The sequence below is a fragment of the Melanotaenia boesemani genome, chromosome 13 (assembly GCF_017639745.1).
Source record: "Melanotaenia boesemani isolate fMelBoe1 chromosome 13, fMelBoe1.pri, whole genome shotgun sequence".
Lineage (NCBI taxonomy): Eukaryota > Metazoa > Chordata > Actinopteri > Atheriniformes > Melanotaeniidae > Melanotaenia > Melanotaenia boesemani.
Window position 1 is genome coordinate 16,327,198 of NC_055694.1, and position 144,179 is coordinate 16,471,376.

The 144,179-nt window shown below is 38.3% G+C and overlaps 8 protein-coding genes across 18 annotated transcripts in view; 4 read left to right on the plus strand and 4 right to left on the minus strand.

Annotated features, from left to right (window-relative positions):
• The first annotated feature begins 362 nt into the window (after window positions 1–362).
• On the plus strand, window positions 363–5,799 carry slc26a10 (solute carrier family 26 member 10). Of its 3 annotated transcripts, none has more exons than XM_042003523.1 (18): window positions 363–791; window positions 1,182–1,292; window positions 1,441–1,598; window positions 1,743–1,907; window positions 1,989–2,141; window positions 2,232–2,314; window positions 2,402–2,549; window positions 2,639–2,752; window positions 2,899–2,976; window positions 3,072–3,167; window positions 3,516–3,622; window positions 3,894–3,963; window positions 4,169–4,351; window positions 4,461–4,515; window positions 4,618–4,706; window positions 4,797–4,851; window positions 4,933–5,084; window positions 5,186–5,799. In XM_042003523.1, exons 1-18 carry the CDS (start codon window positions 527–529, stop codon window positions 5,222–5,224), a joined length of 2,121 nt encoding a protein of 706 aa, XP_041859457.1. In that variant the 5' UTR covers window positions 363–526; the 3' UTR covers window positions 5,225–5,799. The 3 variants fall into 3 exon arrangements, with proteins under 3 accessions (XP_041859457.1, XP_041859456.1, XP_041859458.1); XM_042003524.1 differs by having other exon boundaries at window positions 365–791; window positions 4,978–5,084; window positions 5,186–5,798; XM_042003522.1 differs by having other exon boundaries at window positions 4,797–5,084.
• Window positions 5,800–7,209: 1,410 nt separating this feature from the next.
• b4galnt1a (beta-1,4-N-acetyl-galactosaminyl transferase 1a) lies at window positions 7,210–17,542 on the minus strand. Of its 3 annotated transcripts, none has more exons than XM_042003526.1 (12): window positions 17,213–17,542; window positions 11,918–11,978; window positions 11,611–11,822; window positions 11,329–11,511; window positions 10,222–10,328; window positions 10,061–10,098; window positions 9,775–9,955; window positions 9,397–9,489; window positions 9,121–9,308; window positions 8,888–9,028; window positions 8,192–8,429; window positions 7,210–8,095 (listed from the first exon to the last, which is right to left on the minus strand). In XM_042003526.1, the coding sequence occupies exons 2-12, from the start codon at window positions 11,936–11,938 to the stop codon at window positions 7,884–7,886; spliced, it is 1,614 nt and encodes a 537-aa protein (XP_041859460.1). In that variant the 5' UTR covers window positions 11,939–11,978; window positions 17,213–17,542; the 3' UTR covers window positions 7,210–7,883. The 3 variants fall into 3 exon arrangements, with proteins under 3 accessions (XP_041859460.1, XP_041859461.1, XP_041859462.1); XM_042003527.1 differs by having other exon boundaries at window positions 17,207–17,321; XM_042003528.1 differs by lacking the exon at window positions 17,213–17,542 and adding an exon at window positions 13,776–14,018.
• A 7,216-nt stretch (window positions 17,543–24,758) lies between these two features.
• c1galt1a (core 1 synthase, glycoprotein-N-acetylgalactosamine 3-beta-galactosyltransferase, 1a) lies at window positions 24,759–35,621 on the plus strand. Of its 3 annotated transcripts, none has more exons than XR_006012430.1 (6): window positions 24,759–24,994; window positions 26,067–26,321; window positions 26,616–27,280; window positions 28,380–28,957; window positions 30,034–30,037; window positions 35,610–35,621. XR_006012430.1 is itself a non-coding variant. In XM_042003529.1 (4 exons), exons 2-4 carry the CDS (start codon window positions 26,111–26,113, stop codon window positions 28,728–28,730), a joined length of 1,227 nt encoding a protein of 408 aa, XP_041859463.1. In that variant the 5' UTR covers window positions 24,759–24,994; window positions 26,067–26,110; the 3' UTR covers window positions 28,731–29,719. The 3 variants fall into 3 exon arrangements, 1 of the variants encoding a protein (XP_041859463.1); XR_006012431.1 differs by lacking the exon at window positions 30,034–30,037 and adding an exon at window positions 32,544–32,548; XM_042003529.1 differs by lacking the exons at window positions 30,034–30,037; window positions 35,610–35,621 and having other exon boundaries at window positions 28,380–29,719.
• Window positions 29,677–31,705, minus strand: tac3a (tachykinin precursor 3a). Of its 2 annotated transcripts, none has more exons than XM_042003531.1 (7): window positions 31,401–31,705; window positions 30,859–30,974; window positions 30,659–30,755; window positions 30,459–30,488; window positions 30,301–30,354; window positions 30,073–30,139; window positions 29,677–29,861 (listed from the first exon to the last, which is right to left on the minus strand). In XM_042003531.1, the coding sequence occupies exons 2-7, from the start codon at window positions 30,958–30,960 to the stop codon at window positions 29,843–29,845; spliced, it is 369 nt and encodes a 122-aa protein (XP_041859465.1). In that variant the 5' UTR covers window positions 30,961–30,974; window positions 31,401–31,705; the 3' UTR covers window positions 29,677–29,842. The 2 variants fall into 2 exon arrangements, with proteins under 2 accessions (XP_041859465.1, XP_041859464.1); XM_042003530.1 differs by having other exon boundaries at window positions 29,685–29,861; window positions 30,659–30,758; window positions 31,401–31,700.
• A 22,859-nt stretch (window positions 35,622–58,480) lies between the features above and the next one.
• znf385a (zinc finger protein 385A) lies at window positions 58,481–120,132 on the minus strand. 3 transcript variants are annotated; one of them, XM_042004580.1, is made up of 8 exons: window positions 120,085–120,132; window positions 83,231–83,382; window positions 76,067–76,177; window positions 71,260–71,434; window positions 65,415–65,768; window positions 61,005–61,189; window positions 60,704–60,796; window positions 58,481–60,377 (listed from the first exon to the last, which is right to left on the minus strand). In XM_042004580.1, exons 1-8 carry the CDS (start codon window positions 120,095–120,097, stop codon window positions 60,126–60,128), a joined length of 1,335 nt encoding a protein of 444 aa, XP_041860514.1. In that variant the 5' UTR covers window positions 120,098–120,132; the 3' UTR covers window positions 58,481–60,125. The 3 variants fall into 3 exon arrangements, with proteins under 3 accessions (XP_041860514.1, XP_041860515.1, XP_041860516.1); XM_042004581.1 differs by lacking the exon at window positions 120,085–120,132 and adding an exon at window positions 114,534–115,198; XM_042004582.1 differs by lacking the exons at window positions 83,231–83,382; window positions 120,085–120,132 and adding an exon at window positions 78,637–79,023.
• A 2,105-nt stretch (window positions 120,133–122,237) lies between these two features.
• birc5b (baculoviral IAP repeat containing 5b) lies at window positions 122,238–123,727 on the plus strand. Its single transcript, XM_042004256.1, has 4 exons — window positions 122,238–122,389; window positions 123,078–123,187; window positions 123,321–123,438; window positions 123,520–123,727. Exons 1-4 carry the CDS (start codon window positions 122,264–122,266, stop codon window positions 123,607–123,609), a joined length of 444 nt encoding a protein of 147 aa, XP_041860190.1. The 5' UTR covers window positions 122,238–122,263; the 3' UTR covers window positions 123,610–123,727.
• Window positions 123,728–129,507: 5,780 nt separating this feature from the next.
• Window positions 129,508–132,108, minus strand: neurod4 (neuronal differentiation 4). Its single transcript, XM_042004185.1, has 2 exons — window positions 132,045–132,108; window positions 129,508–131,071 (listed from the first exon to the last, which is right to left on the minus strand). Exon 2 carries the CDS (start codon window positions 131,063–131,065, stop codon window positions 130,001–130,003), a length of 1,065 nt encoding a protein of 354 aa, XP_041860119.1. The 5' UTR covers window positions 131,066–131,071; window positions 132,045–132,108; the 3' UTR covers window positions 129,508–130,000.
• An 8,072-nt stretch (window positions 132,109–140,180) lies between these two features.
• The window catches only part of zgc:153867 (uncharacterized protein LOC337226 homolog), an 11,120-nt gene continuing 7,121 nt past the window's right edge, over window positions 140,181–144,179 (plus strand). For both annotated transcript variants that reach the window (XM_042003650.1, XM_042003651.1), the window contains exon 1: window positions 140,181–140,372. In XM_042003650.1, coding sequence (XP_041859584.1) covers window positions 140,196–140,372 — 177 coding nt within the window. In that variant the 5' untranslated portion in view covers window positions 140,181–140,195. The remainder of the gene's footprint in view (window positions 140,373–144,179) is intronic.

A 144,179-nucleotide genomic window follows, 5' to 3' on the forward strand; every position in this document is an offset into this window, starting at 1 on the left:
CCCATTACAGCCATTCATGCCTCTCGGAAATGAACTCCTTGCTAACAGACAAGGTTTGAGGTTACACCTCAGCTCCATCAACAATACAACTTTGATCTCTCTGGGCGTTTCACAGAGCTGCACATTGTATCAAATGTGCCTCCTCTGAGCGCGCGCACCTACCGCTTAGCAGTGCTGGAGGTGTGTATCTGTGCAGGAGGGATTGTGAGTGCGGGGCAGCCTGCTTGTATGACTCTGCTGGAAAAAAATAAAACTTTTAGCAGTAGGACCCAGAGGATCTCCGTAAAAATGACCCAGCACACCTTTATGTTGTCCGAAGCAGACAGAACACGTGAAAATAGTTGATACTGTAACAAAAAAAAAAAAGAAAAAGAAAAAAAAAATGATTGGCTAAGAAGAGTCTGACAGGAAAATGTAATGGCTCCTGAGGTCAGGGCAGTCTCTGCTATATATGAATTGCAACTGAAAACACTAACTGTTGCAGCCAAAGCGCTCTCTGGTTAGCAATCATCAGTGGAGGAACATCATGAGCTTTTCTGTGGCCGTGTACAGGAACGTTTACACGGAGGACCGCTTCAAGCAGGCTTACGGCTCCGATGATAACACAAGTGGAAGTTTGCGGCTCCGGGAGAAGCTCGCCGGGAAGGTCAGGTGTTCTGGTCGAACCTGCTTTCACCTGTTGAGGGAAAGAGTTCCCATTTTCAGCTGGCTGCCGAGATACAGACTGAAGAAATGGATTTTAGGAGATACCATTGCTGGGCTGACTGTTGGTATTCTCCACATTCCCCAGGGTCAGTAAACTCACCTTCAGAAACTCACTGTCAGACAGATAAACAGGTTAATCAATACTCAGTTTTCTCTAGGGTTCCGTTATTTAAGTTACTTACTGCTCAACATTTAAATAATAAGTTATTAATTTTTGTTAATATTATAATCCCCTATTGATATGTCTGCTTTGAATGTGAAGCAATTATTTATAAAAATGTTAGAATTTACTTTTAACTTTTAAAGTTAAAAGTCTTTGTGCGCTCATTTTACACCGCGTGTTCCCAGCGTTAGTGTCAGAACTAAAGTTTTTTTTTAAAATTTTTTATTATTGTTTTTTTTAACCATTTTAAAAGAAAGAAAGACCTTGTTATTAATTAATGGTCTTGTCTATCTTATTGTCTTTTCCTAAACAGGCATGGCCTTTGCATTACTTACATCAGTAGCCCCAATATTTGGCCTTTACACATCCTTCTTCCCTGTTGTCCTGTATATGATTTTTGGCACAGGTCGCCATGTGTCCACAGGTAAGAAATGAATCTGCACAGCATCTGTATTATAGGAAACTGTGGTAGACATAAACAACAACATATTTGTTTTGAGGGTGCTATTTTTAGAATCAGAGGTAATGTAAGTGTGATCTACACACTCACCAAGCTGATCTTACCTTCTCAGGTACCTTTGCTGTAGTGAGTCTGATGACTGGCTCTGTAGTGGAGCAACTGGTTCCTACTCCTCTGGAGATGAACTCCAGCTCATCTGAAGCAGCAGACTTTGAAGGCCAGAGAATTGGCGTGGCCTCAGCTGTGGCACTTCTCTCAGGAATCATTATGGTAAGACAGATGCAGAAAGTCACATTGTCTAAACGCCTGAAAATTAATTCAGATATCTTGCAAGCAGGACAGCAGATTTGTATCTGTGAGCATCAGACTCGATTCTGTTATTTTATTAATCCCATGTAATGTCTTGTGTCCCAGCTCTGTATGTTTGGTCTTCAGCTGGGCTTCCTCTCCACCTATCTGTCAGAGCCAATTGTGAAGGCTTTCACCAGCGCTGCTGCTTTCCATGTCACCGTCTCACAGCTGCAAAGCATGCTGGGCCTGCGGCTCCCTCGTCACACTGGGGCCTTCTCCCTCTTTAAGGTGATTGTTGTGTAATGTTTTGATGTGCTATCCTAAATTGTTATCGGAGAAAAGAGTCTGCTTACTGATTGTTGTGCTCAGACTTTAGCATCAGTGATGGAGAACATGTCTCACACTAACATGGCCGAGCTACTGATCTCTTTGGTGTGTTTGGCTGTCCTGGTTCCTGTCAAAGAGATCAACACACGTTATCGCCACCGCCTTCGTACACCCATTCCTGTGGAGATCCTTACAGTCAGTCAGATGAATTCTTACAATATATAAATTTAATAACCACAATGCAATGAAAAAGGTTCAAATTATGGTTTGTGCTCTATTCTTTAGGTCATTATTGCTACATGTGTGGCCTATGCTTCCTCACTAGACTCTACTTACAAGATTGAGATAGTTGGCCATATCCCTGCTGGGTAACCTTAACCATTAAAAATAAAAGTAAATTTATAGCAGTAATTACCAGTACTTTGTCTAATGTTTACTCATTTTCCTATCCTCAGATTCCCAAGCCCCAAGTTGCCTGCTTTTCACACTTTTCCTGCCATTGCTGGAGACACAGTAGCCATAACGTTTGTTGGATATGCTGTGTCTGTTTCACTGGCAATGATTTATGCTGACAAACATGGATATTCTATTCATCCAAACCAGGTAAAATATCAGAATATTAAAGCACATTGTGAAGATTAGGTTCATGCCAATCTGTTTTTATTTTCAACTGAATATTTGGTTGATTTCAGGAGCTGTTGGCTCATGGAATCTCCAACACAGTTTCCTCCTTTTTCACCTGCTTTCCCAGCTCAGCCACTTTGGCTACCACTAACATTCTCGAGAGTGCTGGAGGACACACGCAGGTATTATGCATGGTGTATGACGTAGCTTCTTCATGACTGCAGCTCATATATAAACAGGGGTCACACAAAGAGAAAGAAAGAATAGTAATTTGGATATTGGAACCTGCGTTTGCCACCACATCTAACTTGGATATAACCTCCTGCAGCTCTCTGGTTTGTTCACCAGTCTGGTTGTCCTTATTGTCCTGCTGCTGATTGGACCTCTGTTCTACTTCTTACCCAAGGTGAGCTTATCTCAAATCTGTGCATGCACAAAACAAAATACCAAAAACAAAGAGAGGGTATTTTCACTTATGTTGTCCTCTGTCTCTGTCTTCAGGCAGTGCTGGCATGCATCAATGTTACCAGCCTCAGGCAGATGTTCTTGCAGTTCAAAGACTTACCTGAGCTGTGGAGAATCAGCAAGCTTGATTTTGTGAGTCTATAAAATAGTAATATGAGAGTGTGCTTCTAATGCACAACCAAACAACAGAAAATAAAAATAGGGCTAATTAGCTCCCCAGCTTAGTTTATATTCTATGAACTTAGTTGCCTGTTGACAAATTGATGATGTGTGTACTTCTGAACAATAAATGCATCCAACAAATATTAATCAAGTCATGGAATGTCGGGCTTGTAGAGCAAAGGGAAGACAGCTGATAAATTGTCTTGATCCTTGCACTTTCATGGTGACTGCTTGGCAAGAATAAGGCATTATTTACACAGACATGCTTCCTTTGTTAATTGTTATGTTGTGTGTTATTGTGTTTCTGTCTTTGTGCAGATGGTTTGGGTTGTAACCTGGCTGTCTGTGGTGGTACTCAATGTGGACCTCGGCCTGGCTATTGGAGTGGTTTTCTCTATGATGACCGTAATTTGCCGCACACAAAGGTACATCTTCTTTTCCCTCAGCATAAAAACTGAGATGCTGTCTTGCAGCAGCAGCTTTTGCAAGAGTTCAGGCTGTCAGAAATTCCGTGCACATCTGGTAAATCTCATTCGCAGCAAATTCACATATACAGCAAAATTTATGTGCCAGTAATTTTATTGCAGGGACTATAAATTTGAAGAAACAAATGTATTTGTCTTACAGGCAGGCTAAGTAGATCATATATCATAATATGTCACTTTAATATGAAACTGATGGCCAATGATTCAACAGGGCTGGTTGCTCAGTACTTGGACGAGCAAGCAACACAGAAATATACAAACCTCTGGAGAACCACAGCAAGGTGAGCATGGTCTCTGGTTATTTTTTTATTGGGCACAAAATGTCAACTATCATCAGGCATTGAACTAAAAGACATGAGATATAATTACATGTAAAAAAGATTACATTTTCTTATTTTAGTACCAAGAAATAACTACAGTCTCATAGATGACTCAGCAAGAGTTTCCTGAAAGAATAAAGATGAGACTATCCCGTTTTCTCTTCAGTGTAATGAAGTGCCTGGAGTGAAAATCCTCACTTATAACGGACCCATTTTCTACGGCAACCGTAGCTTCTTCAGAGAACAAATGAGTAAGCTGTTGGGCCTGACGCCAGAGAAGATCCGCAGCCAGGAGAAGGCCAGGAAAGCCATGGAAAAACGGGAGAGAGAGATTGCCGTCAACACTGTGGTATGACTGCAATCTGCATATTAGTTTAGACAAAATAATGTACAGATTTTATGACATAATGCAACTTAATTTCAGTTTCTTCTTGTTGTCTTCCTATGCTGCACTATAGGAGAGAGGTATTGCAAATACATCGTTTTCTTTAGAAAATGAGTTCTTTAAATCAGGTAAATAATTCTTTTTGTAAAACAAACTAGGTTTAGATCACTGAGTTTACATTTTCTTATGCTGCAGATCATGGTACGATAATCGATTCTGTTTCTATGCAGAAACATCTGAGAGTGATGTTCAGGCTGTGCTGATTGATTGCAGCAGCGTGATATTTGTTGATGTTGCAGGAGCACGGCTCTTCACACAGGTTAGTCAGCAAAAAAAACAACAAAGTTACACCTCATTGGTTCCCTCCCCCGCTCTTTCATTTACTTTGACGGGTTCTGGTTTTTTGTAGATGTGCACCGAGTGCCAGAAATGTGGAGTTCATGTGTATTTGGCAAACTGCAATGGTAAGACTTGTTTATCCATAATATTTGTTTCATTGTGGTTTTTCTGTTATAATCTGTCTCTACGTCATGTTCAATTTTCAGACAAATTTCATGACACATATAAACTGCTACTATCAATCCCCACAGAGGGTGTCCTAAAGATCCTGACATCCTGTGGTCTGATGAACCACATGAACCCTCAACATATTTTTGTAACTGTTCATGATGCTGTGATGTATATTCAACAACAGAGGGTAGAGATCAATATCATTTTACAAACAGTTTGCATTATTTTTTTATTACTTGACTCACTGTAAAAAGAAATAGATGATAATACTGCTGTCGTCTGTTGTAGGAAAAACCTCCAGAGAACAACACAACAGTTTGGGTGTGAGTTGGAAGAATAATGATGAGTCATGCTCACCTTGGCCAAGTGTCTGGAAGAGGGCACAACGACTAGGAATGTCTGTCAGCTGAGCAGGAGCTTTCTGGTATTCGGTCCAGCTTGTACTGTATACTAGTGTTTCAAAGAAGCAGTAGCCTATTGTAGCACCATGAATTACTACAACTTTTACATTACAGTGTTACCAGTTCTTTTGCAGGTTTTTGGATTCACTCTAGCACACTTAAATAACTTTAATAAACCTTTTTTTTGTCATTTATGATGTACTTTGGCATTGTAATATTTATTTAGTTACTATTGTTTGCTATACAAATATGTGCACTGCATAGTTTGTTAAAATACTATTTATATGTTTGAAGATGCCACTGTATACAGTAAAGGCCATTACATACTGACTTTAAATACTCTGTATTTTAACTTGAGACACTAAACCAAAGACTTAATGAATGACCTGTATACAGCAGCCATGCCATCCAGTGGCTTTTAAGAAAATAAACGTGATGCCACACAATGAACTTGGATTATTATTTTTTTCTCATTAAAGTATAAAGCACAAACAATAAATATTCGATACCTTTGGGCATTAGGTTTCGACAGAGTGTTTTTTTTCCTTTTGGTGACTACAGCTATTAGAAATGAATACATTTAAGGAGAAAACATTATGGAATATGAAGCATGTATTGCCAGATTATGAAGAGGGAAGAAGAGCAGTCTATCTGGTGAGACAGAGTAGATTTTTGTGTCTTTGCTTTGCAGAGAGAAAAAAATGCTGATACTTTCAGATTCAAATCCCCCCCCCCCCCCCCCCCCCCATAAACTTGCCCTGTTTTAAGGCAAAAAAGACAGACATTAGTTCTGAAAATTACAATATTATTCAACACACATAAATAAAATAATAAAAAAAATAAAATAAAAAACAAACAAAACAAAACAAACAAAAAAAAGAATTAATTGGTGAAATTTTGGTGCGTTCAGTTTTTCCTACTTACAAAGAAAGGTGGATTTGGGCAAAACATTTTCCTTTTCTTTCTTTTCACATTAATGAGTCATGAGTTATCTTATTGCCATGCTGCCCTCTCCTGTGTGACTGTGGAACAGTTTCTTCTCGCTGCTCATCTCAATCCTGTTACCTTGACCTGATAAAACTATTCGTACTGTGGGTTCAGAACCGGGACAAAATAAAGCTAATTATTTCCTTGCTTGATGTTGTGTAGCTAAGTTATTAATTTTTTTTCTGTGCATATTTCAAAGAGGCCTCTAGACACTCTACCCTCTGGGTTTTCCCTTTAAAGCTCGAGGAGTGTTTCACTAATTGGCAGGAAGTAGTCCACTTCAATTAGAACATGGTGCACAAATATGTGGCCAAATGTTTACTAATCCAAATTCCACCGCAAGGCCTACTAACATGAACACACATGTAGGCTTATGTTAGACAATCAAGCATCCAAACAAACAAACAGACAAAAACAACAAGAAATATGCAAGATCCACAAGAAAGGTCGACCATTTAAAGACAAAACTTTGACAGGTGTTACAGCTAATGCTGCAAAAACAGGAAAATTAAGCATGCTTACACAATGTACATAAAGTTACTTTAGTTTAATAGCTGAATTTAACAAAAACATTTTTCTGTGCACATTTATATGACTCTGTGACTTCTTTCTACAAATCATAGGGAAAAATTTAACCCCAAGATGATATGAAACAATAATATCTTCTAATAAGTTAAATAAATACTGAAATAGCTGAAAATGCACACTGATTTTAGGCACTTTCTATCAATTGAAACAACTTGTTATGCATAACTATCTTTGCCTGATAGTTTGTTTCCATCTTGTGGTGAAACATTGTAATGACTGTCTACTGGAATGAGGGCGTCACATACTTTCCACCAAGGGACCAAGACATATGCAGCATTATTATTGTTGTTCCCATTAATCTTCAATCCAATTCAATGTTCATTTATTCATTTAATATATTTTTTCAACTTTTCAGCAGCCCATGAAACCAAACATAGAATACACACAGTGTAACAGATAAATGAAAACTCACAGAGTATTATTTCACCAGTAAAACACTGCATTACACATCTTACTTCATCCAGAATCCCCTTTGAGTAAGGGTGTTGCAAAATATTCTTCAAGTAAACTTTGCTCCAGACTGATGATGTTTTGAGACAGTCAGACTAATAGTTTAGACAAAGTTTATTTTAACAAATTTACCTTCTGTTTTCAACCCAAGAACTCCTCCAAGGCATACTTGGACTTTAGTAATTATTTTGGTACACAAAAGTTGTTGTGTATATCAAAGCTGTGAGGCAACACAAGCTTAAATTTGCTTAAGCTTTAATAAAAAAAATATAGATTTTTTTAAGCACTTTATCAGTGCATTAAATTCATAACTGGCCAATGAAGTATCTCATCAGTATCATCACAAAATCCCATATTAGATAAAACAGAACAAGTCAAAAGTAGAACTAACATAGCCATTTGTCAGCTCAAATAAACAACACAAAGGAAGTAAGAATCTAAAGACAGACATAGATTTGAGTCCACCTGAGAGAGAAACTGTCTCTGAGAACATTATTTTCAGTTACCTGAGAAAAACAGAAAACTCATTTCCTCATATTAAACAACCAGATAGCCAGTTTTTACTGGCTAGTCATGCACTTCAACCTGTTCTTGAAGTAGAAGAGTTCATTTTTAAGATTATTATTCACATCAGTTGATGAATATCGGAACTTTTCATAGCTCTTCATTGAGCTGGATTTACTCCAGGGCAGGTGGATCTTTGAAGCGTGATTTACAATGATGTCGCTACAGGAGCCAATATGGAGGGAGCCCAAAGCATCAAGAAAAAACTCTGAAAAGTAAAAAAAAAAAAAAGAGAGAGAGAGAGTTTTGCAATATAATAACTATAAAGAGAGTGTAGAAATGTTTAAATAAAACAAGTACCAACCCAAATGCCCCTGTCGTGACATCCGTGGGTCAAAGCCAACCTGCTGCACTTTGTCGGTCCGTGCCATAAAGAAGTTGATAACGGCATCTGCTACCACACAGTTAGGGAATCCCTCGATGACATGATGATACCCAAGTCTAATATGTAAACAGTCACCTTCCTCTCCACCATTCTCCACTGAAATAGTGTGACGATATGTGGCAGTGTAACCTGTGACCTCTCTCACTGCACCACCAACCTGAAGTTTAAGCCATAATGTTATATACATGGATACATTAAACAAAAACACAAGAAACTATGGCATATGTGTGGAGTAAAACCACTAAATGATGAAAAGACAGAGTAAGAGCTACTTTAGCTGAAGTTAGGTTAAACCTACTACCCTGATCCATATAGTTCAAAAAGAGAAGGAAGGTGGGAAAAAGCTGAAAATCTCAAATTAAAAGACAACTTCAATCAATGCAGTGACTGATCAACTTCTTGCTAAAGAAAGGTAAACTTATATGTCCAAAGATTAATGACTTAAAGGTGAGCTTCACTGAATTACAAATTATTTCAACATGCATTCTTATGTTAATTCTTAATAATTCATTATTCATTTTTGTTTTCTCTTACAAATACATCTGTTATTGTTGCATGCCAAACATTCCATAGACATGTGCCAAATATTTTAATGTTGCATGGCATGCACCTCACCAGATCCAGAGTAGTCTTCTCTAGAATATCCACCATCTTGTCCAGCCTGGTGTTTGCACTGAAAACGAAATCATCATCCACCCAGAGCACATACTTGGTAGTCACTTGAGATACAGCCAAATTTCTTCCTGCAAACCAACCCTGCATTTTTAAAGAAGAATTAACACACATTCATTTCACATTTTGATAATCACAAACAGAAAACTACAATGAATAAAAGATAATGTCTTTACCTTTCCGAATGGCATAATGTAATGTTCAATGTGAGGACCAGTCACTGGCTGTGGGTGCTCATTGTCATCTGCTATGACTATAGTGACTGTGGGATAATATTGCCTTATGCTTTCAATAAGATCTTTGAGTTTGTCATAGCGTATAAAGGTCTTTGTGGCAATAGTAACCAGAGCAGAGATGTTGTACTCTGTGGAGAAACAGGAAAAACAACCTAGCAATGACATTTTCACACATTTTGCATTGAACAAAACTGTTAAGATTTACAGCATGAATACCTCCGTTGTAACCAGAGTTGTAAAGTCTGGGTGCATTTCTATGTCCAACTTTGATTATGAAAAATGACTGGTGACCTTCAGTTGCAAACTCAACTGTAAAAGGAAGCAAAAAACTTTATGAGGTGAAACAAAACTGCGTACTTCTGCGTTTTTAAAGATAAGTTTGAAAACATTACCACAATACACTGCCGCTTCATAAAAAGCTATTCAGAAATTAGGGTCATGTGTTATTATTGCTTCCTTAACCCATTCATATCATAATATTTCAACCTTTATTGAAATAAAAAGTGGTCAATTACTTCTGATTTTCTGCTTTTTATACTCAAAAAGTTCTATGAGATTTCACATCAACATATAGCATTAGCATGACAACTTTACTTGAATCTGCTGTCTTGGGGTGGAACACGGTGTTTGTGTAGGAGACGAACTGCAACTGCCTGTTCAGAGCAGAGAGAAGAGGACCTGACAGTGTCATGTGCTTCTCTCCCTCTCCTTTTATGGACACCTTGTCTACCGTGGCAACAACATCAAAAGTTCCCATTGTTGCTCTCAATGATACCTGTTTAGTGGGCAAAACAAACAATAAGAATCTTTGGTGAAAAAACAAACAAACAAACAAAAAATACACAGCGAAACACGATGAAAAGTTGGTGAAATAACTCACTATATGGTTTAATCTTGCTTCCTCTTTGAGACCCAGACCTGACGAAAGAGAGGAATTATTGGAGGATGAAAAGCAGAATGATATTGACATATTTTAACAAGCAGCATTTAAAAGACTGTTGCAGTTTCTTTGATATGGTGCAATGTTAATTAGGCCTTTACCAGGAATGAGGATGGTTTTGAGTGGTTGCACCTCCAAACCCTGGGTGGGATACTGAAGAGGACTGTTGGCCTCAGCTACAATAAGCACATCTGCTGGACTGTAGGATCTTTAAATACATATTGAAGCATTGATTAATTACCTAATTAGTATTGTACAATAAACACCACATTCATATTTGATTAAACAAGAATAAAATGTGCTTTCACTGAATAGTTTTGGCTCTGCACCAAATCAGGTAACAAAACTGTTGAGATTAAATTCAGCCCTTCAAGCCAAAATAATTCAAGCTATATGGTTGTGGTTGTGTAACTGAACTTATGGAAGATGTCGAATTAAAGAATATGCTTATCAGAGTGTCATGATTTTGGCTTCCCCTGAGTGTGACTGATCTATATTTAAAATGTGTGCTTATTCCTGGAGTGACACCTCGATTAACGGGAATTAAACAGAAAACTGCTTTAAACTCATACCATTCTCTAGGCCTGCGCAGTCTTTTGTAAGGTGGAAGCTGATTTCTGTCCAATCAAACTCATGAAGAAATATAGCTTCAGAGCAGTTATTGTTGGGTTTTATGTCTTCCATAACACTATGGAAAATCTCTCTGTGCTGTAATCTGTCAAAAGCATGACAGACATCTCGCAGATTATTTTGTTTTAAGGCACAATGAATTGAATTGGGTTAAATGAGGAGGTCGAGTTGAGTTTTCGTAAGATTTGTACATTAGCAGGAATGCAGTCAGATATGAATGTGCTAGTGCTCTTATTTCATAGTACTTTCTCCAAAATGTATAAATAATAGTGAGGAAGCTCCGCATCTAAATATTGATCCAAATAATCTTTTTAAGCATTTTGGTCATAATCGAGCAGCCAGGCTGGAGAATTTGTGTCATAACAGTGATTTTGACTCATAAGATACCAAAAAAAAAAAAAAAAAAACTTTTTGAAGACTATTCATGGGCTGTGCCTTCTGTGGGATGGAAGAGCTCCAGCTAGTTGTAAGTATGGGCTTTAGAAATATGCAGACAAGTTTTTGCATGTACATAAAAACAGAAAAAAAAAGTTATGATAACACAAAGTGTATTCACTGTGCTTTCATTTGAACTGTACCTTCTTTGATAATTGTTGTACTCCTGAGCTCTTTGTTGCTTTATGCCCTCAGGGTTAGGATGAGTTTCTAAGAATTCATGCAGGAAGTTTTGGGCCCAGACTTGAGGGAAGAGCAGCTTGACGAAGGGCAGATGAAAGGTTTCCTCACCAGCCAGACAAACACATGTATTTTGAGCCAACCGACTGCATCAAAAGTTGTTTGGAGTAAGTTAATAATGATTTTGAGAAAATTAATCTAGATAAAAATGTTGGAAAAACAGTCACATGGGGCAAATTACACACCGTGCCGCATCCTCCTTTATCTTGTAGGCAATGTCAGGATAATCACTGATGAGGCCTCCAAGGATTCTCGTGTGGAGTTTTTGCATTGGGTCATCGTGTATCATCCGTATGTCAACTCCTGAGGTGGCCCAAGGTGTCACATAATAAAGGACTATCAACAATAGTCCAGTGACCAGGATCCATTTGAAATACTTCTTAGAATTTTTATGCATCTAGAAAGAAAATGTATAGAGATATCAAAAATGTATACAAGACAAAGGGAAATGTCAGAAACAAAGATTTTGTGTTTCACAAAGAATCTACTGACTTTGAACTGCCAGTATGTCATCAGAGCATAGTTTTTGGTCCTTCATGGGAGTATTAAAAATCTGTAAAAGTAGAAGCACAAACGTGTGAAACACATTTGGGAGGCAAACAACATTTACTTCCTTATAGAGCCAGAATAACCTCCACATAGCTCAAATACTCAGGGAGATGATCCTTAAGAGTGACACATCTTGTAAACCCAAAACATGTTTGTACCCGTCACAGACAAATATGAACTCTATTTGATGAAGATTTGATGTGCTTTAAATGTCAGTCTAGTACAATAATGTAGTCACAAGTGCTGTGCTGTAGTATGCATTTTGTCTAACTTGTTTTTCTTTGTCTGCATTTCAACTTAACACATAAATCGATTCAAATTAAATAATTTTAATTTATAAAGCACTTTTCATACCAAAGGCAACACAAAGTGCTTTACATGGTAAAACAATTTATGCCTATCAAAATTAAACAAGCCTTCACACATCAAAGCAGCATCGCAAACACACACACACACACACACACACACACACACACACACACACACAAAAAACACATTTATTATCACTCTCACATGCAGTCACACTGACATCCACACTCATGCACAGACAGAACAGTTACAAAAACAAGAACTCTCTCATTTCTGTCTCTTAGAATAGACAAAAAAATTACAGTAATGAATTAAAAGTAATAAATATTAAAAATAATAAATTACAAGTAATACTGAAAACATACCACAGGGGTTAGCATGGATATGCATGTTTAAGTAATTTACCTAAATATAAATAGCACACCATTTCAGGCACTTTTAATGTGACATTATACATATTTTAAACTGTTAGAGAGGCATTTTAGCTCATTAAAATAATACATCAAATGATTAGGGTTAGCATAACAGTACGGAGCAAGGTGTCATCCTCTCAGTACATGGCATGAAATGCTAGGCTAAAATGGACATAATGGCAAACCATATGACTTGGTGTGTAATTTCTACACCTTTAAATAAAAGGGGACTGTGATGCACCTGTTGCCATGTTCATGCACAAAAAAACACACAAACGGAACCACACATACACTGACAAGGATACCTCAAATGAACACCTTTTGTTAAACAACCTGTGCAACAATTAATAATTTAAGTTCACTTGGAAACGTAATTATTGGAAACCCTGTCAAACCAGCATCACTAATTTAATGTCTTTCTTTTATCAGGTAGTCTTGGACAGTGCCTTTATTTGGGTTATCAGTACTCATCACAGGAAATGAGTGTTAAACTGCTGTTGGAAGCTCGATAAAAGTGTTGCTGATGTATGAATCCATTATTCACATCAGCACAAACACCCACAGTATTCACATATTATAGTGGGAGAGCACAGCTTTCAATGATACTGTTTATGTACTGTATACTGTCACTGAATATACTGTTTATCTTGCAGTGATCCATTGTAAAACCAAACCTGGTCAAGTATGTGTGAAAACATAATAGACTGCTGAGTGAGAAAGACCTTCAGATGTGAGACCTAGTAGGCAGAGTTTGATTAGTTTAAGCCAGATACACACCCATACAAACACACCTCAGAGTGTCTGCAACAGTGTAAAATAACTAGCTGAATCCCATTCATTTGTCCAGTTTACCTTTAAAGGACTCTGCAGACAGTCCTTTTTGAAGCCCAGAGACAAATGATCAGGAGACTCAGCAGGCTACATGGTAAGTTCCCCTTCTTTACCAAGTAGGATTTTAATTTTTTTTAAATCAAAGGAAGTAAAAAGAAAACATAAAATACAAGCCTATATTCATATCTGATTCTACACTTTTAAATGTCTGTTAAGTTTAGTGAGAAATCCACAAATGTGTAGATTACCTGCTGTTTGGGCTTTTCTTCCTGCCGCGCTTTGTTGCTACAATTATCTTGCTGTCAAACTCACTTCATTCTTGAATTCTGTTGTCACAACGCTGCTCCAAGTATTTTGTTTTCTGCTACTTTTCCGGCCAATAAGTCTGATTCTCATTCTACCGATTCTCTCTCCTGTTCTGCATTCTGCCTTTAGTTAGACTCTTGCCCAATCTGCTCCTACCTCAGCTCCACATTTTGCTGACACCCAGCTATGTCTGCCACTCCCTCTCTCTCCCACCAACATACATGCAACTGCTTCCCTGAAAAATACGAAGTCTAAAGATAAGACAAAGTTGTCTCAACTTGTTTACTGATCATGCAAATTTAGAGAAACTAAATTTAACTAGCAAAGTAAGCATGTATAGTGAAAACCCAGAACTGATTTCTCTTATAATTGCAAGCTTATTTCATCTTATTGTTGAATTGCATTTTTTATTTGTTTGCACCATTTGTTGTCACTATTCTGTATGACAACGGGAGTCAATTTTTTATTTTTATTTTTAACTTGACCTGTCCAGCATAGTGTTGGGCTAAACAAATTTGCTTTGCCAAGGGGAGCTTTATTGGTATAAGGCTCCTCTTGATAATCAGATTTATTTATTTTTTTTAATCTTATTTATTTATTTTTGATTATGGAATTTGTATAAACTTGCTGGACCTGACTGGATGGGTCAGCAAAAAAGCAGAATAGTGAAAAAAATCAAATGGACACTAGAAAAAAGAAAGAGAGTCAAACAGATAGAAGGCAACAATCCTTTAATCCAAACCAACACCAGACAACCAACTGTTACACCTGTACAGAAACAAAATGGAGAATTTCCTACGGCTTTTACAGGAAAACAAAGCTGACAATCATCAGGAGTTCCTACAAGAGATGGAAAGCTGTAGGAAAAAAACCAAAACAAATCCATACAAAACAACAACAACCAAAAGACCAGAAACACACACACACACACACACACACACACACACACACACACACACACACACACACACACACACACACACACACAATGGCCTTCTTTGTCTTCCGTGGCTACAGCCATTCTGTCCCGGCAGCCAGGGTTGATATTTAATTTAAAAAAAGAAAAGTAGCTTTTAGCGTATAAGCTCATTGGGCAACTCAGTGACAGTGTCAGCATGCAGAGTATGAAGACTGAGGACTGATCAGAGATGACTGTGACTGCGCAAATGCAACCACACCTCTACGGAGCCTAGAGGCAGACTAGGGCGGTCCAGAGACCCGACCGATCAACAGCAATCCTGTTGATCCTGTTGCTCATGTTAAACACGAACCCCGACCACGCCACCACGAACAACACTCCCACCCCACCCAGAGGACGGCAGAGGAAGGCCCCAGCCAGAGCCCCCTACAGTCACAGAGCACAGGTCGGCAGCTGCCAGTGCCGCCAGGTACAAGCTCTTCCTCCCCTCACCCACCCCCACTCACCCTACATCCTGTCTCGACCATCTAAACAACCGCTCCTCCCCATGAACATACATGCAACTGCTTCGCTGAGAAATACATTCAAGTCTAAAAATAAGACAAAGTTGTCTCAACTTGTTTACTGATCATGCAAATTTAGAAAAACTACATTTAACTAGCAAAGTAAGCATGTATAGTGAAAACCCAGAGCTGATTTCTCTTATAATTGCAAGCTTATTTCATCTTATTGTTGAAAACAGGACAATTGAAACAAAGAAAAAGGAGTCAAACAGATAGAAAGCAACGATCCTTTAATCCAAACTAACACCAGACAACCAACTGCTACACCTGTACGGAAACACAATGGAGAATTTCCACGTCATATTCCATGTTATGACATGGGTTATCTGTTTACCACATAGAGATAAAAGGCTTACCAATAATAAAAAAAAGGAACTGCATATAAGTCAAATCTTAATTTAATTACAGTATATACAGTTCATTATTTAAGATAACATTCATTAAGTACAAGATCAACAGAGTAAATGAATGCAATAACAAGGAATATACGCACACATATAAATGCAAATAAAAATTTGCACTTAAATAAACTACCAAAATGAATGGTAAAGACGTAGAACAGGTTGAAGAGTACAAATACCTTGGTGTGGTTTTAGATAACAATCTGAAATTTGATGCTAATATGGAGGCAGTGACTAAGAAAAGTAATCAACGCCTGTACTTCCTAAGTTACAGAGTCATAATTTTTCTGTCCACATTAAAAACCTGTAACTTCCTTAGGAAGTACAGACGTTGATTACTCTTCTTTTGTTTAATCAATTTCAACGGTTTCTATTATATCCTGGTTTGATAGTGTTAGAACCAAAGATTCAACAAAGCTAAGCAGGGTGGTGAAGGTGGCCCGTAAAATATTAGGCCTCCCACAGTCTTCACTATCTGCTGGATGTGCGGCATGCGGCAGATGAGGAAAGCCAGAGGCATTATGGCACACTGGATCCAACCTTTGCAAAAGAACTTTAAACTGCTTCCCTTAGGCTGCAGATATAGAACCACAAGACTTGAAACTAACAGATTAAAAACTTCTTGGTTCCCTGTGCAATAGCATTTTCAAACAGCAAGGTATTCTTATCCCTTATTGATATTTTTATTATTTTATTGGGTGATTGTGGAAGAAGTTTTACTTATTATGCTCTATGTGTTATATTATAATCACACCTATAATTACTTCCTTTACTATATACAATTATTCTTTCATTTATTAATTGTATTCACACTGATTGTTCCTATATTACACTTATTCCTTGTGCATTGTGTTCTGTTCTGACTCTAAATTTTGTTATACTTTTACTCATTCAAGACTCTTGGTAATCCTTCTACAACAGTGATCATATTTTGTGTTGTGCTTTTATTCTTTTTTAGTAGTTTTATTTGTGGTATTTGTAATTAGTGAAGGATGTATTTTTTCTTTTTTTTACTTTTATTTTAAGTGTTTATTTTTTATTTCCTTCATGGTTTATATTGGTGAATTTATCATATCATTATGTTTGTGAATTTATTGTTTGATGTCTATGGACAAAGTTTTCTTTTAAAGTCAATAAAAGTATTTGAACTCGAAAATTAACTTGAAATTGGAATCAAAGTGTACTCATTCAACAACGAACTATAAAGAACAAAGAGACTAATAGCAAGAAGACAGATAACAGATAAATAAGTTAAACTTTTACATCTTATAATTTGTTTTTGTTCAAAAGGAAAACTTTCACAATAAATAAATAAATAAATAAATAAAAAGAAAGCCAGCCAAATTTAACACCAAATGAGATTTTTCAAGTTAAACTTTTTTGCAGACTAATGTAGAAAGGGAAGAATGCCATTTCTTTGCATAAAATCTATTACTTGACAATGAACAAACATGAACAATAATGAGGTCCAATTTAAACGGAGGAGCAACACTTACTTTCTCTGAAGAGATGAAGAACCTGGTCCTGTCTGTGTGTTGGGTGGGTCTAAAGTTCCTTCAACTACCCTTATATCAAAGGATGAGTCAGGGGCATCCAAAAGTGAATCCTTTTTTTTTTTTTCCAGAAAATTCTGAGATCTTTAATTAAAAAATATAAGCTAGATTCAGTAAAAACAGTTCAAACCTTCACTGGTTTTCCTCTGAAATGTAGCGATAGAAAGACTTGGATTACCCTTCTGGCATTTTTGATAAAGCTAAAAAAGAAAAAGATGAAGTCCACTCTTGTCGGAAAGCGTGTTCCTGTTGTTTAAACTATAATTTTTTTCACCTGCTCAACCATCTTTACTGTGACGTAGGCTCAGATCGACTTTGATCAGGGAGCATATTCTTTACTTTAAAAGGTCATGTTGAAAAAAGCCGTTTTTCTTAACACACTTGCCCGAACATCTTAACCACAGCCTGGGGTGCTGAATGTGTGTTCTAATTTCAGCCAAAAGAGAGGAAGTGCAGCCCTGCATTTTGAGCTTTAGAGTCTAAGATGTGTTTCAACTTTTTAGCTTCACAAATACAAATACAATAGCTCAAAACTACAAGAGTAAATATTATTTAAAATATTATTTAATACTTGTTTTCAATCATATGTCATATATATATATATATATATATATATATATATATATATATATATATATATATATATATATATATATATATATATAATGTAATAGTAATGCAGCCATTACTCTTTGTTGAACTAACTGACATTCTTCACCGAGAGCCTCAAAGAGAGAGGTAAAGACGATGAGCAGCAGCTACAGGCGCCTGTTGTGGCTACAAGAATTTTCTCAGTGTATCTAGACAAATACAAAATTAACACATTACTTTAAATTTTATAGCAGTAATATTAAATAGCAATAGCCTAGCCTTGCAATAATCAAACAGTTGCATACTGCATTGCAAATACAATTATAAGATTTTTATGTCGTATCAAACCTTTACTTTATGTCATTTTGACATTATGATATGTATGCTTTTTATGGCATAATATAGGTGGTACTTAAGTTATTATGTTGTTCAGATATTGTTACGGCATAATAGCATCTATCTTAGCTAGTGTTAGCCCACTGTCAATATTGAAATGAAAAGTTAACACACATGCTGCCTTAATGTTCAGTAACTTAGACATACCTCTATTTGGGCTCATTTTCCCCTCCTCCTCCTTCCTACATTTTCTGTAAGCAGCACCTGACGGCTTGGATTGTCTTTTCATTATAAATTTTCTTTAATGATTTTCTTGTTGGCAAGACACAACAAGGCGACATCATTCATCAGTATTATCATTACGAACCTGGATGCGCAACTCCTCTCCCTCCACTGTCTCACCTGCCAGCCTGCAGCAGCAGGAGCAGTAGGTCAGGTGAGGAGGTTGTCATTATCACAGAATATTGTAGCTTTTTTAAAATTTTCATTAATTGTTTGGTTTAGTTATTTAAGGAAATGGAATGGAAATCAAATGAGCGTAAAAAATAATAATAATAATAATAATTTAAAAATCGACGGCAATTTGGCGCCCCTTCCAACAGATGGTGCCCTAGGTGGCCGCCTAGGTCACCTATGCCCAGGGCCGGCCCTCATTACAGGACTCAATGCATTAAATATGAGGACCTTTGTTCTGAATTGGTTGTTGTCCAAAAGGGGTTGCTGCAGGGTACAGTTTTGGGGCTCCTCCTATTTATTTTGTACATCAGTGGCTTGGGTGAAAATATCTCTGATGCTAATATGCATTTTTATGCTGATGATACAGTTATTTACTGTTATGAAATATCTCCTACTCAGGATATTGAAACCCTGCAGAAAGATTTTGTTGCTGTCTAGCAATCACATCTTCAGTTATAATTAGTCCTCAAAGCTGACAAGGCTAAGCTAATGTTGTTTTCTAATAAGAAAGTGCCTGAAATTACAATACAAATACCTTGGAGTCTTTACTGACGACTCCCTCACTTTTAAACCACACACAGTGAAGAAAGTAAAACTCAAATTGGGATTTTTCTTCCACAATAAGTTGTATTTTTCTTTTGAAGTAAAAAAAGGTCTTGTCACTGCAACTTTTTTATAGAGCATGGTGATCTCTTTTTTGTGAATGCTTTGTCTTATTGTCTTCAAATGGTGGACGTGATTTATCATGCTTCTCTGTGGTTCATTACTCACTGTAGAGCCATGCAAATCACTGTGACTTGTCTTCACGAGTGGGATGGCCCTTTCTGGCCACTAGGACGCAGGGTCATTGGTACACATTTATTTACAAGGCTATGTCTGGACTACTGCCTCCCTACATTTGCGCTTTAATCACACAGAGAATTGTTGATTTGTTCTCTTTACGTTAAAATGATCACTTGTTGCTCTCCGTTCCTTCTACCCACACAGAGCTCGGAAAGAAAGCCTATTTCATGCAACTCCTTTGGCTGGGAACATGTTGCAGTACGGCTGGAAATTGACTGAGCTATTGCTCTTAAATGCCTTCAAAACCAAGCTGAAAGTATCAGAGACTGCCTCAATAACTTGCAATTGTTTTTCATGACCTCTGTTAAATGAATGTTGTTTGTTTGCATGTTGTAACTGTGTGTTGAACTTTTTACTGCCTCTTGGCCAGGAGTCCCTTGGAAAAGACGTTTTTAAATCTCAATGGGACTTTCCTGGTTAAATAAAGGTTACAAATAAGTAAGTAGATAAACAAACAAACAAATAAACAAACAAATAAATAAATAAGTAAATAAATACATAAATAAATATCTTCACCCTTGATTGGGCATCTTCAGACCAGAGGCCTCATTTATAAAGCTTATATAAAGCGTAGGTATAAAAAGCGGCGTATGCCAATTATAGTCAGTTTTGGGATTTATAAAAACCAAACTTGACGGGAGAATATCCCTACCTCCATGTCAAATATGATCCTTGTGTACGCACAAAATATGAAAAAAAACTGCAACACCAACGGCCCAGAATAAAATCAAAGAAATGATGTGAAATGTGAGACATTTGTGCACAATCAAATACTACCTTTCACACCACTTGTTATATATTATATTATTTGAAAGAAGAAAGGGAGATGTTATTGATAAGGACCTTAACCGTTGAAATATGTTCTGTCATTGTGAAACAAAATTTACATTATAAAATACACGCTAAATAAGATGGAAAGTCTGCTGCCAACATGTGCCAGATAAATTAAAAATTATATAACTATTAAAATAACATGGTCGCCATGGAAAAATGCTTGTCAGTCAGGCTACAATTTCCCCACCCGTGGCTATTCAGAAAATTGGTGTTTGGATATAAAACAGCATAAAACAGCGTAAAGACGCACAATGCCTTTTCTGGCACTGCTAGACAATATAAAGCGAGACCCCGAAGTGAAGGGATTTTCTGAGACCAGCAAGACTTACTGAAAGGCTCATGAATCAGTCCAAGAGCACCGTGTGCTGTGCTCTTGGACCTCTGTGATGCTTTGGGCCTGGCGTTACAGAGAAGCACCAAGAGGAACCACACTGTGCCAGTATCTCTGCAAGTGATGGCAACATTGGGTTTTCTGGCAACCGACACCTTCTAGGGGAACCTGGTTGACAGGTCGGCAATATCACAGCCAACCTTCAGCCGTAATGTGTCAGACATGTTAGAGGGCATCACTGGTGTGTCACAATGTTACATTACCTTTCCTACACTAGGGGCGAACAAGCAAACAAAAAATGCAGTTTGCAGCAATGTCTGGTTTCTCTAATCGGTGCTGTTGACTACACTAAAGTTGCAGTAAGAGGCCAAAGTGAGAACGAAAGAAAAATAACAATCCCAGACGGAAATTGCAAATTGGACATTAAATCTGCTGTCATTAACCAAAGCACTTTAATTCTCTAAACGTCCCAATCATGTGATTCAACATGTTTCTCACCAATGTTGTGCTTCATTGGCCTGGGTCCACAATAACTGAGGCGATTGCGGGTTTCATTTGCTAGAATATGCATACATATTCCGTTGTTAAAAAACGATGCCTTAAGGCAGCTCCTGAAAGTAACAGAACTACACTATGTTATGGTGTCTCACAAACATCTTTCTGAGGAAGTCATTCAAACTTGTACCAGTCAGTAAAAGAAAATGTGAAAAGTAAGCTTAAGTCATTAATTTTAAGAGACAGCAGAGTGGTATGCAGACTGGAAGCTGGAGTGTCTAGAAGTGATGCAACGCTTTTAAAACATGCAAGAGGTGGATTTCTTTTTATTTTATTTATTTTTTCTCACAATGCTTTTTTTTGTGTCATTCCAATTTCTGTCCAGATGGTTTTTATTTCCCATAGCTCCTTGGCCATGTAGTTAATAGCATAAGGGCCTGATGCCCTCTACTCTGTCATTCGCTTTATAACAAATGTTCCTTTCAGAACACATCACTGTAGTCTATATCATTGTCTTAATTAATGGTCATTACATACTTGCTGTAAAATTGACTGGTTCATGTTAACAGAGACTGGAATGACTTACCAAAAACACTAAAGCTAGACACTCTCATCTCCAAGATGACTTTTAAATATTTATCATGAAGCTTTTTAAAGAACAATGTTGCTCTTTACTTAATCTGGTGTTTAGATTCTTTGTTTTAAATTTAATTTGTATATTTTATAGCCTCATTTTCCCTCTCTCTCAAAAGGCTCGCGTTTTGCCAGGCCACAGTTGTAAATAAGAATTTGTAATTAATCTGTCTTGCCTGGTTAAATAAAGGCTAAATAGCATCAGATGAAAGAAAATAAAATTTAAAGTCCTCAACCTTGTTTGGTGGGAAAGACTTCCACCCATTACTTCCCTCCAATTTGCACTCAGGTTCGGCCCATCAAGGTGTGATTATAGAACAGAGCAGGCAGCTTTATAGCTTGCTTTGTGTCTGCTTCTCAGTGTGTGTTTTCTTCCTTTCTGGGGCTGGTTGGCAGTGGGTGCAGCTGGTTTTGCTAGGAGACGCTGATCACCAGTTCACTGTATCGTCAGTGTTGCTTGTTGTTAGCAAAGGCTTCCTGTGACAACCGCTTAATTCTTCCTGCAGTGTGGCAGTTTGCTGGCTGTGGTTGGGGCAGCCTGTACTGGTTCTGCCTTTTGTCCGGTGGCTGTAGTTCCCTTATGATTTTGTGTTGTTTCTTTTTGTTAACAGGTTGTTTTTTGTGGTCAGTCAGACCAGGGGGGATTGATGGCGGCTCTTCTTGTGTAATGATTTGAGGTTTGCCTAAAAACTCAAATTTTTATAAAACAATCTAAATCTGTTGTCCTGGTGCATTAGAATCCATGGTTTATAATGCAGGTACTGTAAAGTCACACACTCTGATAGCTATCAGACATAGTGACCTTTGGGATCCTGGCTATATGAGGGTCACATGATGTTAGAAGAGTTCAGACTAAAGGGGTGACATAGGTCATAGTTTCTGAAAAGGCCATTTTTTAAAAAAACTTCATTGTAAATACTCTTTTTTGCCTGCTGTCGTCTTTCAAACTTTTCCAGATCATCCTTTTGCCTTCTTTTCTGAGCAGTACAGACAATCCCGAAGATGGAAGGGACATAGGCTGGAGACTGCGGTTTGTCACACTTTTACCTGGGGAAAGAAAAAATTACATGTCCATTAACCACAGACTAACGTGAAGTGTCTGATCCGGGGTGCAATAACTTTAAAGCACTGCAGTTTGCTGCATTTAAGTAATGCATTGTCTTTACTTTTTCATTAATAAATATATTCAAAATTAGAGCAGCCCACCATAAATAGACTCTGAAAGTGTATGAAACAAAATATTTAGTAAACGTACCACCTGCAAAGTGCTCGCTACACTGCTGAGAGCTTTCTGACAGTTTCAATTTATCTTGTTTGATAACCCATTTAGCCTGTTGTTCATGGTCAGCAGGCTGTCTGTAAAATAAAATTCCATTCTTGGGATGTCTATTGGAACATTCAAAGGCACAGCACGGATGTACCGTTATCATTTTTATTTGTTTAACCAGATAAGCTCGCTGTAGCTGAGGCCGGTGACAGTATGACTGCTCTGTTTATCTTTTTGGGATTACAAAGTGGTCAACTTGTATCTTATTGGTCATATGGGGGTTACATAGATTTCTTTGTGTAGACAAAAACTAACAGTCATGTAGCACCGTTTACTGTTTTCTATTCAAACATATAATGAATAAAGAGAATTTTAATTCTCAGATGAGGCTGGACATTCAGCTTCGGGGGCCCCTATTGGGTTGTGGGGCTCTATACAGTTCCATAGTCTGCATTAAACAAGAAACGATTCTGGATAATCATATTGGACTATACCACACACCACAGAGCACGCTGATGAAACAATGAAATTATTTAATCAAAGCCATCTTCAACTTTCTGCAACACAGGACACTAGCTGCATGAGGTCATTCTTGCCAACAGCAGCACTAATTATATGTGATCACAGCTTATGGTGATGACAGATGGAAGAAACAGACAAAACAAACAAAAAACAACAACAACAAAAAACAAACAAACAAACAATAAAAAAAAAAAAAAAACAACAACTAATTTTTCTTTCCCAAAAGACCTAAACAGCCACTATAAGTAAAACAAAAACTAGAGAGATAGATGCAATCAAACATTATGGATAGAAAGAGAAACTTAAAACATAATAATATATGGTGGGGAAACAACGCAATCCATTTTGGCTTTGAACCATACTCCCAATCAAAAGGATGTGGCAGTGACTGAAAATTTTTAGAGAACTGGCAAAACAATTGAAAACGAGGGTGTAAATCATGCCACATGATGACAAATGACAATTAAATTGTGCATTCCATGGGTCAAAATGACCCAGTCTATTATACCTCCTTTTTACTCTAACACGAATGAAGTGTAACCATAACATTGAACAACCCTAATTATTTTCAGACTATTTCATGAAAAAAAGAAATGACAATGAAAACACATTTCAGTTGGGGTTAAAAGAACAACATGAAGTGGAGATGGAGTCTGTTGTGGCGATTGCAGAGAGGAGGACATGGACAAGCTGGTGGCCATCATTGATGATGTCAGCCACCTATCACAGCACAGAGGAGCTCATTCAGCAGCAGGGTGCTATCTCTGAGCTGCTCTACAGACAAACTCAGGCAATCATTCCTACCGGCGGCCATCTGAGTTTTAAACAGCACATTTTAGTTCTTTAAAAAGAAATAAGACTGTCACCTGCCAGCAACTTTACCTTGACATACACACCACTTGTTGCTGTCACTTGCAATCTGCCTTGTATGTAGTCTTTGTTTACTTTTTATGTATACTTTTTTAATATAACCCCCCCCCTTATTTTACCTTACCTAACTTCAATTTATTTCACTTCACTATTTTTAACTTTATTTCTATTTTATTATTTATGCTGAATTCTGTATGTGTTGTTGGTTTTTGTCTTACACTGCCGGATACCCAAAATGTTAAAGGCGACTTCCTTATACGTCACTGGCATGCAACCAATGAGAGCTCTAATTTCAAGAGCTTAGCCCGTGCTTCTGAAGAACGTAAAGCTAGTGGGTGTTCTGGCTTTTCTCTTTGTAATCATCTCATATTCGGACACAAAATAGAAATAACTTCAATCAAGAACATACATCGGATGAATGTGACTGGCATGTGAGCGTATGCATGCCCGACAAGTGTAGCAGGCTTGTAACGATTTCAGGAAATACTTAAAAGCTTGAGGGGTGGCAAGCATAGCGTTTTCACAAATGATTGCAACCACAACAAAGGTAACACACACACACACACACACACACACACACACGCTAGTTTATGTTTAAAACTTATTAATAGCCTACTGTTTTGTACAATTTGAGCTGTAGCTATTTCTGAATCTGACAGAATCGTGGACAGAGAGCTTTTCTCTTTGTGCTTCAGGTCGCTGCCCTAGCAATGTCTGTCATGCGTTTAGGCTTAAACGGATATAAATCCTTTATTAGGATTTCAGGATTTCCCCATAATATTACCTGTCGCAAACGTAATGAAAGGGACATGGTATAAAAGGGAGTCAACTTTTAGTCAAAAAGTATTTTACGTACATGTCACGCTTGTGTTCATTTTTACTCTCAGAGCAGACAGAAAAGGATTTCTAGTAGTTCTGTATAGGGCTCTTCAAAAAAGGTGATTATACAAGTTACAAGATGTGCTGCAACAGACAATTAACAAAGAATTTAACAGTGATAATGTTAAGTTTAAGTAATGATGCACGAATTGGATAAACCCCTCATGGAACATTTCTAACTTACTTAACGTTAGTAACATTTTAAAATCAGCCTATTTTTGAGCTAAGTTAAATTTCAGATGGGTAGAAAACATAAATTTTGAAAGTCCACAGCAGCAGGCACATCTTCACTGTCAGTACTGTCACCAGATCTGGATGCTTTCATTTAGTGTGGCAGGTGGTCATGATTGCCCTTTTTGCTGTCAAGATTGAATGTAACAGAAAAAAAAAAAGTTTTAAGACGTAATTTGCTTGGTAATGCAACAGGGAAAGGAAAAACTCCAGGGATAATGTTCAAGACTTTGTTGTGACCAGGGTCTAAAATGCATCGGGTGTGCATGAAAATGTTGGAAGCTAGCATTTCATATTGTCATATATATTTAGGCACACATGAAGACGGATTGTTTTTTTTACAGACCTACTATAGGATTTTCAAAATTAGTAGGATTACACGTTGGTTGCCTGTTTGTGTACATGTATACATTTATTACACTGAAATATTCATGAGTGAGATTCACATTCATTTCAGGTTAGTCTGACAGCTTAATAAATTGACTGTGGTGTGTTGTGGCTCTATGCAGACATGCTGTGAGCGGGAAGTCGCAGTGCCCAAAAGCTTATCATCATGAAGGGCTCCAGCTCCAGATGGACCTTTTCAGTGGGCTTCCTTGTGGGGGCCTGCAGCATGTACTTCTTCCTACACCAGGTTTGGTTTGAGCGAAGCTACCCTGTGCTGTCGGAGGCTCAGGAAAAAGCCACAGCTGTAGAGGAGATACCAACCAGCTGGAGGAAGGAGGGAGCAGCAATTATCAACCTGCTCCACCCTCACCATGCAGGTGCTATACACTTTTTCACATGAGCTCTCCACAGATAAAGTCTTGCCTGGATATAATGGAGGCTTTGAAAAAAAACTGGAAATTTCCACTTGAGGTTAGGTCAGCAGACAGTTGCTCCGACTAGGTTTGGGCCCCATTCTCAAAAAGGGAGAGAGATACAAAAAATAAATATTGAATTTATATATTGTAGTAAATTACTAGAATGCTGTAAAACAGTTTCAGGATAGTTCTGTATCACAACATGTATGCAGTACAGAAGGTTACATTGTTATGTGTTGTCCTTTCTCCCTCTAGATGAAGATGGCAGGGTGGCAGATATGTTGTACCAGAAGGTGCGTGTTCTCTGTTGGGTAATGACAGGGCCATATAACCTGGAGAGCAGGGCTCGCCATGTCCGTGCCACCTGGAGTCGACACTGTAACATTGTGGTATTTATGAGCTCTGAGGAGGACCCAGACTTTCCCACTGTGGGTTTGGGAACGAAGGAGGGCCGTGACCAGCTCTATTGGAAAACCATCCGAGCCTTCCACTATGTCTTCGAACACCATCTGAATGAAGCAGACTGGTTCTTAAAAGCAGATGATGACACTTATGTTGTGGTGGACAACCTGCGTTGGATTCTGTCCAACCACACCCCTGATGAACCCATCTACTTTGGGAAACGCTTTAAGCCTTACACCAAACAAGGCTATATGAGTGGGGGTGCAGGCTATGTGCTCAGCAAGGAAGCCCTCAAGAGATTTGTGGAAGGTTTTCGGAACAAGGTTTGTACACACACTACCCCAGTGGAAGACCTAGCATTGGGCCAGTGTTTGGAGAAGATGGGTGTTCTAGCTGGGGATTCCAGAGACACTCTGCATAGAGAAACTTTTCACCCATTTGTGCCAGAGCACCATCTAACCAGCAAATTCTCCAAGAGCTTCTGGTACTGGAGCTACTGTTACTATCCAATTGTTGAGGCAAGTCCCTTATGGTTTTTATTGATTAAGTGGTTGCATACATCAGTGTTGTGAAGTAAAACTTTTACAGTAATACCAATCAGCATGAAAGCCAATTACGGATAGTTTCTATTAGACAGACATACTGTGAGTGGATTATCCTCATTAGAAAAGGGCAGGCCAGGTTAAGAAGAGATGCGGATGAGAGACTGAACCTCAGGTTAAAAATAACTTGATGTCAGTTATGTGCCTCCATCCTTTAAGTGAGACCATTTTGATTTGTGAACATTTACAAATGATAGGTTTCCCTTAAAAAAGGACTCATCACAGCAATAATGGCTAAATAAATGAACAGATTCTGTACCTGAGCCCTGTTTAGAGTAAGCAAATTGGGATAAAAGAGTTCACATTAAAGTAGATTATTACGGCACAGACACTGTCCTATCAGCAAAAGGAAAAAAATGGTCAGTTTCTTACTGATGATGCAGTTAACATCTTGTACTTCGTAGTTAAAATGTGATAGGATCATTTCCTGATCCTGTCACAGACTGACAGCGTATGGAGCTGCTTTGTTTTTTTTGTTTTTTTTATTTTTTTTTTATTAAGAGGCAACATGAACACAAATTTACTTCTAGCCCTGAAATAATGGAGTTTTTATCAGGTTGGACAGAATGGACATAAAAGAACTTGAGCATGTGACAACTTTTAGAGATATTTTATATTTACTCTGGTGTTTTCCTTGTCGTTTAATCTTTTAGTCCAACTGATGATCCCTTTTGAGTCATAGACCTTAAATGAGCAACACTGATGCCCTGGAAAGTGCATCCTTGCTTCATGAACATAAAAATATTGTACTTTATGTTTGAAAATTCCACATATACTGCCTATGTGCCAACCTTAAAAGTGTGTAAAAATCTGTATCTTTAAAATAGACTTTTTATTAAGTTGTTCCTTGCTGTTCAGGGAATTCCTGAATCATGTGCAGGCCTGTGTGACAGATGAGATGTGTAATATTAAAAGTGAATAATATCAGTGTTGCTGTCATAAAGGTGTGAAATGTTATTGTTTTCTGTTCTATAATATTTTGCATATGTGTGATCTGTGTGGTGTTCCTCTGTAGGGTCCTCAGTGCTGCTCAGATTTGGCAGTATCGTTCCATTATGTAGAAGCAGAGCTGATGTACACGCTGGAGTACTACACCTACCACCTCAGACCTTACGGATACATGCCACGATATCGGCCCTCCGTACACTACAGCAGGACCCTCCGCCCATTCTCGCAGACAGCTGTGACTGTGGGACTTAAAGCAGTTCAGCAGGTGACCGATGGAAGGAGAAACAAAACTACTTCTTTCTATGTAAATGGAAACCAAACCAAAGAGGAGACACACCCAGAAAAGCGTGTGGGAGATGATCTGAACCCAAGCCTCACAGAGAACAGAACTGCAGTCACACAAGATAACCATCTATGATTTGCGTACTGCTTTTCAGCTGGGGCTGAAGGTGCTGTAACCGCAGTGTATCTGACGTACATTAGAACTGATGCTGGAAGCACTGATGGCTATTTCACCCTGTGACGGGAACATGAGCTGTGGTTGAGAGTTCCTGTTCCAGAAAGTCTGTTTGTCTGTCCTATGCAGCATTTTGGCTTTCTGGTCTTTTCTTCTGACAAAGCTTGCTCATTGAAAACACACAGAATGTTCCACGCAGTATTCCAAAGTAAGTGCTCCTGGTAGGACTGCAGGAGTGAATACAATTTTAATTCGCTCAGTGGCAGCTACATTTGACTTTTTTTGGGTTGGGTTTTGCCTATTTGACTACACCTGGCCTTTTGTGTCTTTCCTTTTTCAAATTTTTGACACAGCCACACCTATTCACTCCATTTGTGCTATTCACTCATTTTTTTTTCTTCTTTCTTTTTCCTTAACTACTGTGTGTCAGTACTGTGAAGTATTTAGCTTTTTTGGGATATTTAATTTTAAATATGATCAGACAGTTGATCATACAAATTGATGAAGTTTTCCCCTTTTGGCTTCTTGACAGTAATACATAATTGACGTTTAAACTACTGAGCTCTTTCTAAATATTTGCACTTTGAATTACATTTTTTTCCATTTGCAACTCAAGGCTGCAGACTTGAAATACAAAGCCACAAGTAACGCATTGTTTCTTATAGAAATAAAAGTATAAAAGCTTTTTAAAATTAATGTGAAATACTATAATACATAAATGAGCATTTTAGCACTTATGTTTGAGAGCACTGATAAGCATTGTATTATAAAAAATTCAAAGCTGTCAAACCACTTCCAATGTAACCCACATGACTAAATGCCTTGCTTAAAGAATCAGTTAAAGAGATACAGGTAAATGAAATAACATTTAAATGAACAAATTATGTATAAAAATTTGGTTTATTCTGAGTTTTTGACAAAAAGAATACATAATAAAGGAACCAAGATTATCATTTGTAATCATTTTGTCTTTCAGATAAAACTGGTACAATGTGCTTATGGTCACTTCCATTTGCCAGCCCGCCGTGATCTTCTTTCTTCGTAGTCAAAGCAAGCTGTTTCAGTCTGAATGTCTACAGTCCCTGTAGTAACCTGCAAAAAAGTACATCATACATAATGCATGCCATATATATATAATCAATAATAGAGCACAGACTAGAGAAGAGAAGCATATGAAGCACAGTTTACAATTCTGTAAACATTTTTAAGACACTGAACCTCAGCAGAAGCTCCTCTGATTACATCCTTTATCAGACAATTTAAGTTTTGTTTATAAGCAGTGGAGATCTGATAACGCATTCACCTCAGCCTGGACTTGTTGAGAAAAATGCCTCTCCTTTCTGGATACTCTCGCCTCCAGGGACCATTATCTATAAAAGCAAACATTACAAGATTGCAAGTCAAATCAATAGATTAGGATTTTATGACTAGATCATGTTTTGCTATATGACCAAGATGCACCAAAGATCAAGACATGAATAAGAAAGACCACTGAATTAAACAGCTTGGATATCTTGCTCTTGTTAATTACCAGACTCTGAATTTCTTCTTCCCATAAGACCAACAAATATGTCATCCATTTCCCCTTAAAATAAAGAGAGAGAGAGAGAGAGAGGAAAATTAATAAAGTATTTCATGACAATTTGAAGGATAAAAAACAAAACACATTTTCATATGGTGGGGTCTCACTTTTTTGTGGTTCCTGCGCAGCATCTTCCGCTAAAAAACATAAAAATAAAATAAACATCTTTGAGACAAAAGCAAGGAACATTAAAAAACAAAACAAAACAAAGGACCTGAGTATAGTATTACATTAAACATTTCCACTATTGCAGGAAGCACGTGAATGAAATGTGTAGATAGTTTCAGCTGTCCAAAACAGGACTCACCGGCATTTCTTTTGCCCATCAGCCCAACGAAGCTGTCATAATCCAAGTCAGTGTACCTCTTTAGAATGCTCCGCTTGAGGTCGTCCAAGCTTATGGTCTGCTGCAATTGTAAGAAAAATAATCAGCTTCTTTATATATATATGTGTGTGTGTATATAGACAAAAAAGCCGCCTAGTTATTACGCGTCGCAGGGGACCCACATCCAATGCTGATCTGCGCGATCCGGTTTCCTCGCATCTAGACTGGCTGTACCGAAGTTTCAAGATGAGGAACAAAGTCACCAGCAGCAAACCTCTTCTCATTTTCTCAACACCACCTGCGTAAAAACATTTTGAGTTACTCTATCAAATTATGCACCTCTATTTGAGAAAATACAGACTTTTATTTTTATTCAAATCAAGTTGCACCTGTTGCACAAGCATAACTGGTGCATAATGTTGTTCAAGGTTTACATTTTTTTTCTGTGATAAGCTTTGAATTATTATTGGATTATTATTATACATAAATATATATGAAAGACTTAAAAAAAACAAAAAACTAAGACATTCTCTTTACTAGTTCTCCAGAAGCAGACCAGTACAGTCATCGCAAACTAATTTTCCACTTCTTTCCAAAGAAAGATGACAGCTAATGAAAAATAATAAAATACAATAATTAAAACAATGAAAAACTTCTTGAGAACGATTTAGGTATATCGATTTCAATTTATACATCTGTTTTTGTTTTGTTTTTTTCTTTTTACCTTTTCTTTGGAGGAGATGATCTGTTAAAGGAACCAGCTGCGCGCGCCCTGGTGTGGAGTGAAGTGCACACGGATCGGTCCTGCAGTAAGATCCAGTCTAGATGAATGAAGCGTCCAGGCTTTGCGCTATTAAATAACAACTGGATACCTGCGTAACGCCAATCAGCAGCTGGAGCGTAGGTGGGATAACAGGTCTCATATCACGTTGTTCCGACGGCTACGTAGCTCTCCCACTGAAGGTTATGATGCTGCTGGGAGCATTTGCAGCAGACGCGCACACATGCCATCAGAAAAAAAAGGTCTGCAAAGTATGGGTAACATGGGCTTATGAACTCCAACTCTCCTCATGAGGATGGTAATTGCAATAGTTATTTATTTATTTATTTATTTATTTTTCAACAAAAGTATACAAATAGCCGTCATGTCTGAACTGAAATCTGAAATTAAATAAGACCCTTTTAAAAATAATAGTTTAGTTAAGATTATGTATTTTTTTGTTTGTTTTTACATTTTAACAACATTTTGCTGTTTCTAAGTGACAAAATTAAAAAAAAAAAAATAATAAAAACATTCATTGTTTGACCTTATAGCATCCCATTGGGGAAACATCTTTCTTGTTTTCGGCATCCTTCTTGTAAAAGCTTCAGCTGTGAGATTAATGGGCTGTCGCAGATGAATTGTTTTTTGAGGTCTATCCACATATCTGATGATGTCTAGGTCAATGATGTTTAGGTGATCTCAGGCAATTGTAGACATGTTTCCATTCAATTGCAATATGAAAGTGAACTGGACTTTTTAAATGTGACTTCAAAGCAAATGAGTTTGTTTCTATTATCTGGATTGATATGAATAAATTAAGCTGCACACGTGTGCCCAGTCAAAGGCAGAAACAGCTGCCACTTCACGTGATCACTCAGTGTGGAACATGTTGTATCAGAAATGATTAACATTAGGTGTGTCTATTGCCTGGATAGGCATCAATTTTTAAACATTTTTTTTTATTATTTTAAAGAAGGCTCATACCTTTTTCACATTTTTAAACATATCAAATTTAAAATGAACATCTAAGAGCAAACTTTTAGGTTGTGCCTCTTGGGATAGTCAGTCAGTCCGCTGTCCCAAAACAGTATGTCCCCATTAGAGTGTTTGTATGGTAAACACCCTACTGGCTACTAATGTTTGAGGACATATCTTAAATCTATTTTATTTTATTTTTTATTTTTGTTTTTCAGACTTTATTGAACGTCCATCCATCCACCCCTATTATGCACATTGAAGCCAAGTTTAATTTGTCCAGACATGAGTCACCAGGGTGCCCCTCTGGAGCCAGGCCTGGAGGTGTGGCACAGAGGTGAACGCCATGGTGGCCGAACCTTTGCCCATGGGGCCCTGTCAGGCTCAGCCCGAAAGGGTGACTGCCTGAAAGGCCCCCTCCTGTGGACTCAAGACCTGTGGGAGGGGTCATAGGGGTTGGATGCAGAGCGAGTTGGGTGGTGGCAGAAGGCGGGGTAAACACCATATTCAAACATAAGCGTGTCCACATGTGCACTTGGCACCAGGACACTATAGGCCGCAGTTCAATGATCGACTTTGTAGTTACAATATTGGACTTGTGGCCCTTTTTTCACCCTTGTGTCTAGGACACTTGGGTAAAAAGAGGGTTGAAACTGTCAACTGGTCACCAAACAGTGGTGAGTTGGCTCAGATAGTGGGGGTGTAACCCAGTCAGAACTGCCAGGCCTAAATGAGGGTCTGCTGGGAACGTCTGACAGAGTCCCCTGTCAAAAAGAGTATCAACTCCCACCTCCAGCAGAGCTTCAACAATGTTCCGGGTTAGGCAGGGAACATTGAGTCTGAGTAGGCTATGCTCTACCCATCTATTGTTGAGGTGGCCAGCTGGAACAGTGGTCATAAGGTTATCTATGCCACTCGTTGGTGGACGCCGACAGTGAGGGATGCCCTCAAGCTGAAGGAGTCCTATCGAGCCTTCTTGGCCAGTGGGACTCTGGACTCAGTTTACAGGTGTTGGCAAACTGAGCTGAGAAAAAAGACCTGAGCCAAAAGGTGAAGTTCTCAATTTACCAGTCAGTCTATAATATGTTCCTACCCTCAGCTATGGTCATGAGCAGTATTGGGCTAGTTACTGAAAAACAGTAACCAGTTACCCCCAAACAAAAATCTAGCTTGCATTAGAAATTGAAGGAAATTATTGGTTTATTGTCTTCAATATTTTATTCCTTTGAAATATAATAAAAAAAAAACAAAAAAACAAAACAGTACATGGAGCACCACAAAGTATAACTGGATCATTTCACTGTTTTGCAGATCTTGATCAAAATCCTGGAAGATGAAGGAGTGACCCGGCTTCAGGCTGAGGTAATCATGGCCAGTGGCAGCCTGTCTCAAGATCAACCCCACATGTTGTTTATTCATTGTTCATTGTTTATTGTTTTTTGCTTTTTTTTTCATTGATTTATTAAGTTTTATTTGGTCAATCTCCCTTTATGTTTCCCCCCTTTTTTCCTTTCTCTCTTTGTTGTTCGTTTTTAGAAGATGGAACATAATGAAAAGTTTATCCCAAAACATAAAACTCTAAGTCAAGTTTTTTATGTTTCCAGCATAGTAATGCAACGTGTTTACCTTGATTCCAGAAATAAAATGGAATTAATACAATACTGAAAAAGATAAAAGTCGAATCATTGCATTAATTTAATAGTTAATTCTGAAAATGAAGACTTTTCCAGACCTAGGAACTGCCTGTGTTCCTAGTTGCAGTAACATGTGACTCCAAAAACTCAACACAAACTTTGCATCAGGAGAAGATTAATATACCTGGAATGGAAAATAAGATGCTGAATTACATCTGGGCAATACAATATCGCAGGTGTTTACTTAAAGTGTTGAAAAAGCTGGTTCACCAGTCACAGCAATAGAAATTTTCATCAGAGGAGCCAAACATTTAAACACTACTCCGCTGATTTTAGGAAGAACTTATAAAAATATTAAATGCCTCTGCATGCTCCATGTTTTTTTTAAGTGCTGAGATAATCATGTTTATTAAAATGAACCTAAACTATTATCTGGTGATGAGAAAATGGACTGGGAGGAAAAAAGAAAAGTGCAACGTCTGTGGAATATGTGCAGGGCAAGTTTTTATATGTTTAATGGAGGATTAGAGCCGCCATCCCTTTAACCTGATAAGCATTTGTCAAATAAACACAAATTAGATGAATACAGTGTATTTAATTGTGTAAACATATGTATAGAGACTTAAAACACTGGCATGCTGACAAATTGAAACAAATCTGTGTGAGGAAAGTCAGTAAAATATCCAAGCCCTCGATGTTAAAGATTGTACAGCATCTGAGTCTTTAATATTAAATAAAAAAAAGACCTGTAGACCAGTTTAGCTATTAAACGGTCTTTAACAAGACTGGGTTGACCACAGCCTCCTGAGGAATAAACCTGTTAGCTATGATAACATGAATGTGTTGTGCAGGCCGTGATGTACAAGAATTTAGCATATTCATACTTTCTGGGAAAACTAGATTAATTTTTTACCGAACCAGAAGCATTAGCTCCACACAGCGAGACTGAGACGGAGATTGTGCTGCCAGCTGCATTACAGACAGGTGAAATTAATCATTGTAGTCTATTTATGTTGTGAGTTGTTACAGACAGTATCAGAACCTCCATATATCGCATCAAAATTGTAAAACGAGTTATGTAGATTGTTGCAACTCTGTTCCTACATAGAACATTATGAACACCTGGCTGTTATGTTACCATTAAGGATCAGAACCAATGAATACGCACAGCTAATGTGGAGTCCTTTGACACAGGATTGATTAAATTCTTTCCAGTTCTAGTTTAAAGCCAGGTGTAAACATTTATTTTAGACCAGTGTAGAGGACTAACAGACAAGCCAAGTTGTTGTTTGGAGAAACATTTTCATACTACTATCGTTACCTAAACTTAACATTATCACTGTTAAATTCCTTGTTAATTGTCTGTTGCAGCACATCTTGTAGCTTGTATAATCACCTTTTTTGAAGAGCCCTATACAGAATATGAGTGAATTGCTCATGCAAAGTAGTAAAGGGGAACATCATTTAGTATTTATTTAAATCCTGAGAAGACATCTATGTGTACCATGAAAAAGCTTTTTTCCTGTCATCATCAGCAGCTGAAAATGACTAAAATTTAGAGTTTATACCAAACCTGTCATCTTTCCTTGCAATTACACAAGCAATTACACTTGTGCTAGTGTTTGTGCACACGTTTGGAATGCAAACAAGCATGAATATTTCAGTGAAGCAAAGTTTGACATCATAGCTGTGAAACAGGCAGGTGGAACTAGAACACAGTTATCACTTGCTGCGGCCTCTGGAGATTTATGCCACATAGAGGAGGGTGTGACACCAACAACAAAGCGTCAGGTCAGAATTCAAATAGTGCTTTTCACAAAAGGTTAACTGCCATGTTTTAGCAATGACTTCCCTTTTCCATATTTGTCCTTTCCTTTTAACTGTGGGGGTGTGAAGTGAGAGGAGTGCAGCAGTGCAGGGGTTTGGGATGGGAGATCTGACAGGGTGGGGAAGTCATTAACAGCATATTTACATTATTGATGAGTGTTTTTTCTTTCTTTCTTTTTTTTTTTTCTTTCTTTCCTCGCCCGGTAATCAAAGCAACCTTGCTTTTGGAGTAACGCACAGGGAAAGACTGCCAAGGGCTGTTTATCCACTACATAGCACACCAGAGGAAGCTTTTCATCTAACAGAAAGACAATTGGATATATAAGCTGCTGGGCTAGATGGATGTCCTCCTATACATCACAGGTAGTCACATACCCTGTGGACTTTAGAACAGTATGACGTGCATCCTTTGCCTGTATGGTGTTTGGATGTCATTTATTTCTGATACCTGACTCACTTTCACATCTGTTGCACTCTTCTTAAATATTAGCTTCCCTCAGAGCTGCAGACAGCTGCAAAGGTTCTGGGACAATCCTTTGCCTTGACAGGTCAGCAGGATGTTCATGGCTGGATCAGTAACAGCAGGTAGTTATTAGCAGCTATAAGTGAAGCGCCACTAAAAAAAAAAAAAAAAAAAAAAAAAAGAGAGAGAGAGACATAGTTCAGGCACAGTATGAAATAATTTAAAATGAAATCTCTATACAGGCAAGGGCTGGACCTTCCACATCAGAACGACGTTGGTTTGAAAGCACTAACAGATATACAGTGAAGCAGGCAATCGCTCACGCCTTAGCTGTGCATATAACCCCAATGAGAAATGCTGCTCTCTGATGTAGAAGACAACTTCAGCCCACAAACTCGTTACGAGACATGCAACATTAGGGGATTAGCTTCGGTAGTGGATCCTGTATGATCCAGATGACAAAGATCACTGATGCAGTTCCTTCAAAGAAAAATATGAACACCAGGCTGTTATGTTGCCTTTTTTTACTTTGTGTCATTCATTCATATAAATAAATAAATAAATAAATAAACAGATAAATACTTGAAACTAATACAATTTGCATGCAAAAGCTTTAAGTGTAATATTGGTTTTAATAGGTTTAATGTGTTTTTAAGAAAGAAAAGAGAAAATTGGTTTAAATTGGTTTAAAAATATTGAAGATTTTATTTTTAGGTCATGTCGCCCAGCCCAGCCCTAGTGTGTCCATTTTGGTTTATCGACGTGACTGTCACTTAGCTGTTGATTCGAAAAAACAAAGAAAAAACCAACAAAACATCCTTTGCAAAATATAAATCATATCAAGAGTTCATGGAAGTTGCCTTTTCAAGACTCATCTGTGTGTGAAATAAATGTCTGAATGTTAGATTTTTTGTTTTCATGAACCAACCCTTAATAATTTATGCTGTGTCAAGCATTACCATTTTGTCAAATATTCTGGAGTCAGATATAAAGCAATGGTTTCATTTACATCGATTCCTGAAACTGATGTAAAAGCTTGCTGGTTGCTATAATGTTATGCAATGCCATGTTGTGCGCGATATGAACATTAATTACATACTGAGCCCAGTGCAAGTAACACTACCACTGTGCGGCTGATATGGTCAAATTAGAAGAGAAGAAACACAAAGTCAAAATAAATAAATAAATAAACAAGGTAAAAGTATTCAGAAATATTTTCCACAGGTTTATATGAACCCTGCGTTGGTATAGGCAGGTAAAGATAATGAATGAATCGACTTGTTGGGGCAGTACTTTATACAACGTTGTTATGGGTTGTATTTAGCCCAACAACCTGTTTAACCATTTTAGTTAGAAAACGTATTGAAAACATGTATGCCTATCAATTAGAACAAATTCGGTAAAACAGAATTTACATCTGCTACAGAAACTGACAAAACAGCTCCGTCTATAATCAGGCAGAGTTAGGGCTGACGTAAGGTTTTTATAGCAGCAGGGAAATGCAGAACAGCTGGGTGGAATCTCTCAACCACCTGTGTCCACGTCTGTAAGTAAACAGAGACACACACACACACACACACACATATTCAGTATAAATACACAGAATCTGCCGGCTATGGCTCGTCCACATATATTTTACTAAAGGATTGTTTTTTTTCCCATGGTTTTAGAAATACCATCCACATGCAAACTCACCTTGTGGAACACAAACACAACCAAACAGACTGAAGAAAAGGTTACATAATGCTGTGCATTTCTACAATTTAATTCTTCATCATTTAATTCTGTTAGGTAGTTCAATTTGTTTGGAGGTCCTTACAAGGACATAAGAACACACATTTATTCCTTTGTGTAGTTATCTGTTGGAGGAGAGCAGCAGACAGAGCCTGGGGTCCTGTCACAATGTTATTCCTCTCCTGTCTCTAATTGAGCTGCCAAGCCTCAGTTTGTGCGGGGTTTCATGGCCTGAGAGGGAAAAATGAAGTAAGTTCCACCCTGGAGTAGTGTGGGGTTACAGTGACGCCACAGCCCCTATATCAGAGAAATGTTATGAAAGAGTGAACAACCAGAGGAGGACACAAAAACCATGTAAGTAACGTGAGAAGAACGAGAGAGACAAAAAGATGCGAGGACATGCAGTGTGTAGATTTAGTAATATTAATAAACAGGCTTGTGTTGGATCCAGTATAAAATCCTTAGCTGATAAGTCCAAAGGGTATCCTGCATGTGTGAACACTATCACAGAAAAATAGTTCGTCACACTCTCAGTGGTCATTCTGGCTGATTACAGTTGCTTGTGGCGACATGAAGGCTAAAATAAGTAAATCTAGATTCAAACCCTCTCCATAGATCATAAGACACACCTGACAATAATTGAGTTAATGGGCTCTAATCTAGTGTGGTGGGGGTGGGGGTTAACTGAGGGTCCACTTAATAGCCCTCTTCGGGGCATGCAAAATGACTTTGATGGATGCAGTTTTTTAATGTCCTCTCCTCCCTGATCTCTGACTTGCAAGGTCCTGAAGTGTCACTTCCATCTAAATGTTAATTTGAAGACTGCTTCTTTAAAGCTGCCATGGATTCTGACATGCTTTAAAAAGTCTGTTGGCATAAGACCACAGTGGGTATGTGTGATTGAGCAGTGGTGTTGCTCCACCCAAGGACCTTTTTTTTTCTTTTTTTCAATCTTTTCCAAGTGTTTTTCTGCTGCATACTGAGCACAAAGTGTTTGTCTTCTTTAATCTTTTCTCAGGGAAGATTGTTGGCAGTGTGAGAGAACGTGTCTCTGTGATGCTGCAATACTTTTAAGATGCCCAATTCTCTGTTTTAGATTGGTGACCTTTTTTTGGTCTGTCTCAAAACACCTATTTTTTATACTCTAGAAGATACATTAGCATCATGGTCATCAGAGACACAATGTCTCTCACATTGCCCCCTGCTCATCTCTTATTTGCACTTCAGTACATAAAATGGCTGCAATCAGATGCTTTATGCATCAGTGTATTTTCTGACCAGAGGAGCCAGTGTTATAAATCAGACCAAGATAGGGTGGTAGTATGTTGCAGAACTAGGTTTTGCTGGCAATACATAGTTTTATTTTATTTTTATTTTTTAACTGTAGTTAAGTAAAGCTGTATTTAAGGTAAGAAGATTCCCCTGTTTTGGAAAAGAGATAGTTGTGTTATAATAAGCTATAAATAATGAGAAAGAATTAGAGGTAGTATAAATAATTGAGGCAAGAAAACCATTATGATCTTAATTCACTAAAACTAAGTTTCTTTCTTTTTCTTTTCTTTACTTTTCTTTTTTTACCTTGTCCTGTCCAGTATCATGGGAAGTAGAATATTTGCCTGACTGTGATTGTTGTGCCAAACAAAGTATCTATGCCAAAAGGGAGCTCAAGTGTCAATATTCAGTCGGATTCTGATTTCAGTTCAGTTCAATTTAGCAATCACTGATTTATATGAAACCAAATCACAGGTAACTCATCACAGTCATTTCCTTTTAAATAAAAATCACAAAAAACCAACTAAATATCATTTAACATTTTTATTCCCAAGCTCAGGTATTTAAATTAATAAAATTAAGACAAAGACTAGTAATAAATGAAAAGCTCTGAGCTAGGGGATCTCAAAATACAACCATTTTCAAAATAAAAGTACTTATGATAAATGGTTATTGTATTGATTTTTGAGTGATGTTTGCATTTTGAATCAATGCCATTGGCTCATTGACGATATGATTTATTTATTAATGTCGATTGATTTATTTTTATAAAGGAAATTAAGGCATTCCTTAAAATTGAAGTATTGTTCTTGATCTTTTAGCTTTTTATTGCTGAATTACATGTTAATGCTTGACGGACAGGTTGGGCAAAGAAAAAGGAGAGTGAACAGAGGAAAAATGAAGGAGAGTAAAGAGAAGAAAAAAGAGAAAAGACAGAAAAGATAAAAAACAACAACTTAAACAGTTAATCAAAAAGCAAACATAAAAACCAGACAACCAGCTGCTACACCAGTAAATAAATTTAATAGAAAACATCCTATTCCCTTTGTGAGAAAACAAAGCAGAGACTCACCAGGAGCACCTATAGGACTAATTGAGAAAAAGATGAACAAAAACCACCACACCATCAATGAGTATGTAAAAAACATAACTGCTGTTGTGGCTAATGGTGATTAAACCTGCAGGATAACACAGTACTGTATAAGCATGTATGTAAATGAATGACAATGTTAGTGTGTGAAGGAGTTTCTTTAATGATAGCAGAGTGTAATAATGCAAATGTAACCACATAACCAGAGTTAGCCTTTGGCTAATTTACATTTGTGGTCCCCTGACACGTCACACTAAAAACATACCAATACCATATACACCCCTAAACCCACCCAGATACAAACACACATTTATACAACATCATAAAGAAATACAAAAAAGTTCTAATTTAGAGTGACAAAGGTCAGTAGACAGTTTCATTTGATATTTTAAAACAGTTTATGGAGATGCAGCTTTTTAAATAGTCACAAAGTGCATTCCACTGTGTAGTGGCTTTAAAAGAAAAGGCTGATTGTCTAAAAGTCGTGTGGCAAAAAGGTACATTACAGTTGTAGATGAAAGCTATTCTGGTGGATTTTATAGAACTAGAAGGGTGGTAGCAGACAAAATCCAGTAAACATGCAGGGGCCAGGCCATTAAGGATATTATATATTAGACTCAAATATGAAAATAGTCTAAAAATTTCCAAACTCAAAAGGTTATGTTTCTGGAGAGTCTTGCAACGATGGCACTAGAATGGCTTTTTTTTAATCAAAGATTTTTATAGCTTGTTCGTACAGTGATTCTCTATTTCAATAGATTTATTCTCAATGAAAATGTCTGCAGTTGGAATCTGCTTCCTAGTTTTAGAAAAGAACATACCTTTCAACTTATTGATATTCACAGTAAGACAAGATTGATCAAGCCACTCAACTACACCTTGTCTAGCATGAGTTATTTCTCAGCTGCGAGGTATGTGGTATTTGCATGTATATACAAAATAGTGTCATCAGCATATTGTTGAATATCTGTCTCTTTCTGTGAAGTGCAAGACAGCTGTTTCAGTGCAGTAATTCTACCTAAAGACAAATTGCATGCAATTTAGGCCAGGCTTATTCAGATGTGCTGTCAGTTGCTCTTTGACAACGTTCTCTGTGACCTTTGACAGTACAGGCAATATGCTTATTGGCCTATAATTACTTGCTTCGGAATCTCCAGATTTGAAGATTGGTGAGACCACTGCATGTTTCCATTTACTTAGAAAGCAACTGTGTGTAATTGAAAGGTAAATTAGATGTGTAAATGGGGAGGTAAAAGTATTTATGTGTATCTTCATGACAATGCTGTTTACATCAAAAGCATCTGTACTTTTAGAATTCTTTAAGGAACCTTGGTCTTCATCAATATGGATAGCCAGTTCCCTTTTCTTTAACTGGTTCTCTAGCTCAGGTACTGACTGAATAAATAAATCTAAGCTGAATATCTCCTGAGTGATGTTTTTCCTCATTGTTGTTGTTAATATTTTTCCATGTTTTCCATGTTGTTTTTCTAGACTTCTTTATTATTGCCTTTGGCCTAATTTAGTATGTCAAGATAAAACGTGATTTTTCTCATCTCAGCTCTTTAACCACTATATCCCACAAACATTTATAAATTACAATGTCTGTGTCTCTTCTGGACTTAACATCTTTCAATAAAGCTAAGTCTCTCTACTCAGAGTCTCTATCATTTGCCACAAATTTGTCACTAAACAACACCCTTTTTATGTTTTCTCTGTGCCTTAACAATAAATTTCTCACTAATAGATTTAATCTTTATTGTAAATATGTTACAGCCATGTTCCATCTCTTCTCTGGACAACATGTCATTCAAGACCAAGCTGGTGATTTCATTGTCAAAAGCAAGTTGTTTATTTTAGGTATATAAAATATGACATCTGTGTGCTATGATGTTGCATTCCTGCATTCTGTTTTTAGCTAATTCCCTTGCCACTATTATTAAATTATGATCAGTCAGCCCAGTGGTCAGACTGTAAATTTTTTGTTATAATCTCTGGTCTATTGGAGAAGACAAGATCCTACAGTGTTCTGGATTGCTTTGCAATCCTTGTTGGGCTTTTAGTTAACTGTTGTAAGCTATACTTATCTTTAATTGTTTTGAATTTTTTCCTTTTACCTTTAGATTACAATCACCCATGAGATTAAATTCTTTCTTATGGTTACACTCTTAACATATTATAAGTTTATCATATATCATGTGCTGACAGAGGTCTGTAGAATCCTACTATAGTGAAGACATTTGTCGGGATAATACAATTTTTAAAGCAACATATACTAATGTGGCTGCTGCTTGGAAAACAATGCATTCACATTTAACATTGTCTTTGACATATAGTAGATCAGTACTCCGCTCTCTATCCCCCCAAATTTGTCTCGCTTGAAACACTGATTCCCTGGTACAAAAAAACCCCCCAAAACAACAACAACAACAACAACAACAAAAAACAAACAAACAACAACAACAACAAAAAAAACGTTAACTGGGGCTCGACTTGACTGTTTCTATTTCTAAGATAAAGACGATTAGTCCGGGTTTGAGGTTGATATGAGCCTCTGGTCTGTTAATGTGAAAGATTTGCAGTACCCATATCACCTTTGTGGGTGGATGACGATAAAGGGAAACATTTCACTCATATTCATACATGAATGGAATCCCACTCAAGTGAAACTGGGCTTCCAACACACTTGGCTATTGATTGTGTTTGGACCCGACCTTTCTCTGCAGAATATTTCATTAAGTCCTGCCTGCTTATAAAATTGTTTCAAATGCAATTATACAATCATAATGAACGACTGACACAGGAACCATGAAACAGTTCATGGTTACATTACTCATCCTCTGATTCAATTTGGACATTTAATATATTGCAAATTTTGAGCTTTGTGTCTTTCTGCTGCTAATAAGTGTCCCTCTGCCCCTTCATGAGTGTGTATCCATGCGAGATCCTATGTGTTCACAGATGCAGTAACATAAAGGAAAGCGCCAATGTTTAAAAAAGGGTCTATAAATGCACACATGAGCTTGTAAACACTTAAAATGATTTGACAAATAGCAATGAGTCTATGTGGAACAATTTCCAGGACATTTCTGGTAATGCTGGCCACAATGATTATAGCTCTTCTCGTGGCAGCTACCTCAGTAATTTCCCGAAGGGAGTAAAAAAGTCTGCACTTAATATGTTGATGTAATCAGTGAGCTCAAAGTTAAAAACATAAAAGGCTTCAAGTATTTTAAAGTGAATGACACAAAACTGACTGAGCTCTGCTGTAAGGTCATTAATTTAGGATTTTAAAACACAACACCTATTATTAATCACTTCAGTGGTAAGACCGAACAAATGTCTTACTTTTATGAATTCTACATAAACGTAATATCAGAAACAATAATAAAAAAAAAAAAAACTTGGTTGCAAATGGCCTCTGGCTTTTTTTGCTGCACTCTGTCTCTTTTCACAAGAGACCAAGTCAATGAAACACATTATTCATGGAGCTCTCACCTAACTTTGTTGCTCCCATTACCTTCAAGAAACAGCTGTTATTGCTTTCATGGTATGAGGGGTCATCTATTGATCAATCCTGACACAACAAGACTTGCATTTATCTCAAAAGCAATGTTGTTTCAGCTATTGACAATACCAAGATGTGCTGTTATTAAAAGTTAATAATAAATATTTTTTGATTTTATGAAATAATTGGAAATTTGATTTTTTATTTTTATTTATTTATTTATTATATATTTGCAGCCTTCCGCATGAAAGGATATTAAATCTACAGCAATCAATGTTTTGATATTAACTGTGGCTCAAATGAATGATTCTCACTAGTGAGAAACTGATATAACAAAACAAATCAGAATCTGTCAAGGTGCAATGTTTTGCACTATTACAGTTAGATGACTGATTTGACTGTAGGAAGCGAAAACTGACCTCAGAAAGCTGTCATGAAGGTAAAGTGTGTACTACATTTAAGTTCAAATCTTCTTGTTCTTCTTCTTCTTATTGAATTGAACTGATGGCTTTTGATGTACAAGACAAAATAAATACAAAAAAGTAAAAAACAAAACAAAACAAAACAAATAAGACAAAACATATACATCATACAAATACATATTCAAAAAGAAGTGTGAAGACGTACAACTTGTAAACTCCCACCTCTTTTCCTTAAATAATAAATAACATTGATACGTATAGTTAAATAAGATTTGTTTCTGACTTTGTACTGAAAACTAAAAATTAGATGTACTTTAGATATACACATAATACAGTGGCTTGTTATATATACACATATACACACATACACACACATACACGCACACACACATGTATTTATATATATATATATATATATATATATATATATATACACACACACACACACACACACACACACACACACACACACACACACACACACAAACTCACACACACACACGCAAGCACATATACATATACATATGATCACATCCATACGTACACATATATACATGCATATACCCCCCATCCCCAATAAAAAGAAATCATACGCCTAATGCAACTTACATCTTCATATACAGTATGTACACACGTGCACATATAAAACAGCAAAAGTATTCAGTATAAATAAATAGAAATAAAGACAAAAGAAATCCTCATAACACTAGTGCTACCCAACACCTTCCTCATCGCTGAAAAATATTCTCTTTGTACCTCATTTTAAACTGTTTTATGTTTGGACACTGCTTCTATTCCATGGTGAACCTATTCCATCATCTCACCTCACTGACAGAAACACAAACCCCTTTCCTGGCTGTTCAGGTTAAGGAAATATTAAAGTTAATTCTCCTTCTTTAATTATAACCCCCTCATGAACTGTGAATAATTTCTGTATATTAATTGGTAGTAAATTATTTTTAGCTTTGAACATTATTTGGACTGTTTGATATTCCACAATGTCTGTAGATTTTAGTAATTTTGACTGAAGGAAAAATGACTTTGTGTTCCTGATAGCCAGCATTGTTGATCCATATTGCTCTTTTTTGGATTGTAGTCAGCAGCCGTAGTGATGTTTTGTAGTTGTTGCCCCAAGCCTCAGCACAGTATTGTAAATATGGTGAGATTTATTATTATTATTACATAGAAGAATGACTCATCATCTAGTAAGCTAGAAAAAGGAGATTTGTGTCGAAAAGAATTGTAAAAATATCTTTTTTACAACAATCTGTTCTGTTTTCCTAAGATAAGATTTTATTTGCTAAATCTGATGACATGGCTTAGGTGCTTAAATTTGATCAAACATTGTGTAAAATTGAAAGTGCACAGCAACTAAGGAATGTTTAAAGTTTAAAGAGGAACCCACATTGATGCCAGATGAACTTTAAAAAAAAAAAACCCAAATGCGACTGGTAATCCTTCTTTATAAGACCTAAAAAATGTGACCTTATATTGCTGTTCAATGAGCTGGTTAGGGCTGCACAGTGGTGTGGTGGTCAGTTCATTTGATCTCATACAAGTTGCCAAGGATGATCTGTTTAAGTTAACAGAACTGCTTGTGCCAAGTCCTAGCTGAGGCCAGCTAGGAAAACAAAAAAAAAAAGATGGATGCACATGCTTCCATCTCATGCACCAGTACTGAGTCACAAATAATTTATTAGAAACTTCATTTTAAAACCATGTTTGAAATTTAATAATTAAAAATGAGACTGATGTAAAATAAATGTGATTGAACTTGACAAATGCATGAACATCGTTCAGGCGGTAATAGAAAATAATACTATTGTGTTAATTTATTCAGACTGAACGTTTTAGAGTCAAACAACCTTTCAAATCCTCAGAAGGAATAAAAAGACAATAGGTTATAATAGCTGTTGTGTGCTGTTTATCCCTGAATTTAAGGAGCTGCCGGGCACACTGTAGCACATTCTGCTCTTGTGAAGCCATTTCCAGCTGGTTCCTTCAGTTCTTAATTAAAAGCAATGACATGACAGTTACACAATGAAAGTTAATCATTTTCAGCAGACCTAACTGCATTTCAGTGATATCTGACATCTATTGTGTACCTGTTCTTGACATGATGATTTTCTGGTCGTGAGCTTGTAAGGATGAGTTTTTTTCATTACATTTAATTATTTTATGTTCAATTACTGTAGCCGAGGAGATTTTACTGTGCTGCCCTCCATGGAAGCACAAGAAGACAGATAGTTAAAAGCCCTACCAACCCCACCCACTTCAACACCCACACACTCGCACAAACACACTCACGCATACACATGACTGATGGCCCTGGGCTCTCCTCTGTAAATGACAAGTGCCATCCATAACAGGCAGGCAGGGGTTGGTAAAGTGATTATGTTCATAACACGAGATGTCCTGGTAAACACAGCTGGCACCATGTCTGTAAGGCTAGACATGGAGGCAAATTGCTCAATCCATGTAGAATTACTGATTATGTTTTAGGATTGTCTTAAGAGAGGGTTGTCATTGATATGGCAGATGGACTACCGCTTTATTCCACCTCACTTACTGGAGAAACTGACTATCTGGGTGAGAGGATGTCAGAGACGGCCAAGTGTGATAAAAACTGATAAGATGCCAGAAGGAGGAGACTTACAGTCTATTGTGAGCATTGCGAGAACATTATAAACTCATTATACATGACTATCTGATAATCACATGCATTATAATTCATTATAAATCGGGGCCAACTGTATAATGTGGTTTTTATCTCTTAGTGCCATCTCCTGATTATAATAATTGTACATTGATTTGCTAATGATTATAAAGTATCTCAAAATAGATACAGCTATAGAGACTAGCCCTGTTTGCAACTGGTCAATCATTAAAAAAAGACATATGAAGATTATTAGAAGGTTTGCAACCTTAATAAAGGACTAAAATCACGTAATAAAAAACTGATCAACAGCACTAAGACAGCAAGAACAATTATCCAAAAGATCTATTAGACCTGAAAAAGACAAGCAAAAGGCAAGTTAAAAGACTTTTTCCAACTCAAGTCAAGATAGTTCAGGGTCCAAGTGCTCACTAAATATTTGGTTCTGCCTCATAAATTTCACACACTTGACAGTTTTTCAAACTGTGAGCTTTTGACTTGCTGTCACTGCAGATTGCAATTCCTTCACCAAGGTGGGAGCCGAGATGGACGTTTGTGTTCGGTGCTGTTTGTCTGTTTGTCTCTCATCCTTTGTCTCTCTTTGCAAGATTTGAAAAAACAAAATCTGATTTTCATTAAACTTGACAGAAATGCAGAGCAAAGGCGGACACCCGGGACACCAGAGGAAGACAACAACAAACCTTCCTGTAAACTTTAGGAAATCATCACTGAGGGTGAGTTGCGTGCTGGCATCTGTTGCTGCTGTAACATTTGCTGCATTTTTCTCTTTTGTCACATTTTGTTTCCTCGTATGAAACTTCATATTGACCCTCATTACTTTGTTTTGTAAATTATTGTATAACTGTGAAGGTAAGATTTTGCTCAGGACCAAAGCAAAGGAAGAACACACACATACACCAAAGGACTGACAGATAATTAGTGAGTGACTGACACAACAGGATACTGCTGAATGACAACATTATTTCTTTCCTTCCCTCAGCAAGTCATCTTCTAATTGAAGATGGCACCCTATCTTTCCCTTTATATCTAGTGTCTGACCATCACCCTTCAGTGTCACTATTTCTCTTTATCTCCGACTCACCCTACCATCATTTTCATCATCGTCACTTCCTGAGATGCTGCAGGGTTTACATCCAAGTATTATGGAAGATTTAAATAGAAGATTCATGGGAGGTCATCTCTGACTCACTGTTTCTTTTGGATAATCGCAACAGCAAGGAACAGCACAGTATGGACCGTAATAGATATCTTATTGAACTTTAATACCAAAAGATTGGTATGTAAGATATATTTTATCACAGTCTAAGCATTTTGTCAATTGCAGACAAGACATGATTACTTTTCAAAGTAAGAATAAATATGATTCAGCTGGTCTTGCTGCTGTACAACCATATGTGTCCAGCCTCTGTTTACTCTACTGTCACTATACTTTGCATTTGCCTCAAATCTGCCCTCCATCCATTTTTACATTGGTTAAAAGCATAAAATCCATCTAAAACACCTGTACAGTCACATACAGTTACTAGCAAATTATCCAACCCCCATTACAAAGCCAATCTGATCCAAAGGAGGGAGTAGAGGTGGAGGTTGATTCATCATTTTGCTTAAAGCTCCACACCTGTTTCCATTTGTCTGTATATCTGTGTAAGTATAATTACAGTCTAGCCCAGGGACTTAATTCTGACTGCTTTCCAACTGCTGAATTTAGGTTTGCTAAAAGGCCTATTATTGACATTTACATGTCTTTACATGAACAGCACTTCAGCGACTGAGACATTCGTTAAGAATATTTATATGACAAAGACTGGAGAACAAATGAGTCTATAGATAAAACTAAAAGGAAACAAAACTGTAAAACACAGGTTTTGCTTCCTGTGTGAGCTTACAGAAAATTATCCACTTTCCTATTTGAGAGCAAAATTGAGAGATTTTATTTTTTCTCCTTTGCTAATTTTATTTTTCTGTAACATTTATTTGCTAATTTATAACATGTTCTTTTTGTTCTCAAGGGCAAAAAGCGTGACTTTTTATTTATTTATTTTTTATCGGACATGCATTTTATTGAATGGTCTCAATTCTCTGGTTGAAAAAATGAATCAGATTCACTTTTGCTTTGGCCTGTCCCGACTGGTGATGAAGAAGATTTTATTGACTGAAGGGTGACAAACCATTCTGTTAAAATTGTGGCTTTAGTTTGTTGGTTCATGTCATGCATACACAGTCAAAGTAGTGGGTGCTTTCAATTCAGTTTGAACTTTGTTTTTTATTTTTTCAGAGAATCCTTTTTTTACAGTCAGTATGGCTCACAGCATAACAGAGAGATTTCTAATTGGTCTTTCCTGAGTTTTCCTCTGTGATCTGAAAATGTGTGGACATAAAGGTCACTGAGCTATTTTAGAGCTGATTTTAGAACGATGTTTCATTTTCAGTCACTCTTCATATTTGCATTTATTGATTTGTTCCTACCTTGAGACATTATTTTACCCAATAAAAGCTCTGTTTCTTAACATCAGGATTCTGATTTTTTATTGCAATCCAATGTGTTTACAGTGAAGAAAAATATTGCATCCTTTACCAACTTTCATACACATTTAAAGAAGTCATATGAAGGGAGCTTTATATCAAGTCTTTTAAATGTGCATCTGTTATTTGAATTGAGAATCCTGACAAGCCAGTACCATGTAGTGTGAGATGAGTGTTTACTGCTTTTTAAAATGAAGCAATTTTTACACTCAGAAATTGCCCAATCTTTTTCATCAGAACACAATTTCTGAAACTGCACTGCTCAGTTCTCTCTGGAGAGATTGTGACGCAGACAAAATATTTTGTTCACAAAAAATCTCAGCACATTGTTGACAGAATTTCCAATAAACAGCATCAGTATTTCCTTAAAACTAGTCAGTCATATGCGAGAACTTGTTATAGCCTTTGAGAGAAACAAAACCATTTACTTGTTTACATCATTAAAGTCCTTACTGACTAAAACAAAATCAAACAAAAGTCTAAGTGATCTCATCTACTCAACAGTCTGAGGTATAGTGCTACTGTTACTCTGATTAGTGCTGCTGAACATTAGACCACCGACTGCTGCGCTCTACAATCGATAATAAAAAATGATGTGCCAGCTTTTCAGTCTCTTAAGAAGACACTACAACCTGTCTTAAAACAGTTTAAATTACTGGAAAATTAATCAGAATAATGAAAACTACCCACTTTCATAGTTTGCACTTGCTGACGCTAATAACCCGTAGTATACCTGTGCCCATGCCCACTAGAGTTTATCAGTATATCAGGTTTGATTGTGTTAAGCTGACAAGCATTCTCACGCAATCTTTGAATAACACGAAAGGGACTGATGATGCCATTGCACTTTCCTCTTGTGTCCACTCTTTCTTTAACCTTTCTCACCTTTTGAGAGTGACACTGGCCACGGTTACATGATGTTTTCTAAATTTGGAATTAATTATTCAGAATTTAATAATTCAGAATTAAAGTTTTCTCCTTTGTGTTTACATGGAAATAGTAATTCCAAATTGAGATTTACATGGAAAACACGTTTAATCGCCTTTATTTAACTCCACTTTAGAGCTGGGGGGCTGGGAAGGGTTCTGATTGGACAGGGGGTGGACTTGTGGTGTTTATGAAGTAAACAAACTCCAGTTCCTGCTTCTTTTTGTTTTTGTTGTTATGGATACAGAAAGGGGTTTAGTACTGTCTTTCTGAAAAATGTAAGGCCATTCCCTGAAAGTAACATTGTCTGGATGGGAGCAGATGTTGCTTTGAAACCTCTATACTATACTTGACAGGTATATAAGCTGCCCACGCCATGAGCACTAATGCAACCCCATACCATCATAGATGCAGGCTTTGAAGCTGTCCACTGATAGCAAACTGGATGGCGCCTCTCCTCTCTAGTCTACAGGAAATAATGTCCATGATTTAAAAAATTTCAATTTTTGATTTATTTGACAACAGAAGAGTTTTCTTCTTTGCCTCAAGCCAGTTTAAACCTTCAGGACAAACAGGAACACCAGCACACCCGACATTGGGAGTGACATTAAGATCTTTGGTCTTAAAGCATTAAAGTATGGAGTACCAAAACTGCCAAAATGAAAGAAAAACATACAGAAATATAAGAAATGGCTCAATAAACAATTTGATGTGTCAATAAATTATACAAATAAATTTAAAACATTGTTTCTCCATTAAGAAACTGATAAAACATGCAACAAATTTCTATTTCTTGTGTCATTTTCAACTGTTTTAATTTAACTTAGTGTTAATATCCCTATTTATTTACTTTCCATGTTTAAAGGCATGTCCTTGGGGCAAATCCTCGCCTGTTGATCAATCAACACTGAAAAGGTCACAGGCTGTTAGTGCAGGAAGAGCTGTGCAACCAATTTAATACTTTTTTTATTAATAAAATATAATAACCACCAAGTAGTTTAATTAATTTATTTTTTCTGTATATTTGTCTGTACATGTCAAATAAAATTTTCAGCACTTTGTTTCCCCTGTTTTAACTTTTTTGAGATGTAATGCTGCCACCAAATTCAAATCGTGGTAATTATTTTACATGAAATTAAAATGTGTCTACATTTTAACATCTGATATGTTGTTTATGTTCTATAATAGTATATGGGTTTATGAGGTATGCTAAATGCTGCATTCTGTTTTTATTTTACAATTTACAGTCTTGCTTTCAGGAATTGGGGCTGTGTTCATTCATTCATTCATTCATTCATTCATTCATTCATTCATTTGTATACCTCGATTTAGAAGATTTTAACTTATTTGTAGACAATCACTGAAAATAAATTTTTGTTTGTCTTGAAAAACACATTTCAACGTGTCTGATTTCCTGTACCCATTGGTACTAAAACTGGACTGACGTGAGTACATTGAACTGAGCAGTTTACGGATCAGACTATTTCCATCAAACACAGAGTCACAAACAATTTGTGTGTTGTGACATTTTTGAGACCTCAGCAGTCAGGAACTCAGATTTCTGGTCAGTATGAAAAAATATGTTGATCACCCAGTTAAAACATAAATGTAGGACATGGAGACAGTTTAAAAGGGGTCCTGTCCTTTGTGAAGTCAGTGTTATCTTGCAATATATACTTTGACCCCTGACTATAAAAAGCTTCTGCCTAATTACTATTTTAAGTTTGTCAATGCAATATAAGACTGCTTTCATTGTAATACATATTACATATTTTGAGTAGTGAAAGTTACTGTATATTCTTTATGGAATATCTGTTACATCACTTGGAAGAATTATCAGGCTGCACAATATTATGTAAATGCTGGTCCAGTGTTTTGTTTTGCTTGCACAAAGTCCTGTTCCACTGAACCTAAATTAATGTAACATATTTTATTTAATTCAAATATTACCTAAGGCCATGTTGTTCTGTTTGCCACAGAATGGCTGTTTGATTGTTGAGTGAATTGTTGAAAAGTAGCTTAATTTCCCTGAGGAGAGCAAAATATCAGTCGGAAGACTGATCCAACAGTATTCATGCCTGTGGAGAGTCTGTTTTGAGTAATGTTTGTAACGGTAGGATATTGATTGAAGTGGTGGAAGGAACAGAAAGAGATCATGAATGAAACTGAGATAGGTGTGATTCACTATGGTTAGGGGAAATGAGCCTGTAATGAGAAGCAGGTGTTTTTCACTCAGCTAATTAGCCAACACTGTTATGTTTTGTAGAATATTCCCAGCTGTAACAAGCCAAGTGGTGGCACAAACGGTCATAACATTCAAGGAAAAGCAACAGGCTTGTTTGAAAAGACGGGAGCTACAACTGGTCTCAATACAATTTTGCAACAACTTAAGGAAATGAGATCTCGAGCTCATTTGCTCCTCAGTGTCTTCTCTCTCTGCTCCCAGAGTCTGCGGAGCCTGCAATAATGATCTCCTCACTGATTCACCTGAACCTGCCATCTCATGTCTGTGGACACAGACAGGACAGCACACGGTTGAATTAACCTTAGCTGTAATGCTGAGGGATCTGTTTTTTTATGCTGATGATGTACTGTTGCACTCGCTCTGAATCTAATATGGTATAATCAGTGAGCTTTGACAATTAGCATTATGATCGCATTGCTGGGTTTACTCGCTTTTCTGATTGAAATAAAGGAAAAACGTCTGTGCAAAAATTACATCTGAGGGCATCTACTGTATTGACACAGTACATACGGTAGATGTGTAAAATATCTCATAAAGAAACAGGGTCTGTGAAACTTAAAGGAGGAAAAAGATTCCCCACACAATATTCATAAATATTATTACAGAAATCTAAATCTGCATGCACTGTCAATATACAGTAGTTAAACCATTCTGAATTATAGACTTGAAAAGGTCGTAAATGGTTCATGTGGTTTAGCCATTCCCTTTGAAAAAGAAGTCTAGTGTTCAGAAAAAAAGTAAAGCAAAATTAGTTGAAACTAACAGATAAAGATATTTTTTCATCAACAATTGATTACAAAGGCCGATTCTTATAAAATCACTGTTGCACAAAGACTTCATTGGCAATGAAAAGTTTACCAGTGTTTTTTCAGCACTATGAAACTTGTCATCACATCTGGTGATATAACTTCCTTTACACCCTCTTTATAAAATTTAAACAGTTTGGATAAATATTATCATCCACGGGGCAGTTGACAAGATGATGCTGTATAAATGCTGCATTATGATACAGAACATGGTACTATTGATGTATAACGTCATGTAGAACTTGATATGAAAGAACATTACATGGTGCTTTCACTTAAACTCATCCGATTTTTTCTCAGTTAAAGGTCAGATTACACAAAATAGTTGCCAGAACTTGATTATCTATTCTTGGAGGGGCACCTGGGGCCCAGTCAAATTTAAGGGTGCCCTCCCATGCCACCCTAACTCCCCCACCCTAGTTTGTTAACTATAGTATGGTTAGTAAAATTTAAAACTGTATTAATGGGTCATTTAAGAAGCATCTCATTAGAAAAGGGAACTGCCCTGTGGGATCTTTTCAGTAGTTTGTTCTTGTTTCAGTTTGTACTCTTGTTTTGAAACCATATCTTGACATGTCTGTGCTGGGACCCTGGAACCATCATTGGGCTATTTGTGAGCTCAGCTACCAGTTTTGTTTGGCTTTATTTTTCTTTGATTTTATGTTTTTCATTGTTTCTAATAAAAAAATAAAAAGAATCAGCAAAACTAAAAAAAAAAAAAAATAAAAAAATGGACCTGTTTTTGACTACTGCCTACTTCAATCAGCGTCTAGTTTTATAAACTTTTTCCACCTGAAAAGCCTGGGTTTGTTATGTAAATTACCCTGGTGCATAGTATGCAGTAATAATATTATCTGTGATGCACTTAGTTGATTCACAACAACTAACTTTTTTCCATGCAACCAATAATTTGCCAGAATTAATTTACCATAAATAATATTTGTGGATTGTAGAAAGAATCTTCACTTCAGTATGAAAGATCAATGTCATACCATCCCCTTGTGTAAAGATGTTTCACACAAGATACTAAGGCTCTTGCAATCAACAAGACATTGAAAAGGAAAAAAAAGGGAAGTTCAAAAAACACACCCTATTCTCAGATTTCCATTCAGCTGATTGTTCGTCTACATATCCCTGCCTCTTCAGTTTCTATTTTAAAAACCCTGTCTGGCCATGATCTCAGTGTGTTATTGCCATATCTTAATACATGGAGCTCTTAACAACTGCTTGGAAGATCTCTTGTATTGCAAAACAATCCGTTGTCATCATGCTCTGGCTTAAAAAAAAAAAAAGTTGTAAAATGAGATGAATAAAAAACACTATAAGAGCTCAGTCTTCTGTGTTACTCTGAAACAAAAATAATTAATATCTGGCAAAATGAGCTGTATTTATGGATACATTGCAAATACATAGAAAGGATTGTAATTTCATTATTTAAAATGTTAACCTAATTACTGTTTGTAAAGTCACACAAATATGACCACAAAGATCACAAGACTAGTAAATGTAGGTTTTTCTTTTCTCCCAAAAAATGCGGCCTTTAATAATCAAATACGTTTTACAAGCTACTACATTTTTATTCTTATTGCAATTTAGAAAAATGATTATGATGCATTTTTTTAAACGTGAGACTGAAGCACTCCATAACAGCATAGCCTGCTACATGAATAATCATCAATGAGTGGTGACATTTGGCTTTTCTTTATCTTAAATTGCATGGAATTTAACGGATCATTTGGTTTTACAACACTGCTGATAGCATAGCAACCATCTGTTCAGTTTGACTTTTTCTTTGCCATATTGTTCCTTTACAGAGTTGAAGGGGCTGCTGCTACTCAATGCAATCAGAGCTGTTCCTCTACATGCAATGTTTTTTGAGCATTAGTCCTCATTATAATGTCTGAAGCGCAGCTGTGATTCATATGGTTTTTTATTAACATGCTGCTTTGGTAGAAATAGATCTGCCTCCCAATCGTCACGGTAGGGCCATCTAGTGGCTGAACTGTGTATGACAGGTAGCTGCTGCCAAGGACTCTGTTTAAGAATGCGTGTATAAAAAGGAGAAAAAAAGGGAAGGTGGAGGCGGGAGCGTACACAACAAGTGGGCCGGCTATCACGGGAAATCTGCAAGACAAAAGACAGCATAATACAGCAGTCTCAGCTCTTCCTCACGCTCTTCCTCCGAGCTCAAATATGTATGTATATATGTGGAACATATACTAAAAAGTTTAAACTTGTAGATGGTATTTTAATATGTAGTAAAAATACCCAAATTTTCTTTTACAAATACCAGATCTACTCAGATGATGATCCCTCCTAATGTTATGTAAAATTAGGAACAAGTATTCTGCCAAAAATCTACTTTTCTGATCCATATAATGTTCTGTTTTATAAGCCACTTCCAGGGCGAGTCACAAAGTTTTGAATGTATTTATGGAGCAATTTAAAAGTAATATGCAATGTGGAAGTGCTCTTGTTTTGATTATGCTGATTTTATGGAAGGAAAGCAAAACTAATAAATACTGTCTGAATTAAAATAAAAAGCCAAGTTTAATCAGACTCAAATTAAGTTTAATTAACTGCAGTTCTTGACTAATCTGACATTTGTTTTGCGGAAAATAAACAATATGTTTGTTTTTAAACACATTTTTTGGGTAATGATTGACTCTATGTTAAAGTATAGATGGGCTGGAGCTGCAATAATTTTTCTTCATGACTTATAACAGAAATTACTGGACCACAGCGATTCATAAAAACTCTGCAGACGGTTTTATTTAATGATTTATTGACATTTACTTTTTTTCCACCATGGTTTCTCTTGATACCAGTAGTATTTACCATAGTTTCTTTTTCATTTAAATTACATTTACAATGTTTTTACTCACATACACATTTATTGTTTCATTTTCTTATTGCAATAAACAAGAGTAGCCAGAATGAGTCAGGTATTGCTACAATTTGCCATACAAACTCTTTGTCCCTCTGATCATGAAGTTCAAAAATAACTTTATTGGCAAGACAAAATTACACCACAGCCTCTCCATCTCTCTCTCTCTGTTCGGAGAGAAACAGAGGGCAGAATAAGGCTAAGGCTAGGAGCTTAAACACAGCTAACATGAAGTACCTGCCAAGAAAATAGGAATATAACATTTATTTTGAAATATGAATAATGAGGATTACTCCATGGCAATTGCCACTTTTTGAACATGTCTGAGGCTCTACTTGACTGACTGGCCTAGCGTGGACGAGGGGCGAATCTATTTAAGGACAACTTTTGTCCTTAAATCATACTTGTAGAAACACATTATTTCTAAGTCCAAAACCCTTCCATAGCATTAAAATAAAAGATTAGTTTACAAAAAAGATGATAATTATAAATTTAATCTCAGGACCCTCAAACATGTAATGGCCCTGCATCAAACTGCGTCTGACTCCTGCCACGCTTCGCTTCTTTCATATAAGGGATTTTCCCATACTGTACTGAGGACGATCAATAACTACGTTTACGTGGACAAATATTTTTTTCTATCAGACTGAAATCGATGTGATGGGAGATTCCAGCCTACATGTTTACATGGACGCTAGATAAAGTGATCACATTAGTTTTATGTTTACATGATGAAAAATTTGATCAAATAGCTGCTTGAACAACTTGTTTCGAGCCTTTTAGTCATTGAGATGCTAAATAATCTGTAACTCTTTCAGTTTTTAAACCAAAACGTTTCCTCCACAAGATTCATTCTAACTGAGGCTGAATGGATGAACTGGGGTCTTTACATGACACATTTTATACTGATTTAACATTTGATTGAATCAGAAGGTCATATGTAAACGCAACTAATACCAACCTGTCTAGACCTCTTGCCCCTCCTTTTCCACCCCATGTAAAAAAGTTTTAGATCTGCCACTGGCTGGGACAATGATGCAGTACTTTGATTAGGCTGAATTATTTATCAGGTGTTTGGTAGAATCCTCTGGGACTGATCAAGCTTTCCAAACCAAACAGAAATGCTGATTTTTGTCCCTGTTATTTTGTTAAGCCACTTTATAGCTATAGCTATTACATCTGTCTCTGAATGGTGGAAGGTGGGGTTAGTCCCAGCACACACTAGAATACATATGATACACATACCAACAGGAAGGCAAGCACAAATCCTGGATCAGTGTCTACTCACAAAATGAACTTTAAGATTACTTTCAGCAACAAAAAAAGCACAACGGTGGAAGCTGACACTAAGCCAGCTTCTTCTTTAAGTAATGGCATTGATAATGTCCCTCTGTTTTTTTTACTCAGACACTGTTCTCACACAGAAAAGAAAAACAACGCAACTCAGTGAATTCAATTGAAAAAAAGAGCCTATTGAAAAGATCATCTTGCTTTAATCCCATGATACCTGTTGCTGTACCCTGTTCCCCAAACAAAGATTCCCATAGTAAAAAGGCCCTTTAATATGAAGGGTCGGTCCCTGTGCCAAGCGACCCCTCTGTCTCTAGCTATACCTCCCTCAAACTCCTGGAGGACCAGAACTCCTCATGGAAGAACAGAAAAGTGTCAGCTGGCATGCTCCCAGTTTACACATGACTCCAGACAACATGTCACAACATGTCACAATGATAACAAGTCACTCTGATAAAAATTGCTCATTGCATTGCAATATTCAGACAAAGGTAAGACATTAGAGCTCATTGCTTCTCAATAAAAGGGCACAGTGTACATCTTGTTCAGAAAGGGGTGTTAGTTTCAAGCTATCAAGCGAGATAGTTCTGCTGCTGCTCAGTTAGCTTTTGTGGCTCCCCACCTGCGCTACCTGCTTATCAGTCTGTCTGGGTCACTTACAAAAACCACTATTTATAATCCAACCCCTTTCATTAGTTCCCTTCATGGATGAAGCTATTTCCCACCTACAAAAATATTTTTTATGTCTTTTCTATTTTTCTTTCTTTTTATGTGTGATCTAAACACAAACCAACAGTCCAAACCAAACAGAAAGTGCTCACCAGTCTTTGTAAAACAAAACAAATCATGGTGTGTTTCATGGCTTTCAGTTGTAAGACAGGAAGTATCAATAGATGTCTTAAGCTGGATGTCTCGGCTCCCGCTCCTGGCGGCTTCTCTTGGCTTCTGGCTTGGTTGTCACTCCAGCTCAAGATCACTTCTCCAAGAGAGTATTTGGCTTTCATCTTCCTCTAATTTGTTCCCTTTCATTATTATGGTCTACCAGGTGGCAGACGTGCCTTTTATAATTGACTAAAATCAACCTTTGGATATCAGGGAGCTGAGGAGTAGGAGGACTGTGCAGGAATGAAAGGAGTCAACCCGATGATGAAAAAGCCTGTCCCTGCAGAACCTTATTGTGAGGATGTACGCAGAAACAACATAAATACATCTGAACACAAGGTCACACTTCAGTCATACCTGCCTACCTACACAGACCTGAGAATGAAGAACAGGAGGTTGTGAGGATGTTTACTTTTCTGTTATTGTAATCTGAACAGAAGTCTTGTCAAATGTCACCTATTTTCTCTCCAGTTCTGTATTTCATAAAGAATTCTTTTCATTACATACAACCCAAGCTAAACATTGTGAGCTTGTATTAAATACAGCAGTACAGTATGTACCAGTGTGTGACTTCTGCTGCTTCTGTCACCTCCTCTCGCCTTTGCTGAGGCCCTTCTCTGACTGTTATGGAGGTTGGCAGATGCGCCCTGTAGCAGTTTTTGTTGGTAAGGTCTATTTTAAAACACAGATTTGTTCAGGCCCGTGTATGTCTGCATGCTGCCTGTGGTCAATCCATCTACTGACCCGTGCCAGCCCTACTCTTACCTCCCTTCTCAGGACATGACAGGGGAGTGCAATCCCCCACAGCCACTTTTCTGCTCTTCTGACCCCCTCCCCCATCAGATGTGTTCAGATGCAAGTACCACCTGCCTGTCAGCCAAAGTCATGTTGCATCTAACGAGGACCTAGTGTCACAAATTGAAGGGCTACTGGCCTCTGGTGCAGAGCAAGACATGTACAGTACAGTGGAGGCCGCCACAGCTACATGTGGCGCATACAGCAAAGACCGATGGAAGCAGCTACCCTACTGACATAACATTATTGTCTTGGTTTTTGAGGTGCATAGGATGAGGAGAAGACACTGAGCCATGATGACAGGAAAAAACCAGCCTGGCCCAGAATAATAACAATGTAACACTATGCATGGTTTACAGTTTTTCAGAATGATTTGCATGTGTTTCTTCTTTATATTGAGGTGGCTATGACAGGGCCACAGTGCAAGGGAGGGACCAGGGGAGGTGAGAAATGTACAAGGGACTTCAATGCATAATGAAAAACTCTCTTCTGCTCTTTCCATCTGCAGATCACTCGTAAGTCTTTTGAAAAAGAAGAGTGAATGGAGAGTTTCAGATAAAGGGAAAGACAGAAACATAATACTTGTACTCCTTTCTACTCTTTTTTTCCCTTGCTGTCAGTCAGATATTTAAATTACCCCCCCCCATCAATTGCTGTTTGTTGATCATTTTTGTAGCTTCACAGTGTGCTTTTGTGGATGTTTCTGACTGGCTAAAGTCACAATGTGACATGTCAGTAAGGAGAGAAGAGGATTGGCCCATGGGTGGTGCGAATGGGCCCAGGGGCAGGTCTCAGGATGGCGTGGCTGAGAGGTGGGCCTTGCAGGAGGTGATGGGTGTGCGGGTGAGGTGCGGGAGCAGCTGCACGGAGAGCCAGCGGGTTCGAGGACGCTGCAGCGGCCATTGCTGCGGCAACAGCCAAGGGGTTGGGCAAGAGCCCTGCACCCAAAGCTTTGGTGAGATCCTTTGAGAAGGTCAAAGAAGACTAAAAACAAAAAGGAAAGCAGAAAGACAAGAGGAGGAGGATTAGAATGATCAGTTCCACAAGGTCAACATATGCACAGGAAACACATTCAGATCTTTTCCAGACTCCTTTGATCTGTCAGAATGCAGAGGTTTCTGTTTAGCTGAGTTAATATATTCAGGAAGAAGCCACAGCCAAAAGGAGATCTAGTGGACTTTTAAAGGATCAAATAAAATCCAAGGCCTTGCAGACCTGATGTTCTCAAGTATCATTGACTATCTGATCGTTGGGTCTCAGGTTTGCTAACTGTGTTGCAGGAGCCACATTTCAGTTGTGTAACGTGTTACCGTCAGATCAGCTCCCCTGTGCTTCTTGTGTCGACTGAGGAGGGGATTAGGCTTTCCGGCCATGCCGTCCCTGTGCCTCCGACTTGATATGTGCTGAAAATATACACATATGTAAAAGTTATTTTCACTAACTCTGAGTTTTAATATTTCCCATTACATTTTACTTTTTTTCCCTCTAGACTCTGTTTTAACAGTAATTGTATATTCATTATAAGCAGTAGATCTAATTCTGTCTTATATGATTTTAACTCTATTGATCTTGATTTTTAGTACTAAAGTGATAATCTAATCTTTTTCCTACCTGTTTGAGTTGCAGTTCAGAGTTGACCCGCACATTGCAGATCTCACAGTGGAAGGTTCGTTCCTGAGTGTTGGGGTCCACTAGCCCCCCTCCCTGCTCTCCGCTGGGTTTAGGGCCCAGGCGAGGATATGCCTTAATTGGGCCTAGCCCACTCCGTGCCTCCAAGATAGTTTTATGTTTAGTACCTGCAGGTGGACATAGACATACAAACAAAAATAAATAAATAAAAACTCAGTCTGGCAATACCATTAAGCAAGATGAAATTACAAATTTAGGAGCTAATATAATAAAATAAAATAATACAGCGGAGATGAATCACTATTTACAACATGTGAGTCATAAAGCTTCGAGTCTTCTTGTCTGAAGTGAAATCAGATTGGACAGCATTTCTCTATGGCTCATATTACTGCTGCAGAAACAATCACAGCAACAAATGTCAGAGAATGATGGAAAATAATATGTACAGCTTGCTGGAGCACATAAATGTGGAACATACAGACTTACTGTTTCTACATGAAGCTGCAGAGCCAAACTTTCACCACCAGAGGTCAGTAGTCAAACAGTTGTGCAGTTGGTAATGAAGAAAGATGAACAAAGTATGTATGTAGGATATGGTCAAATATTATATCCATCCTATGTGTCTATACCAATGACACAATTTAAATTTTCCCTTTCAATAATTTCCCCTAGTAATGTGAAAATTTGTACAGTTTTTAGCAGATTCAGGTGTTGCCTGGTTTTAGGATGGATTTGTAATCAGATGTTTTTTAAGCATAACCACACAACACTTTGGTTTGCTTACTAAATGATGATGTGATTAAATAGCAGCGTTATACCAATTAATTATGCTTTTTTTCATAATAGAAACAATAAAAGTATTTTAAAATCAGATTTTTAATACGATTCATGCTATGCTGAACCCATTGACTGTATATAAAGGTTATATCTCATATACCTGTATATAAGGCTGTACCTTAAATCATCATCTCTGGTTCAGCAACCAGTCTGGCTGTCAATCATAAGTACTGCTGAGTAATTAAATAGGATCTGTCCATAAATTGAGTTACATGATGTAACTTACATCTTGGACATACAGCAATTTAAAGAAAAAACAAATTTACATGTGGACTATGACCCGTCAATAGTCAGATCCTCCAGACTCCACCTGTTTAAATTCAGTTTCCAATATTATAAGGTTTCATTTGCAAAGGAAAATAAGTAGAGAAAAGCACTTGTGTACATAGCATATTATTAAGAGTGTTCCAGAATAGCTTCTCATTAAATAATCACATATTTTGCTCTTCGATGGAAAAGCCACCCTCCCTCAACCCCAGTTCCCTGCTATGGCTCTGTACACCCAAAGAAAAGCATCCCACTGTCATTGACTCTGACTTTGAGATATGAATTTGAGTCACTCTAAAATCCCTTTGAACATGGCTAAGGTTACAGAGGAGGGAGAAATCATCTGGGTGGGTTGGTCCTGCGGGGGAGCATGGAGGCTTCACTCGGGGAGAAAAGGACTGGAATGACAGGTTTCGCTTGTGGCCAAAAATGTGCTCTTTGTTCTATTTTGGTCTGGCAATGGATGATGGCCCATTTTGTCTTTGTAAGTTTTACACTAGTGTAAACTAACTCACAAGTGAACATCTTACATTTGAACATAAAAAAATAGGGAGTGGGTTGACAGGAAAAAAGTTTTGTGTAAAAGTGTAATGACTAAAATTACTTTTACACAGTTTTCTTTTCTGTATGCGTTTTCTACACCATGCACACTGCTCAAGTCTGGCTCTCTGCATGACATATGTTTTTATTTTTGAACCCTGCAAACATGCTCACTTTTGATTTAGAAAATGAGTTAGGCTGATCATTTCCAGATATCTTTCCTCAAAGATGTTCAGCTGTTTCTGTTAGTCATGTGGGGATTAGATTTTTGAGCCAAAAAGCTGACAGCAGGCTATGACCCTAGATCACGCTTAAAGACTGTAATATACTGTGTGTGATCTTTTTCTTTATACTATTACATGTGCATGCTCATAATAAACCATGAAGTAAACAGTGCAGTGGTAGGGCAGATGCAACACAAACGCATCAAGATGTCATTATATGAAAGATGAGCAATTATTTAGAGCACAAAAATCTGAATCCAAAAAGACTTACAGAGGTTAATCTTGCCATAATGGTGATAGAGACTGAACTGCTATTGATTACACGTGGGTAAGAGGTATTTGTTGGCTGCTTTCATGTCTGGCTGAGCTAGCAAAGACTCATCACTAAAGGCAAATAGAATACTGTTACACCAAGATTCTGATGTTGAGTCAGTTTTGTGTGTCGTGTGTCTCTGCCTTCAGGTGCCTGTACCTTATGTGCACACACACACACACACACACACACACACACACACACACACACACACACACACACACACACACACACACATATATACTAAGGTTGAGACTTTAACGTGGTAATTACAATTAATTAATTGATTAATTACAAAAAAATGCATAAAAAATAATGTGTTTCATAGCAGTTTGCATTCCAATCAATGTGCACAATTTCCTCATACATATTGATTTCCGATTACTCTGATGCACAGTGTTGACACTCGATTACAGTGTTGCCAACTTAGCTACTGCGGCGCTATATTTAGAGAGTTTTCAGACCCATCTAGTGACTCTAATTCAAAAAAGCAACTAGCGACAAATCTAGAAACTTTTTCTGGTGTTATTGGAGACTTTAGAAGACTGACATGAAGGCATATAGTTTCCTCTTCTTAAACAGCACTGCAGATCCCTCCCCATCCTAAAGTAGTCTTAGAAAAAAGCAGGAGCGGTTAGGTAAAGTACTTAAAATGGCACTTTAACTTTACATCGGTTCAGTTTTGGCCAGGGATATTTATGTATTTCCTTTTCTTACTGTTTTGAATTGAAATGCAATGAAATGCAGTTTTCCAGACATTACTTGAGTTCGAATTTACAGTAATAATGTCTGTGTCTTTAATTTGATTCAGTTGTCCACTACAATCCATTTAAATGAAAACATTTTGCTTTTGCTTTTTGAGACAAATATTGTTATGCGATTAAAATTAATCGAGATTAATCAAGATTAATTAATTACAAAGCCTATTATTAATTAGATACATTTTTCAAATCGAGTCCTCAGGGAGATCATTGTCAGAAAGAACTCACTTGGCAAGTCAGAAAGGATTAAAGAAGCCTGGAAGGACCTAAGGGGTGTTTGCACATTGAGAAAGTGTTGTCATGTGTAAAAAAGTTGCCAGGCAGAAAGTTTGAGTTGTTATTGTGGTGAGCTCAACCACATAAGAGCCTTTTTATATTTCTTTTATTGCCCTGCTTAAATCCATCATGGTTACATGTCTCGACCACCCCCTTTTGAAATAAAAGAAAATGGAAGGTTTCAGGTTGAAGAGCAGATTTTTCATGCAGTAAATTACTAAACAAATCATGATGACAATATTTTAAGGGGAAAACTAAGGAATGATGTTCAGAGCAGAGAGTGGTTTTCTGTGCTAGCAGTTAGTAATATTGTGAGCGCATTTAAAAAAAAAAAAAAAAAAGGTTAGGCAATTTTACATCACCCTTGAAACCAGGAGAGCAGTGCTTTGTTACAGAGGCCAAGCAAGTCAGTGTCAAACAGATCATTTATCTGCTGATCAGTGCCCTGCGCTGTGTCGCACTACACCTGAGACTAGAGGCATTTTTAAACCTAAGGTTCACTTGTGCCACTGAAAATGTTGTTGATACTGAGTATTTGTGTTATATCTTAGTGTGGTTGTTCAACTATGAGGAGCTCAAAGTCAGACAGGGAATAAATTCTGTGGAAAAAATATCAGATTTACTCAAACAAATATTGGAATTTGGTTCTGATTTTGTACTGTGACACTAAAAAAAATATACAAAAATGCTACAGATTACGCAATAAACCATAACCATCACACTGCCACAACCCACATGTTAAACTTCAAAAGTTTAAAGCTGTGTGAGGGTTTCAATAAATATATCTTCTTAAATTGATTTATATGGTTGTTCCCTCGGAGCAAATTTCTTCATGTTTTTCAAAATGTGCCTCATTAAAAACAAATGTAGATGTCTGACTCATTTTCAATTAGATTTTAGAAGGTTAAAAAAGCATCTTTAGAGGCATCTGCATGTGTCTTTTTTGGCAACGGTCCTAAACACACAGGATGTGATACGTATTTCACATTTTCCAACATAAACAGTGTGGTTTAAACAAATAAAGAGGAATCCGCAAAAATGTCTGAGAAGTCTCCAGAATCTCAAACTTCATCCATAAAAAATTTGAGGGGAATTACATCACAGCAGTTTCTGCAGGGTGTGAGTGTATTTCTAGAAAAATATAGTGGTTTTAACAACTTTACAGAATACTCACCTTTATTGTGGGCCTCTAGCTGTGACAAGGAGTTGACAGCCACCTTGCACAGTGAGCAGTACAGCAGCTTTTTGGCCTTGTCCTCCTCTGTCTCTGGGTTGGATGGGCTGCTGGAGGCCGGCGTTCCAGCAGCTCCTGAAACTGGGGGTCCAGATCCTGGCTGCTCAGTGCTACCATTGCTGCAGCCTGGGGAGGAGGAGGACGGGGGGATCAAGGGTGGAGTTGAGGTGGGAAGAAGAGGGCACGCTGACGGCACAGGGGAGTCCATGGGTGGGGTGGGTGGAGTCGGTAGTGGAGGAAGAGGCCCTGGGGCCAGTAGAGGCCCGTTTAGCTGTGATAGAGGTCGTGTTTCATCTAGAAAAGATGGGAAAAAATCAATAAAAGAATAAAAATAAAGAAGTTAATTTCTTTTACAGAGCATATATTTTAAAAGTGAAACAATAACTTGCTTTATTACTGACTTTACTGTGTTTAAACAGCCACACAAAGTTCCCATGGAAATACAACGCTGTTACATTTAACCACATCGTTAACCCCTCCCAGTTGAACACAGAGGGAAGATCAGACAAACCAACATTAATTGCTTGCATTCAGAAGTTTATACTGAAGGTTATAATTGGTTGAAAAAATAGTGCTTTAAATCTTAGTTACATACTAAATGGATCAGAGAAGGACAAGGCTTGACCGTTGTGGGTAAAGGGAGGGGCATGTGTTTAATATGTTTGAAGGCTTGATCTTTCACTGATGTGGTCTTATTGTTCTGAAATGTGTATGAAGGGAGAGATAGGGACACCTCAGTCTGTTCCGACTCCTGCCCATACACCTGTTGTTTTTGGTTGTTTGAAGCAGTATTGGGACTGTCTTGGTCATTCAGTGAATCATGCTTTTTTTCACACTGCACACTCTCCAGTTTCGTTTACTTATCAACCATTCGAATATACTATAGTTGCTTGTTCTGTCTTTTATCGCATAACATGTTCATACTTTATGTCCAGACATGTGTTTCTGGTCAGCCACTCCCATGAGCAAGGTCTTTGGTATTCACTTAAGTGAGTGTTGGCTGAACAAAGGCCCCCTAAATTTGGGTGGGGTATTCAGAACTCCCCCCAAAGCAGCCAGGCAGGGTAGGCCTTCCTCCAAACTCCACAAAATGTAGTACCAAAGACAGGCTGTAGAAAAGCCTCACTGGATTATGGTGTTAAAGAGATGTCATGCAATATTTCTGGGATGTAAACAAATGTTGACATTAAGTGCTTAATTTCCATGTATGGGTTCACAGATACCTTCAAATCATGTCACATGACTGCTGTTGGGATAAATTTATATTTCAATCCACTCTGTGTGACTGAATGATAATTTGTGTATTTTGGACTGGTTACTGCCTTGCATCATCTCTAAATGAGATGCCAATGTGAGTGCTTTCCATTCCACTGCTTTCCAAGATCCAAATTCCTTTTCTTTGCATATTGGAAGTTTCCAGGTGCAAAGCTGCTGGTCGCATTGAACATTTGTCAAACAGATGTTCAATTAAACAGAATAAAAAAAGAAGAGGTCTTACTTTGATTCTATCTACTGTATGTGGCACTGAGGAGCGCATTAAGCAGTCCTGGATCAAAGCGCTGTTGGAAAGTATGTGCACTTCATTTAGATTTATGACTCATAATATGCATACTTTGTCAGTACACTGATTGAGTTGGTTAAGATGAGCATATAAAGTTTGTGCTTGTAATTTCATAAGGGTAGAATGATTGGCTGTTGATAAGATTTACCTCCCCATGGACATGTACACATGCCTGTAACTTCCTTACAGTGCAGAGAAACAAACCCTGCATCTACTACAAAACATATGGTTCGATTTAAAAGTGGAAGGCCAAATAGTAACAAGGATTATCATAATCCATGACATCCTGAAGGCCTGAGATACCAAACCAACATCAACCCACAGATACCTACTCTAAGTATTCTCCATAAAACATTCTCAGATTGAAACTAACCCTTCGAGGTCTGTGTAGCCACATAAATTTCACACAAATTGTTTCTTTTTGTAAAATTTATTGACTAAAATGAAAAGCATTAAAGATTTGTGGCACTAAATACTCTCAGAATAGTATGGATAAAGTGATTTTTTCTTCCATGTCAGAGTTACTTGACTCTCCCAAAACTCTGGATATTCTGTTAGTCTAATTAATCATTGACAAAGCAGTTAAGTGACCTTCCTCCCTGCTCGCTGACCTCATAGCCAAATAGAAGAAGGTATTATTCATGGGGAGAGGTCAGCAGGGGGGGATAACTCAATCCAGATGCTTTACACTGTAGCCTGGTGTGGCTGTATTGCCTTAATCTACTTCAGGAAATTAAAGCTACATATAGCATGCACACTAAGGCGAAATACTTTGTTGTTCAATCTTGGTATTTTTAATGACTAATTCACAAGGACCACCAGAATCTACACTTATTTCTGCTGTCACCCTTTCTTTTGTCTGTTACAGCTTGTTAGAAATACAAATAATTTACTGGAACAGTGTGGCAAACAGTACATGAATGGATGCTTACACAAGCTAGTGTTTCTTATTATACACAGAAATAAAATGATTTAGTTGGACCAAACCTAAGCTTTCCTGTTGTTGTATGTAAAGTACTGTTGTGATGAATCTTGTGTATGGAAGGACATTATTCACTGATGCAGATGTTTAAATTTAAAAGTGATACAAGTTAAATCAGCATACAGCCATAATGTCAAAGCAAAAATACCAAGAAATATCAGGAATACGACCAGACATGACAATGATAGTTTGTAGATGCCCTGTTTGTGTGTGTGTGTGTGTGTGTGTGTGTGTGTGTGTGTGTGTGTGTGTGTGTGTGTGTGTGTGTGTGTGTGTGTGTGTGTGTGTGTGTGTGTGTGTGTGTGTGTGTAAGGGAAAGCCATGATGCCTGTACCTGCCACCAATGTCTCTACCATACCCTTTCTTAATGATTAAAGAGATACGAAACCCAATGCTGGCCGTGCATTCATAATGCATCTGGCAGCATTTTCCCAGTCTGGTCTGTGTTTGAACCCACACACCTGTCCAGTTATGCAAATTGTGTTTATCAGTGAGTGTTGTCTGAGTTTGTTTGTTCTTTTTTTTGTTTTTTTTAATCAAATAAGCCATTACAGAAACAAAAACGTGGCGAATTCCCTGCAAATTTAAACCCTGAGATCATCAATAAACACAGCATAAAAAGTCTGTCAGTTCTGTGTAATCTGATACCACAGTCAGCTCACAGCCATGCAACCTAAGCCTTCACATAAAAGTCATCTGTTTAATTGACGTTGGGTGTGTGCAGGCTTGTGAGTGTTTTTGTGGACTAAAGAGTGCTATAATATCAGGGTGGTTTTAACTGTGCCCTTCATTTAAGTGGGAATGTCAAACAGCAGAGGGATGGAGAGGAAGGAAAGTAGGGAGAGAAGCGCAGAGTTTCTCTCCAGTATAACAGCTGCCTCTCCATCTACCACCGGCCTAGCCAAACCCTCATCTCACTAGTCCAAATCCCCAAAGCCAAAGACCTCCTCTCTGGGGGGGGGCAACACTAACCACAAGGCCTTTGAGGGCTGTAAAACCCATGACCTGCTCCGTGAGCCATAAGGTTGAAGAGGCAGCAGCATTTAAACAGTATGCCAAAGTTTTTCACAGTTTCAGCCCTCAGCAAGGTCTCAGTTTAACATGTTTACACTCATTACTTCTCACTGCATTTGATATGTTAATGAGAAGTGATGGAGCATACAAAACCAAGGTCATAATGTCCATGATAAACCAAGTTGCTGCTGTATTGTAGCTGAATGTTTCAACAGAATCCAGAATAACCAAACAAAAACATTTACAGGAAAAAAAAATCTTTCATTATCAAGAACAAATGGTGCTCTGCTGTGTGTTTTTTTCCGCTGTGGGAAACTCATTCCTTCATCTGTATGCTTTGCAGGCCTGACCACACTGTTTATATATGCTTACACAATCTTTGTGTAAAATCCAATGTGTCTTTGTCATGTTCATAGTAACTGCCCCAGAGTGAGTTCTGTAGCAAGCCACAGTGTCTGTCTTCAGACAATATTTCCCCAGTTGAAAAAAATGCACAGCTGCATGCTCCACAGATCTGTCCCCCTACCATGGAGCTGAGGATCATGCTGAGGACACACACACTGATATACACCCACATTCATAAGCAAGCATGCATGCTGCACAATCAGGAAGAGGCAAGGTTCCAGGGTCACGAGAAAAAGACTTGGATGGAAAAAGGCATTCTTTCACATGTTTCTACTTTCAGATCTCTATCATGGCAGCCATGGTTTGGCCCCTTATGCTCTTGGTCTCAGGATGTCTCACTAATGTAGACTGATCTGGGGTTGACCCCCCCAATCCCCTTTGAGGAAAGAAAGTATGAAGGACAGAAACTCTAACTTTTTTGGGACAAGCAAGAAGAAAGTGTTATTTTTTAATAAGAGGAAAAGGCAAAGAAACACTAAGGTCACTACTCATGCATGTCAGCCTCTGTTGGACCTGAGTTTTATCTTTTCATTTGTGGTGTTTGCTCTGTGGCCTCCCATCAGTAAGGAGCAAATGTCTGGTAAACAGTCAGCTACAGAAACCTTTGTAAATATCACCAAAATGTGGCGGTCTATCCATCATTTGATCGAAACTGAGCAGTAACACTGAGGGAATGGAAATTTCTATGTGCAGAAAGACGAAGGGCAAAAACACACAATACCTAGCTTCTGAACTATAGCTTGAAATAAGAGGATGAGCCAGACAGGGAAAGCTAAAGTAAGAGTGAAGCAGAGCTGAAGATGCTCTGCCATAAGAAATGAGCTTGTGATACTTTGGATCCTCTCTAACAAGTAAATTAATCTGCTGGCACTGAATTACTTTTTATTAAAGTAAGATCAGTTGCCTTATTTGTTCTCTCTGATGCTGGATTATATTCAAGTCTATCAGACTCTTCCCCAGTGGTGTCATCTTTATTTTTTCAGTCTTAGCACTCATTACCACCATCTGGATACTCAGGCAATGAGGTCTATTCTGATTCTGTTGCAAATTGTATGGCTTTCAAGAGTGTACAGACACACGCACACACACACACACACACACACACACACACACACACACACACACACACACACACACACACACACACACACACACACACACACACACACACACACAATACACAACGCATTGGGGTTTCTTGCAAATATTCCAAGAAACGGCCATGTTGCAGTGCCATGGTCTGTGCAAATTCATTTGTCATTTCTCAGACACCAAACCAATTTAAAATGATGGTTTGTAATTGTTTTTGGATTACTGGAATGCAGTCTCATATCATATCAACTAGCCTGTGTTTTGATCAACTTTGTTGCTTCCTTTCTGAACACAACCACAGCTTATTGTTTTGATATTTAGCTTGATTTAATCTAGTAAATAACTTATTGTCTGAAGTAGTAAAATGAAAGGGAAATTTAAACTCCATACTACTTCATAAAGGTAACTTCTTCAGTGTTGAGTTTTCAGTACATTTTAACTCTTACTATTACTTTTAGTAATCAGACTACTAGTTTTCGTAAAGAAGTTAAGGTCAGTCATTAATTATATCAACACCATCTTCTGTACTATAGTTGACCATGTTTCAGCAACTGAATCAGACCACACAAAGAGTGTTTTTCTCTGAGCAAGTTTCTCACAAGAACAACAATACACCACATGATTGGGAAATTTTGTTATTCTTGCATTTTTTCCATTTCATTTTCTAGCAAAACCGTAAACCTCCCTCAACATCCCATGTGGAGTGAGATGATCATTTGCTGTTTTCTCACCCGCTTTGTTTGGTTCACTGTCTGGGGCAGAACCAGGGGCTCCGTGTGGAGATGGGGACGAGTTCTGGGGCAGAGCATGAGGCTTGTCCCCCTCCTGAGGACGACTCTTGGAGGTCTCAATACCTTTGACTCTCCTGGCATGCCGGTTTCCTTTGTAATGGGCCTCTGCCTGGCTCTAAGGAAAAACATGAAAAAGAAGTTTGTTGCAAGTATACACCAATGCCAACAGGCAGATTAGATTCTCTGTGACACCTGCACATGCATGCATGTCATTATAATAGCACGTTATTCAATCTACTCTGTGTACTGAAGTCACGACAGATGGCAGGTTAGCAGTGGAGATAGATTACAAGCTAGATAATAAAAAAGATGCAATGGTGCAGTGAAAATGGCATGAACAAGCAATATAGATGGTAAGACAAAGTGATGTAAATATTAAACTCATGACTGACTTGTCACAAATTATGTTTACCCTCAATGAATAATTAAAGGCAGAGTTTATATCCTCCTCCCAGCAATTAAATGGGGCTTAGGACTGTTAACAAACTGTTTGAATGGCCTTAAACCTTAGAAAATGTCTCCCTTGGAACCATCTCTAGGTCTTTGAGGTTTAAAGGTGTCATTCCCAAGTCTGATTTTCAGTTTCCAATCAAGAGGAAGTTCATGTGAGGATGCTGGCTGGACCACTCCAGAATGGTGATATTGTTTGCTGATAAACATTTAAATAAATAAATAAATAAATAAATAATAAAACAGAAAACAACTTTGGCTAGACACAACATATAAACTTGATAATACCAAACTTTCATTACAGCCATTCTGACAGATGTGCTGGGAAGAGTTGAATTTCTGCCTTTAGGGTACATCAGTTCATCCCTGACACTACCATCTTTCCTAGAACATAAACACATGATGACAACATTGCACGATATCGTTGTTGGTTTGGTATATGTCAGTTCATATACACTAAAGTTATGATTTTTATAAGCTGCTGTCTGGAAGCAGTCAGACTTGCACAATCTCTGACTTCATGACTTGCCTTTGGTAAAGTCAAACTGTAAATATACATGATACCAGGCAATCCCTGTCTGTAATATCTCAGAGTCAAGATAAAAGGATTGTCTCTTTGAGTTTGGGGTTTTTTAGAGGAGAAAGATCATCTTGCATTTCAGTCAAAAAAAAAAAAAAAAATGGTGCTGAGATCTATTACAGAAGCTTGCAAGTGTAATCTCATGATGACAGGCTAGCTACAAGCTAATGTGTTTGTTCAGAGTCATTTGTCAGGAGACTACTGGGACATTACTGCTGTCTGTCTCACGTCTCTGTGTCTGCACAGAGGTATGTGAGTCAGGAACAAAGTGGTGGATGAGATGTTGGCTTGCTATACTAAGCTGTCGCCAGAAGTCTGGCTCATAGTATAGTGTCTATAAAACAAGCATACTCTATACCCTGTGCACACTAGGTATGGCAAAGTTGTACTGTATAACACCAATGGCCACTTGTGCTTCCAGTTTCTCTCTGCAGTGCTCCTCTATGAAAAGCACAAATAGTCCTCTTGCTTATACAAACATATTATGCCAATGCTGAACTTGACTCCACAAGTATTTAGATGTGTCTTGAGAGGTGCTATAATGGCCAAATAATTGCACCAAGGGAGCAATAATGTATTTTAATTTCTTCAGGAGGCTGAACTGCAGCTATTTGCCAGGGACACACATTATCTTGATGAACAGCTGAAAGCTGCCACATGTGTTGAAAAGCTTGGACACTGTGATTGACACTTAGGACATTATACTGACCACAGGCTCAAGTGTGGAAATAGTCTGGCTTGGCAAAGCAGGCAGGGGGTTATGAGTAATGTTACTAAGCTCAGTTATGTTTGCTTTATGGGGGTTTGTGTGTGTGATGGCATCTAGGACATGAGGTGGCATGATGAACCTCAAGTGTCAACTGCAGTAAGTAAGAGGATCACATACTTCTTGTAAATCATGATGATAACAGTTCCTTGTCAAAGAGGGTTTTAAGGAATTGTCCCAGTAATGTTTGCAGATTATGGTGGAGAGTGGTGCAGTGGGAAGAGGCGAGTGTGGGATGCTGAGAGAGTGGAGTGATCTCTCAGATGAAGGAAGGAATGTGGGGAAATAGATGGGTATATTGTAGTGTGTCGTATAACAGCCACAGAGGCTCTCTTAACCTCTCCTACTGAGCCAAGAGGATCAACTACCGGCAGCTAAATGTCACTGTGAGGTCAAGGAAGGAGAGGGGGGGGGATGACTAGGGAACAAGAGAAAGTGTTTTTTAAATGGTATCACTGAGAACAGAAATTGTGTAAAAGAAAACAAAATCTCAGAAAGGGAAAGCTGCATCACATCAGTCTGGGATGACTGTGTTTGAGGTAAACAGGAAGAACAAGCATAGGATACAGTGGACAAACAACAGGCTGAGTGAAAGGGGCTGAAAAAGGAGGGGATGAGCAGTGATGAAGCAGGGACAAAAATAAGAGATTTATATCAGCCTTTCCCTGCTGCAGCTGTGACGTCACTCAATGCAGCTCCACAGTCTGTGATGTCACTAATGCAGCATGCCACCAAGGTTATTTGGTATAAACCACTATTTAGTGCCTCACACCACCACGCACAGACCAGGCACAAAACCTCCCCATGTCCTCCATTCATGACCTTCCTCTGCATGTCCCCTTTCTACCATTTTCCCAAGATGCACTGGGCTGTCAAACCCAGACACTAATCCATGCCCTTGACTAATGCATCTTATAATAAGAAGTGGCAGGCAATTTTAGGCATTTCCACACTGTAAATAATGCAGCACGCGAGAGGAAGACAAATATAAAGACTGGGAAGAGGTTGCTGAGTAAGAGTCAGGAAGGGAAAGAGAAAGGCACAGTGGAGAAAGGAGCAAAGGGGACAAATGAAGTGTGGTGAAATGATGTCAGAACAGCAAGCAAACAATTGATTTTTTTAAAGTCCAATCAAAAGCTTTTCTGACCTAACAACACAATCCACTCATAGACAACAAAAAGGACAGCAAATTTAGCAAATGTAGCAAATTCAGCTCTGTACTCTTCTTTGTGTTGCTCATTGTACTATTGTCATCCATGAAATATTCATATTTACATAGAAAAGAAAAGGTTGCAATGAGTTTTATTTTTCTAGTAAAGCAGATAGCAGAACACTATTCACAGCCCTGAGTTTGACATTGTTGATGAACTGCAGTATGTTTTTTTTTTATGTAAAATAGAGATGAAAGTGACAGCAGAGAGGTGGTGTTGTCAAGCTCATCATAACCTGGATGATTTGTGAGTTTGAAAGCTTTAAATGAGCATCAGCGAGAGAATAAATACCTATAAATACTAAAGGCTTGTTCTTTTTTTATTTGTTTTTAAGATTTTTGGAAAATCATAACTGCTTACATGTAACTTTGAATTTTCGGAAGGATTGGAAATATAGAGTGAACCCTACAACTGTGAAAGTGACAGAATAAGTAAATAATAATAAATAATAAATTACTGTCTAAGAGATGTTAAAGTTTTGCTTATGTTTGGGACATTTTTGTTTTTTCTTTTTCTTTTTTTTTGACGGGTTTTTTTGACAGGTTTTTTTTTTTTCTTTTACATATTTCTAAGAGAAATATGATAAATAACACAATGTCTGAACACAAGGATTGGTGGTGCCACAGGCCACCATAAAACAAACCTTTGTCAGTCTCAACATTGTACTCCTTTGAATGAGGGAATTGATATGGTCTCCCTTTTTTGCTCTGCATTTTATTTCAAGTTGCAATTATTAAGGCAACATTTTAAACATAAAATATTCAACATTTAAAGTCTTAAAATTCCTCACTGATGAATATTCATAACCTTGCAACATGCAGAATGTCTAAACTAAAGAGGCCGACATTTGACCACTTGCAGTGGGTCCCAAAGTATTTCACATGTAAACATTTATGTCTTGCTCTTCCTGTTGCCTGAGAGGATTCAAACCAGAAAACTCTACAAAGAGAAGATTATAGCCCTGTAGTTCCCTGACCACACAGAAAACCATGATTGTAGATCTCCAGAGTATATATAGCTCCAACCCCCTCTGTAATGTTGTGTATGGTGGATGGATGCATGCCCTGGCCCTGAATTGTGTACCACTGAATGAGGAGAATCACAGCCAAATTATACATTGCACACATGACATCTGGCACTGACACAACCATGTGTCCATCCTGTTTGTCTAAACAACAAAGAAAAGACAGAGAATGGTTTTGGCATTGCTACTCATGAAAAACTTCCCTGTGATTTTTACTTTCATTAATTTTTCATCAGTCATGTATGCAAGTTGGCTTAGAGCATAATGTGCAATTAAATTCTAATTACAAGATTAGATTAACAACACCATACGGAATAACTAAGGTAACGGCTGTTCAAATGAATTGACAGCTCTATGCAAAATCATAAAAAGATAAACTTGTTGCATTTAGCTAAGAAGAGGTCCTTACTCTGTGGCTCTTTATTGTCAAATTTTTAAGATCTCAAAGAAACATAATAATTGATGTGGAAGTGCTTTGAATAGTCATGATTGTTTCTTCCTCTAGCTTCACACTTTCTTGTAGAAAAAAATTAAACAAAACACACACCAAAAAAATGCACCACATTCTCTGTGTGACTATCATCTTATGGCTAAACAGGTCACAGAGTCCTCCGGCATATTTCTACATGGGAGATGTAGAGAAAACTCCAACATGTTTCGTGCCATAGATGGAAGCTGGTTCCATGCACGTGCTTTTGAATACTTTAGGTTTGTACCTCTGAGTTGAAGCGGATCTGGCAGACATTGCAGGAGATGACCGGTCTTTTAGTCTTGACCAGAGGAACCCCAAATGTGTGGTTGAGCACAGCCTTCTGCACCGGGTCCATCTGACAAATAGGAAGACAAGAAAGGAGAGTGGAAATCTGTGAGCTATAATTCATACTTTGTGTATCTGTGCTCCCAAAGTCCTGGTGTCACATGTCAACAGGTCAGTTTGCCATTATGTTGCAAGAGATGCATGTATTGTGACCTTTAACTCTAATGGGGGGGAAAAGTATTTTAAAAAAGGCCCAGATTTTTCCAGTTAAGGAACTCAGCTTAAAAATCTATAACCAGATGCAGGATGGATTAAGTGCACAGACAACACTGTTTACAGCATCTTTCCAGCATTTACTTAACGTCTGGGTTTATCTTCAGCCACAGTGTTGACAGCATGTTGCTACAACTCAAGCTCAGGCAACTAATCGCTCTGATCCTGACCAGGTTGCAGCGTCACATAGTCCGGTGATAATTGTTTCAGCTGGGATGTCAATCATCTGTCTGCCGTTAAGCACCTTGTATAAATTTAACTAACTTACTTAGCAGCACCTCCAAAGTGTGAGTGTTTAAGCCCTGTATATAAATCTGACCCAGACAAAAAAGACCCAGCCGACATTATTTTAACAGGGCTCCCTTCCAATTATTAATCTATCTTTGAAGCTCAATTTATCCAGCAATCACTGTTAGTTGACCTTAGCATTAGTCTGGACTCAGTTTCCACAACAGACAGTTATCTGATGCATGCCTGCAGCTAAAGCAAGCAACGGTTACAAAAATAAGTGTTTGGGTGTGCAAAACAATAAAAAAAAAAAAAAAATTGAAAGTCTTTAATGCTTGTTGTTTTGTTTCATAAGTTCATGAGAGAATGAATGTTCCAGATGATTCTCCAAGTCTAATTCAAGCCTGAAGTCTGACAAACTCTAAATGACTCAGTTTGGTTGATTTCTGCATTTAGTTTGGATGATGATCAAGCTTTCCCTCAAGCTATCTTACACCAAGTACTACAGTTTCATCTGATATACAAATGGCTGAAATGCCTGAGGAGAAACAGAAAAAAAGGTGGGTTGAATTTAATACTCTAATAAGTCAAGCTCAAACATGATTTTTTTTTTTTCAAAGAACTTGCAAGTTCTTAAAACAAACAACAAAAATAGGGAGGAGCTCAAAGACATTTAGCTGGGCAGCAAGAGAATACAGAAACACACCATCTGGAGGAGTGAAAGAGAGACAGAGTGGGAGAGAAAGATTAATTGGAATAGATAAAAAAAAGAAAGCTGGGGAAAATTAGGAAAGAACCCTGACAGAGGAAGAAATGGAGAGGGAGAAAAAGGCCTGGACATCCTCACAGATCACGCATGCTTATCTCATTTGTCTCTCTATCCCATACTCCACGTTCCATGACTCCCTCTTGTTCTCACCACAAAAACGGTCTAAAGCAAGTTTGGCTGCTAATTTAAATGGATGAGGGCTGGTTGGGGATGGAGCAGAACTGTCTTAACATCCACACAAAAAGAACAGCTCACCCCATTAGTCAATGCAGCTAAAACCAGTAAAATACTTTTAACACAAGGAGTGCAAGTCACTGATCAAACCCTTCCAGCCTTTGTCAGGTGTTACCTAAACTCAATGCTCTGGGTCTCATAATGTGACCCTTCAACCACCTGTCTGAGAAGAGTTTAACATGAGGCCGAACAGGTCTGAGTAACTGCTGCACATGAATAATGGCAATTCTCTCCAGCCATTTAGTCCAGCTCTCTTTGTGTGGGTCAGCTATGATCCATCTAGTTGATTCAGCTGTTAGAAACACAGCTGCCAAAAAGCCTTTTCTAGAAGGCAGTTCACATGGCCTCATACCCAAATTCTCTCCAAAAACATGTTTTCACGAAATAAGAGCAGAGCACTCCGATGTAACTGCAGAGGGAGTTTCCAAAACTCACTCACACAGTTTTTTTTCACTGTTACATATTTTAAACTCTAACAGGTAAAACCTTTATCTTGACAAATAATGATGATGTCATGTTGTTGTGCGGTTCTTTGAAGGTGTCAAGAACTCTGCTTGACATGAGTAAGCTACAGAGACCACTGACTTCAGTGTCAAACACTGGTAATATCAACAGCTCCACATAGACTGAAGACAACTGAACTGTCTTCTGGCACTACACAGTAACGTAAACATCCTCTTCTACAGATTAGTGCATATTTCACTTCCTTTTTTTGTCCCACTTTTTCATGTTTTTCCATCTTTTCTTAGTTTCTTTCTTTTTCTCCTGCTTGTTTGATCAGCTATCTGACACCACATGTTTCAAACGTTTGATTTCCCTGTAGCGAAGGATGCCTCGCTCTGTACACTGAGTAGAGCCATTCTGGCAGCTGCAGTAAGGTGCCAGATAAAAGCAACCTTTGAAGCACAGGTTCTGCGGTACTTTTGAGTTGCATCAAGATTAAGACACAGTTAGGTGGAAAGCTGAAACAGAAATGCAAAACAAACAAAAAAAAAAAAAAAACAAACCTACACGAATTTACTCACCCTCTTCTCCTCTGTGTCTGTGGAGGCATGAAGCTGCATTGGTCCTCCTGTGTGTATACTGCTACCCGAGGTGAGGGTCTGGGTCTCAGGATGTGTGAGACTGAGAGTTTGTGGTAAAACCTCCTCACTCATTCAACTTACTGGTGGGTTATCAATGCTGAATGCAGACTGACTAAAAAGAAATTCAGGACTTGTGCCTAGTGATGCATTGCCAGCAAATATTTTTTTGTTTCTCCTTCTTTTAGCTTCTCTTTTGGATGATGTAGGAAAAATCTCTGCCTCTATTTTCTAACGCATGACCTAACAAGTGCCTATTCCTTTCCTTCAGCCTCTCCCTCCTCTGTCTGTCGACTACTTTTTTTCTATGTGTGCCTTACACTTCCCTGAATTTCCCTCTCTGCTTTCCAGTTTTCTCCTCCCCTTCTCTCTCTGTGTGTCTTGCTTGCTCCTCTCTTCTTTGTGCATATCCAATCTGCCCAGATGCAATATGGACTCTGCTAGAGTCCCACTCTTTCAAGTTTACACCACCAATGAAACATCATCCTCAGCCACTGGAGCTTTTACCCTGCCTATGAATAAAGGTCTTTGGTTACTTGCTGCAGTTGTTTAAAGCCTTGTATAAGATGCAAAGATGACTTTGTTTAGACTCATGTAAGCAAATAACCCTTTTAACAAATACAAACCTTTTTCTTGTTTAAATCTGTGTAGTGTATCTCTGAAATAGATAAAAAAAAAAAAAAGAGGACAACTGAAGTATCTTCCACAACAAAGTGAGCTAAAACAAAATCTTTTTGCATAGTCTGCTTTTAGAAAACTTTTTTTGCCATCTTATGGGCAAACTTAAGGATTAATGTTTTTAGTAGTTATGGCCAAAATTAGTTGCAGTCTTGTTTTAGGATCTTGTTTTGGGTCCATTTTGGTGATGCTGCCATGTGTGAATTTAAATGACTTATTTCCTCAAAACCCTAAGAAAAAGATATGCATTATATTGCACATTTTTTTAAAACTGCCTCCACTGTTCTCCTTTACATGCATGAAGACATTTCAATCATGAAGGCACGAGATGAAAGCACAGAGTTATGCTTAAAAACACATTAGGAGCTGAACAAAATTTGTTTTAGGTAGGCATTATTTTAATTGCTCATCCTAAAATCAACAGGTATGATTAACTGTCTGCTAATTAGAAGATTAGATCTTTAATAAAGGTAATTGAAAGAGGCCTGTGCTGCTCATTAATATTTTTAGGAGTAGAGTGAATGGATAGATAGCAGACCAGATTCTGTCATGTATCATTTCAGACAGCTTTGTACAGTATGATTAGACTGGATGGAAATTCCTTTTATCCTTAGCAAGCATACAGTGCAGAATGTCCAACTCCAAAGTGCACATGTAAGTGCCTATATCGGGTCTAACTGCTGCAGATAAATAATTCACCCTCGTCACTGTCTATGAGCACATTGAGCGAGACAAGCAGGTATAGAGGACAAATCCTATTAGAGGGCAATTAAAGCTGTAAATGGCTTTAGGAAAGGTCATTCCTCAGTTCCAAGGCTAATAACACTCAATGCGAAGTAGTGTCATCATGACTGTATATAAACAGCACAGAGCACTCATTAAAACAAAACAACAACAAAAAAAAACAAAACAAAACAAAACAAAAAACAATCAGCTGTCAGCTCAGAGCAGGGATCTCTGTGTTATAATGCAGGGAGTCCATTGAAACATTTAGTTCATTCTGGTTTTTCATTGTGTTAATGCACAAGGAAGCTTCTAAGACAGTGATGCAAGTGATGTAACACAATATTTTACTGTAAGTCTTCCTGTATAGATTTACTCAACTGCACAACAATAAATTAAGCATAAAACATATCGGGGAATGCTAAAGGCTATGACTTACTTCATAGCAAAACATCAAGACAGAGCATTAATTTGCAGTCCCCAAAGTAGTTTCCCTTTCTATTCTGCTTTTTACACCACACACCAGAGATCAAAAACAGCTGAGGCTGTGTAATACACCTCAGGCGCTGAACACTCTTCCCCCAGATCTTTAAATCAAATACCAGCTGAGTAAGGCTAAATATGCCAGTCAACCATTTTTCCATGTTTTTTTCAGTGTAGTTCAAGAGAATCATTGAATCTGGTTTATGTGATGGTATAGAGTAAAGCTGTAAGGTCAGACTGTCCTCCAAGCCTCTCCTATGGCCCCATCTCCTGGCCACACATTGAAAAGCGCCACTTACTCAGGGCTGCCTTTCAACCATCACCAGCAACAGCTATTAACATACACAGCATCCCTGCGGACCTTGAAACGCAGTTAACGCTCTGAAGAGGAGGATGGGGAGCAGCAGAGTGAACTGAGAGAGAGAAAGAGCAAGAATGACAGATCCAGAGGGAGATTGCAAAGGCAGAAAAAAAGAAAGGAAGGATTTTGGGCTATGCTAACAGAGGCAAGAGTTAAAAACCAGGTTTTTGCACAATTTCATTGTCTATGAATCGGAATCTTCTGGGTTAAGTGCAGTTTGGCAGTGAAAATGCTTTCACAAATATCAATGCTCAGTAAGGGCTATTAAAATAACTGTGTTGTGAAAGTGTGTTTTCACCGTAGCCTGTTAGTATGCTTGTAATGCATCGTGAAAGCACATGCCAGATATTTACAATTTGTTGAGTGCAGTTGCTACGTTTTCCCTTCACCAGACACGTGGAAACAGGTCCAGGAATAGCACTGACCCACATGTTCATACAAGTTTACTGATTTTACATGTTGTTGACATGATGGTTGTTGACATTTTTTGTCAGAGTCTGATTGGAGCAGACGCCACATTATGCTGAGCTGGTGAGACGGTAAATGTCTCTGTGGCCTAATCTAAATTATGTTAGTTAGAGCCTTGGGAAGAAGGAACAGGAAGATCCTTCTCGTTTACTTAAAATAAATACCACATCAAACAAACTGTGATGCTTGAAGTGTTCAGCTATAAGGAAGGCCTCAAAGCTGCTCTTTAATTATTTGTCTTTGATTTAAGGAATTGGGCAGAATATTGCAGATGAAATATGGCAGTCATGGGAATGCCCTGTTTCGCTAACAGATATATTTTTAACAAAGATGTAGAGGCAAAACTCAATTAATTTAAAGACATACTTTCATCATTAACAAGAAGCACTCAGAGAGCGCAGACCATTGCCAAACCATAGGGTCAGTCATCTGAGAAAAACTCCAAAAAAGCCGAACAGTCGACCCTGTACCCCCTATATTTTGAAACTTCTGGATCAGATTTAGAATCTCAACATGATCACGGTTCAAACAATATTGGTTTATTACATCTACTAAGATGTCTTTTTTTTTTTTTTTTTTTTTTTTTTGTCAGTGATTCTGGTATCTGATGATTTAGAAGCTGCATTAACAAAACCATCCCTATCCTCCCAATAGTAAACATTCCTCAAAAAACAACTCTTGGGTCCAGACGGTGATCCAGATCACCCTGAAAAAGTAATTGCTTGTTGCTTTATTCCATTTCTGACATTTCCTTAAAGATTTCATCAAAATCCGTAAATTACTTTTTGAGTTATGTTGTTAACACACAGACAAAGGCCACCAAAAACATAATAAAAAATGAACAGAAACAGAAGAATGAATGCAGAATAAGCTTTGGCTTTACTCCAACAAATGAACGAGGAAGGCTCAAATGGGGCAGAAATGGTCAGTTTCCTTTACTCCAATAGGACCAAGTATATCCTTGACAGGACACCATTCATCTCGAGCTGCAACTAGAAGCTGGCCTGTTTGCCCTGTTCTGTAACATTTTATACACTGAATGCATGGATCCTCTACCGGAGCTGCATGAAAGCCAGAATGACCAGCCGTACACTCATTATTGAGTCTTAGACGTAAGATACAATAAATCAATATCATCTGACATCCAGCGCTCTGTTTCGTTACTTTAGCATTATATGATGCTATTTTTCTAACCCCCCCCCCTCAATTAATTGATAAAAAAGTCTAAATACATTTAAAAAATGTTTTAAATTTGTTAGCTGATTGTTGTAAGCTAGTAAGTATTTGAGATTTTTATGTGAAAATACAAGCCTAAAGTAATCCCACATGCCAATCAATTAATTATTGATTTATTGGAGCTTTATCTACTTTTGAATGAGAAAAAATATTCAAAGGGACAAAAAAAAAATAAAAAAATTGCTATTTGGTCTGGTATTGAAAGTATCATCAATACTAATACTGATGCTTTATGCTTGAAATTTCACAATCATTTAATGATTTAGCCTTTAAATCTTAATGATTATTATTATCATAGGAAAACTCAATATAAACATTACTGTCATATATATATATACATATATATATATATATATATATATATATATATATATATATATATATATATATATATATATATATTCCTTGATTTTTTGATGGACACCTTGGCGGAGGTAACTAGTTCATCTAAAGCTATATGACACAAACCACCAACATTCATACTTTTTTTTTGGGGAGGAAATGGGCTCTCTTCTGTGTTTTCCTTTCTGCAATAGATAATTTAAAGAGAGCAGTGAATGTGTCAGTGTATGTATGATCAGCTCTCACTGTGTTGAAGTTGTGGAAGAGGCTCAAGCTGTGTGGAGGATGGGGTGTTTCCATAGGGAACTGCAGGAAGGGCTTCATGTCCAGGTGTGGCTGGATCACTGTGGGGGTCCGTAGGAACGCAGGAACTGCTGCCCCAGCCCGGTTAATGCCTCCTAAACACAATAAAGGAGACACAAAATGTACATTTAAACATCACATTTTGCATGAAGGACAAACTATGAAAGCAGTTTCTGTACTGAAACGGGATCTCAAAAGGAACATCAGCATAATTGTGCTGTAAATGCAATAATTTCAGTGGGGACAGAGAAAAGCTATGCAATGACCCAGAAGAACACGCAATGTTTAAACCGCAAGAAGAAAAGCAGCAGTTTAGGATGCATCATTAATTGTTTCGGACTATGCACAAAAATGGTGCAATATTGGGGGTTTTGCAAAATTTGCAGAATTCACATGTGGGTATTTTGTTATGCAAATAAATAAATAAACATTAAATGAAGCAGGAATGTCATGTAGAAGAAAATAATTCCACAGTGGCAGCATGGATTCCTCCACCAGCCTGCCAGTCTGCTCCCTTTTTTCCTTTCCTCTCTTGGGAGACATGCAGTTTGATGATAATGACTTTGATTAGCTGTTGGATCACTTAGTTATGTCTAATTATGGTATGTATGAATCACAGTCTCTGATTCCTCTACTCATGTCTGACACATGCTCCCTGCCTTTATATGTATCCAATGAACTGTTTTGCCCTTTTCCATGACCTGAAAAAACATGGCTTATGAACAAAAGTAGTGTAGACACACACAGAAAACACACTTAAACACATAATTCTAACCAACTTGATGTCTAATTCAACTCTTAAAAACATATGAAGCTGACTTAATGATACTCAGCTCCCTTTTCTCGTCACTGCTCCCATCTGCCTTCCTCTCCTCCTTATCCCCCCTTGTCTCCTCCCTAACCTCTGTCAAGGATGATAGTGACGGGGCCCACACAGCAAAACTCAACCTCAGCAAGCTCTTAGATTAAGCCTCTTAATATCCGCAACTGGATTGCTGTGGCTTTCAAATTCCTCTGAGACTTAAAGCTTTGCTGCTCTCCTTTTTGGGATTGCTCTAAGCTACTCTTGTGCTCTGTTGCTGGCTGTCCCTCGCTCTGCTGCCTGTACTGCAATGCATTTCTACCTGCCTCCACACTTTCACATGGTAATGTGAGCATTATTTGACACCTCTGCATTTTCATCAAGCTTAACGTCAACTGAATGTGATCAGAGAACATAATATGACTGCTGCATGGACAAATATGATGTTACCAGATGGAGCCTCTAAAGTTTGGATTAGAGGGAGTGAGAGCAAAAAGGATGGAAATATTGACTTTGTAGAAGTGCAGTGAAAGTGCTGTCTCAGCTGAAGCTCAGCTACCTTCTGCTGCGCATCTGTAGGCCTCGAGGTGGAGAGGACTGCATCATTACCTAGACATGTAAGCTTCCTCCATAGAGCAAGCCATCAATGTACACATGCACACACGTATGCATGCATTAACCATGCTAAGCCACACAATAATTCATTCAGAATGAAATGCAAGTTTGAGCTCAACTGCCAGTCGTTAGTTACCAGCTGGTGCGGTGCAGCTTCCTTGGTTTTAACTTTTTCTATTTCCTTTAAAAATTAAAAAGTGTTTTCTGTGTGTTATTTCAAGTATAAAAATTGCTCATTTTTGTCAAAAGTGTAAACATGCAGTTTCCAGTCTTTAAAGCTGTGCTTCCTCTGAATGTTGTTTGTTGTGATGAGAGTGGATAGGAGGTCCTGTAACTGTTCTCTTCTCCACCTCTACCTCCATGACTGATGACAGCAGTTCATCCCTTGGGGCTGAACCACTAAAAATATGACTAATATGCTGCTTGACTACATTTATCATGACACCATGCCACATCTTGATACCTGGCCTGCATTTGTCTCTTTGCACAAGCATGTGTGCAAGTGCACTGTATGTTTTGCTTGAAAGGGGGGGACCTTTGTTAGCAGCATTTGCACCATAGTAATGTTTGCAGCTCCCCAGCGAGCCTGCACTTGAACACAAAGATTGCTATTGGCAGTGGGTCAGGCAGTCTCTGGCAGGCAGACAGAGAAATTGGCTGATTGCAGAGCAGAACGTGGCTCTGCAGCAGCAGGAGAAGCTGAAATCTGAGGAAGTGAATTGAGCTGTGGACCAGACAGAAGTGAGAGTAGCCGTCGTCCTCTGAGCAAAGACAGAGCATGTACCATCAGGGACAAGCTTGCGTTTATGGAGGCATGTGTGTGTTTGTCAGTGTGCATAAATCATACTCTGGCTACAGTGTATAATTACCTCATTAATTTAATCTCTCTTTAGGGATGCTCTCACATTGTAAATTAAACAAACTGCTGTACGGTGCAGGAAACAAACTGTGTGACCAGCACAGATATGCTCACATTGTTTGTGTATGGTTGCACTTTGCTGCATTCTGCTTCATGAGAAACCGTGCATTTAATTGAGGGCCACTACAGGGAAAATTAGGAATATTTTTTAAGAAAAATAATTCTGAAACATAAGAAAACAGGACATTAAACCACAGAAAATATTTACACTATTTTCCTTCTGTGCATGAAAAAAAATGCCAAAAAATCAATAAAAAAATAAATAAAAATGGAACTACAGCTCATTGAACAATCAGCAGCTATTTTAATAACCATTTAATAATCATTCAGTGAGTAAAAATTTCTAGTTTTTACTTTTTTAAAAATATCTCTCTTTGGGTGATGATAACATTTTCTTTCTTTTTTTTTTTTCACAGTGTACAATAAAAAAAAACAATAATACAAGCCAAGAGAAAAGAGACATAACTATTGACTTCAGAAAATTGGGATGGGCATTTTACACAATCTTCTGGCATTTAAATAAATAAATGAGAAAATAATACCTTCAACCAACAGTGAATGTAATTATTGTCTGTAGAAGTAAATAAAGTTAAAAGTGTGGTTGCTTTTGATACTCCTTCTCTGTCTCTTCTCTCTACTGACTGTTGGGGACATATCTGTTGGAATATCAGTGTGAGACAAAACGATTGGACAGCCTAGAAAAGCTGACAGGACTCGGGCAGTGATTTGGATTTAAACCCTCTGACATGCCAGGAATCCTACCAGGATTGTAGGGGCTATATAATCAAAGCTGTTAAAATTGCCTGTGGGACACTGCCAGAAGGATTGGTGTTGAGGCTAGTGCCTCATTTAATATGTAGGTCTGTGTGAGAATTTTTATGGATCATACTATCTATGGACCAGTGGACTTTTTGTGCCCTGAAGAGAATTTTGATTTAGGCTTAAACTATGTCTAACACTGTAGGGAGTGCACGCTACTGCATTTACTTCAAGAGTTCACACATAAAATGAGGAAAAAGCCGTGCTGATATTGTTTGTCCATGTTATGATTTAATCGTGAAAAAGACTAAACCTACAATCTGTAGCTGGAGGCAGATAGAAAACAGTTAAAGTAAAAACTGCATCAAACAGACCGAGCAGAGGGGGTAAAAGAGGGTTAAAATTAGAAAGCAGGGAGAAGAGAGATCAGAGGTAAGAAGAGGCTGATTCTTCCATTTGGAATAATTTTCCAGCCTGCGTGGCCCTGATAAATCTGCTACTGGCCACTTTCCCTGCTCCACTTCCATTTGGGAAATATATACAGTATATACATACACATGTGCACACACATACACAAAATTAATTCATGTTTTCCATACGACAAATTCAATTCCCTGACTTTGTCTCTAGTACTTGTGTGGCAAGTACCAGAGGAACCCCACAACTTCCTTAGGATCGCTGCCTGTTTTTACTTTCTCAGTGTATGTAATTCCCACTTCATGAAGGAAAAACAATCACTTAGAAAATAAAGAGCATAAAGTTAAGAACATGCTCAAAACCAATGATCCATATATCAAAACAACTAGTGATGCATGGAGGTTTCACCTAAGGAATTCATTCGAGAAAGTACGCATTGCTGTGTGTACTACATGTTATTTAAACTGTATATGCAGTAAGATTATTGTATAGTTAGAATACTCAAACAAGATTTATTCATGTGAATGCACTCTTGTAAAAAGGGGATAGAATGCTACATGAGCTTCTAAACAAAAAGCTGTTTCTAGTATCTAGGCTAAGAGAATCTTTTCATGTCTTGAGATTATCTAACAGGCTGTGGAGGTTGCGCCACACTGTGCTCAGCCTTCATTCCCATGGGCGGTGGGTGCATTCAGGAGGGAACAAAGGGAGCAGGGCAGTTGGCACCAGCCATGCTGGACAGGCACAGATGTGCCCTGGTTGTTGGCAGCAGGGGCAGAGAGAGGAAGGTGGTGACGGTGAGGCTGCCAACTTGCCTTTCTGCAGGTCTGTGAAGCAGGCACCTGTCCCCCACATGGCCCAGAGGGTAGAGAAACATCACAAGATACTTGATTTATAGTCAGTGCTGCTGATTTTTTTGATGCTGGATTATTATACATAGCATCTGATTTGGATTAACATAATGAAGCGGCAACTAAGAAATCTCTCAATATCTCAAGGTTTTGTGCCAAGCGGTAGCTTTTGTGATTTACTGAGGAGCGTTCATAATTTATTTTATCGACCAAGTGTTTTTGGCGCATTGAGATTTCAGAGTAACTGCTGCCTCTAAATCCTGAGAAAACCTGCCCTCAGTGTGTGTATACATTATTGAGATAACTCTGAAGTCAATGAAATGACTTAAAGAGACTGAGGCTTTACTGGGAGATTCCTCAATATAATCCAAGCTTCTCAAACATAATTTTTTTTTCTCTTAAAGATTCTCATACAGCAGAAACACGACAGGCAGCTCCTCGGTCTGAGCCTGACAAAAATAGTTTGCTTGCCAACTGACAAACTCATGCAAGAGATCCATTGCCACATTTTTTCAGAGCAGTGCAAAAGGAAAGGTCTAGGTACCTAAAACAAGAAACTTATTACAATTACAGTTTCACTGGGCAGGTAGTGTACATGTTGTGTACATTTCTGCTCAATTGTTGTTTTATTGTACTGCTGAAATTATTGTGCATATTCTCTCCTTTTTTTTTCCATCTCTCTGTCTCATCTCTTGCTTCCCTCATGATGACCTCAGAGTAAATTCAGTGCCATACACAGCTGTGCACACATCTAGACGAATAACCTATTTTTTTCTGCCGTGAAAGCAGATTGTGAACAAAAAGGGGAGAGATCATGAAAAGAAAACAATCATTTTTCCATTCAGGATTCCCTTTCAGTCTCAGGACTTAAAAGGTTCTTATCATAACTACAAGGACAAGCAACAGGAGCTCAGGCCTGACTGAAATTCCAGCACAAATGAACAAAGAAAATAGCACTCTCAAAGTTAGCTGAGTAGTATGTGAAACAGACAAATGCGTGCATTTCAAATGACATGAATATGTGCTCAACCACATCTTTTTCTCTTACACACACTTCTACCTCACTTGCACACATACAACGGACTTCCAATTCAAGCTGATGAAAGGTAACGTTCCACATGTCTCCCAGGCTTTACAGTTGTGTCAGTCATAAAGCAGGTGACTCGGTTTACCTCAAACACCCCCACCCACGCATGTGCACACACAACCATTTTCACATTCACATAAAGCAGGATCAGCCGAATGTGTCACCTGTCACTTTCAGATTTTGCAGTACGAAGCATTGTGCAGGTCATTTACCCCAACTGTTTGTCTGCCAGCTGCTGCATCCTGTGCTAGACAGCTTCACAGACAGCTGTGGAAGCAGCATCCTTCCTCCAGATAGCTGTCACAGCCTCTCCAAGAAATGAATTATAGACTCAGGGTCTCTGACTCACAGGTAGTGATGTGGCTCATCAGGGAAAGCAGTGAGTGGAACATGGAATGCACGGTTAAGTTTACCACTTTCACATCACATACACAAAACAATCCAAAACATGAGCATGTTTGTCTGAAAATGACCACAAGAGTGTGCTACAGAGTCCTTGAAGCCATTTCTCCAAGTTCTTATTTTAGTTCCTTAAAATGGTTATAAAACATGAAAATGTTGTATCCAGTTATATCTCGCCCATCTTTTCTAATCATGGAATTCTAATTTCTAGCTTCCTATCAAAGTGAAAACATGAATGCAAGATAGGTGGAGGGAGATAAAGATCTGCTTGATTTGCTGTCTGGAACGTTTGGCGCTATGCTGTGCTTTAATAGGAGGATTATGCAAAGAGGGAAGCTGGGAAAGCTGAAACTTGTTTCATGGCTACAAATGAGAGTAGGCTTCTGTGTTTGCCTTTGTGCTGTATAAAAGGTATGTGCGCTTGAGTATGTAGGGTAAAAAGGTTACAAGAGCTTAGTTACTGTGAAATGGTACAGTGGTTGCTGCTTAAGACTTCAGCAGAGTGCAAAGCATAGTTTTAGCTTTAATCCAAGTATATGCACTGCAATGTTTATGAACACACAATTAGTCAGAAATTTCCAAATTACCCAATAAGTGAAGTGCAAGTCGTGATATTATTTTATTGTTTTATATTGTGAGATTCGTAACTGGTTATAAACTGGTTATAAAGCTAACTTTGTTTCTGTAAACAGCCTAACAACATTGCATTTGTGTACATACTTTTACATCCATTGGACTTAGACTTTCTCCTCTAATTGTAGGTCTTTGAGGTTTAACTAAATCTGCCAATTTGAAGAACAGTTGTTTTACTGTTTCATTGTACTGTAGACAAAAGTAATGTAAGGCTACAGCATGTATAGTAATATGCCTATGATATGTGGCTAAAAGAAAACAAACAAACAAAATGCCAGCGGTATGCGAGTCAAATAAAGGTATAGCTTCCAACAAGTCATCAGAGCTTGTCAAAACTGCATGGATCACTTGCATTGTTAATATTTTTGAGTGAAAATACAAACAAATATGAGTTCATCCCCACTCCAAACACAGATACATTCACCAGAAACTCAAACCGCTCACAAAACTTAGTTCTAGAAAAATTCATTTTCACCAGCAGTTTTATAGCCAAACTATCTTGTATAACAAATAAGACTAAACATACATTTTTTCCCTATTTATACATGCACAAGAAATTACTCTCCTATAAGACACTAAATGTTTCCTTTTCTCCCAAAGGGGAACATTGTGCTTAATGACAGAGTAGATGGGATGGTAATGACACCCTAGTGAGATAATATGATAAAAAAAAGCCCCCCAAAAGCTCCTACCTTGATCTCTTCTAAGTAGGTGAATCAAGACTGGAGGATTTAATTGCCAGTCTGTCTCTTTGGTAGACACAGAGGAGCTGACTGGGGATTCCACGAAAGATGGAGAGAAGACAGATGGGCAATAGAGGAGGAGGCGTAATGCAAAAATAATGGGATGGAATGTGATGAAAACAGCATGCCTTTGATACTCTACCTTCCCAAGGATTTGAACTCACAGCTCCATCATACACACAACACAGAATTGTCCAGAATGAACACCAGTACTAATGCACTTGCTTGGATCACAGCAGCAGATGCACACTTCTTTAATCTGTCAGATAAATCTTCTGCTGGCTACATAACTAGCAAGTAAAAATTTCCTTCTTCTGCAGTTACGAATAGTGCACTGGTGAAGAGGGGCATTTATGTATATGCTGACATGTACATACATGCTTTCACATGCTTTCATATGGACAGACTGATCTTGGTCTTTATGTGTTTACATGTTGTAGAACTTTAATTATCCTTTCAAAGACAAATCCCTCTAGAATATGCCCTCTCTTCTAACACTAGCTCTGTATTATCTACCCATGCGGGTGCAGTAAAGGCGGACTGGTGAAATTGCCATCCATCTGACTGAGACTCAAAGCTTCCAATGAAAATGACATAATGATGTTTTAGTGAACTAGTCACATGCCTGTCTTTACATTACAGCTTATCAATGCAATATCATTACATCGTCTTCAGTGATAAAAACAATACCACATAATTAAGTCTGAAGTGTAACACAGACACAAAATAATTCTGCAGAGCTAGGCTCAGCAAGTGTTTAGCCTGTGTGTGTGTGTGAGTGTGTTCTGTATGGTGATAGTGAGTGTTTGTGCTGTTTTGAGGTCAATAATGACAGACAAATAGCTGTCAGGGTTAATGGGAGGGGACAGCCAGGGATGATGAGAACACAGAGAGAGCAGCTCCGAGCCGCTCAGCACTGGCAGAAGCTGGAGCCGGGTTTTGCTGTGTTGCCACAGCGTTCACAGAGAGAGGATCACAACGAAGACATAAAACAAACACGTAAAATTAGACACATCTTTCTGTAACTTTAATATTTAGTACATACCCTGACCCATAGCCCGTGTTTCATATAACCACAATTCTTAATGAAAAAAATAAAAATATAAAATATAAAAAGGATATGCTCTAAGAATCTGTATATTGCATATAAAAATACCCATGTAGCTATAAGTGTACATGGTTGTCTGCATGTGTTTGATCTGTGATGGATTGACAGTCTGTCCAGGGTACATCCCACCTGTTACTTATTGTTATCATTGCTATTAGGTCAGGCTCCAGCTCCCTCTAGTCCTCCACAAAATAAAGTAGGTAAAACAGCCAGTATTAAAGGTGCAGCAGAAAACTTGGCTGATTAACATTACATCTTTCTAAGTAACTTAATGAGTAACACATTACATAACTTTCCGTCCTTAAAACTTTACGTTCCGGACTCGTTTGATGATACAGTAACATCTGTTATGTGTTGCCCAGCAGTGTCCCGAAACAGCACTATACAACTTGCTCATCCAGGACACCTTGTGACGTTGCAGCCAGGTTTCGCTTTATGCACCATGTCACATTCTAGCAATCAGATATAAACACACTGGTCGTTAATGTGCACCGTGACGGACTCAGCAAAGAAATAGCAAGAAGACATGATGGAAGGAAATGAGGAAAAGAAAGAGAGAAAGAGACAGAACAAGAGATAAGAGTCAAGATAAGACTGTCTTTTACTGGCAGGAAAGAGCTCACAGTACAGGTAGGATGCAAGATGGATGCAAATCAGCTGTTGAAAGGGGCGCATCAATAAGAACATTTCTTTAGTGCGTCTATAACATGGAGAAACACAAAAAATGAAAGCTGTGTTTTAAAAACCGAAAATAAATGTGAAAATATGTATAAAAATCCAATGTAGGTTGAGTCAAGTCAATTGGACTGGTTCAGCTGACTTCATTCTATCAATGTTGGATATTATGACCTGGATTTATGATAACCTTATGATAACCTTATGATAACCTTATGATAATCGCGTTAATTATTACATTAATTATGTTGCGATTAACCACAATTAATCATGCAAAAAGATAGTCATAAAATGTCTTACCTTTGCTGTCTCGCCTCAAAACTTACAACAAGCAGGATGAAACTGCATTTAAGTTAAAAAAAAAAAAAAAAAAAAGTAATACTAATAATATGTTTTCATTGTCTTCTGAGAGCAGTTTCCCATCCAAAAACATCACAATTTCTCATCAGAAAATGTTCTCATGTCTAGTTTACCTGAATCAAAAATCTGTTCTTACTGTAAAACATGTTCTACACATGCTCTACCCTTCAGGTGTAGCAGCCAGTTCTGTGATCCATCAGATTTTGTGTCTTAAACAGGAAGTGCAGTTTTAGCTTGCGTTCTCACAAGCTGGAACGCTTATGTTGCACCACTTTCACAACTACCACAGCTCACAGGTGATACTTTGACTGACATCCAAGACAAACCCCTTAAACAACAGATTTCTCATTCCACCCCTCATCCTCATTTGTCGTCTTTTTTTAACTTCCTTTTGCTCTCTCTCTCTCTCTCTCTCTCTCTCTCTCTCTCTCTCTCTCTCTCTCTCTCTCTCTCTCTCTCTCTCTCTCTCATTCTCTTTCTTTCTTTCTTTCTCTCAGGTTTCCATCTTTTTAGGTGTTGTAATGAAGGCTCATCCCTTGACTGGCTGCCAGTCAGGCTAGTATGGTGATCACAGTTTTATCCAGAGGAGATGTGTCTGACTACTACTAGCTGTGGGCAATGTCTGAGTCAGAGATGGATGTGTTGTAGGAGTGCTATGACAAGGAACCAGGGCATTGCTTTGTTGTGTCCATATAAAGACAGCGGTCTACCACAGTGACTGGAACTTAGCTCTATGCAGAAAGAGGAACACATACACATCAGTGCACTGCAACAGAAACAGGAAGGTGGAGAAAGAAAACCAAAAAACGGTAACAGGACAAGGTGACATTCTTGGTCAGACAATGCATGCAGGAACATTTACCCTTTCTAACTCTCCCAGTTACCATGTGCCCTCTGCTGTCTATTATTTTCCTCCTTGCAGCCCGTTCAAATCTTCTTCCATATGCTCCCCACCAACCTGAACCTGCCTCCCCTCAAACCCACATTTCTCCCCCATCTCTTCTTCCCTTGTTCAAGGCAGTGATCACACACCCTGGCAGAACAAAAGCCAGTGACTTTATTCCCATGCACCTCCCACACCAGTGCCCTCAGGTATGGAATTCTATCACTCAACAATAAACAGGTGGATCAGCCCATTTACACTTCTGAGGAGTGCAACAAAGGAAAGAGATTCTCTCTGAGATTAAACCCCCAAGCCCAGAGGGAGGCTTAACATCATCGGTATGGTGGTTTGGGGAATGGGAGTGTTAGGATTTAGAAAATATAAAGTACTGCTGCTTGAAGAACACCAAACGCTTTGTGGCTTTCCCAGTGTTTGTCAGTCTATTTCATTGGCTCCTACACCCCAAGGAGTGTAGAGGGCAAAATTGCCATCAGTCTAATTGAGTGGGGGAGGCAGCTTTATGTGGTTGACAAACACTGTTTTCATTTCAACCCTGTAGTGTATTGTCCATGAATATGGAGTACCCTGAAGTGAGTATGTCCTCTAACACATCACTCTCTGTCCATCTCTGGGCAATTCTTCCCCAGCCCAATCTCTTTAAGTGCTGGGAGGTCTCCTCTGTAATGTCACTTGTCATTGGTGTGACCACAAATGACACTTTTGTTTAAATCAGCACCCATCACTTCCCTTCCAATGATTGCAGACAACTTTAAAGGTGTGTATGCTTGAAGAACCATGGCTAGCAACAATTACCATTCCCCCAATGGGTGCTGATTCCCATGGTTTAGCTCATTATAAGAACAGAGAAGACAAACCAAAGCTGAGCTCATTTGTAAAAGTAGAAAAGAATGATTTTCTTTGATTGTTTCTTAAGTAGAAGCCATATAAAGAGCAAGCTACTTCATATCACTTCCCACACCTTTAAGCCCAGCTGAGGCACATTCAGCATATTTGTCCATGACAGTTAGTGATGCATTATTCAAAGAGCACTGATTGATCTCAGCAGTAACAAATCTCTGGTCTATATACATATGGACATGTACATGGACTGTGTACACTCTCATACTGATAAACAATAAATAAAGAGAAACTAAACATCCATGAATCATACCTCCATGGAGAGATCTTCAACAAAGCACAGCATGGATGAAAGGACCACTTGGCTTTTGAAAAACTATCCAAAGCAGCATGGTAATGAGAGTAATGAGGATATCAGACACTGAACATGCTCTAATTTGCTTGTTAAATGTGACAGATAAATTACATCTGAGCTTCATCCCTGTGAAGCTAAACACCCCTGAAGCAAATATTCTGCCCCTCAGTTCACACTGACATTTTGGGAAATCTTCGTAGGTGATTTGGCTCGTAATATAATCCATAACTAGCACAGACAACTACTGACAGATTCATAGTTCACCATTTCAAATTTGAAGTAGTTCAAAGTTCATTTCAAATGTTTTAAGAAAGAACTGAGAATGAAAGATTGAACTTGAGAAACCTGTAACTAACCAATTAACCTGTTGCTGGGAAGTCATACCCCTGAAGGCTGCAGGCATTGTGACCTGGGTTGTTTGGGGCTGTTGGCAGGAGGTCATCCGTTACTTTTTTTTTTTTTTTTTTTTTTCAGTTCAGGCGGACTTGCAGATCAAACTCTCTCAAATTGGATGGATGCTTCAACTTCAAATGACAAGTTGATGATGCTGATGTTCTAACTTGCTTTTTAAGTGCAAGCAGACATGATTTGCATAGAAATGTTAGATTTGTGCTGCAGTAATCTTCTGCTGACAGTAGGTAATATTCCCATAAGTAATCATGTGCGCACGAAGCATGTGATGTGCATGCTGCATCTGCAGATCCTCTCTTTTCACCACCACTTGCCATTTCAGATAGGGCTGAATCAACCCAAATATTAATGTTATCAACACACCGGTTAGTATCGATTGATAACAGCATGAGGAGATCGATATTTTTCTTAGAGTGCTTTGGAATGAGAGCCAACTAATAGTAGGTTTTGCTTTTGTTTAGCTTATTTGTACTCTTGACTTTATTTTTCTCAAACAATCGTGTCATAAAGGGAAATAACAGTTATTTTATTATTTAGTTAAATTGTTTATGTTTTTTAAATATTTTACAATTAAAACAAAAAGCTTAAATTTTATTTTTTTTAGTTCTGCTATTCAATTTCTTAAAAAAGAGGTTTTATTTGACAATAATCTTTTTACTGTGTTTGATTATGATAATAATAATGATCAATAATTACAAGAAAAATTATTAAATGATTGTGAAATTTCAAGCAAAAAGTACTGTATCAGTATTCGTATCGTGATACTTGCCCTGGATTTACTTGGTATCATATCGATATAAAAATTTACAGTATCGCCCAGCCCTAATTTCAGAGTGGGACGGCACTGATGTTTCATTGCTGGTTATGCTAGAGTGCGCAATGCATGGTGGGTAACGCAGCGTGACGTCAGTGCAGCGCCGGTGAAAATGTAGGCAGCGACTGTTACAGGACCTCACAAAATCCAAATGCGTTAATGTTCAAGTTCTTTATTTACAAATGTGTTCAGTTCAGCATTCACAGAAAAATAAACTATTCAACAACACTGAAAATGATGCAGTTGATACAGAGGAATCACAGAGAGTCAGGCTAATGAACATATTATATGGAGTCAATACACCGAAAGGGAGTCTAAAAAGTCAGGTTTATTTCTGGTTGGGAGAAAATGAACTTTAAACATGAGACTTTCATCTGAGGACTGGAGCATGAAAGACATGGGAAATTACCAGGCGGGGGGGTACGATAAAAGAATATTGAGCTGGATAAGTTAATAAGATTTTGGGTCCATATTAATTAGACATGAAAGCAAAAATATTTATTTTACAAAAATTTCAATGAAACACAAGATCTAACAACATACTGAACTTAAAGCAATGATTTGTCACGTTACAAAACATAAGAATGGGTGAAAGGGTCAATACTTTTCATACATCTGTCTCTAGGCGACCGTCAGCAACTAGTTTGCTTATCTTAGCACAAGGCCTAAGGCAAGGTAAATTTATTTGTATAGGTCCTTTCATGTACAAGACAATTCAAAGGGTGGAAATGAAACGGTTTGCCAAGCTCTGTCAAATGGTAAAAAAAAATCCACCATGGGACTTTTAAAGCTAACTTAATAAAATGAGATACAAAACTAAACAAAAGCTAAAGTAAAAGCAACATTTGCACTTTTTTTGACTACTTTACATTGCCTTAGTTGGCTGTGGGTACTTGCTCACTAACAGAAAATGGCCGGTTGCAAAATATTAGTTTTTACACACAAAAATAAATAAGCAAATAAATTAGTACATACGATATACTATGTTAAATTGTGAACATTACACATGCTCATAGATTCCTTTTTTTAATTACTAGTCAGAGCTAGTCACCATTTCTCATAAGATATCTTTAGAGCTAACCTCCAAGCTGTTGCTTCATGGATAATTAATAAGTCAGTGAATGTATAGAATAATTTGGATCAATTCCAGGCTTTCCCTGACTACATGTCGAAGTGTCCTTGGGCAAGACAGTTAACCCCATGTTGCCTCCCAGTGTGCCTATCGGGTTGTGAATGGGTGAATGTGATATGTAGTGTAAAGCACTTTGAGAGGTCAAACTGACTGGAAAACCGCTATAAATCCATTTACCATCACCTTTACCAGCCTGTCTGGTCACTGGGCTAATATTTCCTACTGTAGCTGTAGCAACACAACCACTAGGATCCTTTTAAAAGGTCCAAAACCAAAGAGAACAGAAATCAAGTTCTATTGTCATTATCATTTTTCTAATACTAAAACAATTATTATATATACCTGAACCCAACAAAGTAGATTTTTTTTCCAAAAAGTAAACAATCCCAAACACAGATTGAAAGCAAAAGCAACATTGCTAACCATAAACTAACAGCGACTGACAACAAAATTTACCAAAACCTGTTTTTGTCTGAGAGGTTACCCAGCTATGCCTTGAGACTTGGGTGGACTTCTTGTCCTTGTGTAAGTACAGGGGTGTATTAGGCTCCCCACTGAATGACTTCATCACCTCTAAGTGACATGTTTGATGGAGACGGCTTACTTATTTTTGTTACTATAAATGTGCTCCAAATGAAATATCCTTATTAAATAAATATCTAACATTATCCATGAGAAAAATCTTTTAAAAGAAGATTTTTTGCAGAAGTTACAGTTAATTAATTCTGAATTTCTCTAATCGGAAACTAATTATTACCTATTAATAAAACTCGATTGACAGTAATTAATCGTTAACTAATCATAAATAAAAAATTTTCTACATGTTTTCATACCTCTGTTTAGCACTCAAAATTTGTTGTGCATTCTTGCAAATGTGGGGTGTGTGCGTACACGAATGTTTGTGTGGAGATGAAAAATGCTTGAATGACTTTACATGATCTTTTTGTTTGTTAGATGATTCTGCACCCTCACACAACCTGCCTGTCTTCACCTCATCCTCAGTCACATCCATGTCACAACATCAACACTGCCATCCAAAGAGTTAGTGAGTCTGAAGATTGGAGAGGAAAAAGAAGATTGGTTGAGAGGAGGGACATCAGAGTTTTCTGAGAAGCAGTGAAGAAGAGAGTTCAATGCAGCGGCTTAGGTGCTGCTTGGCTTTGCAGCTTGGGTTTCATTGTTATTATGATTTATTTTCTAATGAGCAGAGCTGCCTCCCCCTCTGCCATACAAAGCGCTGATTGAATCTGGCATTCCATTAGCATGTTAAAGAGGCCCAGCTTCATCTGTGAGCTGCTGACTGACAGTGGATATCATCTCTGTAATTGCTCCATATACTGGACCTAGAGCCCGCCAGAGAGAGACAGAGAGAGGAAGAGAGGAAGGGGGGGGCATGCAAAAAGATAAGGAGGGAAGGATTACGATTTTAAAAGTGGGGATTCACCCAAGGGTGGTGGGGGTGTTGGGGAATAAGGGGTCTGGCTCAGTGACCTATCTCTGTATATCTCAATTTGATATGGATGGGACCCCATGCTGAAAGCTGGGAACATATTGTGTTTTTATTTTTTTTTTTTAAGCATGCCAACAGCGCATGATGCTTACCACAGCAGAAATGTGTTTTAAAACAGAAGCCATGAATGTACAGAGCGGTTACACAAGAAAATCATGTTGCACAAATTTAATATTTATTCATGATCAAGTTAAAGCAAAATATAAGGTTAGGAGTTGTTGTGTGCTGTAAGGACATGACACTGACATGACAAATTCATGTGACAGACACACCACATCTCTCCTTGTGTCCTCTGTGCTCTCTCTCTCTTTCTCTCTCTCTCTCTCTCCGGGATGCTATTGCTGTTCATGTTCTCACTCACTCCGACTCTTTCACATATACTTCCTCATCCCCTGCATCACGGAGCACCTCACCTCCTCCTCCTCCTGCTCCAGCAGCCTTGCTTCTGTCTCTCTCTCTTTCTTTGTACTCCTCTCTTTCTCTGCAGTAAATGGTAATTGAACAAACAGTGTGGTGGAGGAGAGCCGCAGAAAAGATAGTTATCCTAACTCCACATGCCATGAATCCAAAATTAACCCCCACCCCCGTCTTTCTCTTTTCCTCTCCTTTCCTTTGCTCTGTTGTGACAGTATTACATGCATGCAGTCCAGGAAAATCAATGGCCCTGCGTATTATTATTAGAAGACATCCTGATGGTGCCATAGTGAGCGTGCCCTCGTGCATGTGTGTATGTGTGAGATGAGCATGTGCAGTGACAGCATAATTCCAACCCCGATGAAGCCAGGTGACAATGAACAATGTCAAGCACCCACACAAAGTAAATGGGCATTTCTCAAATCTGCACAACTCTGTTGAAGTTAAGTCTCAGGATTATCAATATTGAGCATGTCACTCATTTGACTAAATTCAATACATTTCTATTTTGAACCTATTGTCAGAACATAATTGAAACATGAATAGCCCAACTATGCTCAAAAATTAAACATATGATTCCAAAATTATTAGAATTCATAGGATGTTTATAGAGAGAATAAGAGAGGACCTCTTGCATCTGTAGTGGCAATGAACAAAACGCATTATGTCACAAAGCTAAATAACATTAAATAGTGTACATCAAAGGTCCCCAACCCTGGTCCTCAAGGCCTACAATTCTGCAGGTCTTAGATGTCTCCCTGCTGCAACACACCTGATTCAAATTAACGGCTCTCTGACAAGCTCTGCACAAGTCTGCTGATGAGCCATTAAATTGAATCAGGTGTGTTGCAGCAGGAAGACAACTAAGACCGCTTTTTGGTTTTACTGTCAAATAAATGAGCTTAATCAATCATTACTGGCTATGATCTAAGCTTCAGTCATACAAACAAAAACTACTAGCATAACAACTACTAGCAACCATTAGACCAGCTACACTGGCAGCTAAAGGTGGATTTAAGATATGACAGCGGTTATCTAAAAGAAGTTGGGGCTGAAGCTGATGTGGGCTCAGTTATTTCAAAGCTAGAGAATATTTATTTGTTGAAAAAAAAGGGGAGTAAAGGAAAAAAGTGAAGGTTTTCCTTTAGGTTGAAGATGTGTTTTCCACTCTTCCCCAGACCATCTTCAGATGTAGCCAAACCAAGTGAGTGCTTTCAGTTGATCTAATTGGCTGAAGATAAGGCATTTAAGATAGTGATAGACAAACACTCTCTCACAGCTTTCAAGTGTAATAAATCTAACCTGCTCTTGACAATGATATTGAGAAGTCTGATTTTCAGCTTATTTTAAGAGCAAACTTTGCATTTAATGTTAGTTTGAAATAGATCCATTAAATTAACACAAATACATACTAGAAAAATGCTTCTGCATAACTATATGTCTTTCCTTTCTCATTTTTCATGATCATGTTTGCTTTTATGGGAAACTGGACGTGGTAAATAAAATTCTTGTTTGATATTAAAAGTGCAGAACACCTCAGTACAATGCACCCTGCACACATGCAAATGTACACATACACACACCATGGTCTTCTTGTACCCTCCAGGCACCCCTGCTCCACTAACACAACATGAAGTCTCTAACACTCACAACAAATTTACATGGCATTACTGCGGAAGTGCGATAAAACAGGCATCTGAACAGCATCTGCAGAGATGCAGCATTTGCTTCTACATGTGTGTAGCTGAAACCGGCGTACACTGAATGTCACAAGCATCATTCTATCCATAGCTTGAAAAATAAAAAAATTACACATATGTGTGTAGAAATTAAATTTTAGTGGTCTGGTTGAAATGAGCTCATTTGGTTTCATGTTTGTTGCTCTGGATTAGCATGGCAATCATGAAGCACGTTAGTCAGATTGATGAGTTTGTTTGAGTGGAGCAGGGCTACGCAGCTTTACATAGCAGCTGACTACATTAGCCACTTGCAACTAATCTGAGAGTTAATGGCTTTCACCAATGATGTTGTTTCAGTGCACAATGTTTTATTCAAGTGCTTGCTGGGTCTGTTCGTAGAGTGTTGAGATCTATCAATGTTGCTTTCACTTACCCAAACACTCCATCCAAATCAATGTAGAAGAGGTAGTTTATCACCCCCAATTGTCCTCCAAGTAATACACCCGTCCCAAATGTCTTAAGCCAAGCAAATGGGAGAAATCTGAGTTTCAGAATCAATTAATATTTATGCAGTCCCAAAAGTCTTTGCTCCCATATTGTACAGATGAGTGACAAACTGAAGGGGAAACCAAAATGCAAATGCTTGAACACAGGTGCAATATTGTAATCAAGCAATTAACAACCTGTAATACTTCATGGCATGTATTGAAAACGATGTGCAAGCTTTTGTAAGAAGATGGCAAAAAGAAAATATTTAAGTGTCTTTAAAAGATAGTTCAGTTTTGGGCTGAGGGTCACCGGAGCTTCAGTTACCAAAACTGCTCAAAAGATGAGTTTTTAAGTGGGAACAATGACTAACATGACATTTACTTTCTGGAAAATAGATCATGTTTGGACAGAAGAGCAACTCATTTTTCAGGTGACAGATAACACTGATGCAGGATGTGATCACATCATGTGAAAAACTGTCCTGAAAATTGCATTGATTGTAATAACAGCGGTGTCATGTATAAACTCCTCATTACCAATATACAAAGATATAGAAATTATTTTGTTGAGATGCATCTTATGCTTCAGCAGAACTGTTTCATTTTAAGAAGCAATAAAAAAAACAAATGTGAATGAAGTTTGATAAGGAGTCATCAAAGGTTTTGTATGAATTAATTTGTGAGGTTTGCAGGTACATCACATTTTCTACTGAATATCTAGTAAGACTGACAGAGAGCATAGAATCTGCTTAGTTTTCTCAGGAAACTGAGTATTTGGTTCAATGTTGGCAAGAACATATTTGCCTCTTTGGTGTTTTCTGTGTGCAGTATCGTAACAGACTCTAGAAAACGAAGGTACTGCCAGGTCTCTGCCATAATCAAGTAAACAAAGTAAATTCACTACAAATTGCTTGTGCAGTAATGACAAGAAAGAGTCTGCATAATAGCTGCAAGTGCTTGATAAACTTCAGTCAGACAAGTAAAGGTTTGTGTCTGGTGAAAAATCTTGTAGTGTGTAAACCCAAACAGATGATAAACATGGCTAGAGCAATGCAATAATACAATTATACTAAATATCTTGTATAGAGTAAACTTGGTTTCAGGCATCACCTTTGTCCTATTAGGAAAAAGAAAGCAAGTGGTCTTCTCCACGATGTGCGCTGTTCTTTGCAATCACCAAATCCCTACTCAGTTCAAATAATGTGAATAAACAGGGCTGGGCAATATATCGAGATTTTCAAATATATCAAGACTTTATCAGACGCAATATAGAAGGAGGGAATATTGTTTATATTGAGATAACTTGTTTTGAATTAAAAGTATCTTTTCTTTCATTGTTATTGAAAAGTATTTTTAATTTATTTTGTTTTAGGAGCATTTAATTTAATATAAAGGTACTTTTAATTTCAGTCAGCTGTTTTAATGCACATGTGCTGCTGATCTGTAATAAAAGTATATTTAGCACTGAAGGCTGTAAATTAGAACTGTCTCTTTAGTTACTTGACAAAAAAATAAAAAATAAAAAATACCGAGGTATATATTGTATATTGGGATTCAGGTAAAAAATATTGAGATATAAGATTTGCTTCATATCGCCCAGCCCTATGAGTAACTATAGCAAATTAGTTTCTCTCAACCGTCAATTATAAAATTGTGTACAGCAATGTCTGTATCAAGAACTATACAGTAGTTTTTGGAATCCACAAGAACCACAGATTCATACAGCTACAGCTTGAAATATAAGTTTTGTTTGTGTCTTCGATCAATTTGATATTTAGTACTTCATTATTTGCGTTTTTATTCTGTGTAAGCATTGAACAGAAAACTAATAGAAACGTGTCAGAAACAGGTTAAACTCTGCGGCACTAATCCCTCACACATGCACAGCTTGCCAACTTGTACATATCACTCTGTGTTTGAGTGTGTGAAGCCACTCACACTGGCGATGCTGACAGCGTGCTTTGGTGCACTAGCTGCAGCTACAAGGGCAGACAGATGTGACGCTACAGTGACGACGACAACAAACCATTATGTAGCCTTTCCTGTTTGTTCCCAGCGTGCTGCACACCTCCCACACCCATCTTCCTTTCTCTCATTCCTCTCCATCCTGATATCAGAGACTCAGATTGCGGCAGCACAGGGCAGTGAGATGGAAAATACACTGACTGTTTCTGATGAAAATAGAGGGTCTTGCTGAAAGGCAGACTAACAAATAAGACAAGGAAGCAAGGGATCCTCAAAGGATAAAAGAGCAAGGTGAAAGACAAGAAGAGGGTTGAGGTTACTTGGTGGCTATAAAGACTCAGGGGGGGTCTGAAGAGTGTAACAGCCCCACTGAGTACTCCTGAATTAAACTCACAAATCCAAGAGAAAGCTCAGGGTTGAAGGAGGAAACTGTGGGAGGTGGAGAGAGTTGGCTTGTACCATAAAGAGTCTCACCTTGTTCTGCACCATGCGCACACAGCACCCCAGCTGTCATCCAGCCTCCCTGTCTTTCTCCATCAGGGCCGGTGGGAACATGCATCATTCATGAGCAGAGACTTTACTTATTTGGCTGTGTCATCTCCTCACATAACTGTCAATGACTTTTTTCCCCGGCTCTGGTGTCACTGTTATTCTGGCACCATGATGCATACCTCAAATTTGTCCACGACAAAATAAAATAGAGAAAAATATTGATCACCTAAAAATAGAAAAACACTGAGATGTTGGTTACAAATGTCCTTCTGTGAGGAAGTTCTTTTAGGACTGAGCAATACTCCATGAGAACAAAATACTTAATACAAAGCTTAAATTTCGGCTTTTAAATTGGGTAAATTTCTAAAAGAAAAAAAAAAGCCCAATACTCCATATTGGGGAAATTAAACAGATGCAGAAAATGAATCATATTCTTTTTGAATTCAGAACATATAACATATATGAAAAGGGTAATTAGCTAGTAGATGCCTCCAGCACCCTTTTTGTCCAGCCTGTGCCATCCCCTGAGTGTATGCTGCATCACAGCCTGCTGTGAGGGTGCCTGCTGTGAAGGTCACCCTCCCTGCAGCTATGGATTACACAGACACGCAAAGTCAGGCAGAATATGATACTGCCCTTGAAGGGAGGTCTGAGGCCTGGGCTGACAGAGAAGATCCCTCCAGAACGTCTGGACCAACTAGGACCAGCAAGTGTGATATTGTAGATACTTCTCATCATGTGTTGTAAGTTAGATGGGTTGGAAGGAGTAAGACAGGCACAGAAACCTGACATCCAACAAATCATCTACCTATTCATCTTTGGTGGAAAGAATTTTATTTCATATTAAACTGCTATCACTACTGCACTATACAGAAAATTTCAAACTTAAGTGCAGCTACTAAAATAAAAGCCTAGCAGAACAAAATAAAATATCGTGAATTTCTCATTGCATTTGAGAAGTCCAAACTAATCTCTTGTAGTCATGAAATGAGTCCTTGAGACAGCTACAAGAGCAATTACCAAGGATGTAAAGCTGTACTCAACAGAACAAGGAGCCAAACCATGAAATCCTTTTAAAGCAATCAGTAAAATAATAAAAGCTGAATTTTTAACTAGTTTGACATTGAGTTTCAACTTATATTTGAATGTGATGAAGTTCAACAGCAATGACATAAACATATAAGATCAACAGGATAATCATAAGGCTCTTCAGCTAAAGAAGAAATTATTGTAGGATATTTTGGAAAATCTGCAACCACTATTTCTTTGCTGCACCACCTTACATACTTTGGAGTACCAAAAAGATATGAGACTAAGAAGCACCCTCCACATCCTCAGGTAAAACAAAAAAAAAAGGATCCTCAAGTCAGATATTACATGTAGACATGTTAGAGATACTGTTTATGATTTAAAAGCAAAAAGTTGATCGAAATAACCAACGGAATCATAATCTGCAGTCAAAGACTCGATCCTGCAAAGTGCAATGGACAAACACAGTCAGGGCTATGATATTCTCTTGGTCAGTGGAAAATGTGCTTGAAAACCCAGTCATGTGTGGCATCAAACGAACAAACAAAAAACATCAAAACTAGTATAACTTTGATAAACAGCACAAAATATTATTTATTCATACTATCCAGCAATAATAATAATTTAATTTAATCCTCTGAACTTGCTCTTTTTTTCAGCAGAGGATACATTAGGTAATTATATTGTGTTTGTTATAAATGACCCAATGGGACCAAAAAAAAAATGGACAGCTGAATAAAAGAACATTTTAGAAATGCAATGAGAGTTGCTTAAGAGCTAAATCACTGACCACTGATATCAAGAGCCACAGACTATTACTCAAATGTGCAGCCATAACTCTGACACAACAAGGTCTTTTTCAGGACTATGTCTTTATTGACGCCCAAAGATGAAGCTCAGGCATTGAATTTGTGGCAAATATATTTATGCCCACCACACACACAAAAAAAATGCTTTGATCCCAGTCAGGAGTAGCACAGTGTGTAGCACAGCACCTTCACCTCTTCACACACACAGATACATTTACACAGATCAGTGGCTATGAAACATCTGGATAGTCCAGTCAAAAAAAATAAAAAACACTAAGTCATTATTTTCTATTTGATGTTTTATAAGTTCTGTTTTCTAATTTGCTGACTCTCGGTGTGGTCTTTCATCAAAGTTTTGGGACTTTATGGAAAGGAAGCAGTAGAACAAGGCTGCAATAACAGCTCTAAACACAGCTGTCTTCATCAAGAGATTCCAAATACTCTTCATTAAAAAACCCTCATCATGTTGTTTTCTAATCTGAAAGTGGCTGAGGCACCTTTTCTCCTGTGAAATGGATCATTATGGGTTAGTTTTCCTTTTGAGTGGGACCGGGCATATTTGACAATGGCTCTTTCCACTTATTAGAGGTCACAAGAGACACAAAAGTATGCTTGAACATAGGCACACTTGGCAGACTGTATTGTCCTTTGCTGGCTTGACTTTCCCTGCTGTGACCTTAATTTGTTCTGTCTTGAGTATGAGTTCCCACCGGGCGGCAGATTCACCTCAAGGGAGCAACCTGACAACTTGTGAACATTACCAACGTAGAGGTTAAACCACATTTTGCAAGGTAGAAAAAGGAAATGTAGAAGAGGGTTATTATGTCAAAAAGAGTGTATCACACTATACAAAAGTTTGTTCACTACTGGTCAGAACATCTGTTCCTGGTAAATTAAGTAGGAGACCTGATTTATAAAAGGCAAAAGTTAAAGATGACTCATTTCTAACACTGACTTTTTTTTTTTTTTTTTTTTTTTGCAAATTTAAAAATAATCTAAAATAAAATAAAAGAGCCTTGAAGAAATGGTTTGGGCTTTATTGATGGTAATCACTTAGTAATACTTCCTTGCTAATTATCACAGCTTTTAAAGACTTTTTGAAGCCACCTGATGGGTCTTTAAGTAATATTTATGGCATGTTTGACCACTTTTTCTACTAAATAGATCACATCTGTTATTTATATGTGTGGGACCCTGAAGACAAAGGCAAAATCTTCAGCTTGCACCACTTGAATTAGTCCATCGTAAATATTGATTTAGGTGTACTTAGAATCATTATCCTGCTGTAGAAGTCATTTCTTATATGTCATTTTTTAATGTTTGCTTACAAAATTTCCTGGCATTTGATTAAATCCATTCTTTCCTCTGCTGGTAAAAAAGTTGCCCTTTACCATTAGATTCACCACTGGCCAAACTTATGATTAATTCACTCTGTGGTTTACGGTTGGCGAGGTGTTCTTTACCTTCACTAATATTAGCCAGATTAGCCAGAGAGTTCTCTTTTTACTTTATCAGATCTCTTTTAGCAAAATGCTTCAGGTTTGTTGTCAAATTATGAAGTTGAAATTAGTGGTAAGGATGTGGGTAAGGTTTACTTCTGATAACTCTTTGATAGAGGTCATGTTTGCACAGGTGTGGCTGCACAGCAGAACAAAGCCCCAGCAGTCCAGATTCTGCTAAACTTTTCTGGATGTCTGCTACACCCAAAGGGGAGTTTTTAGTTGCTGATTTCTTTATCTGCCCACCTCAGCCTCAGAAAAATGTAAAAAATAGCTAAATATATTGATTTATGTCTGGATACATGATCTTAGATTAAAAAAAAATAATTAGTCACTGTAACAGAATTGTAGACCAAGGGTGCCCAGACTGTTGCATTATCTGGGCACAAGTTTAAGCATAGGAGACAGGGAAGAGGAGAACCCAAGGCTGAAAGCAGTGAACACAGGGACACCAATAAAAGCAAAAGAACACAAGCTGTCTCCCAGCAGGCTAATCCTCTAATGAAGATTTGTGGTAGCGGCTGGCTGGTGATTATTGGCCCGGCACAGGCACAAAAACCATCTTCAGTGCAACAGCAAATACAATCTCTCACATTTACACAAGCCATCACAGGCAAAATGAGAAAATTTAGGATGGAGGCAGACACACCGCCACATCACTGTGTATGGGTTGGGAAATGCTGCTGTCTGACATGCTGTGAAACTGCTGATGCTATTAACAAGCAAAAACACTACAAGACCAAACATTAACCAGTATTATTCAGATGTGAAGAATGCAATGTGAAGTCATTTATGTTTGTGCTGTTATCCCTGTCTCACTGGGCCAACTGCACTATCCTGACTATGCTAATTTTATGGAAATGCTTTGTTTCCAGCCTTTTCCTCTGCCTTCCATTTATTACTTTCATCGGTGCTCTTTTAAACCACATCAGCACCCACTGTCTGAGGTGTTCATCCACCCATACATCCCATAAGAGACAGTGGAACAGAAATTGGACATGTGAGAAATTGAAATATTCCATATGGGAATTATATATTTTTGAACAAGCTTATATGTTTTCAAAAACATATAAAACTGATATGAGCTTCTTTTAATGCTATGTTCAGCATTTGTACTGTTAAAAGATTCTTCCCCTTCATTTATCACCTGAAGATACAGCAAGTGGCAAACAAGGTAGAAAAATCAGAAACTCAAATAAATGACCTCCTGTGCCTTACTACCCCTCTGTCCCTTACAGCCTTCTAATCCACATCTATGTCACCTCCCAGTGCTCCCTTTCTCCTCCTCCTCTTCCCCCCAGGCAGGGGCAGGGAGCTATGGTGCAGGTCCTGGCAGAGCTCCTTCTGCTCCCTCCCTTTCCCTCTTGCTAAATGAGGGTAGGGCTGCCTGTTCAGAGGAAAACTTGTTTGGAGACAGGTGTGCATACCAGACGCCTGCGTTAAGCCTTGCACCACACAGATCCCATAACTACCAGCAAGGGAAGCTTCTGTGGCTCTTGCCCAAGACTAAACTACACCTACTCAAAGATCTCTTCTGCTAGCTGTAGCTACAACAGTTATCAACCTGCAAGACGCCATAGAGGGCAGGTCTGAGCTCCATTTACCACCACCTTTTTTATCACCAGGCCTCTCTGCCTCCCATCAGTCGTTATACAAACCATTAAAAAACACTTGAGGAGAATTAGTTGGAGAAGGGAAGGTGTTTAGTGGCAGAGATTTAGGCTATTTTGAGCTGTTCATGTAACATTAGGGATTAAAAGACAGCTTAAGGTTTCTTGGAAGCAAAAGCTTGCACTATTCAGACAGTTCTTGTGTCTGACAGTAAAGTAGTAGTAAAGTGAGAGCTGCTGGGATGGATGAGGTCACACAGTGTGGAGAGGTCTTTGTGGCTATGTGTAAGGTTATGACTGTGGTAGGATGACATTCCCAACAATGAGTGAGATGTTTTGCTTGCATTGCCACTTTACATGAGTCAGCTGATACAAAGAGTCCACAACTCAGACACAAGAAAAAGAAAGCATTGATTTTACCACATTGCAGTTAAAATATTTCCAACTAATATTATAGCCAATCTTTACCATCTGACTGTTTACTAATTTCTTCTCTCATTCTATTGTTGCTTTTAGCTTCCTCTTCGCTAGCCATGCCCCTATGAACTGACCTTGCAGCAAGTCAAGGAGAATTGATTTCTCTTTCGGACTTTGTGTGAAACCCTATCTCAACAGCACTCAGAGGAATTTCCTCTTCCCCTCCCTGGAGCTGCATGGAGCTAGTTCTCTTTCATGAGGACGCTTTTCACTTGGTTTTATCCTGCTCGTCTCTTCTCTTGTGAGTCCTCACAAATAGAGCAGACATGATTAATGCAACACCTATCACCGCCAAACATTAGCTTTGCTCAACCTTTTTACGCTTTACTGCTGTTTGGGAGATTGTCAGTCATGCACCGTCTGATACTATTGCTGAATTATCGTTTAAATGTATTAATAAGACAGTCTGTCTTTCTACTCTTCATGAGCATGACACATGAGGTGGCTGCAACATTATACGGTGTATTGTTTGTTAATAAACTCTACATTTTCTGTATTTTGTTTGTATTTCTCAAGAGCTGCCAAGGACATGAAAGGAATTCCTTGTAAGAGGAGCCAAATTCAGCCAAGAAAGCTTCTACTGATGTTATTATTATGTCAGAGTACACTAACTTTAATTTGCAGAAAGGGTATCATAGCAAACCATGCAGACTAAATCTGGTTAAGCTGGCCTGAAAACAGTTAAATGACTGCTGTCCCTTCGAGAAGTGCAGAGAAAACATTTAAGTAAGCAAAGTTTTTGAGGGTCAGACTTTCATCAGGCAATTGTTTATTATGTTTGAGTAATTAACTACTACAGAGACAAAAAAGAGCACTTAAATTTTTTATTAAAAGTACATATGGGAAATGTAGTTAAATTTATCTTGAAAAAATTTAATGTCACATGCACAGAAATTTCAGCATGTCACAGAACAGAGAAAATGATCAAACTGATTAAAAATCAAGACAACTTTGTAATGTATCTGCATTAAAGGAGTGAAGACATGCCTCTTTGAAAACAGCAGGGAGATGCAATGTGAAATCATCTGTTTCTCTTTCCACTTTGTGATCAGACAGACCGTTGAAGCATACAAAACATTTTCCAGGCTTCAATTCCCAGGTGTCCTGTAGCCCCAGGATTCCCAATAAGTAGTAAGCCAGGCTGCCTTGGTGAATACACTAATGTGACACCATAATCATGCTCAGGTGCATTTCTGTGCTTCACAGAGCAGCAGGAGCAGCAGGTCCTGGTAATGGCAGGTGCCTGTCCTGGTGTGAGTTACATAAACAGCACATTTTATTTAAGTCAATGCATGTGGCAAAAAAAAGAAAAGATAAATGGAGTATATGTAGAAAAAAAGACATTACACTATTTTAACTAGATAAAGTATGCAAAATGTTGCATCACTCAGGTCTTACTTTTAGTAAATGGTCTTTGACAGAGGACACTGCAGTGAGGACGATGGAGCTGTGGGAGTCAGAAGAGCACCTCCACCTCCCTCTGCTCTGCAGTGCTATGCACACGGATGGGCCACACACACACAGATGCACTCACAGACACAATAGGTTGCCTTCCCACCAGTCCAATAACAGGCCTATTCATTAGAGTCCCTTACAGACAGTATTGACAACCTGCTGACACACAGTCACTCCAGCATAAACAAATGGAGCAATAGCGAGGAGCAAGGGCAGGAGGGGAGAAGAGGAAAAGACCTGTTATAATGGCTTTTTGACTGAGGAAGGATTTCCACCAACCAGCAATGAGCCAGTTACAGAGAAACAAGAGGGAAGAATGAAAGTTGCCACTTCTATTGCTTCTACTACATACTTGCTCTTACACACCTTAAGTTTCTTTTCGGATGAGCATCACGTTAATCTTGCACTAGAGGTCACACAAAAGATATGTGGCCTATTCTAATTACAATCATGAGAATAAGTCTTTTCATTCAGCCTTGCCACGTAGAGGAGCTATTGAAATGTGAGTTGGGTCAAGTGCAGTGAGCAACTCATCACACAACACTGTGTCACAGCTATGGCCTATTTTGCCAGAAGGGAGTCAGGATAATCTGTGAAACAGCATGGAAAGATTTAAAGCCACTGGTTTAAGACCCTGAGGTGCAGAACACAACAAGAAAACTGTAAACATGACAAAATGTCCAAAAACACAACAAAGCAGAAAGCAGCACTATTTTTACTTGTTTTACTAAATGTTGGGATCTATGAGATTCTAAGTTTAGTAAATAATTGAATGAAATGTATTTATGGTTTTGTTGTTATGTTTGTCTTTTTCATTCTATCTCATGATGTGTTTATTATGCTGCATTTAGTAAAATATTGCTGCTTCTTGGTTTTTATTCGAAAATGTTGCTGTTCTTATTTATTTTTTTGTCTTGCTTCCCTTTTGTTGCACCTCTGGGTACCTTACACAATGCTGAATGCTAGAAGGATCCTGCAGAGTTCTCAAGTTGCACAAAAGCATTCCAGTTATATCTTGTATATCTAATGAGGGTTAAAGGAACAAACTATGCCATGCATTCCAAATCTCTGCCTCATTAAGAAGTTATGATTACTATGACACTTTGACATAAACTAAGAGAGCAAAGCAGTCATGGAGAAATTGGAAAGAAAACTGCTGACTTGTTCAAAGATGAGCTCTCCGGTGTCTCTTTGATTTGACCTCTGAAACCAGGTGAGTGTGTGCAAACTGATAGAGGAAGGGGGTGTTGTATAGAGCTTGGTGAATGGAATGAGCAATAGCTATGCAGACAGATCAACAGAGAGACAAACTTTATGAAGACAGATGACGCCGAAGTGAGCACACAAAGACAAAGAGAAAGACTGCATTGCCCTGAGCTCAGGGGGTCATCTGACTCAAACAGACAAGACAGATGAGACACAAACAACGTTCAAACATGAACTAATCGTGACATGGCTGAAGTGTTCTCAAATCTTTGAGGTAAAACTTACCAAATGGATTTTTTTTTTTTTTTTTTTACAAAAGTGCATGTCAGACAATCACCATGGAGCATTTTGGGTGTCAGTAAAAATGAAACTACATACAGTTATTTTATCCAAAGGCGAGTTTCATAACAGGACCTGCATCTGTGAGCAAAATTATGTTGTTGGTTTTTTTTTTTTTTTTTTTAACAACATGAGAGCTAACCACAAAAACACTACAGCTGATTGAAAGGTTGTCAACAGAGATCTGGTGATCATATTATCTATTAGCGTGCCACAAACACTTAAGTAAACCATGCATACCAGAGCAGCAGCCTTATAACTTGGTGCAGAGCCCTTGTGAGCCCACGACTTTGCATAGAGCTAACTGTACAGCACAACCTAACATCCATTGCCATTATCTGCATCAAGGCTGTCATCACTATCACAGCAGCCAAAGACCTCTGCCAGCACCTAAAAAATGCCTGCAACTGTAGTTACAACCTGACTTGTGATTACAACTGAGGACAGAGCAGTGCTGGTAATGGTTATTGGCTCAAGGTCATAGATAACAAAGGATTGGAAAAGGCTGACAGCCACACAGGCAGAGTTGGTGAGGCATGCAGTTTACACAGGCATCCTCACACCAGACACACATTACACACAAATTCTGTTGCCACAATTTTTTTTTTTTTTTTTTTTTTAATGCTGTTTTTCTGATTTATGTCACTGAATCGAATGAGTGAATTTGCTGATCGGAGCTTGAAATCAAGCAGCGGCAGAACTGAAAAGGTCATTGCAATGACACTGCCCTTTTCAATAGAGGAAAGCATGAAATGTCGAATCATTCAGTAGCCACATTGTCATGCGAATTGAGCAGTATGTTAGGAACTGAGAAATGATGGAAGATACCTGTCTGAGTGACAACTTTATAAGAAATCGTTTGTGAGGGAAAAATTTTTGAAAAACCATTAGAAGAAATGAAAACGCACAGATTCTATTTTTTGAGCTATGACTCATTATCAGTGTGTAAGTCAGTCAGTCAGTCAAAAAAAAAAAACAAAAAAAAAACAAAGAAAAAGAATGCTGTGTATGTGGAACAGCCTGACAGCATTCTGTCTTTCTGCAAAGGCAAAATTCATAAGTTACATTCCATGTTTTATTGCTTATGTAGAGCTTGACAGTTAAAAATGACATTCAGTAATAACTACCCTGAGCTAAAACCATTACCAAGGTAGAGTTGTGCTGGTGTGAACACATCCGGGCCAAATAGCATTTACTGCAGCTGCTACCACCTGCAACCTGATCAAGACAGTACATGTCTAACTGCAACAACAAGCTCAAGTCTGGTAATTGTTCACTTTTAAACAGCTGGAAAAACTGACAATAGAGTCAATAATCATGACATTCTTGATGTGTTTTTTTTTTTTTTTTTAAAAAAAGTACTTCATACAGCTGCCATGGTAACAGACATTAACTTTATAGACTTGCACAGAGTTCACAGGTACACACGCTCTGCAGCACATGATTCAAACTCTTACAACTGAGGCTCCCTATAATCATTAAAGATGTCTGCTTGAAAAACATGCCTGCCGGGAGGGCAGAGAAGCAGAGCTGTGCCTGAATCAGCCCAGGCATGCGTTAAAACAAAGTGGCCTCTCCGGCAGAGCACATAGCAACACACGCACACACTTTTAGAACCACCACACTCAGTCTCATAGAAACAGCCATACATGAATTAGAAAACTCTAGAACAATCTCACAGGCACTGTGCTGCTCACTGAACATATACACACTTTCTTCCTGTCATCCCCACACAGCAGCACACACAGGACTGGTCATATTACTGGACTCACCCTCTGTATGAATGTAAAAGCTGACTATGTAGAGCACACAGCATCCCCTCTTTCAGGCATGGTCACTATGAGACCAGAATACTAAAGAAGAAAGGCTTAGCTGACTCAGAACACAGCAACAATGTCTGATAACTGGAAATTATACTGTCCAGCATGCTAAAGACAAAATCTTCTTCTTTAATTGGTGTTGTTTTATGGATAACCCGTTGCTCATAACTGCTTGAGACCATTAAGGGGAAAAGTTAAGGAGAAACAGATACATACTTTATAGATTTTGTCTTGTCTATTTGTATAAATTTGCACGTCATCAGTTATCAGCAAGTTTGGATGAAACTATCTTTGCCACTTCACCTCCAGTAGAACATAGGAATGGTGAAGTCTGGTCATGTGACCAAACAGCTCATAATGATACAGTCCAGCTTCAAACACTTTGACCTTCCCTGTCATCACTCACACCTGCTACAGTAATGGTACACTATTAACGTAATTAGAAGCACTAAGCATGATTCAAAGGTTCAGCCAAGCACTCAGTATTGACAGATGTCTGTGTAGAATGGACACCAAGCAGGGCACACTATTAATCAGGAGCTGCTGGTGGCCAAGTTAAAGTAGAGATTAGTGATACAACAACATGACTGACCTCTCCAAAATCCCATGCACCAAAAAGCAACAACTTACCCAAAATCATGCTGTGTGTGTGTGTGTTGCCTTTGGTGTCCCTGGATTGTCAGGTGTTTCCTCACTGCCCCCGTCTCTCCTGCTTTCGCCAAGAGACAATGGCTCCAAAATTCAGTTCCCCTCCACTCTCCAGAAAGAGGCAACTCAGAGAGGCAGCGTTAGATGTGAGGAGAGACTGCTGCTGCTGTTGCACATGCCGTCCCTTGCGCCTGCCCTCTCCAGGTGAAAAACTCTGTTTGTGTGTGTGCATGTGTGTGTGTGTGTGTGTGTGTGTGTGTGTGTGTGTGTGTGTAAGAGAGAGAGAGAGAGAGAAAGAGAGAGAGGGAAAGAGTGTGTGTGTATACTGAGTGTGTGGAGGAGGGGGGTCCAGTGTTTCTGCAGTGGTGGCTCAGGTAAGCCTGAGGACAGTATGGAGGTGGTTGGCAGCAGAAAAGAGAGAGAGGAAGAAGAGGGGGAAAAGAGGGAAGAGGGGGAGCCTAAAGTGTGACAGCCAATCACAGGGGGAGGCTACAGAGCCAAGATCTTCTACTCCACAGCAGCCAGGAGGAAATGCAGTGGTCTCCAACAAACAGCTGACAAGCAGTTTCCTCTCAACTGTATCATTTCACAGGGAGCTTCAAGTGGAGGGTCTTCTGTGTACTGTAATCAGCACCTGCTTTGGTCTCTCGTTGTAAAACACACGCTCCCTTTCCCACTCTAGCTGTCTCTCCCTGTCTCTGCTTCTTGTTTTTAGGGTTGGGTATAACCTAAAGGCACCTTACATGCCTCTGCTCTGATTGGTGGCAGGCTTGGCCAATAGAAGCAGCGGCAGACACTTGTCATCATGCAGAGTAGAAGTCATGAAGGAGAGACAGAGCTTGACTGAAAATGCCGTCTTCCCAAGCATAGTCTCACATTTTTATTTTCCGCATTCTCTTCACCCGTCTCCCCATTTGCCAAGAGCCTGATTACCACATCTGTTTATTGCACTTGTTGTTTATTACCCCTCCCCCTCTCTGTTCCTTGACTCTACACGTATATGGACTTTTTAGAGGATTAACCCTTTGTCTATGTTGTTTTCTTCTTCTTTCCTTCCATCCCTTAAGCAAAGTTCTCCTAAGCAAAGTTGGCCACTGGCATCTATGCTTTCATCAAAGTGATAGAATTTAGGAATGGGCAATGGGGGGTGGCAAGCAAAAAAGAGAGATGAAATGTAAAGCGACAGAGCAGAGGAAGCAGAAGAAGGAGGGGCAGAGATTAAACTAAACACAAGCTGACGGAGGGATGAAGAGACATGGATTGACAAAAAGAGACAACCAGAAGGATGGAATACAGAGGCAAAGACAGAGAGGTGGACGGACAAGAGAGACAGGCTGCAGAGGATTTTACTGTGAACCATAACAATGCAGTCACTAATTGAAGAGCAGCTTCACAGCCAGCTTCTTATGGTCCACTTCCTCCACACCAAGAAGGCACTCAAACAATGTCTGCTGTCATGTTCCAGCACTAGTCTCTGCTTCCAGTTCCCCTTGTGAAAATGAATCACGGATAGCTAGGACGACGTTTTGAAAATCACACAGCCACGATGTTATTGAGAAGCTCAGCGCTTAAGAGAAGGCTTAACAAAGCTGTCAAAAAATTAATCCCCTCGGGCGGGCATGCTTGCAAACACACAGATATAAACACGTGAGCCCAGGGCTACAGAAAATGCTGCCTGATGTTCGTGGAACCTCCCCCTGTCCTGCTTTCTCTTTCCCTTTTTCTTTTCTAACTATCCCCCCTGCCACCACCACCCTTCTCACGCTTTCAGGCTGAGGCAGTGAGTCACAGGGTGTTGGAGTGAATACTAAGGAGGCAGGCTGACACCTCCAATACCTCTCTGCACAGCCGCTTCACTGCATGCATTCAAATCACTGTATAAAAACACAAACCGACTTAAATGCAACAGACACCCACTCAAAATCTATCTGATTGTGTAAAATCCCTTGACAAAATGCTGCTGGTATTGTGTAACATGTGGAGGTGAAGAACAATCCTTCTTACATGACTCTTACTGAGATCAAACAACAGTAAAAACAAACAGCTGAGTGATTGTAAGAATGAACTTACAGATATGGAACAAACATTGAACAGATTAGAAGAGGATGTCTGGCCTTTAGGTGTTTGGATCAACCACAAATACACACCATGTCTGGAGAAAACGGACCGAGCACAGAGAATATCAGTTTATGAAAATGGGAAAGTTGCAATCGTGACCACAGTTATTATCAATATAACTGTGCATGCAACTTGTTCCCTGAGCATTTGTGTTTGTGGGTCCACAAAAGAGCTGAGCTAGAGTTTCCTCATTAGTTGTGTTGGTATCAATAATTCAGAGCCGGTCCTTGTTGCCGTTCAATGGGCCGAGTGCTAATGTGCTGTCGGGCCAACAGGGGCCCAGGGCCCAGTGCCACTTTAATGGATGTCATGATGAGAGGGTGAAATTGGAGCATAGAGATCCTGTATCATCCATAGGCAAGAAGAAGCAGGGAGGAAAAGGCAGAGAATCAGAATGGATGCACAGGGGAAGGGTGACAGCCACCAGGGAAGGACAGATGGTCTTATTGGACAGGTGAGCAAAGAGGTGATGGAAGTGGGGAAAAGAAAGAGCAGTTGGGAAGGACACTAAGGAGCAACATCCTTTTGTTTCCCAGTAGATTCAGATTAACATTGTGAAGATGGCGTGCTGATTTCCTTTTTGACATTTAGAGAATTGTTAAGCTCTTAGTTACACATTTGGATAAGTTTTATTGTTTTCTGGTTTGTTAACAATATTTTTCAAAAAGAACTTGATTGCTCTTTTATCCTCTTTTGTTTTAAGAAATGTAATATATCTGTAATTGTGTAATTAGCAGGCACCTAAGCTTAATAAATCAATAAAATAAACAGAATGAATAACTATTCAATTTTGTGACATCACTAATCAATTCAAAGACAAGATTCTTGTGATTCAGAAGAGAAAGAAGCAGACTAAAAAAACATGAAAATGGTGTGAACATCTGTAAGTACACTACTCAACATAACATTAGTCTAAAAAATGTTATATATATATATATATATATAAATACAGAAACAGAGAACTTAAATGCAATTATCAAACAGCAGATCTTTTTATCTTTCTTCATATATAAAAATAAAAATAAAAACACTTCTGAAATGCTATTGTGTTTTCCGTTGGGTTGTCTGAAAGATATATTTTTTTTTTTTTAGATTGTGTAATTTGGTTTTAATTCTTGTTTTTGTTTCTTTGTTTGTTTGTTCGTTTTTGCACTTTTTGACTTTGTGTATGGCCAGAGTGAAGGTGATCAGTGGGTCTAACCAATCTATAGTAGGAAACTTTCTTAGTCTGCTGAAAGAAAACAACCATACATGTTAGTCCCATTTCCATCAACCACACACATACAAACTTGTACTTGTTACTTGTGATGACATTGTCTTGATTCACTCATTCCAGGGATTCTTTACCCAACTTTGACCTCAAGGACCAAATGCTCAGCCCTTAACATTGCAACATGATTTACCATTACTTTAATGTTAACTGTGAGCCAATTTCTCTAATTAAGTTTTAATCCTAAAATTAAACCGTAGACCAGCTGACATTAAGTCCACAAAGTATTTGTCGTTAACATATGCTGCCCTCTGTTGGTGTAAGTCTGTCAACACATGATTCATTCCTTTGAATCAGCTTAGCCAGATCCCTCACACCGGTTCTAGAAAACAGTTTGGAAAAATTCCATAAAGTAAAATGATCCCAACATGTAAAGTGAGTGGGATATATGTTCTCAAAGCCATGTCAACACACACAGGGGTAAAAAGGGAACCAAACAGACATAAGACACAGCTGGTTACAGTACTGATGGCTTGTCGGACTAAATGTAAAATACATTACTTAAGCAGCTGAGGCTGATATTCCTACCAAACCATTCTGTTGGCAGTACGAAAGACTTATGAGGATTTAATCTCCTGATTGTGCAGCAAAGCCTGTGAATGATATATCAAACCCAGACGAGGGAGTGCATCAAACTCAGCCATTCAAATAATTCCAAGATTTCTCTTCTCAATTCTTTCCTGCCACAGTAAATCTACACTCACTGAAATTCACCAGACAGACTGTAACTCATTTCCTTACAAACAGCCCAAACCTGCTGTCAAAATGCAACTTTTGTTAATCATAAATTCTCCTCATATTTCACAAGCCTGCAGGCGCTGTGTGACTTTCCAGAAATGTTCCTCGGTCCTTTTCTCTTCTATAATACTTTGGGTGTCTTCTGGCACTGCAGTGGTGAATTTAGAGGCTGCCTATGAAGGTCAAAGGTGAGCTGGGCAGGCAACATGTAAGTTAGCTCAGCATGAACACAAGGACCTCTGCATTCTCCTTGAACTGCCCTGAGTCTGCAAGTCTGACAGGCATATCACTTTGCAACAGTGAGGGATAATCATCTCACTAAATTTAGATTATTGATTAGGTGAGGATATGTGCAGGAAATGTGGCTGGAAGTATAGTATGTTTCTTGTTTTGTTTTTGTTTTTTTTGTTTAGTTTTTTTCTCCCGCAGGAAACTAATTTGAATAATTAGTGTGAACATGCTGTGTTTTGATTGTTATAAAGTCACATTTTTGTTTGCTGTGAGTCAGAAAATCTCACTTTTTTCTACATTAATTTCTTATAATTTGCTATGTTTCAGCTTTATTTTTTTGCCAAAACTTTTTGTGATGTCCAATGTGAGGAAGGAGACTTCAGGTTTCATGAGGATGTGTGTGTATGCAGGTGGGTGTGCCTCTCCACACTTGCCTACAGAGATGGAGAATGTTGATGTTGACTGTCACACTCTCACACGTCCCTGACATTTTTACACCAGCACTGGAGGACAGGGTGTCTTTCTTTCCAGACATAGTCAGATCACACATTTGCACCACACTGCTGACCTTTCTCAAATAATGTGAAATGTTGAAACATTACAGAGACAATTTCCGTTATTCTGCTCTAAACTGGACCATACTGACTTTCTGTTTTAACAGTGTAGAGTACAGCAAAACTGGTCATAGTCTATTTCCAGAGCACAGACATTACTCAGCTGAGAGTAAAAACAAGTATTAGCAACATCTCTGCTCCAGACTTTATTCTCATTTATGCAATTATCAAACATCAGATCTTTTTGTCTTTCTATTAAAAATGAGCAACTATAAATTTTACATATATTAACATTGACATACATGACAAATTTGCCCAAACATACAATGTACAACAGAAAGCAGGTGGAGCTGTCATTAAAGTTCTCTGCTTCACTGATATAGATTTTATATAAATACATGGGGCTATATATCAATATACATACATTATATATATATATATATATATATATATATATATATATATGACACTTAAGTTATTTACTGTATTCTAATTCAATTTGTGCAGTATGAAAGAATTTTTACAGAATAAACATTTTATACGATAATGATACTACGCAGACTCTGGAGATGAAATGAACCCACACAATAGTGTTTGGTAGTGGAGGAGGGTCATCTCTTACCTGAGCTCCACATTGGCAACACCTCTACTTCTTCTGTTAACTGAATGAAATCTCCAGTCCAACCAAGTTATAATGGGAAATTTTGTTAAATCCTTCCACTATGAAACTTCTCAGATGTCTTCAGGTGGAAGAAAAAAGTCTTAATTCACATTAATCGGAAAAATTCCAAGAGAGGCCCCAGCAAACAGCAGTTGTGGAGGCTATGCAAAGGACATGTGGACATAAAGACCACATACACATTGCATGTGTCACCTCCCATCCACCTCTCTGCATCATATCTCCTCCCTCCCTCATACTGTCAGCTCTGTGTGAAAACAAAGCTAGGATAGGAGATTCCTGCAGCTTATCTTAGTAGACCTTAATAAATGAGTGCAGTTGTATTTAACGCAGAAGCAGGGAGGAAAGCAGGAAAGGGAGTCAAATGTCAGTGAAGGTTATGAGGAGTAAAATAAGGTCCACAGAGGGAAGAGAAATATCAGCTTGTACAGGGATGATTTGTGTTACAGTCCATGGAATGAATGCCAAAAATAAGTCCTTGCAACACTATGTAAAAATCAACTTACTAAGAGATGGGGTTGAAAAAAAATGAAAAAAGAAGAAGCAAAATCTCTTCCCCATACACTGTGGTCATCTCACGCAGGATTGCTGGCAGGAAGTTTAGAAAAGGTGCGAAAATTTTGAACACATAGACAAATGTTGAGAGACTACAGTAGTACCCACATGCAGAAATTCAGGGGCAAAGGTTTTTCTACAGTGTCTGCTATAAGCAGTCACCCGTCACACAAGCTACTTGGAGCGACCACAATGTGACCTCAGATGTACAGCAGGTGCCAAGCTCTCTCCACATCCGTTCTTCAATATGTCCTTACACAGAATCACCTCTCAAAACATTGCCAGCTATAAGACTGTGACAAAACATGCACACCCTCAGCCTTGTAAACATTCACAGTGTGTCTCAGCACCTCCCCAGGCAGTCTGCAAAAAGATAAGGATAGAAGGGGAAAAGGATGGCAGTGTACAGCTGCAAGCACATTTCAGCGCTCAGAGGCCTGAGGGGTAATGTTACAGAGACACACTGCGGACCAGAACTGTCTCTGTTTCTGACAGTAATAAACATGCTGGTAAAGGTTACACCACAAACCATTAAATTTAACAACTGGCTTTCTGGCAGTTATGTAACTGTTTATTTTGCTATTTCTTAGGATTATCTGGAAACTGCGACTCTAGACTGTAACTCTTATTATTTAAAAGGCTGCGTAGTCAAGCTTTATGTACTTACTGCATATACAACAGTGACTGAGTGAAACATTATATGTGGCAACTTTTGATGCTGCTTTCACAAAAAGATAAACAATCCTTGGCTTTTACTAGATTTTAGGCAAGTTTCAGCTGAATAAGTTAGATGGGCCATTAAATGGCCTTTTAAGAGAACATCAACATTTCTTTTTGGTTTGTTGCATTTCACTGTAGCTAAAGCAGTGAAAGTCAATCAGTTACGTCAATCAGTCAAAGAGGGAACTTTGGAGCCCACCAAAAGTTTTTTAAAAGTACCACTTAGATTAGTCAAGCAGCTGAAGTCTCATATTATCCTCAGTTGAACCGTTGCGCCTTACATTTGACATTTAATATTTTCTGTGCTCATAATATGAACAAAAAACAACAAAAACAAAAACAAAATCTATGCTAAGGCGCTATGAAACCTTTATGAAAGTATTTTAAAAAGTTAAAGTAAACAGAATGACCTGTTTGTTGTCTGCACCCTTATTCCAAAGTAAGTGGTTTGCAGAGATGGACAGTATTAAAAAATTTGCCTTTGGCCAATTTTAAATCAATTTAAATTCACTTAAGGGAGATTGTCCTTTTATCTGGTAACCAGGCCCTACAAACAGCATTAGACAAAGGAAAGCTATTAATATAATGAGTGAGTACCTTAATTTTTTTGTGCATTTTACATTAACTAAATCTTCAACAAATGAAGTAAAACACATCACATGTGGTGTGTTGTGGTGAACCTTTCTTCTCATCATAGCCCTGCCCACCCTGAAGTTGTGCAGAATTTAATCATCTAAAAGTGAAAACACCTGTGGAGGTTTGTGAGCTGTCAGCAGTTCTCAACAGTTTACTGTTGACACTGTAAGCTATAAATACATGCTCAGCTGAACCTTTTTTTGCTGAAAATATGGCAAGCATGGATGTGCTGTCAACCAGGTTTTTCATCTATGATCAATTTTACAGTCATGAGTTGCGGAAGCAAAGCTTTGCAGACTGGCCATTTAGAGATGAATGCAAATGCACACCTGAAAAGGTAAGCTAAAGACTGTGCTGTGGTCCAGATGAATTGTTGTAAAATCCTTGCCTTCCTGAATTACATGATTTTTTTTTTTCTTTAGCACTGGGTCTTTTTATCTTTTTGACATTGTTTTTCAGTGTCCTTAATCAAAGCTGAAATTTGTGACTTAATACATGTAAGAATACAGCCTAGTTCTTCTCAACCCTTTTGAGGCCTTTACTGCAAGGAAATTTTGATGCTATAATATATAGGGGAATCCTGAACCCCGCATTGCCTCTCCCATGGTCAATTGTGTGAATTGCTTGTAAGTCACTTTGGATAAAAGCATCTGTTAGGCAAATAAATGTAATTGTGTCTCAGGTTTATTTATACATTGTAACCCAACCTTTTACCAAAGACCTTGACAGCTCATGATTTACAGATAAAAAGGAGCTGGTTTCATCAGATCAGGCCATGGAAGTTTCCCATTGCTCACACTTGTCTTATGATGGATGAGTTGCTGACACCTAACTTGATGGGTAACACTATGTGCCATGTTACAAGCTCATAACCCCACTGAGAGCCAAAGAGCGATCATCCTCTGGTTTCATTCTTACTGAAACCAGATCTGTTGCAGCAACATTCTTTAACTAGACTAAGTTTTATTTATATTGTGTAAGAATATTTCCAGTGTTATGGCATCTTTTGCTTCTTTGTTTTGCAGATGGCCAAGGCTGGGTTTGTCCACTGTCCTAGTGAGAATGAACCTGATGTTGCCTGCTGCTTCTTCTGTCTGATTGAGCTGGAGGGCTGGGAACCAGATGATGATCCTTGGTGAAAAAAAAAAAAAAAAGCCACTTTCACCTGCATAATTGTTTTTAACAGAAGAGTGTGGTTACTGATTGTAAGGATGGCAATTCAGTTATTTTCTGTTGGATACATTTCTTACACGATGTTTTCTCACCAGGCGTGAGCATGTAAAGCGGTCTCCCACATGTGGATTTTTTTCCATGAGAACAGACTTCACTGAGCTCACTGTGTCAGAGTTCTATCACCTGGAAAAAGAGAGGTTAAAGATCTACATTGTAAGTGTGTGCTTTTAAGCACTTATTAAAGTAGTTATACAGTATTTGCTCAACATTCTGCCCTTTCTCCTTTTTCTCCAGAGGAAGGTTTGTCAGAAGAAGATGGCCTGTATGCGTGATTACATAGATCATATTCTTGAGGGCCTTAAATCTCAATTGGACTTGAAATGATTCTGCATATTTTTTCATTTGTCTACTTTAATTTCTCTTCTAATCTTGATGGTGCAGCAAGCATCCATTATCTCTGGTTTTAACACAATAGTTCTTAGATCAATAAAGTTTTGAGAAATAAAGTTTTGAGAAGTACTGTCTCTATCCACAAGATGGTGCTTTTGAGCTTAAACTGTAATCCTCCCATGTCAGACATCCTTAACAAAATTCCCCATTTTTCACTCAAAACCTTCCTAAATGCCTTCTAAAATGAGAGCGCACATTGAAATGGGATTACAATGTAGGCTATATTCCCCTTTTCAATCAAATACTGAGCATTTTCCTGAACGTGCCACCATCTCTGCCACTTCTTTTCAAACCTTGACCCTGGGCAGATGGCCTGAAGCCCCTCCTTTTCAATACCAACTGTTGCCCCAGTAACATCTGTTACATATAGGGGGACAGTGTGCACGCTGAGAGGGCTTGCCAGGACACTTGTCTAGCCCTGAGAAAAGGACTGGGATTTAAGAAATGCTCCTGGATTGTGCAACTGGCAATGGAAATTGTTGAAGTGATGGTGCAACAAATATCCTAAACATAGCCCCGCCCTAAAAAAAAAAAAGTATGCGGGTTAACTACTAAAATTATGTGGAAAATCTAACAGGAAAAATAAGAATGTACTCAGTTTGTGTGCAGCTCTCCTGTGTCTGATGGAGGCTTGGCTGTTTGCAGTGGATTAAAAGATACTATCCCTTCTCCAACCTTCCACTGTTCTGGATTAGTGTCTAATGTGACACTCTGGCCACTGAACCCAGATCAGCTGCTTAATTCTCCTTTATCCTCTCACAGAGCAAATTGAAGAGAATATTTTTGGAAAAAAGTAAGATACCCCAAGATGATGTAACATTTCTAATGAAACTTGTGCATTCTTGTGATGCAAAAATTTCCATTTATATTTGGTCAAAATATTCATATAAAAGCTGTTTTGTTCATAGAGAACAATACTAACATACCAGCAATACAAAAAAATACACTTAATGAAGTGGTCTGGTTAAGTACAAAATTCATAAGGAGCATATTTGCAGTAATTGCTAATGCACCTCTAATCGGGGCTTATGCACACATCCCGTGTCAATCCACTTACTTAAAATTAACAAAGACAGCTGAACAGCACAGATGTGAGTGATGGGAATCTGTGGGAATGGTGGAACTGGATTTTATTAGATGTGGGAGTCTGACCTATTTTCTTTTTCTTGCTATAAACCAATCAAAATGTTTGAAACAGTCTGTATTGCATGTCTCTGCAAATAGATTAATTTGAGTATGTTGCTGTAACATATTGTGATAAAGGGTTAACAGTGATGACCTCAAGTGCAGTTCCCCAATTAATGAGATTCAGCTAAAACTGTAAACAACGGGGGTAACAGATGGACAAACGGACAGATGTTACCAACAGAAACTTTACAACCTGAGCCTTCCATCAAGCCCCATCTGTTGCTCTTACAACTGGTACCTCCCTCTACCCTCCTCCAATTCTTGTCCTCTCTCCTCGCCAGCATCTATCCAACACCCTCTCCCCCGACGCTCCATACACTGATGTTAGTGTTTACCTTCTTAAATGAGCTATAACAAACAAAATCCAAATGAGACAATGTGATATATCTGAGCAATGAAGATGTTAATGTCTTGCAACTTTCTCACTCTAATGCTCTTAGCTTCCATCATTCATTCTACTTACAACATACCAACTTCATGTGTATGGAGGCCCATTGACAGATGAGCCCTGCCTACAAAGTGATTGTGAACCAGTTACTATGGGATTCTGATAAATTACCAGAGAATCAGGGCAGTGAGTTATGCTGCTTCTTGCATAATTTTTAGGGAAAACCTAAAATCCCCATTAAGGTTTTTCTCTCCCATGTCTAATGCTGTCCCATGCCTGCAGTTGGGCATGCTGGCTGTGTGCTAACTCAGACACCACCACCCTCTTACCTTGGCTGTTTTTTGTGCCTTCTTCCAAAGAGACCTCCATCTGTCCCTTCACTCAACCCATTGTGATATCCCTAAGCCCAGAAACTTCCACAATGCAGTGGGCGTGCAGAGGGGAGGGGGGCATGGTAAACAGGACAGCATCCAGATCCCATTAGAAGCTCTTTAACTCCTACACCCTAATACTCTGAGAGTAGTTGGGGAGGGGAAGGTCCACCCCTTCTCATGCACACAATGTCACCTTTTACACTCACTTCCAGAGGTAATGAACCTGTGAGGAGCCCTCTTTCCTCTTCTCCCAAGTACATTTGTTTTTCATTTCTATGGTTGTGTTAGAACAAGATATTTTGGCTCATCTCATTTCTTTTACCACTGCAACCCATTTTGATTTTTTTTTTATTTTATTTTATTTTTACTGTTCGAACTTCCTTAAAAGGTTTTGCAAGGTAATGCTACAGCAGTAAAAAGGCAAAAACAAAGACAAATTATAAAATGTAGCAAAGCAACTTTTAACAATTCAAATATATTTCAAAAACCTTTTTACATAAGAGAGCAGCATGTCAGGAGTTGTAACATGTTTTTCCAAAACCTTTTTTTTTGTTGTTTTCTTTTTTGTTTTTTTGTTTTTTTTATGTTTTTTGTTTGTTGTTTTTCCGATCAGTGCTTCTATAGTTCTTTTCTTTTAAAAAGCGTTGCATCATTGGTCTAATTATGTTTCTGACATGTTTTTTTTTCTCTCTACCTTTCTTTGGTTGTATTTAATGCTGTGCTGTAAGAAATATCGTAAGTCTTTTTTTTTTTTGCTTTCTATTTTGTTCTTGTTTGCTTACAGCAACCACTGAGGGCAATCACTGATCACTGGAACTTAATATAATAAATTTTTTGTGTTCAGTGTCAAATTTTACTCACCATGACCTGCACCAATTTTAATAGTTTTAGATTACCCCTCCTCCAGTTTACCCTTCTCTCAATGCCAGCTTTGCCATCATTAATTGTGCTCCTCTTTCTTCACCTTCACTCTGTATGTGCCATCTCTGTGGTCTTTCTTCAGCCAGCTGCTTGTCTAGCTTGTCTCCATTTCAAGTTGCTCCACCTCTCAACCTGGGCACCCATAGCTCGTTGCACCCCACAGAGGCAAGTGTGTTGCATCTGTGCATGCATGTTGAAGCCCAAGGGGAGGGGGCATCACTGTTCACCCTAGCTTAAAGGCAGAGGGATTATCAGCACACAGACACTGATTAAAGCCTTCCAGCCTCCTATGGCCCCATTAATATAGTCTTAATCACAATGCTTTATCCCTCCCTCCAACTCCTATGGCTCAGGACCTTTTTCATTTTAGTGTGGGCCACTCCTATTTGGCCAAAGGATTAAGTATGTGGTACATAGAAATATAAGTAGAAGAGAATGAAAGAATGGGAAAGAGCAAGCATCAAACTGTACTTAAGACACAGATCAGACTTTATTTTTCTTGGGGATGTGAGATTCATGTGCCAAAATGGTAAACTTCGGGATTTGTGCTGTTGCTAGGGCTCATGTTATCGGTATCTAGTGTGTAATGTAAAAAAAAAGTTAAGGAATTGAGTCACATTTCAGGGTCATTAAACATGAATTGTTTAGTCCTGATCTCTCTCAGGAGCATTTCCTACAAGTTGTGCTCTGATGCCTTAGCCAAGATGGCATAATTTGTCCCTTTTCCATTTTAAAGATACTTCCTAAAGAAAAGAGCCACTTGATGTATTATAAGGGTCTGAAAAGTTGCAGTATTTTATTACATACTTTCAAATATCTTTCATTGTATTAACTTCACCCATGTTATTATTCACTGGTCTTTCTGAAATTGTTTCACGTCACTATTAAACTCCCTCCCTGCTCCAATCCACAGCAATGTCCTGTCTCTCTGTTTTGTAATCTTGTATCCAAAGTCAATTTATGGGGATTATTTCTACATCCACCCACTCATGTATTTGGACTCGAGAGGATAATTCAGATCCCTGCCCCCAACCGTTTTTGTTGTAACAAAACAGCAAAGAGACAAAGAGGGTGTGCGCCAGAGAACTCTGCCAGTACTTTCTCACAGGCCAAGTGTCTGTCTGTATAGCTATGTGTCATTCCTGTGCCAAGGCTGACACACAAGAGCAGAGAGGACAAACTTGTAAATGAGGAGCAAGGACCTCTGTCACCTCCTTTGCCCTTTCCTTTTCCTACCTCCCCTTCTTCTTTTCCAGAACACACTCTCCCTTTCCCTCACTCATCCTTCTCGCTCATGCTCTCACTCTCTTCTCTCTTTTTCCCCAAATTGGCCCAGCTGTCCATCAGCCCCCTGCAGTTCCCCCAGCTGTCTGCCCTCCCCAAACGAGAAGCCCAACAACAATACAGGTCACAGGTCAAGAGAAAGAACAGGCTGCATTCACAATAGACCAGTGGCGCCCGCTAAAACAATCGTTCCCTTTTCTTCTTCAGCCTTTCTGCACTGTTGCCAAAACTGGAAAAGACAAACCTTTGGAGAGGTAGCTGAAGAGAGGGGAAGGCCTCTTGGACAACAGCCTCCAAAGCGCCTTCTCTTTTATACAATGGTCCAAAGGACCACAAGGATAAACAGACTTGTGCACACCAGCCTAACTCACCACTCCATCTTTGTACCCTCCCACCCTGTTCTTTGCTTACCTCAAGAGCCGTCATGTCCTTCAACATGATCATTAAAGTCAAAACCAATACTTAGGTCATTAGTGAATGATATAAATGTTGGGAAATCTGCTAGTTGGAGAAAATCAGATAATGAAATAGTGTTGCTTTGCTGAAATTTTTGTTTGTTTTGATATATATAGTGAAGTTACATTATTGATATATTCATATACTCAAAAATGTGTCTTATTTTTAAGTTTTGAAACACGCTTTTGTGTTTTCCACTGAACAAAAATCCCTTTTTTGCCCTCTATCAAAGTGTGTATAAAATATTTGAAAATGGGTTCTTGCCCTAGAGTGTTTTGGCATGAGCTCGATGGGAAAATGGGACACATGTGAGAGAAAGTGAACGATAGAGACTCAGAAAAGCCTCAGTGACACATTCACCTGTTCCCCAGAGCTGTTTTCCCATGGCCCACAACAGCCTCCCGCCTGACCTGACAGAAACCCCAGAGCAAGCCTTTGAATGACATCATACACAGACTCGCACACAGATGCTCACATGCTGCAACAGTTCTCTATTATTAGGCCACAACACACTCTTTTATTCATCCACAAAGTCTTGTACAGTTTCATTTTGATATTTTGTTTAGATCATTTCTTCTCTTTAGTGGATTTCATTGCAGTTGCTTGTTGAAGAGGTTGCATGATGGAGGTTTTAACAATATAACAATATGCATTTATAGCAAATGCTCCTATAGACTACTAGGAACTTGCATGTAATCACCGTTTTTTTTTAATTTATTAAAGATTTCTTTTCTAATTTGTTGCTCCTTAATTGTGATCTGGAGAAAAACAATTCTTTCATTTTGAGAATTTGGCATGTTCATTGCAAAAATGCTAAAAAATTGTTTCCTGTAACAAAAATCTCACTACTTATTAATCAAGCACCCATGTGAAGTGATGAAATTTAAAAGTGGGAAGACAGCATATCACAAAAAAAAACTCATGTCAAACGTTGTTATGGAAATAGCATATAATATAAGAATATTTATTTAATTAAGTGCGAAACAGTAAAATATTAACAGTAGAGAATGACAAACAATATTGTGACACCAACTGAACAATTATCTGAGAGACCTCAAATAAATAGCTTAAATATAGCTACCAGTGAATGGCAACAAACCAGGAAGACAATGAAACAAAAACTGTGCTGAGAAAAATATAAAAAGTACAAGACATTATCAAAATAAATATTAAATACATATATAAATAAATGCATTGCTTTCTTAAAATCAGGTTCTTGACTGTGGACTTAGTGCACAATTTAAGCTGAACAACCTTCTGATCATTCTTTGTGTTTTTTTCTTTTATTTATTTTTTACAGATCTTTGTAAAAAGCTCTTCTTATCAGACACAAGTCTGCAGCATTTCAGTCATGCATAAGCGTGGGTATCTGATTGGAAATGTGATCCCTAGTTCCATTCTTTAACAACTGAGGGGGAAACATGTTTAGAAATACTTGGAATCCAAAAATAATCTATGATCATAACAAAAAAGAATAAATAAATTAGAGAATGTTATGGGTGCATGTTTGTATCAGGTAGATCGAGTTGAGGTGATGAGTCTCTCCCTCTATGAGCATTCTGTGCTCTCCCAGAGTACAACACAACATAAATGCAAACCGTTTTTTCTATACAGTCAGTACAATGGTTGTCATTTTTACAGCAGTTTATACAAGAGTCATGCTTCTCCTCCTTCTGCCAGTTGCTAAACAGCAACTCACTGGTTCCATTTCATTTCAAATTGTGCCCATCTGGGATGAGATCAGGTGAGAGGGGGTGAAGGCGTCAAAGGCCACATCCAGGGGCAACTCATAACGAGAAGCCTGAAAGATCGGGTGAGCTTGATGCCCTCCGGGTAAGCTGCCAGCTGTGGAAGTGGGGTAATGGTGGGATGAGAGGTAGTGGGCATGGTGTCCAGGATGGGGTGTGTAGTTCCTCTCCGATTCATGTGGAGAAGGCTCCTGTTTCAGGGCAAAGTTACTACTGATGCTTAGGGGGGGAGTGAGGGGCCCGTCATATGGAGGGGTGCCACTGCTGCACTCGTTAGGGGAAGAGTTGTCGTACATTGGGCCTTTGATTCCCTTTATATGAAGGAGGTGCGATGCTTCCAGGGACCCATAGGGTGGACTGGGAAGGCCTGGGGATGGGTAACTGAGGGGATGTCCAGCCACGACGCCACCTACTTCTGGGCCTCCACACTTGTCCTCTAGCTTGTTAAGAATCATGGAAGTGGGTCCCAGCTGCAGGCAGCCAGCCACAAGGTTACTGGTGGGCTGAGAAAGACCTTTACACAGCATCTCTACAAACCCATGGCTTTCTGTGGACTGACCACTCTCAAGCACCTCGGACAGAGCCCAGATGTAATTGCGGGCCAGCCGGAGAGTCTCAATCTTTGAAAGTTTCTGTGTTTTGGAGTAACAGGGCATCACGCGGCGCAGATTCTCCAGAGCATCATTCAGCCCATGCATACGGGAACGTTCTCTGGCATTGGCCTTGATCCGCCGGGCACGAAACCTTTCCTGTCTAGCTTTGGTCATCTTCTTCTTCTTAGGACCTCTCTTTTTGGGACCCTTTTCTCCATGAGGTCCAACCTCATCATCATCGTCGTCCTCTTCTTCTTCCATATCCTCACTGCCCAGTTCTGTGCAGGAATGCATTCGGCCTCCTGCAATCAGGCCATGGTGTCCCCTCATTTCAGGGCTTTCATCTCCATCCTGTGAGCTGCCGTCCTCATCAAGCCAGCCAAGGGAACTCACCAGCTCATTCACGTCCCCACTCTTCCCAAATGGTTTGGTCATCATTTTGATCTGAAAGACAACATAGAAACTGGTAAATAACTTTAGCTTCTTCTATTGTTCTATTGTCTACCCTAAATACTGTTCTAACAACAATTTGTACTATGAGCAAATAGAAACTAAGTAAAAGTGACGCTCGAAAGAAAGTTATTGCAGCAGGAAACAGAACGGGAGCGCTCGTTTCAGCACTGCAGTGTGGACAGCTCATTGCTTCACTCTTGTGTCAGTGCCTCCATCGTATGAAATATATGACAGAAACCATGTAATAATCAAAAAGTAACACTTTGATATTCTGATATTGTGGAATATGTGCTTTTCTTTTTTTTAACAGATGAGATTTCTGAACTGTTGGTACCCCGCTGTTACGATGCACTCTTTCAGAGACGCTGTCAATCTGGGACACGATGGGATTTACTCAGCATATAAAGCTCAAAGATTAAATAGGCAACATAAAAATCAACAAACATGAGAACATCCCGCCCACATAGTCTTCATAACAATGTAGAGCAGAGGATTTATCTGCTAGATCCTTGTTTCTTTTCCTCATATTTCTGTCTTGATAAATAAATTACATAATTTTCATTCTGAATGGTTACATTTATTAGTTGCTATCAGTGTGTTTTATTAGTTAAAACGAAGATCTGTTTTTTTTTGTTCCAGTTTTTTTTTTAAACTGCCCCAATTAATTATGCACCAAAATGTAAAAGTGGGACAGATTAGGCAAATTTAATTAATTCAGAAATTTAAGCAGGCAGAAGTTTGAAGATTAGCGTGAGAATTAGAAAACATTCGTTAGACTATATTGAAAAGTTAATTTAAACTTAACTTTATAATGAATTTTACAAACTTATTTTTCCACTGCAGCAAACCGTGGGAGTAAAAGATATGGTGTGGTTTAGCTTTAAGGGTGAAAAAGTTTTCTTTTTTCTCTTTTTTTTTTAACTTGATTTGCATCTGAATATCAACAAACCTGCAACAAACTCACCTGTTAGGATTCTCGTCTGCTCTGCGCAAAGTAAAGCTGGCCAATTTCGGAAACACTGTCAACTAAATGATAGGTCCAAAAAAAGAAGCTACGTTTCTTTCCTCGCGCATCCGCCGCTGTCTCAAATTGTTCCGCTACCTCAGACAGCCATGAGTGCAATGGCAACTTTCATCTCCAAATGGCACGATCGGGCAGACTTTTTGCCTTTAGTCTGGTAAGCCCCTCCCTCTCCCACCCCACCCTCCACCAACTTACCCAAAAGCGCATGGCAGGCTCGTGACCAAAAGTTTCAACGCAGTAAATGTATAGAGAACAGAGAGAGAGCGCGCCCGGGTGCACGCGTTGCCCGTCCTTAATTTGCATATTAGAAGGTCCAGAAACACCGGGTAACATTGGTGGAAAAAAAGAGCGAGAATATATATATATATATATATATATATATATATATATAGTTTCAGTTAGCCTATTTTTCTATATTTGCCAATTTTCATCAGGACTTTTAATTCATAATTCATTTTACTCAGATCAACCAACTTTTGAGGTAATTTCATCAGTCAGAAATAGAGAACATACAACATAAATAATCTTGGAAATTACTTCATCCTTGTGTTTTCTTTGTAGAAATCCCAGATCTGATGTTATAATGCCATATTTTTTTACAAGCACACTGACAAGTTCAGTCATAACGTAAGTAACTTAGCAGATTTCTTTATTTATTCAACTTGTGAAATCCTTAATTAATGTTATTGCTAAAATTATGCGATCAAATCTTAGACAATTTGGGTCTTATATTGAGTCATTTTAACGTTTGTCTTTCTTGACCTACAAGTCGGGCAATAAAAATAAATAAAATAAAAAATCCACTGCGCTGCTCTGTTTTGTTGGCTTGTGTTTCTATGAGGCTATTTAAATCGATTGTATTTCTCATCATTAGTCGGTTGGATTAGAAATTTTCCACCTAATTAAACTCGGTGTAGTTATGGTCTTTGCTGAGTTAAGCGACGCTCCTCCTTGTGTGCGCATTCAAGCGATTTTGACAGCTTGGTGTGCGGAGAGCAGGTGTATGCGTTGTTCACCAAGTCATTCAGTTGTTGCCCCCCGCCCCCATTTTTTTCATCATATTCTGCTCCTAACGACAATCTGATAATCTGATTATTAAATCGATTGGTGCAAAGATGGAGATTCAGGTACTTCATAGGCTGAAACTTACGTTAACCAAATCCACAGGGCTGGGGGTTATGTCTTAATTAAGTTACCCTGGTTTTTTTGTTTTGTTTTTTTAAATATTTTTTTCAATTTACGTTATTTTGTATGATAAAGTTTTATTATCACTATTATAGTCCAAGACTTCTCAACTCAGAGACATGTCCTGCTATAAACCCCTGAAAGTTAGCTCTAGTCCTTTAATACATCAATTGTCTGTCAATATTAATAATTTTTCACAGTTTAGACAACAAATGCCAAGGCATAATAAAAGCCCGCCAATTCTCGTGAGTGGCAAGCCGCGGCCCAGTGGGAGTCCATTGTCATCACTGGCCACTGACAGCCGGGGTCTCACGAGTCGCACGTGCCCCCGCATTGATCCCATTGTGCGCACGACTGCGCACAGCTGTACTCATGACTGAACTTTTGCAACTGTTACTCTCCTTGTTTTTAAGCTTGCAATATATTTCTAATGTCTGGGAAACGAGATCTGGTCAAGTGGCTAATCGGCAACACTGCGTAAAAATGGCCACTTATCTAACGATTTACAGGGCACAGATGGCCCGATGTAGGAAGCGTTGGGGGGCGGGGGTATCTGTTGCTTGGGTGCGCAGGCGTCACCTCCTTCAACCTAAGATGATGTCTCGTGCTGAAACAGCATTTCTCCACCACACTAACGGTCCCAATAACTCCTGGTCAGTGTACTGATCATCAGGGCGCGTTGATGTAGAGATAAGCTTTGTTCGTTGGTTTATTCACTCACTCAGTGTATGTGAGTGTGCGTATGTGACTAATATGATGCCCAACACTCCCCAGGTACATGCACTCCCATCACATAGCATAGACTCCCCCTCAGTCCCCTGAGTGTGAGAATGGCCTCAACACACCTGCAGCCTGAATGGGGAATTGAAGCCTCCCAGTGTCCCACAATCCCCATCGGTTTGCCAAATGACTGTGTGAATAACGGAAAGGGAATTGGCCTGCTCCCATTTAAGCAGTAACACAGATAGCCAACCTTCTGGAAGAGGTCATGGTTTTGCATCGCATCTGTACCAACATTTGATGATCTTGCATGATTTTAAACTGGATAGCCTTAAATTTCCAGATTTTCTTTTAAAAAATCTTTAAACAAAATGAACTTCTAACTTGTGCTTAAAATCCAATCTAACTTTGTTAGAACTTAAAAATCCAAAGAGAACCAAGGTGCTGTACAAATATATAAGTACCCTGATAAATGTTAAAAACTCATAAAAATAAAACATAAGATAAAAAGAAAGCAATATGGACAAAATCAATAAATTAATAAATGAGCAAAATAAAAATCTCACACAAAAACTCATTTAGTTTAATTTTTTTCCTACCAATCTTCATTAGTCATCTAAGTGTTTTTGCTGCTGTTAGTGGGGTAACCCCTTTCTTTAGAAAGAAAAAAAAAATTAAAAAAAGAAAGAAAAGAAAAACACTGCCACAAGTGAGTTGTCTTATGCTCTTGTCCCCAGGGACACCAAGTGGATTGGGAGAGATTCGTGCACTATGCTGACAGATGGGTCCTTGTTCCTGTCTTTTTCTTCATCTCTATCTCCATCTCCCTCTTTTGCTAAAATGCAGACACACACACTAAGACTGCACGAATACAATAGGAATTAAACCTCTACACACATGCTCGCTGGTGTGCTTCTGAAAGCTGAACCCCTTGTAGTGATCAGAAAGGATGGTGTGAGCTTGGATTTGTTTGAAGAGTTGGCATGCTAAGGCGTGGGGTGTGATGTGGCACTGGGTGGTAGGAGCTGCAAGACAGATTAAACTGTTTTGTTGCCAAACTAACAAAAGTTATCCTTTATTATTCAGTTGTATTTATTTGTACTTATCTCAGTTTCTGCAATGTTTTCAAATATTCATGGAACATACACACTTCAGCTGTGTTTTCAAGTTATTTTTTACTGTGTTTAACCTTAACTGTTGTTGAGTAGATATGTTGCTGTAGAGTCATAAACCTCATTCAGTTTTTTCTTCTGCCATTAGTTCATTTTACAGTCTGAAACACTGAAAGAATAACAAAAAATGTGTTTTTTTCCCCAATTCTAACTAAGCAGCCCACTTAGCATTTGTGAGCAAATCAACAAAGAATTAAAAAAAATAGACTTAGAAAGATCTGTAATAACTGGTTCTAAATATGAATCAATCAAGTTATATAAAAAAAAGTCCATATTCACTGAAAATGTCAAATGTACAGTTGTTTTTATCTGCTTGCATCAGACAGTAATCTTATAGTCCTATCTGACAGAAGACCTAGTCTACAAATTATGTATACATTTGGAAATGGTTGTCTTGTGCATTAAACTATTATGTCAATAGCAGAGGTCTGCCAAATCACCCAGTAAATTTTGATAAGATCTAGCACTTCATCTTGACAATAAGAGCAGATTGCTTGCTGCTTATTCCTCTTCCTTTGGGCTAATGGAAAACATTCCAAACGAGCAGAAATGTGACTATAGAATGGGAATCAGGCCTGAGGGCAATTCTCACTAAGTGGGGAGAGAGCCATTAAACAAAGGTGCCTGTGGTTTCATATTCAGGATACTTTACAACCTCCATCCCAGGACATCAACACTGTTTTTGGGTGTGCTATTGGAGGGGGGAGAAGAGGGAGGGGGGGGATCCATCTGCCATGCTGCCGGTCCTCAGGGAGACCGGCATATCCCAGGGGTGTTTTGGAGAGAGAGGGTCTGAAAGGATTACACCAGACCACTAATCAACAACGCTAATCTGTGGACCGACTCCCCCCCCTTCTATACAAAATCCCCTCCGATCCAGACAACAATTTGGGATAGAAGATTAAATCTCACTATGCAAGGACATCTTACATATAATGAACAACCTGGCAAGGACAAATACAGGTGATCTTTAATTGGGAGAATCATCTCTGAAGGTGTGATTGGCAAAGAGCCATGACGTATCTGTGATCAGGTGCAAGTGTCCCACAAGTAGCTTAGTCTGAATCCCAGTGTGACCATTATGCAAATGGAGCAAGTAGACAAGGCCCCCACATAAATTTGTCAAAAGGATAAAACATCTCTCTGATGAAATCAGACTGCAAAATGTGTTTAATATTTTCTGTCCTTAAAGAAAAAGTTATATATAAATGAATAAAAAAAAGAGTAGAAATCAAATGAATAAAGAAATAACATTGTGTGCAAAAACATTTAATGGTTGTAGCATTTTTTTGTACATAAGACATTAGACGGATTTGACTGTTTTTTTGGGAAACAGTTGCCTGTATACTCTCAAAAATGAACTTCCAATATCTAATTAAGGTAAACCCCACAGACTTGTTGCCTCTCAGCCTGATCAAAATACTTCACAGCAGGAACTCACACAAGGTGCAGCTGTTGAGCTGTTGTCTTGGCCGGTGAAAGAATAGCAGGGAATCAAGTTGCCACTAGTTTCATGGTCCCCTGTCTGTATGGATTTGATGTCTTGGGTCTGGGTGGGGTCTGAATCTTGAAATACTGGATTTAAAGCTCTACAGAATTATAGAAGCCGCCTAATGATGGTGCCAGTCCTCCAGGGCATAGGGAACTGGAGCATCCAGGCCTGCTCCTCCTCAACCTCTTGCAGAATACCCACTGGCTAGGCTGGCTCTAAGCTCCATATCCCCATAGCCTCATTGTTTAGTGGGCCCGGCACTGTCAATATTAAGCCTGGCTAATGTGATCTAGAGGCAGCTGGAGCAGCCCCGATTATTACCATGACACAGCCAACTGAGGGTGTAATATCATTAAAAATAAATCAGGTGGTTTGGAGATTTGCTGTTGCAGAGGGGACTTTGAATGACATTAGGTGGAAAAGCTGCCATAATTTCATTAGTCAGTTGGGGCACCTCAGAGGATCTGTTGAAACATTTCCTTTAAGTCTGAGTAATTTAATCTGCTCTCACAACAGTCCAAACAAAGTGGAAAATAGGGGAATTCATAATGGTAATTTTTTGCAATTGAATGTCTGATAATTTATTAAATTGATTTCAGACATAATTTGATTTACACACACACACAGACACTTGGAAATCACAAAAGGATAATATTTCAATTTTCCTAATTACTTTTTCTATCCTACATCCAATAATCTATTCAATGTCAAACATATAGGATACTCCTGAAGTTATTATTAGCATGTTGCAGTGGATTATTGTTAAAAATGATGAAGAAAACGTGAGGCCCTGGTAATCCTCTTAATCTGTTTGACACTGAGCTGTCTGCTCGCCAGACTCATCAGCAACCAGCTGGCTGGAGAATAGGTCGCAACGTAAAATCCCCCTTAAATACATAGAAAACAATAAATAATAACAAAAAATAATTGTTACTACTCTGTTATCTGTTTGATCAGATTTCTTCTTATTTTCCGTTTGAAGTCGGTCAGATAAATTTCTTGCTCTGTATCTTTTTTTCCTCCTTCACTTGTTTGAAGCGCTGAAGCACCAACTGTACCGTTGGTCTCGCAGCAAGGGTCTTGCAGCGCTATTGTTTTGACGGACCTGATGCATAAATAGTGATTTCAAGGCCCATTGAGCGCGCGATGGATTGTGCCCAAAATCTACTGACGAGTGCAGAGCAGTGATTATTGGATGCACGGGAAGCGTGACGCCAGAAGTTTTACATCTGTTCTTTACTTTGCACAGAAACGTTAAATTCAATCAGCATGATAGATAGATAGATAGATAGATAGATAGATAGATAGATAGATAGATAGATAGATAGATAGATAGATAGATAGATAGATAGATAGATAGATAGATAGATAGATAGATAGATAGATAGATAGATAGATAGATAGATAGATAGATAGATAGATAAAATAAAGCCGTGTTGCTCCTTGTGATTAATTTATGACAACTTTGTTGGGGCCTGTGTGCTGTCCTCGCGGTGTTATAGTGACATCTAGTGTTACATTTGTGAAATGTCTCATATCTGTGATACCTGTGGTTAGTTACTGTTTCTATTTTGTTAATCAGCTAATTCAGTCTGACCTACATCTTACAGCTCATTAAGAAACTACTGAATTGAATTTATTTTACATTTTATATGATCTTCTAAGGTAGTATGAAACCATTTAAAAATGATCTACTGTATTTTCCAATAAGTAAAATGAAAATGAAAAGAAAATCCATCAATTTACAAATAATTTAAACTGTAAATTTAATTGGAAATAACAGAGATATTAATGTTGTTCTGGGGGAAAATATGGGATCATCTTTACTGTAATGACAGCAAAATGTTTAAAAAATGTTAATGTTGTTTGGTCAAGGAAAACACGCTAAAAACCAGACATGATTGTGAGGAGTGGAAAGCATTGTATTATTGTATTAGTTCAGGAACATTTCTTAAATCCACTGCCAGTAAACAGTGACCTATACCACACAAAGCAGAGATGAATGAGGGGTCTGCTGCAACCCAACTGGCTGACCAAAAGCCCTGCAATCAAATACCCGATCACAGTGGCAAGTCTCAACCTGTGGCCCTTTACTGCATGTTATTGCTCTTTCTGCCCACATTTTCTGTCTGGACACAGTTAAAGGCCACTAGAGTCTCAAAAACTTTTACATTGAAACAGAGACAAAGTGTAAAACTGAGATGTGTTATTTTATCATATACTGTATCAGTCAGTTTTAAGGTACCGGCCAAATGTTATCCTCATGGTTAGGAAAAAAATAGACAATACCAACTAATATGCAGTAGTGGCCAAAAAATCTTTATTTCTTCATATAAGCATATATTTACTAAAACACATTCAATATAAAACAGTCCTCTTGTGCCATTTGCATACGTCAGCCTTTTCTCTCTGTTTTCCTGTTTTGGTTGTTTTGAATGGCTTCTTGATTTGGAGGTTATGTCTGATGAGGCAGTATTCAGAGCAACTGAAGGGTCAGATGCATCTCTCAGGCCCTGTGTCAGCTTGTTGATAGATTTTTTTTTTTTTTTTTTTTTCAGATGCTGTTAATCTGCTGTTGATAGTTGTTGTGTTTCTTTGGGCATGTCATTCATTTTTCCAAACAATTGTCCAGGTTTCTAAATCTTTTTAGGAGCACACTAACCATGATGAGATATCTGAAGTTATCAACTAGAAACTTTTTGGAAATCACTGTTATTTTTTCTCTTGACAAATTGTAATATCTTTTGGTATTTTCATGGATGTAACCAAAAAAAAAAGGGAGCAAACTATATGTTATTACAACATGCTATTGGTAAAGTGCCAAGAAAAAACACATATAAAATTAAACTTGGCACAATGATAGGACTGACAATGAGAGAAAAAGCAGCCAATACCCAAAGAAAAACTTTGAAAACTTTCCATAAAAGCTGCAGAAGCGTTGTATAGGTCACTTTTTAAGATTACGAGAAGTTTTAGCTCCTTGGAAATTAAAAATAAAGAAGTGAGGAATGAGATATTTGTACTGTAAAGTGGCAACAATGATTAGTGAACAGAACACTTTTGTATGATAGATGTAAAATGACATTCACAATTTCTTGTGCAATCTTCAAACATTTACTGTGTGAATTCATAAAACATTATATAATCTAGAGTCTAAAAATAACTATGATGTTTTAGAAAAGAATGATTGTTTTTGTAAACGCACACACAATACTGACCCAAATAACAGCATATGAGTCAGCCTGGTTAGGTCTAAATCTGTTCCTCCTTTAAATTACACTCTTGTTTTTACCTCCGTTCCTACACTTTGCTTCACTCACAGGCTTTTCCATGCATCCACCTCTGCCTCATCCACCTGCTAGTCCCCAAGCATCATCAGCATCACAACGCTGCTCTCCTCCCCCTCACCTCCAACAACTGGCACACTTTAGTTCATAGCTCGATATTTTCCCCTTGCAGCAGCAACACTGGCAGCATTTGCAGCAATATCTCACCAAGTTTAATTTGCCCACGACATTGGGAATGGCTCCTAAAAGAGAACCCTCCATTAAGAAGATTCCTTCACCAGTGACCCAACCCAGACTGGGTCCTCCTTATCCCTCCCTTCCTGCAGTTTCTGTAGCTCCAAAACTGATTCCAGAGCAGAAGCCGAGGATGCTGCGTCCTTCAGATTCACCATTTGACCCCAGCACTTTGGAGGTGAGTAGGTTATACTGATGTATACTGTTTGTGACTAAGCTTATGTGGGGCATTCATTAATTATGACTTTTCCAAAATATATTTGTTCAACGTCATGCACAATGTCGATGTTAATTTTAGTCAGTTGACATTGCTAATTGCATTAAAACATTTCTGAATAAGATTGTGTTCAGTGTAGATCTCTGTAGCCTGTTAAATAGAGCACATTTCAAAGTCTAAGTTAAGCAAAGAAATGGGACACTGACGACTGCCTGTCAGTCACTCAGTGACCTCCTTAAGGGGAGGGAGATTTATTTCTGCCAGAGTTTGAGCTATTTCTTTTCTTAGAAAAGGCCAATAAATGAGGAAGCTATCCCCTAAGATCAACAATCCAGTCATTTCTATAAGAAGTAAAATCACTATGTCCCAATTTACAAACTTCAGTAAACAAATTAAATAATAAAATTATTGGTTTTAGTTGCCATGGGAACTAACATTCTTCAATTTCTGTCCATGGACTTTAAAGATGGACATTGTCAAAGATCTTGACAGTATAAAACATTTACATCTTATAGTATCTGACAGTAAATGCTATTAACATTGTGTCATGTGGTGGAGATAGTGTGGACACAAAAGCAGCACTGAGGTGAGAGGCAGACCAGTGCAGGAAACAAAGATTTTTATGAAAGAACAAATGGCTTACAAAATGACACTGGTGAAATCACAACAATGATCTGGCAAAATGAAAGTGAAAAGAATACAAACACACACAGGAGGACTAATAAAGAACAGGTGAAGTGAATGAACAAATCAAACCAGGTGAACTAATGAGTAGAAAGGGGGAAACTATAAAATAAGACAGGAAAGACAGAACTACACGACAAGACTACAAAAACCAAAGTGAAAAATGTTTGGATATGACACATTGGGCAGTTAATACAGATTCTAATGTTTTTTGTTTAGTAGTGACAAATTCAAAACAAAAACACTTGAATCCATTGAGTACTCTTGTGTAGTAGTTCTATATCTCAACATAAATCCAGAGCATGTTAAAAATATGCAGTATGTATACACACACACACACAAATATATATATATATACTTTTTTCTCTAAGGTTCCAAGCAAACAGTTTTGGAAACATATTATTAGATATTCTGTGAGGTGAAACACTGTTTCTTGGTCAAATGAATCAAAAAGTTACATTTGATTCCATGAGTCCAGCATTTTATAATAGGAAAATTCATGTTACTTGTTCTTGAAAAGTAGTTTTAAAAAAGAAAGAAAAAGGCCACATTAGTAAATTTAATATGAAGCAACAGTATTTTATCATGGGATTATGGTTGTTTGACAATTTGGTATCAAATTCTTAACCAGTATAAATTTCTGCACAATATCTATTGCAAATGTCCTCCAAGCATTAAAAAAACACAACAGAAATAAATCATCATAATCTATTATAATTTTTTTTGACAAATTAATGATGTCCCACATTAGAGTTTACAATGATGTGTCTTTTCTTGGTTGGTGCTTGAGCTTTGCTGCCACTCTCATCAGCTTCAAGCATTACACTGTGTGCGTTGCATGGTTTAAGGAGGGAGTTTGCCCCATTTAGCTTGTGAGAATATGTGGGCCACTTCTCCTCACACTGGGATCATAGACATCAGGAAGTCAGACCTCATTCTGGACAACGACAGTAATTTGGTCTGGCTGTTATCTGGCTTCGGCCCATGATCTCACTGTGCACAAGTAATCCATTATAATTAGATGTCCAGGCACCCACATCCCTAATGCAAAGCAGAAGCAAAGTCACTCAGTGAAATCTTGCATTAATTTGGGGTCAAACTCAGTAAAGTCAGACAGAAATTACAAAGGAGATGAGCATGACTTAAAACATCATGAAATAATTTCTTAATTAGAGCGCTGCAACTGCAATTGCAACTTTATTTATAGCACACTTTAAAAACAAAGTTAAACAAAGTGCTACAATGTGCACATAGCATTAAAAACTATTGAAATAAATAGCATATGAATGACAAACATTTTTTAAATATATTTAAATAAAATAATAAAAAAAAAAACTAAAATCAGATCAGATCGAAATTCAATCAGATCAAGACAGCAACCATCCTTTAAGAACTGATTATGTTGAACAGTTAACAGCAGGCTCCCTAAATGTAACATATATACAACATGGAATTAGCATTTACCATTACTAATTTTCTTTGGGCCATCATCAAGATGACTCTCACAATGTTGGCCAAGCTTTTGCTTTTTTTCAAGGTAGCTTTAAGCTACCAGGGCGTCTACTCTTGTGATCCACATCCATTTTGGTGTTACCCCAGCTTGGTAGGCTCAGCATGTTGTAGGCCATGCAGACAGACTGACCTGTGTATCATCTGTATCTCACTTCTCATCTTGTGCACTCATTCTTTTCCTAGCATCACTTATTTTACCAAGTATCTTTCATTAGTCTCCCCAGTTATGGTCCTCACAGATACCCTGAGTTTAAAGAGGCTTTCAAGACCTTGGCAGCCGTTTTTGGGAACTGCAGTTGTTTTCCCAGGCTAATTTTTGGGTCCAGTCTTGTACAACTGTAGATAATATTATTTGTGGCTTTTGGGTTTTTGATTATGTTGCCAGTCGCATTGGTTTTCAGCCAGGGTTTTCAAACATTCATAGAGGATCTGTGACAGGATCTTTCTCCTCAAAAAAAGAAGGCAAGATGGTGGCTTCACTTTTCCATGCATCCATCCATTGTCTATACTCACTTGTTTGAATGCAGGGTCACGGAGTGGATGGGGTCTATCCCAGCAGCTACAAGGTGAGAGGCAGGGTATACCCCGGACAGGCACTTTATCTCCCAGCTAGATTATTCATTGATTTTATTTCAACATTGGGAAAAATCTATGCTGAGTATTTTGTATGATACCCTCTCGCTTTCAAAGCTATGCCCATAAAAATGTCCTTCTTACTGCTTGCTCCTCTCTTGTTCACGTTTTCTTCCAAACCATCCTGCTTGCCATGCCCGTCCCTAAATGCTTTCCTTTCGGACCAAAGGACCAATAATCCTCTGACCTCTCAAGTATGGGGGACAGTGTATTCTTCATCCAAGCTATTGAGGAACAGTTTAAGTTTATTAGTCTCCTAAAATAAAGTGTACTGCTGAGGCTCCAAGGTCATCCCTCTTCTGAAGGAACCTGTTGATCCCTCTTTCAACTTCACTGACTGTGAAAATTTAGACTATGTGATCAGGGAGCAATCAGAGAAATCTTGATTCCTTGGCATGTTGGTAGATCCAGGTCTTATACACAGCTGGTAGGCTTTACTTGTCTAGCACAACTTTTCAGGCTTCTTTCCAAGTCTTTGGGCAATTTCTTGGATTATTGTTGTCTATCATGCTGCAAACATCTTTCACAGACTCCTCACTTTTTTTTCTTGTATCCTACATTTTCATGTAATTATGACTAATGGCTAGGCTAAATGGCTTATATAAAAATAATGGCTGCACATGATTAACTAAGCTCAGATTTAGCGTTAGCACAGACAAACTTTATGTTCAATAGCCCAAAAAAAAAAAAAAAAGAAAGAAAGAAAGATAAACCTTCATGTGTGTAAATCTGCAGCCTACATAAGTCTGCCCAGTGATCATCAAATATAAGTGAGGTTTCCATAAAAAATCAGGAATGGGGTAGGATAAAAATAAATAAATAAATATATAAATAAATAAATAAAATTAACAAAAGGACAGAATGACCATAACTGTGTCTCCTTGTGTAGACTGGATTATCTGTTTGGATCAGTCCATGCTTTCTCATCAACCTGACCTC

What these genes read in the sequence shown, in the direction of transcription:
- slc26a10 (XM_042003522.1), top strand. Translation starts at nt 527, where the DNA reads ATGAGCTTTTCTGTGGCCGTGTACAGGAACGTTTACACGGAGGACCGC. An exon ending in TTCCTGTGGAGATCCTTACA is followed by an intron (nt 2,142 to 2,231) that starts GTCAGTCAGATG and finishes TCTATTCTTTAG; the next exon opens with GTCATTATTGCTACATGTGT. An exon ending in GTTGGCCATATCCCTGCTGG is followed by an intron (nt 2,315 to 2,401) that starts GTAACCTTAACC and finishes TCCTATCCTCAG; the next exon opens with ATTCCCAAGCCCCAAGTTGC.
- b4galnt1a (XM_042003526.1), bottom strand. Translation starts at nt 11,938, where the DNA reads ATGACATACTGGCAGTTCAAA. An exon ending in TGACATACTGGCAGTTCAAA is followed by an intron (nt 11,823 to 11,917) that starts GTCAGTAGATTC and finishes TTTTCTTTCTAG; the next exon opens with ATGCATAAAAATTCTAAGAA. An exon ending in CAACTCTGGTTACAACGGAG is followed by an intron (nt 9,309 to 9,396) that starts GTATTCATGCTG and finishes GTTTCTCCACAG; the next exon opens with AGTACAACATCTCTGCTCTG.
- c1galt1a (XM_042003529.1), top strand. Translation starts at nt 26,111, where the DNA reads ATGAAGGGCTCCAGCTCCAGATGGACCTTTTCAGTGGGCTTCCTTGTG. An exon ending in GCTCCACCCTCACCATGCAG is followed by an intron (nt 26,322 to 26,615) that starts GTGCTATACACT and finishes TTCTCCCTCTAG; the next exon opens with ATGAAGATGGCAGGGTGGCA. An exon ending in GTTACTATCCAATTGTTGAG is followed by an intron (nt 27,281 to 28,379) that starts GCAAGTCCCTTA and finishes GTTCCTCTGTAG; the next exon opens with GGTCCTCAGTGCTGCTCAGA.
- tac3a (XM_042003530.1), bottom strand. Translation starts at nt 30,960, where the DNA reads ATGAGAAGAGGTTTGCTGCTGGTGACTTTGTTCCTCATCTTGAAACTT. An exon ending in TGCGCAGGAACCACAAAAAA is followed by an intron (nt 30,355 to 30,458) that starts GTGAGACCCCAC and finishes CTTTATTTTAAG; the next exon opens with GGGAAATGGATGACATATTT. An exon ending in AAGAAGAAATTCAGAGTCTG is followed by an intron (nt 30,140 to 30,300) that starts GTAATTAACAAG and finishes TTGCTTTTATAG; the next exon opens with ATAATGGTCCCTGGAGGCGA.
- znf385a (XM_042004580.1), bottom strand. An exon ending in CAGTGAACCAAACAAAGCGG is followed by an intron (nt 65,769 to 71,259) that starts GTGAGAAAACAG and finishes CATCTTTTCTAG; the next exon opens with ATGAAACACGACCTCTATCA. An exon ending in GCTAGAGGCCCACAATAAAG is followed by an intron (nt 61,190 to 65,414) that starts GTGAGTATTCTG and finishes GTCCACCTGCAG; the next exon opens with GTACTAAACATAAAACTATC.
- birc5b (XM_042004256.1), top strand. Translation starts at nt 122,264, where the DNA reads ATGGCAAGCATGGATGTGCTGTCAACCAGGTTTTTCATCTATGATCAA. An exon ending in GCAAATGCACACCTGAAAAG is followed by an intron (nt 122,390 to 123,077) that starts GTAAGCTAAAGA and finishes TTTGTTTTGCAG; the next exon opens with ATGGCCAAGGCTGGGTTTGT. An exon ending in AGAGGTTAAAGATCTACATT is followed by an intron (nt 123,439 to 123,519) that starts GTAAGTGTGTGC and finishes CTTTTTCTCCAG; the next exon opens with AGGAAGGTTTGTCAGAAGAA.
- neurod4 (XM_042004185.1), bottom strand. Translation starts at nt 131,065, where the DNA reads ATGATGACCAAACCATTTGGGAAGAGTGGGGACGTGAATGAGCTGGTG.